The 139423-nt window shown below is 41.0% G+C and overlaps 6 protein-coding genes across 10 annotated transcripts; 3 read left to right on the top strand and 3 right to left on the bottom strand.

Annotated features, from left to right (window-relative positions):
• Positions 1–45351: 45351 nt before the first annotated feature.
• selenot1a (selenoprotein T, 1a) lies at positions 45352–55754 on the bottom strand. The gene is made up of 6 exons (XM_060928876.1): positions 55609–55754; positions 50349–50459; positions 48465–48591; positions 46415–46502; positions 46002–46149; positions 45352–45808 (listed from the first exon to the last, which is right to left on the bottom strand). Exons 1-5 carry the CDS (start codon positions 55737–55739, stop codon positions 46025–46027), a joined length of 582 nt encoding a protein of 193 aa, XP_060784859.1. The 5' UTR covers positions 55740–55754; the 3' UTR covers positions 45352–45808; positions 46002–46024.
• A 17038-nt stretch (positions 55755–72792) lies between these two features.
• zgc:92744 (uncharacterized protein LOC436846 homolog) lies at positions 72793–78048 on the top strand. Its single transcript, XM_060921278.1, has 3 exons — positions 72793–72985; positions 75410–75485; positions 77294–78048. The coding sequence occupies exons 1-3, from the start codon at positions 72905–72907 to the stop codon at positions 77332–77334; spliced, it is 198 nt and encodes a 65-aa protein (XP_060777261.1). The 5' UTR covers positions 72793–72904; the 3' UTR covers positions 77335–78048.
• Positions 78049–80017: 1969 nt separating this feature from the next.
• Positions 80018–126248, top strand: ppm1la (protein phosphatase, Mg2+/Mn2+ dependent, 1La). 5 transcript variants are annotated; one of them, XM_060921263.1, is made up of 4 exons: positions 80018–80037; positions 124706–124880; positions 125281–125442; positions 125633–126248. In XM_060921263.1, the coding sequence occupies exons 2-4, from the start codon at positions 124844–124846 to the stop codon at positions 125971–125973; spliced, it is 540 nt and encodes a 179-aa protein (XP_060777246.1). In that variant the 5' UTR covers positions 80018–80037; positions 124706–124843; the 3' UTR covers positions 125974–126248. The 5 variants fall into 5 exon arrangements, with proteins under 5 accessions (XP_060777246.1, XP_060777216.1, XP_060777208.1 ...); XM_060921233.1 differs by lacking the exon at positions 80018–80037 and adding an exon at positions 115142–115858; XM_060921225.1 differs by lacking the exon at positions 80018–80037 and adding an exon at positions 115142–115927.
• On the bottom strand, positions 101623–105836 carry otol1a (otolin 1a). The gene is made up of 5 exons (XM_060917666.1): positions 105701–105836; positions 103732–104205; positions 103338–103427; positions 102617–102688; positions 101623–102515 (listed from the first exon to the last, which is right to left on the bottom strand). Exons 1-5 carry the CDS (start codon positions 105834–105836, stop codon positions 101623–101625), a joined length of 1665 nt encoding a protein of 554 aa, XP_060773649.1.
• A 2864-nt stretch (positions 126249–129112) lies between the features above and the next one.
• Positions 129113–131954, top strand: arl14 (ADP-ribosylation factor-like 14). The gene is made up of 2 exons (XM_060928863.1): positions 129113–129759; positions 130471–131954. Exon 2 carries the CDS (start codon positions 130805–130807, stop codon positions 131390–131392), a length of 588 nt encoding a protein of 195 aa, XP_060784846.1. The 5' UTR covers positions 129113–129759; positions 130471–130804; the 3' UTR covers positions 131393–131954.
• A 254-nt stretch (positions 131955–132208) lies between these two features.
• On the bottom strand, positions 132209–136470 carry gng5 (guanine nucleotide binding protein (G protein), gamma 5). The gene is made up of 3 exons (XM_060928871.1): positions 136290–136470; positions 135445–135585; positions 132209–132692 (listed from the first exon to the last, which is right to left on the bottom strand). The coding sequence occupies exons 1-2, from the start codon at positions 136368–136370 to the stop codon at positions 135460–135462; spliced, it is 207 nt and encodes a 68-aa protein (XP_060784854.1). The 5' UTR covers positions 136371–136470; the 3' UTR covers positions 132209–132692; positions 135445–135459.
• Positions 136471–139423: the final 2953 nt, after the last annotated feature.

The following is a 139423-nucleotide window of genomic DNA, read 5'->3' as shown; positions in this document are numbered from 1 at the left end:
CTACATCGGCCCATACAGGGTACTACGTTGCATCAACGAGGTCTCCTACAGACTAGAGCTCCCACCGCACAGTCACATTGCTCCTACATTCCATGTGTCATGTCTGAAACCCGCTATTCAAGGTCCACTTGCTGAGAATGCTCTCATCCAGGAGCACCAGCCTCTGAGTCTTGAGGGAGGACCCATCTACCAGGTAAACAGAATCCTTGATTCCAGAAGGAGACAAGGACAGTTGGAATACCTGGTAGAGTGGGAAGGCTATGGACCAGAGGAATGTAGCTGGGTAGAAGTTAAGGACATTCTAGGCCACCTGTTGACACAGGAATTCCACACCCAGCACCCTGATAAACCTGCACCAAGGGGGAGAGGATGTCCCAAGAAGAGTATAGCTCGCAGAGGGAGCTCCTTGGGGGGGGTTTCTGTCAGTAATGGCATTGTGAGTCGAAACTCTAACCGAACTACAAACATGGCTTCCCAAGACTAAAACGCCCAAAGTTCACAGTGCCCCCTGTCTCCCTCTGATTAAGTTCAGTTGACTGTTGTTAACTGTTAATCAGCTGTGCTACTTAAGCCTCTCCCTCACACACCTTCAGTGTGAAGTATCATTCTGTTTACCCAGTCATACCAAGCTTTTCTTGTCTGCCTGCCTCTAGTTTCCTGAACCTTTGCTACATTTACCCGTTTTACTCTCTAGTCTGCTCTCTACTATTCTGTTTGCCGATCGACTGACCCCTGCCTGCTTTCTGACTATGAGTTTGCTTACTGATATGACTACGCTTCCTGTTTGCATCCCCGCTCTCCCCTGCACTTACATCCATGAGTGCCTGCATTCTGATATCGGTACTATGAATATTTTGTTAAATTCGGTCACATTTTACCAGAGTTACAGCCCTTGATTAGCAAAATTATACTTTGACAATTTCATGAGAGTGTGTTTTCCTTCTGAAATCAACTCCTCTCACAGTTTTTGGTCAAATTTCTCAAAGCTTGGCAAAAGGCCTTGTTACATGCCGGTAATACGCATATTGCGATTTAATTTAGTTTGTGAAACTTTTTACCAGAGTTTTGACCCTTGATTAAATAACTTGTACTTTGACAATTTCATGAGGGTGTACGTTCTTCTGAAATGAACTCCTCTCACAATTTGTGGAGGAATTTCACCAAACTTGGCAAAAGGCTTTGTTATAGGACAGTTATATGCATATTGAAATTTTGTTTAATTTGGGCTAATTTTACCAGAGTTATGCCCTTGATTATTAACAAACTTGTACTTTGGCAATTTCATCAAGGCATGCTTGCTTTCTGAAATCAACTTCCCTCACAATTTTTGGAGGAATTTCACAAAACTTGGCAGGATTCTTTGTTCTATATCGGTAATATGCATATTGCAATTTCGTTCAATTCAGTCGCATTTTACCAGAGTTATGGCATAGTTGCATATGGCATATGGGATATTGTGCTCTCAGGGCACTCTTGTTAATTCATTAGAATTTGAAGTGTAGAGTAAATGAGGACTTTATGAAGCTTACTATTTGTTGAACAGCTGGTATCGATTGTGGGCACTCCACAACCTGCCCCTATGGACGAGCCGCCACTGGATGCAAATGCACTCATTTTCCTAGTGGTCTTGTTTAACAGATGGAAAAGAAGCAAACTTTACTAGAACTTCAGAGCGACTTCCATGGAATCCTGAGCTACAGAAGAGAGTCTGATTGGAGAAAAATCAACCTAATGGTAGCGCACTCACTGTGGACATGCTGTGTACTTTAGCACTATGATAAATTCAGTGTGTTACTCATTCGTACAACACACGACACAGATACGGGATTTAAAAAGTGCAAAACTTTGGATTCTTTTTGTAGTAATTCGCCCAACTGATTCACTTTGGAGTAAAAAAAAAGAACATATTAGCAATTTGCACTCCTTTGAAAAGCACTGCATTTTAAAAAATATATATGTTTTATTGTCTTCTTTAATGAAACATACTGTATGCCATCGGAACTCTTCCAGCCCCCATCTTCTCAGGACCTTACAGTGTGGTGTGACTTCTGTGGTGGGAAAGCAACTCCTCCGTTTGATTTTTCAAAGAACGTGAATCCAAAGGTAGGTTTAAAAGGTAAACTATCTGTATGTATCTCTCATCAGCTACCTAAAGCTATCTATTATCTCAAAACTCGTGCTGAAAATTTTCCAAATCAAACCTGAAATTTCAGGACGCACTGAATCCAAAATTTCGAACGTTGTTTTTGATTAGCTTTTTGTATTCTTGCATGACCTGCAACTCCATAATTTATAACTGAATTGTAATTTAATTTGCTTTTTACATTTTAAAATCATTTTTAAATAAATAACAGCCTCGGGGACCTACAGGAATGCTCCCTGTGCCAAAACATGTTTACAGTCTGTATGTAACCTAAGGATCGATCAAAAAAAGATCTGTGGTTACGAAAGAGTGAACACATGAGCGAGCATTAATCACTAATCCTGAACAACAATGTCATTTGGTACAGATCATTAACTTTATGACGGTTGTTGTTAAATTTATGAAAATCTAAATATCAGGAAAATTGCTTAGTTTTGTGATTAACTAAAACCTTTTATTTAAACATCTGGAGGGGAACAAAACCCACGTTAGATTGACTTTTATTGATTTTTCATCGGCTTTTAACTCCCATTCAACCTCACATTTTAGCCATGAGGCTTGTTGAGCAGTTTCAGCTTAGCCATAATCTGGTGGGTTGGATTTTAGATTTTTTAACAGATTCACAGAGAGTCAAAGTGAATGGCGTTTTATCTGAGTCACTGTGTTCCTCTACTGGCTCACCTCAGGGATGGGTTCTCTCTCCCTTACTTTTTATCCTTTATACAGACATGTGCAAGAGTGTCTGTGAAAACAGGCACATTTTAAAATTTGCAGACGATACCGTCATTGTGGGCGGCACGGTGGTGTAGTGGTTAGCGCTGTCGCCTCACAGCAAGAAGGTCCGGGTTCGAGCCCCGTGGCCGTTTGCATGTTCTCCCCGTGCCCGCATGGGTTTCCTCTGGGTGCTCCGGTTTCCCCCACAGTCCAAAGACATGCAGGTTAGGTTAACTGGTGACTCTAAATTGACCGTAGGTGTGAATGTGAGTGTGAATGGTTGTCTGTGTCTATGTGTCAGCCCTGTGATGACCTGGCGACTTGTCCAGGGTGTACCCCGCCTTTCGCCCATAGTCAGCTGGGATAGGCTCCAGCTTGCCTGCGACCCTGTAGAACAGGATAAAGCGGCTACAGATAATGAGATGAGATGAGATGAGATGAGATACCGTCATTGTAAGTTTGCTGCACAATAATGAATCCAGCCATGGTCCAGTATTGGAGGATTTTATCAGGTGGTGCGATCTTTCTTTTTTGGTGCTTAATACATCCAAAACAAAGGACATGATTATTGATTTCAGAACTCAGGCTCCAAACCATGATCCCACAGTCATTAAGGGCCAAGCTGTTGAACGCGTGGATAATTACAAGTATCTTGGGATTGTCACTGATGACAAATTGACTTTGAACAAGAACTGCGAAGCAGTATGCAAGAAGGGACATCAGCGGCTGTTTTATCTTCGGAAATTGTTCCGTTTTAACATTGACAAAACTATGCTGACCCTATTTTATCGTGCTGTTACAGTGCCTTGCAAAAGTATTCATACCCCTTGAACTTTTTCACATTTTTCCACCTTACAACCATGAACTTAAAAGTTTTTTATTGAGATTTTGTGATAGACCAACACAGAGTAGCACATAATTGTGAAGTGAAAAGAAAATGATGAATGATCTTCAAAATTTTAAACAAATAAAAATCTAAAAAACATGATGTGCATTAGTCTTCAGCCCCCCTGCGTCAATACTTTGTAGAGCCACCTTTTGCTGCAATTACAGCTGCAAGTCTTTTGTGGTATGTCTCTACCAGCTTTGCACATCTAGACACTGAAATTTTTGCCCATTCTTCTTTGCAAAATAGCTCAAGCTCAGCCAGATTGGATGGAGAGCGTCTGTGAACAGTAATTTTCAAGTCTTGCCACAGATGCTCAATGGGATTTAGGTCTGGACTTTGACTGGGCCATTCTAACACATGAATATTCTTTGATCTAAACCATTCCATTGTAGCTCTGGCTGTATGTTTAGGGTCATTGTCTTTCTGGAAGGTGAATCTCCTTCCCAGTCTCAAGTCTTTTGCAGCCTCCAACAGGTTTTCTTCCAGGATTGCCCTGTATTTAGCTCCATCCATCTTCCCATCAACTCTGACCAGCTTCCCTGTCCCTGCTGAAGAAAAGCATCCCCATAGCACCACCATGTTTCACAGTGGGGATGGTGTGTGCAGGGTGATGAGCAGTGTTAGTTTTCTGCCACACATAGCGCTTTGCATTTAGGCCAAAAAGTTCAACTTTGGTCTCATCTGACCAAAGCACCTTCTTCCACATGTTTGCTGTGTCCCCTACATGGCTTCTTATGCCTGTCTTTCAACAATGGCTTTCTTCTTGCCACTCTTCCAAAAAGGCCAGATTTGTGGAGTGTACGACTTATAGTTGTCCTGTGCACAGATTCTCCCACCTGAGCTGTGGATTTCTGCAGCTCCTCCAGAGTGATCATGGGCCTCTTGGCTGCTTCTCTGACCAGTGCTCTCCTTGCTCGCTCTTGTCAGTTTAGGTGGACGGCCATGTCTTGGTAGGTTTGCAGTTGTGCCATACTTTTTCCATTTTTGAATGATGGATTGAACAGTGCTTCTTGAGATGTTCAGAGCTTGGGATTTTTTTTTATAACCTAACCCTGCTTTAAACTTCTCCACTGACCTGTCTGGTGAGTTCTTTGGTCTTCATGATGCTGTTTGTTCTTCAGTGTTCTCTAACAAACCACTGAGGCCTTCACAGAACAAGTGTATTGAGGTATTTCACCTGACGTCACAGGGTCACGTGACGCCCCGGTGTCCGCCATTTTGAACGTCAAGCTAGCTAATGTCAACAACATCATAGCTGGTATGTTACTGTAGCAATGTTTACATTCAGTCATTTGGATGACTGTTAAAACCTTTCAGTCTCAAGTTTTTCCTTTACTGTATTTACTAGTTTACTGAGCTAGCACGCTCGGGCAGGCTAGGAGCGAGCGCGCTAGCTCGGGCAGGCTGGGAGCGAGCGCGCTAGCTCAGTAAACTAGTAAATACAGTAAAGGAAAAACTTGAGACTGAAAGGTTTTAACAGTCATCCAAATGACTGAACGTAAACATTGCTACAGTAACATACTGGCTATGATGTTGTTGACATTAGCTAGTGCTAACAGCTAGTTGCTAATACACTGCTACAACTACACCGACCCTAATAACGCAGTTCTTGGTCACTGCCTGGTAACAGCAAATTTATAACGGGCCATGTCTCAACAGACTAAGAAGTTATTTCAATGACATTTAATAACATTTTGTTTATCCTGAGGACCAAAAATAAATGAAAATGTGAACAAACCTTAGCTGTAATAAGATGGCGACCACCGGCTCCAGGGACGACCCGCTGATGTAGGCATGTTACCCAGCCTGGTTTTTAACGACATAGGTATACAGATCATGTGGGCCGAAGTCAGGTAAAGACGAGGGCTTGGTGTACTTCCGTACGTCAGTGAACAATCCTGGTGGAAGCAGGTAAACATCGTTCTCTAAGCCTGCTAACCTCAATTTTTGCAAATACCTCTCCCTCTGCTCGCCCTGTAAATGCCCTACGTCGCTGGATAGTGAAGTTGTTTTCTGCATCTCGCTCATTTTTCTTTTATGTGTTTCGTTTGTCGCCTTCCTCGCATTCAAACTGATTCGAGCCGTGACGTCCAAAATGGCAGCATCACATGACTTGGTCACGTGGGTGAAATACCTCAATTTATGCTGAGAGTAAATTACACATATTAGGACTCTATTAACTACAGTGGGGCAAAAAAGTATTTAGTCAGCCACCAATTGTGCAAGTTCTCCCACTTAAAAACATGAGAGAGTCCTGTAATTTTCATCATAGGTACACTTCAACTATGAGAGACAGAATGGGGGGAAAGAATCCAGGAAATCACATTGTAGGATTTTAATGAATTAATTGGTAAATTCCTTGGTAAAATAAGTATTTGGTCACCTACAAACAAGCAAGATTTCTGGCTCTCACAGACCTGTAACTTCTTTAAGACGCTCCTCTGTCCTCCACTCGTTACCTGTATTAATGGCACCTGTTTGAACTTGTTATCAGTATAAAAGACACCTGTCCAGAACCTCAAACAGTCACACTCCAAACTCCACTATGGCCAAGACCAAAGAGCTGTCAAAGGACACCAGAAACAAAATTGTAGACCTGCACCAGGCTGGGAAGACTGAATCTGCAATAGGTAAGCAGCTTGGTGTGAAGAAATCAACTATGGGAGCAATTATTAGAAAATGGAAGACATACAAGACCACTGATAATCTCCCTTGATCTGGAGCTCCATGCAAGATCTCACCCCGTGGGGTCAAAATGATCACAAGAACGGTAAGCAAAAATCCCAGAACCACACGGGGGGGGCCTATTGAATGACCTGCAGAGAGCTGGGACCAAAGTAACAAAGGCTACCATCAGTAACACTACGCCGCCAGGGACTCAAATCCTGCAGTGCCAGACATGTCCCCCTGCTTAAGCCAGTACATGTCCAGGCCCATCTGATGTTTGCTAGAGAGCATTTGGATGATCCAGAAGAGGATTGGGAGAATGACATATGGTCAGATGAAACCAAAATAGAACTTTTTGGTAAAAACTCAACTTGTCGTGTCTGGAGGAGAAAGAATGCTGAGTTGCATCCAAAGAACACCATACCTACTGTGAAGCATGGGGGTGGAAACATCATGCTTTGGGGCTGTTTTTCTGCAAAGGGACCAGGACGACTGATCCGTGTAAAGGAAAGAATGAATGGGGCCATGTGTCATGAGATTTTGAGTGAAAACCTCCTTCCATCAGCAAGGGCATTGAAGATGAAACGTGGCTGGGTCTTTCAGCATGACAATGATCCCAAACACACTACCCGGGCAACGAAGGAGTGGCTTCGTAAGAAGCATTTCAAGGTCCTGGAGTGGCCTAGCCAGTCTCCAGATCTCAACCCCATAGAAAATCTTTGGAGGGAGTTGAAAGTCGGTGTTGCCCAGCGACAGCCCCAAAACATCACTGCTCTAGAGGAGATCTGCATGGAGGAATGGGCCAAAATACCAGCAACAGTGTGTGAAAACCTTGTGAAGACTTACAGAAAACGTTTGACCTCTGTCATTGCCAACAAATGGTATATAACAAAGTATTGCGATGAACTTTTGTTATTGACCAAATACTTATTTTCCACCATAATTTGCAAATACATTCTTTACAAATCAGACAATGTGATTTTTTGGATTTTTTTTCTCATTTTGTCTCTCATAGTTGAAGTGTACCTATGATGAAAATTACAGGCCCCTCTCATCTTTTTAAGTGGGAGAACTTGCACAATTGGTGACTGACTAAATACTTTTTTGCCCCACTGTAATTAGACGACTTCTGAAGGCAATTGATTGCACTGGATTGTATTTAGAGGTATCAGAGTACAGGGGGCTGAATACTAATGCACACCACATTTTTCAGATTTTTATTTGTTTAAAATTTTGAAGACCATTTATCATTTTCATTTCACTTCACAATTATGTGCTACTCTGTGTTGGTCTATCACATAAAATCTCAATAAAAAACTTTTAAGTTTGTGGTTGTAAAGTGGAAAAAGTTCAAGGGGTATGAATACTTTTGCAAGGCACTGTATCTTTTGCCTTGGTGTCTTGGTTTGGTAATCTGTCACGACAGGACAAAAACTCCCTGGACCAAATCATTAAATGGGCTGGGCGGCTAATTGGGAAGCCTCAACTCAACATGTCTTCTCTTTATGACACACAGTTACAACGTAAAGCTACCTGTATTCTCAAAGATGGCTCACACCCTTTGCATGGTGAGTTCCAGCTCCGCTCTGGTCGTCGTTTTGGGGTTCCTAAGGGAAGGACAAAATGGTACAGAAAGAGCTTTGTACCAACAGCAATTGTATTGCTGAACAGTAAGGCCCAGAGGTGAACAATCTTGTTCATACTGAACAATTGATGGTGAAGCACTTTTTAAAGACTATACTTTTAAGGATTGTATATGTTAGGATGTGTGTATTGTTGTCTTGTCTGTCACAATGTATTTTACATAGTAGTGTATTTTGTACTGGGATCGCTGAATTCCTGCCTGCACAACAAATTTACCAGTACTACGGCTTGAACCTTGAACCTTTTAATATAGCGTCAATCCATTTTTAAAATATTTTATTTTACAAAAAGCATGGGGCGGCACGGTGGTGTAGTGGTTAGCGCTGTCACCTCACAGCAAGAAGGTCCGGGTTCGAGCCCCGTGGCCAGCGAGGGCCTTTCTGTGCGGAGTTTGCATGTTGTCCGTGTGGGTTTCCTCCGGGTGCTCCGGTTTACCCCACAGTCCAAAGACATGCAGGTTAGGTTAACTGGTGACTCTAAATTGACCGTAGGTGTGAATGTGAGTGTGAATGGTTGTCTGTGTCTATGTGTCAGCCCTGTGATGACCTGGCGACTTGTCCAGGGTGTACCCCGCCATTCGCCCGTAGTCAGCTGGGATAGGCTCCAGCTCGCCTGCGACCCTGTAGAACAGGATAAAGCGGCTAGAGATAATGAGATGAGAATGAGATGAATTTAACTTTCAGAGTGTGACTTTCTTTCTTTCACTGTGGCATGGGTGTTGGTTTGAACCAGATGTGTATTTTTGGGTTGAGTATTTCAGAAACTGCTGATCTCCTCCTGGGGTTTTCACACACAACAGTCTTTAGAGTCTACACAGAATGGTGCAGAAAACAAAAAACTTGTTGATAAGAGAAGTCAGAGGAAAATGGACAGATTGGGTCAAGCTTTTTTGCCAGGAAGGATATAAGAACTCATATAATCACTCTGTACAACCGTGGTGAGCAGAAAAGAATCTCAGCACGCAGCAGAAAACAGAAGACCACACTGGGTTCCACTCCTCCAGCCAAGAACAGGGATCTTAGACTCAAGAACAAGTTCCTTTTAAAGTGCCCGGGGAGTGTATATTTGCTAGCGTTTGAGATGTACATGAGAATATTTTTATTTGTAGGTTGTTGAGTAGCTGAAATCTCGATGTGTATGCACTTAAAAGGGTTCTTTGTTCGTTCTGCAGGATTTCTGCTGCGCTCAGTATATGGATCTGTTTAAGAAGGTGGAGCAGGAGTGGCGCTTGCTGCTGGAGAGCGATGATGATTCTTCACAGAAAAACAAGTCCTATTTGCAGCACAAATACAGAGCAAGGTCTCAAGATGTATAATTATCACCTGCATCACACTAAAATGAGCAGTGTTCCACAGGAATCGGATTTTCCAGCAGGAACGTCGAGTCATAGAGGCTCGCCCACTAGCTAGTGTCGTAGAGTAACAAAATTTCAACAAACAAACAAATATTTGTTCAATATGTATTTTATGTACAGTATATACAGAGCAGTAGATTCTGTACAATCTGGCTTGCTACCTATAACCAGTTTGCTCACTAGCATAGTAATAGTTGGAACAGAAGGTTTAGTACAGTAGTTGCTAGCTAAAAACTAGCATACTAACTACAGTGGTATGCAAACGTTTGGGCACCCCTGGTCAAAATTGCTGTTACTGTGAACAGTTAAGCAAGTTGAAGATGAAATGATCTCCAAAAGGTGTAAAGTTAAAGATGACTCATTCCCTTTATATTTTAAGCAAAAAAAAATTTTTATTTTCATCTTTCATATTTTCAAAATTACAAAAATGGAAAAGGGCCCGAAGTAAAAGTTTGAGCACCCTGCATGGTTAGTACCTAGTTAACACCCCCTTTGGCAAGTAACACAGCTTGTAAACACTTTTTGTAGCCAGCTAATAATCTTTCAGTTCTTACCTGGGGGATTTTCACACGTTCGTCCTTGCAAAAGGCTTCCAGTTCGACAAGTTTCCTGGGCTGTCTTGCATGTGCTGCTCTTTCGAGATCTATCCACAGATTTTCAATGATGTTTAGGTCAGGGGACTGTGAGGGCCCGGGCAAAACCTTCAGCTTGGGCCTCTTGAGGGATTCCATTGTAGATTTTGAGGTGTGTTTTGGATCATCGTCTTATTGTAGGACCCGTCCTCTTTTTAACTTCAACTTTTTTACAGATGGTGTGATGTTTGCTTCCAGAATTTGCTGGTATTTATTTGAATCCATGCTTCCCTCGACGAATGAAATGTGCCCTGTGCCGCTGGCTGCAACACAACCCCAAAGCATGATCGATCCACACCCATGCTTCAGAGTTGGAGAGGTGTTCTTTTCCTGGAGTTTGGCCCCCTTTTCTCTCCAAACATACCTTTGCACATTGTAGCCAAAAAGTTCTATTTTGATTTCATCAGTCCACAGGACTTGTTTCCAAAATGCATCAGGCTTATTTAGATGTTCATTTGCAAACTTCAAACGCTGAATTTTGTGGCCAGGACGCAGGAACGGTTTTCTTCTGATGACTCTTCCATGAAGGTCGTATTTGTTCAGGTGTCGCTGCATAGTAGAACAGCGCACCACCACTCCAGGGTCTGCTAAATCTTTCTGAAGGTCTTTTGCAGTCAAACAGGGGTTTTTATTTGCCTTTCTAGCAATCCAACGAGCAGTTCTTTCAGAAAGTTTTCTTCATCTTCCAGACCTCACCTTGATCTCCACTGTTTCTGTTAACTGCCATTTCTTAATAACATTACGATCTGAGGAAACAGCTACCTGAAAACACTTTGCTACGTTCTTGTAGCCTTCTCCTGCTTTGTGAGCGTCAATTATTTTATTATTCAGAATGCGACGGAGTTGCCTCGAGGAGCCCATGGCTGTTGATTTTAGGGACAAGTTTGAGGAGTCAGAGAATTTATACAGCTTTGAAATCTGTATCATCTGACCTTTCCTACTGAAGAATTTGAACAAACCACAGCTCAGTAAGCTAATTAAGGTCTGGAACCTTGGTAAAAGTTACCCGAGAACTCAAATGTACGGTATTAGGGTGCCCAAACTTTTGCATGGTGTTCCTTTTCTTTTTTTCCACTCTCCAATTGTACAAAACAAAAATATTACACAAATCTTGCAGAAAACGCTGAAAAGAAATGTCTCGTCTTTACCTTTATGCCTTTCGGTGATCAGTTCATCTTCTGCTCACTTAACTATTCACAGTAACAGGCATTTTCAGTAAGGGTGCCCAAACTTTTGCATGCCACTGTAGCTAACAGAGCAAAACACAATTTCAGGAAGAAATAATCAAGCAAAACATATCTAAATGTTTATCATATTTTGCAGGGGAATTTTTTTTTTACATATAAAACATCTGAAAACAGAGTCACAATATCTAGCTTGCTAGCTACTTAACTAGCTTGCTACCTTGCTAACAGTAAATGAACAGTTTCCTGAAGAAATGGTTGACAAAAACAGGAATACTGTACATGTTTAGCATATTCTTTTCTTGATCATCTTAAAAAGCACTTTAGTTATTATATTAACTGGATGTCACGATATTTAGACAGAACACGAAAAGAACTATCGATGCTAATTATCAAATGAATGCGTGTATATTTTACTGTGGCACCAAAACACAAGTGAAAGCAGTGATACATTGTCCTTAATTTGATAAGGAACACATTTCTTGAATCTGCTCGCTTTCTCTCTCTCTCCTCCATGTTTCCAAAGATTGCAGCAGGTTGCAGAGGACTGTCTCAAAAAGGCTAAAAGGCCACATTCAAAAAAACGTGAGTACACGATCACGATCTTACTATTCTGAACTGATTCAGGTATCAAAGCCAGAAATGATAAATTACAGACAGCTCATCCCACGATGCTGCTGAATTGTCAAATCTGATTGGTTGAAAGATGTTGATTAATTTCCTATAACAACTCACAACTAATTTGTTAATCATAACAAACCTGCTATCATAGAACGGAGCTATTTATTTCAGAAAGACGTAGGCTATACAAGTATAACCTTAAATTCTTGACATATACAGTGGGGCAAAAAAGTATTTAGTCAGTCACCAATTGTGCAAGTTCTCCCACTTAAAAAGATGAGAGAGGCCTGTAATTTTCATCATAGGTACACTTCAACTATGAGAGACAGAATGGGGGGAAAGAATCCAGGAAATCACACTGTCTGATTTTTAAAGAATTTATTTGCAAATTATGGTGGAAAATAAGTATTTGGTCAATAACAAAAGTTCATCTCAATACTTTGTTATATACCCTTTGTTGGCAATGACAGAGGTCAAACGTTTTCTGTAAGTCTTCACAAGGTTTTCACACACTGTTGCTGGTATTTTGGCCCATTCCTCCATGCAGATCTCCTCTAGAGCAGTGATGTTTTGGGGCTGTCGCTGGGCAACACCGACTTTCAAGTCCTTCCAAAGATTTTCTATGGGGTTGAGATCTGGAGACTGGCTAGGCCACTCCAGGACCTTGAAATGCTTCTTACGAAGCCACTCCTTCGTTGCCCGGGCAGTGTGTTTGGGATCATTGTCATGCTGAAAGACCCAGCCACGTTTCATCTTCAGTGCCCTTACTGATGGAAGGAGGTTTTCACTCAAAATCTCATGATACATGGCTCCATTCATTCTTTCCTTTACACGGATCAGTCGTCCTGGTCCCTTGGCAGAAAAACAGCCCCAAAGCATGATGTTTCCACCCCTATGCTTCACAGTAGGTATGGTGTTCTTTGGATGCAACTCAGCATTCTTTCTCCTCCAAACACGACAAGTTGAGTTTTTACCAAAAAGTTCTATTTTGGTTTCATCTGACCATATGACATTCTCCCAATCCTCTTCTGGATCATCCAAATGCTCTCCAGCAAACTTCAGACGGGCCTGGACATGTACTGGCTTAAGCAGGGGGCACTGCAGGATTTGAGTCCCTGGCGGCGTAGTGTGTTACTGATGGTAGCCTTTGTTACTTTGGTCCCAGCTCTCTGCAGGTCATTCACTAGGTCCCCCCGTGTGGTTCTGGGATTTTTGCTCACCGTTCTTGTGATCATTTTGACCCCACGGGGTGAGATCTTGCGTGGAGCCCCAGATCGAGGGTGATTATCAGTGGTCTTGTATGTCTTCCATTTTCTAATAATTGCTCCCACAGTTGATTTCTTCACACCAAGCTGCTTACCTATTGCAGATTTAGTCTTCCCAGCCTGGTGCAGGTCTACAATTTTGTTTCTGGTGTCCTTTGACAGCTCTTTGGTCTTGGCCATAGTGGAGTTTGGAGTGTGACTGTTTGAGGTTGTGGACAGGTGTCTTTTATACTGATAACGAGTTCAAACAGGTGCCATTAATACAGGTAACGAGTGGAGGACAGAGGAGCCTCTTAAAGAAGAAGTTACAGGTCTGTGAGAGCCAGAAATCTTGCTTGTTTGCAGGTGACCAAAAACTTATTTTACCGAGGAATTTACCAATTAATTCATTAAAAATCCTACAATGTGATTTCCTGGATTCTTTCCCCCCATTCTGTCTCTCATAGTTGAAGTGTACCTATGATGAAAATTACAGGCCTCTCTCATCTTTTTAAGTGGGAGAACTTGCACAATTGGTGGCTGACTAAATACTTTTTTGCCCCACTGTAATGTCTTAACTTCATATAACATACGGTATTTTTAACCTAGACACAAATACTGTACTAATAATTGAAGTGCAGCATTGTCGTGTTTATAATGTGGTTTTTACTGACAGAAAATGAGATGCCGGGCTGCAAAGTGTCGTCTTCGGGTTTGTACACCACCATCACGTTCCGGCTTTCTGATTTCCTCCGCTTCGAAGGGACTAGGTGCTACTTGACTAGAAGCAGAGAAGAGCTCCAACCGTCCAGGCTCTGCAGCATGAGTAGTTCAGTTCTACCTGAGTTTGGTCTGTGCCATTATCAGGTGATTACAGATTAGAAAACAGTTCTTCAAATAGTTATGGAAAATGTATAATTTTATTACGCTGGAATATGAGCTTCCCATAGTGGTTTGTATTTAACACACCTTTGTTGACTTCTCACTGATTGAATCTCATCTTAATAACTTCTTTTTCTCTTTTTTTTTGCTCAAGTGTAGATTGTTAGATGGGTCCTTAGTGGGAATGTAACTGTAGACTCGAGAAACAGAACCTTGAAGGTAGGACTATAGTCAAGAACGCCACTGTCAAGGCCACGCCCAGGACTGAGATAGAGTCAAAACTGAGTCTTAAGGGATAGTCAAGGCCAAGTCATAATCGAGTCCAAATGAAAGCAAGATCTAGTCATTGATGCAACAGAAACGCGTTCACTCTATTGTCCAGAGATGATGATTTCGAATCCTGACAGTGCTATGGCCATCCACGTCCAGGAGCCAAGAGAGTAAAATTGACCTTGCTCTTAAAGTAGGAGGGCCATACTGTCTCTCCCATGTCAATCACTAGCCAATCGCTGGCATCTATGAGCTCCTGTATGTAGAATAGGGCAGATAGCTGAGACAAGTCCACGTATAAATACCAGTAAGAGCCTGGACTCAAGTCCTATAATATTGGCATCAGGCATTGCTATGCAATATAACAATAAGACAGAGGACATTTCTACGTATTCTACTAAAGTCTAAATAAACAACATAAGCAACCTTATGTGTCCTAAACTTCTATGATGTTACATGTGTATTCTTGATACCCAAAATGAAGCGAAACAATATTCCAGCTATGCTTTTAGTATCATCATAGCCTTGAAAGTCATGACAAGATTTCAGTCATGAAATCTTAAAAACAGTATTAAACGATTACACCTCAGCACTGTTGTTGAATTCTGAAATCTGATTGGACAGAAGCTGTGTTCATTCTCAAACGTTATCGCTTCTGGGACGTACCAGCGGACGCTCCATAGAAGCGCGTGGAATCATTGATGCTGTGAGGAGACGTGTTTACTAGGACAGCACAGTGTTGTAGTCGAGTCACTAAACCTCGAGTCCGAGTCCAGTCTCGAGTCCCCTGAGAACAAGACTCCCAACTGCGCCATTTGACGGTGGACGTTCGTTGCTGCCTTTATGTGAAACCATCTCTGCTACTGTGTTGGACTAACGTTACTGCTCGACTGCCCCATTTTAGTTAATAGGCTACAGATATAAAGCTCGTTCATCGCTTAGCAAGCCCTGCCCACTATCAACAGGGCAAATAACATGAGAGAGGGTTAACACTAGCTAGTTCATTGCTCGGCAAGCAAGCCCCGCTATCAACAGAGCAATGAACATAGCGTGTCACTTCCTTCCCTGGGTGGAGTCTTGCCAAATGACAATTGAAGTTCGAGGTCGTCCCCGTCATCTCCTCGATAGTTCTTCTACATATGGAACATATTTAGCAGTGCATTTTTTCCCACTGCACGAGGAGTCTGTATAAGCAAAGTGGACAATCCTATGGGCGTCTCTCCAGGTATTTTAGCGCCATTAACGTTTGTTTGTTCCTGAACATGACGTATGAACAGGTGAATGTGCATTCTCTTGCACAAAATTAGTATAAAAATTAATGTAGATATAAATATCTTATGCCAAATTATTATGGCATGTTACAAAAAATAAAGAAAAAATCCGAGTCATCAGTGCTCAAGTCCAAGTCAAGTCACGAGTCCTTAAAATTAGGGCACGAGTCGGACTCGAGTACTACAAGCCCGGTACAGCAAGAACTGAACATTAAATGTAACTAGAAATGGATAAAAAGTACAATTTGTTCTTTAATTAAGGAATAACAATATTACTGCTGGCAAATCGCTGTGGTATAAAAGGAATAAAATACTTAGATAAAAATACATGGGGGAAAAATCAACTGATGGCCTTACTCCTTACGTATGGTATTGTTTATTGCAGGGCCACACCCGGAAGTTTTACTCGAATGGGAAGAAATTTTTCACAGCGCTTCCAGATGGCACTGTCCACGTCTTGTATCCTTTCAAAAAAAATTGCATTTCAGAGACATAAATGCACACCAGTGTGTATGGGGGGAAAAAACCCCATATGAGCAAATCATGATTTATAAATCTTTTTTTTTTTTGATAAATACAGTTTGGATATCACTGTAAACACGACTGATGACGTGACTGAACGTGTGTCTGAAAATATGCTGAGAAACTGAACATTCCTTAACCTTGCTTAATGCAGCTACCCCTCAGGAAATTTGGCCATCGTGACTTTTATAGATGAGATGGAGGGAGTCTGCATTGTTTTCGATGACAACAAGTTAACCTGTTCATTCAGAGCCTTCTTCCTGTCCAGTGGCATTGCCACCTGTTACCATAGCAACGGGAAAACACGGTAAGGGCACGAGGTCAGCTCTGTCAATGAACGATATTTTATAGCTGATGACGTCTTTAGTGCATGTTGTCAGGAGTTAATACTGTAGCATACTCTATTATTTGGACCTACGGACACATTCATTCTTTGTTTGGATTAGCAAGTAAGATACATATCATCATATCAGAATCCAAATATTGCTTTAAAAGAGGTTCTTATACTGTAGCAGCATGGCATCAATCGTAATATTCACGTCAAGGATAAAGGTGGCATCTACGTTTCCAGATGAAATAACATACAGAGCAAAACTTTGCAAATTGAGCTTTTCTTTTAGTAAATACACAAATCTGTCGCCCCCGAACACACGTTTTATGAACATGTTCCAAACTACCAAAGATTAGAACAATGATGTTACATTTATAGCCACAGCTGGTTAGGGCATTACACAAAGTCTGGTATTTTAGCAGTTTTCGGTTGAGAGTACGTCGTGTGCGTTCTGGCTGCCGCTTCTCACCAGAGCTTTTTTATTTTATTTTATTTCTTTTTCTATTTTTTTCTGTGTGTTTGTGTAGTTTGATGTTTGTTTGAGTGTTTTTGTCCGCCGGTTGTGGTGTAGCTCCGGACCTAGTTTTGGGCGTCGGTTCCCTCCAGGCCTTGGTTCGCTGTGGGTGATGCCTGTGCTCCCAGCTGTGGACTGCAGTGAGGTCATTGCTCATTTTACATTGTGGTTGTCCAGCGCTCTGCGCTTTAATGCTTGCGTGATGTTCCGAGCGATGTTGCTTGCTGGTGTCGCGGCAGCTGTGCAGGCGGTTTGGGACACACCAGCGCTCTGCGTGGCGGAGCTTCTCTGCTCGCTTTGTGGATCCGTGGCGTGGTTCGAGCGATGTTGCTGACGGCGTCGCGGCGGCGGTGCTGGAGATGTGGGACTTGTTTTCGTGCGCCTTTTGGTGGGACTGTGGCTGCTACACTACGGGAATTACATCCTGACCCCTACTTGGTGGACTTTTTACTATTTATTTTTTATTTATTTATTTTTTATTATATTTTTTATGTATTTTTTTCTTTCTTTGTCTATAATTGTAAAGTGTCCTTGGGTTTTTTGAAAGGCGCTATATAAATTTAACTTATTATTATTATTATTATTATTTTGACGCATAGCGCATGTCCATCAAAGGAGCAGCCAATTTCTAGGATAGTGACTCTTTTGTTTGGCTCATTAATTTGCACTATACAGTGGGGCAAAAAAGTATTTAGTCAGTCACCAATTGTGCAAGTTCTCCCACTTAAAAAGATGAGAGAGGCCTGTAATTTTCATCATAGGTACACTTCAACTATGAGAGACAAAATGAGAAAAAAAATCCAGAAAATCACATTGTCTGATTTTTAAAGAATTTATTTGCAAATTATGGTGGAAAATACGTATTTGGTCAATAACAAAAGTTCATCTCAATACTTTGTTATATACCCTTTGTTGGCAATGACAGAGGTCAAACGTTTTCTGTAAGTCTTCACAAGGTTTTCACACACTGTTGCTGGTATTTTGGCCCATTCCTCCATGCAGATCTCCTCTAGAGCAGTGATGTTTTGGGGCTGTCGCTGGGCAACATGGACTTTCAACTCCCTCCAAAGATTTTCTATGGGGTTGAGATCTGGAGACTGGCTAGGCCACTCCAGGACCTTGAAATGCTTCTTACGAAGCCACTCCTTCATTGCCCGGGCGGTGTGTTTGTGATCATTGTCATGCTGAAAGACCCAGCCACGTTTCATCTTCAATGCCCTTGCTGATGGAAGGAGGTTTTCACTCAAAATCTCACGATACATGGCCCCATTCATTCTTTCCTTTACACGGATCAGTCGTCCTGGTCCGTTTGCAGAAAAACAGCCCCAAAGCATGATGTTTCCACCCCCATGCTTCACAGTAGGTATGGTGTTCTTTGGATGCAACTCAGCATTCTTTCTCCTCCAGACACGACAAGTTGAGTTTTTACCAAAAAGTTCTATTTTTGTTTCATCTGACCATATGACATTCTCCCAATCCTCTTCTGGATCATCCAAATGCTCTCTAGCAAACCTCAGACGGGCCTGGACATGTACTGGCTTAAGCAGGGGGACACGTCTGGCACTGCAGGATTTGAGTCCCTGGCGGCGTAATGTGTTACTGATGGTAGCCTTTGCTACTTTGGTCCCAGGTCTCTGCAGGTCATTCACTAGGTCCCCCTGTGTGGTTCTGGGATTTTTGCTCACTGTTCTTGTGATCATTTTGACCCCACGGGGTGAGATCTTGCGTGGAGCCCCAGATCGAGGGAGATTATCAGTGGTCTTGTATGTTTTCCATTTTCTAAAAATTGCTCCCACAGTTGATTTATTCACACCAAGCTGCTTACCTATTGCAGATTCAGTCTTCCCAGCCTGGTGCAGGTCTACAATTTTGTTTCTGGTGTCCTTTGACAGCTCTTTGGTCTTGGCCATAGTGGAGTTTGGAGTGTGACTGTTTGAGGTTGTGGACAGGTGTCTTTTATACTGATAACAAGTTCAAACAGGTGCCATTAATGCAGGTAATGAGTGGAGGACAGAGGAGCCTCTTAAAGAAGAAGTTACAGGTCTGTGAGAGCCAGAAATCTTGCTTGTTTGTAGGTGACCAAATACTTATTTTACCGAGGAATTTACCAATTAATTCATTAAAAATCCTACAATGTGATTTCCTGGATTCTTTCCCCCCATTCTGTCTCTCATAGTTGAAGTGTACCTGTGATGAAAATTACAGGCCTCTCTCATCTTTTTAAGTGGGAGAATTTGCACAATTGGTGGCTGACCAAATACTTTTTTGCCCCACTATATCTGGAGTGTTAGGTGAGTTACTTACTGTATGGCACGGTCCAGTATCGCACTATTCTCATGCGACACGGAAAAGCAGTCTTTTTTAATGGTTTTGTTGTTGTGAAATTTGCCAATGGTACGACGCTCTCTGAGAATGAGCGCAACAATGCGAACATGATGTACGATGTAAAGTAGGGTGCATCAGTTGCCCTCACTTTCATAAAATCTGATGCATTTTTGTTTGGGTGTTCCTTTTCACCAATAAAGACATCCTGTAAAAATTTTTGACCATATTCAAAAGTCTAATTAATGGTGGCACCATGAGGTTCATTTTTCGCCAAAAACCGCTTATTTTATGTTTTTGCGTAAGGTTTGAATCACAATGTTGGACTCCATTTATTGATTTCTTGTGACCCAGAGATCATGTTAAGAACCTTTGCAAGGGACTGAGAAGCATTAATGTGATTCATAATACATTTGTATTGTTTAAAAGTAGTTGAACAATGATTCAATGAACAGCTAAAACTCAAACTGTGCTTGATAATATATTTAGAATATGTACTAAAAATGTGTCTCTAAGATATTTGGTATACTCTATAAGGTGCCATAATGTTTCATGAAAAGTGATCGAAATTTTGTCATAAAAGTCATAAAGTAGCAGCTTTTTCCATAACTTTGAGCTCCTGGTGCCACCATTAAACTTTTGAATTTTGTCAAGATATTTCACCCAGTGTGTTTTCTTACCAAAAGGAACATAAAAACAAAAATGCATCATGATCGGAGGAACTTTTCATTTTTAGGGGGCAACTGATGCACCCTAATGTAAAGTCCTTTGTACGCGAGGCGTCCGTTCATAATGTGCGCTATTGTCTCTTTCTCCCGGTTGCTGTGAAGCAGGCAGAACAGTTCATGTGTGAAGGGGTACCAGGTTGACAGGTTGGCTTTGGTAGGCAGTACCTGAAGACGGGCTTTTAATGTGAACTTCAGGATGTCTTCGTGCAAGACTGTATTTTTAGAAGAAACCTTTATTTGTCACATGCACACTTCAAGCACAGTGAAATCCTCTGCATTTATCCCATCTGAGGCAGTGAACACATGCGCACACACACCCAGAGCAGTGGGCAGCCACACTAGAGCGCCCGGGGAGCAGTCAGGGGTTAAGTACCTTGCTCAAGGGCACTTCGGCCCAAGGCTGCCCCACGTTAACCTAACTACATGTCTTTGGACTGTCGGGGAAACCAGAGCACCCGGAGGAAACCCATGCAGACACGGGGAGAACATGCAAACTCCATACAGAAAGGCCCTCGCCGGCTGCTGGGATCGAACCCAGAACCTTCTTGCTGTGAGGTGACCGTGCTAACCACTACACCACCGTGCTGCATTTTTCAATGCAGAGTGCAAGACGCGATGATCAATGCAAGACAAACAAGCCAACTTTGCCTGTTAGCGTAGCCCACTCCATTGCTGTGTCAGGCGAGACTGAAAGTAATTCAGAATTGTTCTTCTTGAATTTGGTATTGTTTGTTCTCGCTCAGAGTGACGCTGTAATGGATGGATTTGTGACCAGCTTACCATTCACCTCTGCTGTCTGTCCTGTTTGGCTGGCCCAGCGCAGTTGTATATTAGCACGGCTTTAGCGTATGCTAAAGCCAGTTGTATGGGAGTCTAGTTTTCCACTGGGCTTTTTCTTAAACCCAAGGAAGCCGTCATCCTGTGGCGATGTGAGGGGGATTTGGCGCTTTCTCAAATGCAGAAGGAGTGAGGCTCTGGCAAGCTCACACACTGTTGGGTCGTCATCGTTCGCATTCTTAAGAGATTGCTTATTCGGGTGGTAGTATAAACCCATTCGACGTGTTGGACGTCCAGTCCTCCCTCCCCAGTCCTGTAGAAAACAACGTCTCTTGTTGTAAGTGTCTTTAGACCTGTCCATTGTCTTACTAAGCTCACTATTATTTAGTTCAGTTAGGACACATTTGGAGAGATGAATGTTGGTGAAAAGATGTTGCACTTTGGAAAGGGTGATCTCTCTTATGGCCTGCAGTTTCATTATAGTGGGTAATGGCGAGAAATCTTGCAGAGTACTCAGCAACCAGTTCTTGTGTCTGTTCATCCCAGTCTCCCATTATGTTAAAGTGGTGTCCCAGGTAGCAGTATGTTTCATGGCGTATGTAGACCTTGATGGCATTTCCCATGAAGAAAGAAAGAAAGAGGATGGTCAATCGCTTTTAGCCTTTTACCACCTATTGCATCTACTGCGTCTTTCATAAAACACAGAAAACTTTGAAGGTTTCACCTCTCATCCAGACCACTGTAGAAATTTGTCCGTATATGAGAGCGTAGTTGTAATAACGCCTTAATCTCTAGATGACATCTGGATATTGTCTGCATAGGCTTAAACTGGGTTTGGGGATCTAATGTGTGGTGGGGTACAGAGGCACAGCCATTTCAGCGAGTAATTCAAGGCTATTATGAAGTTCACTGCGCTCCATGGGCAGCCGGTTTTAATGCCGGTTCCCAGTTGTATTGGACTGGTAAGCGGGTCTCCACATATCACTTGGAAGAAAGAGTCTTTGTAAATGTCCCTAATTCTGTTCACATACAGTGATGCTTGAGAGTTTATGAACCCTTTAGAATTTTCTATATTTCTGCATAAATAGGACCTAAAACATCATCAGATTTTCACACAAGTCCTAAAAGTAGATAAAGAGAACCCAGTTAAACAAATGAGACAAAAATATTATACTTGGTCATTTATTTATTGAGGAAAATGATCCAATATTACATATCTGTGAGTGGCAAAAGTATGTGAACATCTAGGATTAGCAGTTAATTTGAAGGTGAAATTAGAGTCGGGTGTGAGTGGGCACCCTGTTTTATTTAAAGAACAGGGATCTATCAAAGTCTGAGCTTCACAACACGTGTTTGTGGAAGTGTATCATGGCACGAACAAAGGAGATTTCTGAGGACCTCAGAAAAAGCGTTGTTGATGCTCATCAGGCTGGAAAAGGTTACAAAACCATCTCTAAAGAGTTTGGACGCCACCAATCCACAGTCAGACAGATTGTGTACAAATGGATTGTGTACAAATTTGAGACCATTGTTACCCTCCCCAGGAGTGGTCAACCGACAAAGATCACTCCAAGAGTGAGGCGCCTAATAGACATCTGTCCATGAACTGAATCTCAAGAGAAGGTGGGTCATGCAGCAAGACAACGACCCTAAGCACACAAGTCGTTCTACCAAAGAATGGTTAAAGAAGAATAAAGTTAATGTTTTGGAATGGCCAAGTCAAAGTCCTGACCTTAATCCAATGGAAATGTTGTGGAAGGACCTGAAGCGAGCAGTTCATGTGAGGAAACCCACCAACATCCCAGAGTTGAAGCTGTTCTGTACGGAGGAACGGGCTAAAATTCCTCCAAGTCGGTGTGCAGGACTGATCAACAGTTATTGCTGCACAAGGGGGTCACACCAGATACTGAAAGCAAAGGTTCACATACTTTTGCCACTCACAGATATGTAATATTGGATCATTTTCCTCAATAAATAAATGACCAAGTATAATATTTTTGTCTCATTTGTTTAACTGGGTTCTCTTTATCTACTTTTAGGACTTGTGTGAAAATCTGATGATGTTTTAGGTCATATTTATGCAGAAATATAGAAAATTCTAAAGGGTTCACAAACTTTCAAGCACCACTGTCTAGCCGGGGTAGGGTAATCTCTTCTATGGTCCTGATCATAACCATGTGTGACAAAGGACACACACACAGACAGACACATGGGGGCAGGGTTTTCAAGAAAATATAGGCAAGCCTCAGGTCTTTCAGATTCTAACCTTGACTTTAAACAGGTCATAAAGTCATTAACGAAAAGACCCTCAGAGAAATGTCACATGAGCTTCACGAGTGAATAATCACATTATTCAGACCTGAAATATATTTTCCACGAGTGTACTTTTTTCCGTAATTAATTTTTACACAATGTAATATATATATATATATATATATATATATATATATATATATATATATATATATATATACACACACACACACAGTGGGGCAAAAAAGTATTTAGTCAGTCACCAATTGTGCAAGTTCTCCCACTTAAAAAGATGAGAGAGGCCTGTAATTTTCATCATAGGTATACCTCAACTATGAGAGACAAAATGAAAAAAAAAAATCCAGAAAATCACATTGTCTGATTTTTAAAGAATTTATTTGCAAATTATGGTGGAAAATAAGTATTTGGTCAATAACAAAAGTTCATCTCAATACTTTGTTATATACCCTTTGTTGGCAATGACAGAGGTCAAACGTTTTCTGTAAGTCTTCACAAGGTTTTCACACACTGTTGCTGGTATTTTGGCCCATTCCTCCATGCAGATCTCCTCTAGAGCAGTGATGTTTTGGGGCTGTCGCTGGGCAACACCGACTTTCAACTCCCTCCAAAGATTTTCTGTGGGGTTGAGATCTGGAGACTGGCTAGGCCACTCCAGGACCTTGAAATGCTTCTTATGAAGCCACTCCTTCATTGCCCGGGTGGTGTGTTTGGGATCACTGTCATGCTGAAAGACCCAGCCACGTTTCATCTTCAATGCCCTTGCTGATAGAAGGAGGTTTTCACTCAAAATCTCACGATACATGGCCCCATTCATTCTTTCCTTTACACGGATCAGTCGTCCTGGTCCCTTTGCAGAAAAACAGCCCCAAAGCATGATGTTTCCACCCCCATGCTTCACAGTAGGTATGGTGTTCTTTGGATGCAACTCAGCATTCTTTCTCCTCCAGACACGACAAGTTGAGTTTTTACCAAAAAGTTCTATTTAGGTTTCATCTGACCATATGACATTCTCCCAATCCTCTTCTGGATCATCCAAATGCTCTCTAGCAAACTTCAGATGGGCCTGGACATGTACTGGCTTAAGCAGGGGGACACGTCTGGCACTGCAGGATTTGAGTCCCTGGCGGCATCATGTGTTACTGATGGTAGCCTTTGTTACTTTGGTCCCAGCTCTCTGCAGGTCATTCACTAGGTCCCCCCGTGTGGTTCTGGGATTTTTGCTCACCGTTCTTGTGATCATTTTGACCCCACGGGGTGAGATCTTGCGTGGAGCCCCAGATCGAGGGAGATTATCAGTGGTTTTGTATGTCTTCCATTTTCTAATAATTGCTCCCACAGTTGATTTCTTCACACCAAGCTGCTTACCTATTGCAGATTCAGTCTTCCCAGCCTGGTGCAGGTCTATAATTTTGTTTCTGGTGTCCTTTGACAGCTCTTTGGTCTTGGCCATAGTGGAGTTTGGAGTGTGACTGTTTGAGGTTGTGGACAGGTGTCTTTTATACTGATAACGAGTTCAAACAGGTGCCATTAATACAGGTAACGAGTGGAGGACAGAGGAGCCTCTTAAAGAAGAAGTTACAGGTCTGTGAGAGCCAGAAATCTTGCTTGTTTGTAGGTGAGCAAATACTTATTTTACCGAAGAATTTACCAATTAATTCATTAAAAATCCTACAATGTGATTTCCTGGATTCTTTCCCCCCATTCTGTCTCTCATAGTTGAAGTGTACCTATGATGAAAATTACAGGCCTCTCTCATCTTTTTAAGTGGGAGAACTTGCACAATTGGTGGCTGACTAAATACTTTTTTGCCCCACTGTATATATATATATATATATATATATATATATATACACACACACACACACACACACACGTATATATATTTTTTTGGTTAGTTTCACATGATTAAGTTTTCAAAAAAAATTATTTTTGCAAATAAGTAAATAATTTTTATTTTCACACATGACTTTATTTACATGATTCATATTCACATACTTTTTTAATACAAAAGATTCATTAATTTTCACACGCATTTTTATCTGATTTTTTTTCACACAATTTTTATCATTAATTTTCCATTTTTTTAAAGCATGGTACATTTATTTTGTTTTTTTTAAATCCAGTTTTAGTGCATAACATGTCAGAATGCGTGGCGACATGTTTCTCAGCATGTCATAACACTAATCACACAGCCACGTGTGAAAAGACATGATCGCAAAATACAGCTGATGCATCGGAAGAATTTAAATTTCAGTGAAATTGCGGATTTGCGTTGATAGGTTATGCATTAAATGCTTATTTATATTATTATTATTATTATTATTATAATCGGGATTTATTTTACATCTCATTGAAATGTGAACGTTAATGGAAAATATTCGAAATTTGTAAAAAATAAAAATAAAAAAGTCAAGTTTATCGAAGATGAAGATTTATGATAAACTTTTTTTTTTTTAATTTGAATTCATGGAAGAGTATGTCAAATGCATTTAGCTATCAGGATTAGTTGATGAATATAATTTCCTTAGGTTGCACATGGACATGTGCGGAGGGCGGACTGTAAGTGAAGACAGGTCCAGAAGAAGGAAGTGGAAATGGATGAACTATGCGAACACACCGACAACTTTCAAGCACATCCACCTGTCACTCAATCAAAACATCGGCGTGAGAGTTCAGGGACAAGAGTCTGTCTTTGTGACCTTCCTGGCTTCAGGACAGCAGGCTCGCTTTAATGTAGGCAGCTGCACAAAGGTACAGTATGTTTATTTCCTTTCTAATTTCCTAAGACATGATGAAGGAAATGAGTTTACAGAGCAGTGTGTGTGTGTGTGTGTGTGTGTGTGTGTGTGTGTGTGTGTGTGTGTGTGCGTACACAGTCGAGCAGCCCTGCTCCGTCTCTGTGTACAGAAGACCTGATGCTCCAGGTGAGTCAGCTCAATGCCCAGCTGGCTCTCGAACGCCTGCGCTGGTGCCTCGCCTTGCAGCCAGACACTAAGCGTCAGACTCTCAGACTCCCCCCGGTCCTCATCTCAAAGGGACAGAGACTTCTGAGGCTCAGCTCCAGCATACAGATGGAAGAAAAGGACAGGGCCTATATACAGAACTGCCTACAGGACTGTCAGTGACCTCTGACCTCAGGATCAATAGGTTTTGACTTGTGACTCCTAAAAAAAAACAAGCTCTACCATACAAATATGTCCAAACATGCACACTCAAGTTAAGCACACTCAAGTTTTCCTTCAGTGAGCCTATGTGGAAATAAAGTGTCTTGCGGTTACGGTAAAACAGGTAATGACTGGATGGTGCGACGAAGCAGAGTCACTGTTTCCACTCTGATGATTTCTTATCTCAGCACCTCGTCAAGTGTGTTATCCTTCTTACACCACAGCAGTTTGCAAACATTTTTGTTGATTAAACAGCACGATGCATCAAACCATGCAGATCCAAATCAAGAGCTTCAACGAATTAACGTTCACAATGCTCAAACGTCAGAATGGGAAAAATTGTGATCTCAAAGTGTGACTTGCTTTCACTGGTTTGAAGCATGGGTGTTGGTTTGAGTAGTTCAGAAACTGCTGATCTCCTGGGGTTTTCACACGTAACAATCTCCGCACAGAACGGTGCGAAAAACAAAAAACAAAGCATTGAGTGAGTGAGGGACATTTTCTGTGGGTGGAAACAAACGCTTTGTTGATGAGAGGTCAGAGGAAAATGGACAGGTTGGAAGTGTATAGTAATGCGTATAATCACTCTTTACAACCCGTGGTGAGCAGAAAAGCATCTCCGCATGCAACAACACATTGGGTTCCACTCCTGGAGCCAAGAACAGGGATCTTAGAATCAACAAGAAGTTCTTATTAAAGTGGCCGGTGAGAGTAGATAGCCTGTGAACAGGATATCTCATCTCATCTCCTCTAGCCGCTTTATCCTGTTCTACAGGGTGACTATGGGCAAAAGGCGGGGTACACCCTGGACAAGTCGCCAGGTCATCACAGGGCTGACACATAGACAACCGTTCACACCTACGGTCAATTTAGAGTCACCAGTTAACCTAACCTGCATGTCTTTGGACTGTGGGGAAACCAGAGCACCTGGAGGAAACCCACTCGGACACAGGGAGAACATGCAAACGCTGCACAGAAAGGCCCTTGCCAGCCACAGGGCTCGAACCCGGACCTTCTTGCTGTGAGGCGACAGCGCTAACCACTACACCACCGTGCCGCCCGTGAACAGGATACGAGTATGATAACTGAGGACTTACTATAATTGAAGGAAGCAGCCCTCTGGTGGTGTGGAGGACCAATGTTCCTGATGGAAAACTTGGAAATTCCCAACATAAATGTTAAACATCTCAGAGAAAATTTCAAAATACTATAGAAATCTTGTGATAGCTCAGCGTTTGCCCAGGGTCTGAATGTATAATTCTGTGGTTTTGGATACCCAAGACTTTCATGTTGTGCACCAGTTCTAGTCATCTTTGTGGCTCTCTAATCAATCTAGTGTTCATTGTGGAAATTATTACCTTCCTCTTGCATTTCAAAAGGTTCGTTCTGGTACTTGTACGTTGATCGGCATTACCTCACCCGCACTGATTGGGGTTTGGGGGTAAAGCGTCATCCAGCCTGTTGGGGCATGCACTTGATCCCATCCCTATGCTCCAGCTCACTCCTGGAGCTGGCAGCCGTACAGGATTTGTGCCATGTTGACTTTCTGTAGCAAGTGTCGGATGGGGGTCACCACTCCTACCCAACCCAGGCTTTGCATGATGGCCGTTGGCTCTGAATGAAACGGGTCTCGTTTTTCATCCTGCTGGTTGTCATGCCATCCTCCTCACCGGTATTCTTGGGTTTCACGTGACGTCACATCCACCTCATGAGTTATTCAAAACTTTAGCTGGTGGTCTACCAAAGCTCAGTTGACAAAGCGTTTGTACAGAGAAGGTGCATTGCTCGCATGAAAAATGCCTCACGCTTGCGTTGTTTTAGGTTGTTCAAATCGATCAAACCGTGAAACTGATCAAAGTTTCTTCAGGGTTCCCCATGAACGAATAAAAAAGGTGGACAAACGCAGGATTTCACAAAAAGACACTGAGAAAGGTGGCTTTTGAACCTCTCAGTAAAATCGAAATGAGTCGAGTCGAAGCATGCTCGAGTTTGCAGTGATCACTTGGTGAAAGGTTTGTATTTCCCTCTCAGCTCTGGCCTTAGTGTTTTCCAAGTACTTTTCTTGCTATGTGCCATTATTTTACGGTACTTTTTTTAGTCATGAAGCGCTAAAGTCCCCAGCTGTTTCTTTGTTTCCTCCTCACAAAGTCCATATGCATGAAGGTCGCAACAAAATTCTTACCCAGCCATAGTTATAATGCACCGTGATCACTTTTCCGTCTTGTTTAACTAAGCTCCAGGTCTTTAAAGGGGTTTCTGATGATCTTTGTGAATGATTTAGCTGAGAGATAAGAGCCAAAGGTACTAAAACGAAAAGCTTAAAAAAAATACTCACACAGGCATAAACAATACAGGATTCATTCGGCAGCAACTTGATAGTGAGGTCCTTTACCCAGCCGCATACAAAAAAAGTTGTAAGCCTCCATACTCTTCCATGCTTTCATCTGTTTTGCGGTGTAGAAGGACGTCTGCAACACCAGATACAGTTAGGTCCATAAATATTTGGACAGAGACAACATTTTTCTAATTTTGGTTCTGTACATTCCCACAATGAATTGTGAACAAAACAATTCAGATGCAGTTGAAGTTCAGACTTTCAGCTTTAATTCAGTGGGTTGAACAAAATGATTGCATAAAAATGTGAGGAACTAAAGCATTTTTAAACACAATCCCTTCATTTCAGGGGCTCAAAAGTAATTGGACAAATTAAATAATTGTAAATAAAATGTTCATTTCTAATACGTGGTTGAAAACCCTTTGTTGGCAATGACTGCCTGAAGTCTTGAACTCATGGACATCACCAGACGCTGTGTTTCCTCCTTTTTAATGCTCTGCCAGGCCTTTACTGCAGCGGTTTTCAGTTGCTGTTTGTTTGTGGGCCTTTCTGTCTGAAGTTTAGTCTTTAACAAGTGAAATGCATGCTCAATTGGGTTGAGATCAGGTGACTGACTTGGCTATTCAAGAATATTCCACTTCTTTTCTTTAATAAACTCCTGGGTTGCTTTGGCTTTATGTTTTGGGTCATTGTCCATCTGTATTATGAAACGCCGACCAATCAGTTTGGCTGCATTTGAGCACACAGTATGTCTCTGAATACCTCAGAATTCATCCGGCTGTTTCTGTCCTGTGTCACATCATCAATAAACACTAGTGACCCAGTGCCACTGGCAGCCATGCATGCCCAAGCCATCACACTGCCTCCGCCGTGTTTTACAGATGATATGGTATGCTTTGGATCATGAGCTGTACCACGCCTTCGCCATACTTTTTCCTTTCCATCATTCTAGTAGAGGTTGATCTTGGTTTCATCTGTCCAAAGAATGTTCTTCCAGAACTGTGCTGGCTTTTTTAGATGTTTTTAGCAAAGTCCAATCTAGCCTTTTTATTCTTGAGGCTTATAAGTGGCTTGTACCGTGCAGTGAACCCTCTGTATTTACTTTCATGCAGTCTTCTCTTTATGGTAGATTTGGATATTGATACGCCTACCTCCTGGAGAGTGTTGTTCACTTGGTTGGCTGTTGTGAAGGGGTTTCTTTTCACCATGGAAATTATTCTGCGATCATCCACCACTGTTGTCGTCTGTGAGTGTCCAGGTCTTTTTTGCATTGATGAGTTCACCAGTGCTTTCTTTCTTTCTCAGGATGTACCAAACTGTAGATTTCGCCACTCCTAATATTGTAGCAATTTCTCGGATGGTTTTTTCCTGTTTTCGCAGCTTAAGGATGGCTTGTTTCACCTGCATGGAGAGCTCCTTTGACCGCATGTTTTCTTCACAGCAAAATCTTCCAAATGCAAGCACCACACCTCAAATCAACTCCAGGCCTTTTATCTGCTTAATTGAGAATAACATAATGAAGGAATTGCCCACACCTGCCCATGAAATAGCCTTTGAGTCAATTGTCCAATTACTTTTGGTCCCTTTAAAAACAGGGTGGCACATGTTAAGGAGCTGAAACTCCTAAACCCTTCATCCAATTTTAATGTGGATACCCTCAAATGAAAGCTGAAAGTCTGGACTTTATGTCCATGTCCATTATATAACTATAACTTGAATATGTTTCAGTAAACAGGTAAAAAAACAAAATTTGTGTCAGTGTCCAAAAATATATGGACCTAACTGTAGTTCGAGATGTCGGGGAACTCGACTGAAGGGTAGTTTTCGAGATCGTATGACAAATCCTTCTTTCCCAGACCGTAGGGGTCGATTCCATTGCACATAGCAATCTTCTGAATATATCTAAAGCCAGCAGTGGTGTCTAGATTACGAGTATACTCTGATAAGTTATCGTTAGTTGTTTGCACTGCGGCAGCCGTTTTGGTTTGCTAGACCACCAGCTGTTTTACTGGAAGTGAAGTTGCTAAGAAAAGTCATGTGACTGAAACCCAAGAATTGCACCAGTGGGGGAGCCAGTTTAGATGCCGACCACCTGTCCATGCGGCAGGTAGTACTGGGTTACGATGTTACCAGTCGCAAAGTCCTCCAGGACTCAGACCTGACAATCAATAACAATAGATTACATTAGATAAGACTTTATTGATCCCTTTGGGAGGGTTCCCTCAGGGAAATTAAGAGGTTTAGGAAATAACAGGGTTTAGGAAATAAAATCACAACATAGAAACAGTTAGTGCTAAACACTGTGCCAGGTTTTATTTAGGATTGAGTTTATATCCATGTACTTTCACTGTCTAGCTTGCTAGAATGAATTTGATTATCTGTTCACTCAATTTGATCAGTTGACGGTATTTTTATTCACAGTAAATGTTACAGATTAGCTGGACTCTTTGACCAAATAAGATGTTTCATCAAATAGGATCTGATTAAAATGGTGGCTGATGAGGTTCCTGTTGACATCTGGAAAAATATCATGTTTTCACTACATTACCATTTTGGGAGATTTTCATGAATTAGGTGCCATTTATCTTCGGCTGATATTACAACCATATATTGTTCACAACAACCTCTGTGCATGTTCCAGATAAATAACTAACATTGGCAGCATTAAAACATTAATAAAACCTATAAAATCTACAGCATTTTTGCATTACTATGTACTTTTTTGAATACTTAAAAAATAGTACTTTCCATTAATGTGTGAATTAATTTAACATCTCGTACTTGAAACAACATTTCCAGTAAATCATCCATTATAGTTTATGAATAATGTCCCGTTTCGTCCCACAACATTCACTTCATCCTGATTCACATGGAGTTACCGCGATGAAACAGGAACTTGCGTCATCTGGATTTCCTAATGATCGCAGGACGAAGAACAGTACATTCTGTCAAGCTTTTTTCTTTATTTTCAATGATATTGTGACATTGCCTGTGAAAGTGCAACCCTGTTACCTTAAAGATTATGGACTGAAGATAAAACAACTTTAAAAAAAAAATCATTAGATTGGATGTAAGTTAGCCATCCTTTGTGTATTTGCTAACCCTGTGCTGAAAACCTCAACACTTTTACTTACTTAAGAGCAAAATGCACCTGAAACCTTGTAAAAAAATATACACTGTAAAAAAAAAAGTTTAGCTTTATATTGGATAAGGTTAAAAATGGAGAAATGTTAGTTTTCAGAGTTACACTGGCTAAATAACAGCCTAATTATGGAATCACCCTTTTACTCTGTCACTGACATTCCTTTATTTAGACATGTGTATTAAGTAGCCTATAAATAGTCATGGCAGTGTGTAGTTGGTTATTTGGTTTTAAAAAAAATACATTCTTAACTCAATAAAAATGTAAATACGTTCCAATTAAAGCTGAAATTCTGGACTCCAACTTCATGACACAACTATGATGGTGTATTACAGCCATCTCATCATCTGTAGCCACTTTATCCTGTTCTACAGGGTCGCAGGAGCCTATCCCAGCTGACTACGGGCGAAAGGCGGGGTACACCCTGGACAAGTCACCAGGTCATCACAGGGCTGACACATAGACACGGACAACCATTCACACTCACATTCACACCTACGGTCAATTTAGAGTCACCAGTTAACCTAACCTGCATGTCTTTGGACTGTGGGGGAAACCGGAGCACCCGGAGGAAACCCACGTGGAGAACATGCAAACTCCACACAGAAAGGCCCTCGCCGGCCACGGGGCTCGAACCCAGGACCTTCTTGCTGTGAGGCGACAGCGCTAACCACTACACCACCGTGCCGCCCTGTATTACAGCCATTGTATGCAAAATTGTCGTCAGCTGTCCATCGGTAGGGATGATGACTGCTTCATTAGGATGCGCAGAAACGCAGCTGGGCCACGAGGCCCGCATCAGAGCGACAGAGTTGTCCATAGCGGTGGCATGAATAGCTTGGTTGAGCTGCTATGGAATGTCTGGTTTCGTGAGCCCTCGTATACTCCCTTTGATGCTTGTCTTCAATTGCGGACACTGAGCTTTTTAACTATGCTTCACCATGTTGCTCTATCCGAGGCATCCCTTTCCCATGTCTGACTGATAACTCTGGCATTCTTCATGTTCCTCTTCGAGATGTCTTTGTACCTCAGTTTCTGTCCTCTTTCCTTGGCTCGGTTCTCTGTAGAAAATGGCTTTGGGTAGTCGCATCAGGCATGCGCCAGCTGTGTCCTGTCCAGCTGTGATAAGGGCTTCCACGCTTACTGTACTGGCTTGCCTGAGGACTTCTACATCGGGGACCTTGTCCTGCCATCTTATTTTGAGGATTTGACGCAGGTGCCGGAGTTGTAGCCTGGTCAGTTTCTTGACATGTTTACGGTAGAGCGTCATGCATTCGGTGGCGTAAAGCAGAGATGGTAAGACTGCAGCATTGTATACTTTCAACTTGGTGGTTCTCTTGATGTCATGGCAAGACCACAGTTGCTTTTGTAATGCGCCGAAGGCTTTGGTAGCAGCTTGAATCCGGCAGTCTACCTCCAAGTCTGATGAGTTTGTGTTGGTAACTGCACCGCCTAAGTAGATGAAACTCTCAGAACTCCTAATTGACCAAAACAATGTTATTTGACATTGCCTGTGGTTCAGGTGAGGGTTGGTACAGGAGTTCCGTTTTCATGGTATTGATTTACAATCCAAAGAGGGTTGCAGCTGAGGCAAAGCAATCAACAATTTCCTGCATGTCATCCAAAGCTGTTGCTACAAACGCAGAGTCGTCTGTGTACAGTAGTTCTTGCACGCAAATTTGGTTGAGGACTTAAGTCTGGCAAAGTTGAAGAGTTTGCCTTCCAATCGAGTCCTGATGTAGACTCCTTTATCTAGGTTAGTGCCCATAGTTTCTAGGACTTCTGTAAGGTAGAGTATAAACAATGTTGGGGCAAGAACGCATCCCTGTTTTTTTTTTTTGATTGATTGATTACTTTATTCTGAACAATAAAGAAAAAAGATATAAAAATAAAAATTTAAATAAAAAATACAATAATCAAAACATCATCATAAACAAACAGAATAGCGTAGCCACAAGGCAATAACATAACAATGTTCAGAAAGGATTAGGAAGAAGTAATAACTTATCCAATCCTAACCCTCTATACCACCGCTAATCAAATGTCACTTTCCACCATAATAAACTATATATACAAAAGAAAACAAAAGCAATAAACAAAAAAGAAAACATACCAACATACCAAAACATACCGACATGGTATAATATCGACCAAATCAAATCATATATGGGCGTTTCTTCAACTAGGGGCACTTTTACCATTGTGAAGTTGATGAAAAAAAACTTTTTCAAAATTTACCTAATTCAGTATCATACATTTAAATAACATACCTAGTTTTAAGATATGTAAGAGTTCAAACTTAGATTACAAGACAAATTGTTATTTTTGACATTTTATCTGACCCGCAGTGAAGAAACGTCATTTCCACCACATCTCAATCTACAACTGTAAAGTAAAAGTAGAATAAATTACACCATTTAATAATTGTTTAGGATCATGTTTGTAAGTAACTTTACCCATTTGTCCATGATATAAAACAACCATGCATTTTTAAATGAGATAAATGAACTGTCCTATGGACCAAATGCTGTATTGAACACCTGTCACAGTGGGAAACTTAACGTTGGTTTGGGTAGGACCTTGTTAGAAAATAAATAGCATTATTTTTTATGTTAAATAACACAAGATCTCAGAAACTGTGCATATAGTTTTAATGTGTGATGAGAACTGTTTGAATATTTTTAAAAAATATGTGTGGTGATGGAAATGACATGTGGTGGTGGAAATGACCAGGTGTTGTGGAAATGACAATGAATTGACATAAAAGTATATTTATTAGAAAAATTATAAAACTCATTTCACAGTTCACAAAATAATTAAACACACCTGTTTTTAGTTTAGTGCCAAGCCAATATCTGAATTTCATCAAACAGTTTGACTTGATGTCTCAAACATGAATGAGTACAGTTCATAGGCTGCAAATAACTCATTAAACCTATGGCTTAAGGCAGAAATATTAAAAAGTGGATTCTGAAAATTTCTAATTGGTCTCTTAAATGAACACTCTGTACTTGAAACTGTAACTAACTCCTGAAATTGTATGATTTGTATCATGGAACATCATGGAACTGCCTACTAATAGAAAGATGACCTAACAGAGGGTCTTAAAAACAGGGTATCAACGCCCACAATGCTGAACCTGAAGGGGGCTTAGATGGGTGTAACAGTCTAGGCCTATAAGTGTGTGTGTGAGAGTGTATGAGAGAGAGAGAGTGAGTGTATGAGTGAGTGTATGAGCGTATGAGAGAGAGTGTATGAGAGAGAGTGTGTATGAGAGAGTGAGTGAGTGTACTGTATGAAAGAGAGAGTGACTGAGTGTATGAGAGTATATGAGAGAGTGTGTATGAGAGAGCGAGAGAATGAGTGAGTGTATGAGAGTATGAGAGTGTGTATGAGAGAGTGAGTGTACTGTGTGAGAGAGAGTGAGATACTGACAGTATGAGAGAGTGAGTGTATGAGAGAGTATGAGAGAGAGTGAATGAGTGAGAGAGTATGAGAGAGAGAGTGAATGAGTGAGTGTATGAGAGAGAGTGAGTGAGTGTACTGTATGAGAGAGAGTGACTGAGTGTGTGAGAGTGGATGAGTGAGTGTATGAGAGAGAGAGAGTGTGTGTATGAGAGCGAGTGAGTGTATGAGAGAGAGAGTGAATGAGTGAGTGTATGAGAGGGAGTATGAGAGAGAGTGTGACTGAGTGTATGAGAGAGAGTGAGTGAGAAAGTGTATGAGAGAGGGTGTGTATGGTAAGTATGTAGGGTAAGTATCTCTCCCTGTCTCGTTTAAGTCTCTCCTCATATTTTGTAGGGTCAGCTTTTATCTTGTCCCTATAGGCTTGTGACCTTTGTTTTGTTGTTTTAGGCGGCATCTTAAAAAAAGATTAAATGAAATAAATATATTAATATTGTATAATATTTAAAAATTTCTATTCTTATATTATGTAACATGTTCTATTATATTAAGTATTACATATATCTTCTTTCACAATCCATGTCACCTGAACGTTATCATCCTAAATGTCATTTCCACCATATACTGTCTTTTCCACCACAGAGAGCAGTGTGGTGGAAATGACCGTGGTGGAAATGACATTTCTACACTTTTTTGTGAAAAAATGGAAGATGGCTTCACTGATTGGCTTTGAATTAATACTTAGCATTTCATGTATGCAAGATACTCTTATTTAACTTAAAATTTTCATCTCTTTAAAAACACCCATGACAGTACAGCATGTTTGGAAATGACGTACAATAAATGTATTTACTGATCAAGCAATATTTACCTTGATTTTTCTTCAGTAGTTTTTAATGAAAATTTAAATGCCCTCCATGTTCGACATGTGCTCTGATGTCAGTGTAGATTTCCATGGTAACCACACAAACAATCTTTCTCACAAACTTTTTAAAGGGTTACAGTGTTGTGGTGGAAATGACGCCAATACTGTGCGACAGGTATATTTTGTATAAAAAAATATATTAATGATGGACTCAAAATATTATATGACATTGTATTTATGTGACTATTATTTAATACAGGTGCATTAATAATTACCAGCTAAGTCATATTCTTAAACTTTATTTTCAGTCTTTTAGTTTAAAAGTCTGGGTGTGCGACAAGGAGAAAACAGTGATTTTGACACCTTCCAGGAGGTTGAAAAGAATGAAAAAATCATAATAGAAAGCTATTAAATTTTTTTTAAGTGGGTTTCATTGGTAGTGTGACAAAGAAAGTGGAATTTGTCCAAAATTATAAGTATTTTTTAAAATATGACCAAATAACATAAAAGTACCCGTAGTCTAAGAATCACCCATATACAGATACTTATGCATATAGACCATTTGTATTTCAGCTGATTCATATCCTTAGGTTTCCAGTAATTACAGTGATAGACAATAAATACAGGCAAATGGTCACTGATATCATTATATACAAGCCCACTTTCTGTATTATTTTCCATACTGTTTGTAAATATATTATCTATTAATGTGACAATGAGAAGAAATTCTACTAGGTTTGGTGATTTTGGGGTATAAACCCATACTGTACATTGTATTTATGAAATCTTCTGTCATTTTATGCTTTTTTGGATTTAACAGATCGATATTATAATCCCCACAGATAAACACAGTCTTCTGCACTGAGTTAGAAAACATGTTTTCCGTCCAGTTTTCAAATATATCGATACTTGATGCTGGAGTTCTGTACAAATAGCTCACAATTATATTTTTTACTTTTTCCATACAAATTTCCACTGTGATACATTCCACCAGATTATCAACAGCTGCTGTCATACTCTCCACCACCTTATACTTCAGTCCTTTGTCCACATATATTGCCACACCTCCTCCTCTCTTTTTCACTCTGCTTATATGATTTAGATCATAACCCTCCATCTCAAAGTCCACACCTCTGTCAGTGCTGATCCATGTCTCTGAAATTGCTATGATGTTGAATGGGTTCTTAAACTGTTTCAAATATTCTTTAATACTGTGGAAGTTGGCATATAGGCTTCTGCTATTGAAGTGGATGAGTGATATACTATGCTTTGATTGGAAAGTTGCGTTGTATTGCTCATCTGTGTAATAACTGCAGCTGTTTTCTATATCATTGAGTAAATTGTTATCCAGATCAATATCATGTTCTATGTCCTGTATTTTATGTTCTGTATATACAAAGTTTTCTAGTCCTAATGTGTGTTTATTATCAGGAGTTGTCATGGCTGTAGTTTAAGGATACCTTGTTGTTGTACGTTTCGTTAATATTTGCTCAGCTCCTCCAGCTCCCGGATGACTAGTACTTTGGCTTGTTCATCCCTGTTTGACACAATGATTGACAGGAAAAGCTTCACTAATGTCTCCTCTGATCGAAACCTTCCCAGACATGTTCTCATGGAAGAGCTTAATGAGCTGTATCAGTCTTTCCAGGCATCCATACACTTCTAGTATCTTCCAAAGCGTCTCTCGGTCAAAGGTGTCTAAGGACTTTGAGAAGTCTACAAAAACCACGTACAGAGGTTGACATTGCTTAATGGCTTTCTCTTGGAGTTGTCTCAGGGTAAAGATCATATCTGAGGTACAACCCCGATTCCAAAAAAGTTGGGACAAAGTACAAATTATAAATAAAAACAGAATGCAATAATTTACAAATCTCAAAAACTGATATTGTATTCACAATAGAACATAGACAACATATCAAATGTCGAAAATGAGACATTTTAAAATTTCATGCCAAATATTGGCTCATTTGAAATTTCATGACAGCAACACATCTCAAAAAAGTTGGGACAGGGGCAATAAGAGGCTGGAAAAGTTAAAGGGACAAAAAAGGAACATCTGGAGGACCAAATTGCAACTCATTAGGTCAATTGGCAATAGGTCATTAACATGACTGGGTATAAAAAGAGCATCTTGGAGTGGCAGCGGCTCTCAGAAGTAAAGATGAGAAGAGGATCACCAATCCCCCCAATTCTGCGCCGACAAATAGTGGAGCAATATCAGAAAGGAGTTCGACAGTGTAAAATTGCAAAGAGTTTGAACATATCATCTACAGCGCATAATATCATCAAATGATTCAGAGAATCTGGAAGAATCTCTGTGTGTAAGGGTCAAGGCTGGAAAACCATACTGGGTGCCTGTGATCTTCGGGCCCTTAGACGGCACTGCATCACATACAGGCATGCTTCTGTATTGGAAATCACAAAATGGGCTCAGGAATATTTCCAGAGAACATTATCTGTGAACACAATTCACCGTGCCATCCGCCGTTGCCAGCTAAAACTCTATAGTTCAAAGAAGAAGCCGTATCTAAACACGATCCAGAAGCGCAGACGTCTTCTCTGGGCCAAGGCTCATTTAAAATGGACTGTGGCAAAGTGGAAAACTGTTCTGTGGTCAGACGAATCAAAATTTGAAGTTCTTTATGGAAATCAGGGACGCCGTGTCATTCGGACTAAAGAGGAGAAGGATGACCTGAGTTGTTATCAGCGCTCAGTTCAGAAGCCTGCATCTCTGATGGTATGGGGTTGCATTAGTGCGTGTGGCATGGGCAGCTTACACATCTGGAAAGACACCATCAATGCTGAAAGGTATATCCAGGTTCTAGAGCAACATATGCTCCCATCCAGACGACGTCTCTTTCAGGGAAGACCTTGCATTTTCCAACATGACAATGCCAAACCACATGCTGCATCAATTACAGCATCATGGCTGCGTAGAAGAAGGGTCTGGGTACTGAACTGGCCAGCCTGCAGTCCAGATCTTTCACCCATAGAAAAGATTTGGTGCATCATAAAACGGAAGATACGACAAAAAAGACCTAAGACAGTTGAGCAACTAGAATCCTACATTAGACAAGAATGGGTTAACATTCCTATCCCTAAACTTGAGCAACTTGTCTCCTCAGTCCCCAGACGTTTACAGACTGTTGTAAAGAGAAAAGGGGATGTCTCACAGTGGGAAACATGGCCTTGTCCCAACTTTTTTGAGATGTGTTGTTGTCATGAAATTTAAAATCACCTAATTTTTCTCTTTAAATGATAAATTTTCTCAGTTTAAACATTTGATATGTCATCTATTTTCTATTCTGAATAAAATATGGAATTTTGAAACTTCCACATCATTGCATTCCGTTTTTATTTACAATTTGTACTTTGTCCCAACTTTTTTGGAATCGGGGTTGTAGATCTGCCAGCCCTGAAACCGCACTGACTTTCCGGGAGTACATTTCTACGATGTTTTTAATTCGGTTTAGAACTATCTTGGCCAGAATCTTGCCTGCAATGGAAAGCAGAGATATGCCACAGTGGTTTAAGATTGCAGCTGTTAGGCTGGGGCTACCTCGCTTCAACACAGCTGGGATGCTGTCTTGGCCGGGTGCTTTGCCACATCTAGTATCCTTGAGTGCTTTCTCAAGCTCATCTGATGTGATGGGGTACACACAGATCATCTCTCAAGCCAGCGACATGCCTCAGGATCGGCTGACCCTTGCTAGTTTAGAAGATTGGAGAAATGCTCCTTCCACTTTCTTTTTATGTCTTCTAGATTTGTGTGGTGTGTCCTTCCATCAGCACTTTTCACTGGTGCCACTACATTGCTTCTTGGTCCATAGAGAGTCTTCAGTCTGGCAAATAATCCATGGTAGTCTTTCCTGTCTGCCAGTTTCCTCAGCTTTCGTGCACCACCATCTGTCTTTCATGGCTCTGATTTCTCGTTGCACTTTCGCTTTCATATCTTTGAAAGCTTTCATGCTTCTATTGAAGTTCTCTTTTAGATGTGGGTTATAAATTTTGCATTTTTCTTCTAATAAAGCTTGGATAGAATCTTCCTGTTCTTGAAATCAGTCTGGTGTACTTTTCTTCTGCTGTCCAAGTATATCACTTGCAGTTGTGTACATAATATCTTTCAGCCGCTGCCACATGGACATTGCCCAGCAGACCTACACTCCATGCTTCCAAGTAAACCAAATAAACAACACGTCACCTGAACATCAACATCCCTTCCAGTCCATGCCCTTGCCATTCCAGATGCCAGGACTCACATATTGGACAGAAGCTTTATCCACCAAACAGTCCAAGTCTGGAACACTCTGCTAGATAGTGTGGTTGGTAACATTACCCTAGCAGGCCTGGCATCATTCAAAACTTGGGCCCACCGATTTCTTCTGGCTGTCTAAGCTGCTGTGAACCATTTGATTAGTCCTTTTGTTTCATAAATTACTTGGCTATTGTTCACTCTAGCACTATATATACAAAAAAAAAACCAAACATGCCCTCAACATTTTCTGTCTTCTTGATCAGGGGTGTTTTCCTGTAGAGCAGTTGTAATAGCTATTTTGAGTTTGTGCTGTGTCTCATCATTCTTCAACTTGTCTATCTCTAGTTTCTTATTTGTTGTAGAGGCTGCTGTCTTGCGTCTAGGAAGTACAAGTCTGAGTCTCAGCTTTGATTGAACCATGTAATGGTCTGTTGAGCATTCAGCTCCTCACATTACCTTTGTTGACAGAATCTCTTTCATGTTGGATCTGTGAGTCATGACATAATCAACACAGGGTACCTCAAGTAGAGAAGCTTCTGCTCCTGGGAGATTTCAGTGCAAGAGTAGGAAATGATCACATAACATATGAAGGTCAAGTCAAATCAAAGTCCCTCTCATGCCAGAATCTGGTCTTCCCAGGTAGTCACCTGTCCCAGTACTAACCAACTCTTTTAAAGCATATGGGTGCGGCGCCGATCTCCATTTCGATAGCCTTCGGCCTTGCCTATACAGCTAGGGTTACAGTTGGGGGCTAGTCCTCTGGTAACTGCGAGAGTTTGACTTCCCCACTCGCATCTGTATTGCAGCGTGCCTTGCCAGATGGTAGTAGGTACCATTTTTATGATGGTCTTTGGTATGACCCGACCACAACAAAACTTGGATAAAATCAGCCTGTTCTTGAAATCAGTCTGGTGTACTTTTCTTCTGCTGTCCAAGTATATCACTTGCAGTTGTGTACATAATATCTTTCAGCTGCTGCCACATGGACATTGCCCAGCAGATCTACACTCCATGCTTCCAAGTAAACCAAATAAACAACACGTCACCCGAACATCCCTTCCAGTCCATGCCCTTGCCATTCCAGATGCCAGGACTCACATATTGGACAGAAGCTTTATCCACCAAGCAGTCCAAATTTGGAACACTCTGCCAGATAGTGTGGTTGGTAACATCACCTCGGCAGGCCTGGCATCATTCAAAATTTGGGCCCACTGATTTCTTCTGGCTGTCTAAGCTGCTGTGAACCATTTGATTAGTCCTTTAGTTTCAGAAACTACTTGGCTATTGTTCACAATTTAAAAAAAAACAAAAAAACGTCCTCAACATTTTCTGTGTCTTCTTGATCTTGGCATGACCCGCTTTCCCAGTCGAGAGGCAGACACACTAACCACTAGGCCAACTCGCGGTCAACATATGAAGGTATTATTGGGAAATTTGGCAAGGGAAATAGGAACGCAAATGGTGAACTCATGCTCAACTTTTGTACTCAACATGAACTATGCATCACTAATACCTACTTTTGCCAACCAGACAAAAATTACTTCACCTGGTGCCACCCAAGATATAAACACTTACATCTCCTTGATTGTTTGTGAGCCTCGAGCAGTTGCTCACGCCCATGTGCATTTGTATTTGGAGTGAGCAAGGACCAATTACTGGAATCATCTGTTGCTGTTTTGAATGCAATCAGCACGCTCATGAAAGGTCTCCTCCGTACACTAAGACTTTGCGAAATGGTGGTGAAGGCTAGAGTGCTTCTTGGAATGATAATGTCCTACATCATACCTGTGAGAAATCCTCAGCCCAACCCCTGGGTTCTGTCTGTCTCTCTCCCTGAGAGACAGCTTAATTCTATACAGAATATATATCATATTCTATGCTTTCTGCTCTGTTCTGTCAAATTCCCTTGTTGTCTCTTGTATGTTCTATTATTTTGTGACTGTCGTCCTACTCTGTAGTGTGTGTGTAGTGTTTTGTTGTATTCTGTTCTGGTGCTTTCTATTCTATTCCATCTATTTTGACGTGTTCCCTTTTCTCTTGTGATGTATTCAATTGTATCGTCATGGCTGTCTATTCTGTGGAGAATATGTGGAGTGTTCTGTTCTGCATCTTCATGATGCTTTCTATCCTATTCTATACAGTGATAATTCTATTATATTGTCATTCGATTCTATGCAGAGTATGTGTTTTGTCGTGTTGTTTTATACCATCATGATGCTTTTTATTCTGTCATATTCCACTCCTTTTTTCCATCCCATCATGTATTCTGTTGTCATAACTATTCTATATAGAATACGTATAGTATCATATTCTGCTTCATGTTTTCTATTCTAGCATTCCCTTCTTTCTTTTAAACTATACTTTTCTACAAACTAAAAAGAATGTGTGGAGCATTTTGTCATTCTTTTGTCTTCAAAATGCTGTCTATTCCATCACATTCCCTCCTGTTCTCTTATAATGTACTCTATGGTATTGTCCTAATTGTCTATCCTATTTTTTTTCCAAGTTCTGTGAACATGCATTCTACTCTCTATGTTCTATCAAAGTATACTATTTTGTCATATCCTATTCTATTTCTATCCATGATGCATTATACAGTCATTCCTTGTCTTGGGTGTGACTTGAAACTGCCACCGGTGGGGAGCCTCAGGTCTGGGAGGTCTTGCGGAAAGTGGAGTTACCCCTTAATCACTATTGCTTCCAGGTCCGGTCTGACCCAGAGTGGTAGCACCTGCCTGGGTTCCAGCTCTGGGTTAAATAGTACATTACCAATAAGGCGCTGACAGCAGGACACTTTTCAGTGCAATGTGGCATATGAGCCCAACAGGGTCAATGACACCACTCAAATGGCCAATGGATAGCAGGACTGCGGGTCAACTTCTATACCCATCAGGTCTGTGGCACTTTTTTATACACCACTTGGCATTAGGTCTGGAGGTCCAGAGAGACAACACACTGGGGGCACGTCCTCATTTGTCCTACTTTACTGTACAAAGCACTTCGCTAGGAGAGGAGAATATATAAAATACAGAGCTATGGGTGGTGGAGGGTTAACTTAAAAAAAAAAAGTGTTGCCAGGCAAAACAAACTGCACCCGGTAGCACTTATGAGGAACATATTGCAAAAAAACTATTTTGACCTTGCATATGAACATACTTGGCGAATCAGAACACACCGTACTGCACGATTGTTACACTCCTACAGCACGAGGGTATAGTGGCTACTACCTCTACACGAAGCAGTAGCCACAAAAACCTTGAGTGGATGACCCCCAAAATGTTGGAGGTTCTATTTGAGACCAACGCCCGTCTAGCTAGAAAGTTTCATGAAGGTTAGTCCAGCTGTTTTCCCGTAATATTAAAAAACACCGAAAACACTACCTTACCCCCTGGTGGGCTCTGTCACAGGTGAGGTAATTAAGGCACAAATTTCCAAGAACAAGCACAGTATTTGGGAATTTTGTTTGGTCAAGGACATCACATCACAGCCCCCACGGCTGAGCAGAGTTATAGAAAATTTAGTCTTTTCTCCTCAAATGTGCGCCACAAAAAAAAGAAAAAAAATCACTGAGATTTAACTGCATTTCTCAGAATGCACTGCAGCCAGCAAGTATGAGGGTGTGGTTTTTTGTAAACCTGACTTCATCTTACTACTCGAGGTTTTAGTCTCAGAATTTGAGTTTTCTGACTGCAGATCAGGGGCATAGCTGGAGTGTCCCCCTCTTTGACGGACCATACATTTTTTCCAATAGCCACATAAGAATATTACAAAAGCAGCCACCAATTTTTCTAACTTTTTTTTTAACTAGATTGTCTCCTCAGCCTCATTAGGGTTTCTATAACCTTGACTTCCTGTGGTTTGGGAGGAAGTGCAGGAGAAGCAGATGTACACTACTGTTCAAAAGTTTGGGGTCACTTTGAAATGTCCTTATTTTTGAAAGAAAAGCACTGTTCTTTTCAGTGAAGATCACTTTAAACTAATCAGAAATGCACTCTATACATTGCTAATGTGGTAAATGACTATTCTAGCTGCAAATGTCTGGTTTTTGGTGCAATATCTACATAGGTGTATAGAGGCCCATTTCCAGCAACTCTCACTCCAGTGTTCTAATGGTACAATGTGTTTGCTCATTGCCTCAGAAGGCTAATGGATGATTAGAAAACCCTTGTACAATCATGTTAGCACAGCTGAAAACAGTTGAGCTCTTTAGAGAAGCTATAAAACTGACCTTCCTTTGAGCAGATTGAGTTTCTGGAGCATCACATTAATTTGTGGGGTCGATTAAATGCTCAAAATGGCCAGAAAAATGTCTCGACTATATTTTCTATTCATTTTACAACTTATGGTGGGAAATAAAAGTGTGACTTTTCATGGAAAACACAACACTGCCTGGGTGACCCCAAACTTTTGAACGGTAGTGTAAGTGCAGATATGTTGCATAATACAGTGTGATAAGTGCATGAAACACGCACAACAGGCAGGAGGTCAATCGAGGCGCGGACAGAATATCAGAGGCAAAACTATACAAGATCAAGGGCCGAGAAACCGGAGTCAAAAAACCAGGAAATCAACAAGAACAGGAAACAAGGCTCAGTATGGCACACTAGACGCGGCGTAATACTTCGCATCATCCTTGCACGGGCGCAGTCCTTAAATAGCCCAAACATAGTTCATTGATTAAAAGACAGTTGTTCTTTGTTAACAGAGCTCGTAAGGCGCACAGGACTGATACACGACCGCACTAAAAAGCACGGTCAAGCTGCCAGTGTAGCTGCAGTCTTTTTAGTTGCGAATTACGAGTATTTCCTCGTGTTAATAATTCACCATGTCAAAACAAGTGAAACTTTCCTCCTTTTGACGTGAAGAGAGGTAAGCAATTTATTATACTTTCCCCCCCCATCAAAGTTGCATTTTGTGGCTTTGAAGCTAAGTTTTAGTGCACCGTTTCTAGAACACATCAAGAAAACATGGAAGAAACAGCAATAAAGGAAGAGCCGGTTTCTAAGCTACCTAAAACTAGCAATGGTAATTATTTTGTGTTACATAATGCACTCAGGCTGCCAGTCAGTATGCGACACCCCCCCCCCCCCCCCTTTGAAAAATCCTAGCTACGCCCCTGCAAATTTACAACTTTATAATCTTGAATATCTGAGGTCCCCCCCCACAAAAAAAAAAAAACCCCAAACATGGCCCCACAAATAACATTTTTGAATTTATTTATTATCCTTAACATGTTAAGCAAAATATATATAAAAAAAAATTAACAGATCAATAAAACTACTAACGTTAACCATGATTTGGGCAAGTTAAGAAAGTTAGACTTAACATTACAATCTATGATTAATATCAAATTTACAGGAAGATAAGGGACGCATTTGTGCACATTCTCTATTCTCTTATTACACATACTACAGCTTGCAAGGAAATCCTGAAGTGAACCGTTATTGCACTGCATGTGGGACTCAGTAGTAATAAATGAATGGCCATGGGGCGGAGGGGGGGGGGGCGAAATCGACTCTGGGGTGAGGGCGGAGTCTCTCCAGGGGCATGGTGGCGAACAGTAGGCGGGACATCCAGCCTGTGCCGGTAGCAGGACTACTTTCAGCGCAGACCTTCATAAAACGTCGCCTCATGACCGTGGAAGAGTCGCACCATAAATCTGGAGGGGTGAAGTTCAGAGAAACGAAATATTATTCCGGACCAGAAATATACACCGTCAGTAGACGGTGCTTTTTATATTTTAAAAAAAATTAAACCTGGAGTGCAGACGCAGCATATACATCTTCAACATGGATATTATGGCTACATGAATAAAATCTTCACTTTTTTTTTTATATATAAAGTGTACGTACTCAGAAGGAAGTGGAGTTCTGGGTTAAGAGTGATATTGTGGAAGTCTGTCCATGGGCATGTTCATCTTCATCTCATTCTCCAGGATTTGTACCAGCTGCTGCATGGATGGAAGGTGGCCTGACTCCAGCTTGGACCACACAGGAACATCTAAAACCAGTCAACAAAGGGGGGGGGGGCACAGAGGCATTTACCTCTGGCTGTTAAATCTCTGGCGCTTCCGGAAGTGATCGATAAACTATCAATCAATAGCTGCATACACATACAGGCTTCTTAAATCTGATGTTACTCTAGAAACAAAAGAAGCACATTAATACGAACCTGCGCTTCATCTAACTAAGAATACACACATCAACCCTGTTACCGAAATCTCCGCTCTGTATTTTGCATACAGTTAAGAATAACTGAGTCTTACCGTTGAATGTGATCTCAAAAGCCCCCGTCGACATGCACTGATTTTCGAGCATGTTGCTGAAGAAGAACACCATCATACAGGCATAGATCTGCCAAAAGCAAGAGAACAGAACAGTCTTAAACTTTCAAAACAGACTAAAAACTAGTAAACGTCTTGGGGCTTTTTTTTTTTTTAATATATAAATACAACCCCGATTCCAAAAAAGTTGGGACAAAGTACAAATTGTAAATAAAAACAATGCAATAATTTACAAATCTCAAACTGATATTGTATTCACAACAGAACATGGACATGTCAAATGTCGAAAGTGAGACATTTTGAAATTTCATGACAGCAACACATCTCAAAAAAGTTGGGACAGGGGCAATAAGAGGCTGGAAAAGTTAAAAGGTACAAAAAAGGAACAGCTGGAGGACCAAATTGCAACTCATTAGGTCAATTGGCAATAGGTCATTAACATGACTGGGTATAAAAAGAGCATCTTGGAGTGGCAGCGGCTCTCAGAAGTAAAGATGGGAAGAGGATCACCAATCCCCCTAATTCTGCGCCGACAAATAGTGGAGCAATATCAGAAAGGAGTTCGACAGTGTAAAATTGCAAAGAGTTTGAACATATCATCATCTACAGTGCATATCATCAAAAGATTCAGAGAATCTGGAAGAATCTGTGCGTAAGGGTCAAGGCCGGAAAACCATACTGGGTGCCCGTGATCTTCGGGCCCTTAGACGGCACTGCATCACATACAGGCATGCTTCTGTATTGGAAATCACAAAATGGGCTCAGGAATATTTCCAGAGAACATTATCTGTGAACACAATTCACCGTGTCATCCGCCGTTGCCAGCTAAAACTCTATACTTCAAAAGAAGAAGCCGTATCTAAACACGATCCAGAAGCGCAGACGTCTTCTCTGGGCCAAGGCTCATTTAAAATGGACTGTGGCAAAGTGGAAAACTGTTCTGTGGTCAGACGAATCAAAATTTGAAGTTCTTTATGGAAATCAGGGACGCCGTGTCATTCGGACTAAAGAGGAGAAGGACGACCCAAGTTGTTATCAGCGCTCAGTTCAGAAGCCTGCATCTCTGATGGTATGGGGTTGCATTAGTGCGTGTGGCATGGGCAGCTTACACATCTGGAAAGACACCATCAATGCTGAAAGGTATATCCAGGTTCTAGAGCAACATATGCTCCCATCCAGACGACGTCTCTTTCAGGGAAGACCTTGCATTTTCCAACATGACAATGCCAAACCACATACTGCATCAATTACAGCATCATGGCTGCGTAGAAGAAGGGTCCAGGTACTGAACTGGCCAGCCTGCAGTCCAGATCTTTCACCCATAGAAAACATTTGGCGCATCATAAAACGGAAGATATGACAAAAAAGACCTAAGACAGTTGAGCAACTAGATTCCTACATTAGACAAGAATGGGTTAACATTCCTATCCCTAAACTTGAGCAACTTGTCTCCTCAGTCCCCAGACGTTTACAGACTGTTGTAAAGAGAAAAGGGGATGTCTCACAGTGGTAAACATGGCCTTGTCCCAACTTTGAGATGTGTTATGAAATTTAAAATCACCTAATTTTTCTCTTTAAATGATACATTTTCTCAGTTTAAACATTTGATATGTCATCTATGTTCTATTCTGAATAAAATATGGAATTTTGAAACTTCCACATCATTGCATTCCGTTTTTATTTACAATTTGTACTTTGTCCCAAATCAAATCGGGGTTGTTAAAAAAAAAAAAAAAAAAAAAAGTCTCGAATCACCCTTGGAAAATCAAGAGACTAAATTTAGAGCTTGTTTATCCGCAAGTCGAGGGATAAACACCTGCTGGGACTTAACACCTTCAGAAGAAAACTTGTCGGTGGCTCATTTGTCCCCAACGTACCCAACACACACTTTGGAGATTAGTCAGAACAGCACTGAGACACTCGCCGCCACACATGTGAAGCAATTCTCGAGACTAGATTTCAAAGTAGTGTGTAATTTTTTATAATTAAGTTTTGAAAATCAAACCTTCAGGGATAAAGAATCGATTCACACCTTATTCTCTTGGCTCCAAGTCCAAAGCCGTGGAGGCTCCATGCCGAAGAGCGGGAACGGGTCCTTGCCTACGATGATTAGCCCGATCAGGAACAGTTTGAAAATGGATAAAAAGGAAGCAATGTGTCTGAAAGTAAAGCGCACCAAAGACAGATCAGAAACATTCCCCAGCTCCGGTTTCAGTCATTAAACCTTTATTTCGTGCCCTTCAGAGGCAATTTGAAGTAAAAGACAGAAAGCCAAAAATCAGATTGCAAACTTCAAGATCCTGAAGCTCGTCACCAGTAAATCTCCCACAAGCTCAGTAGCAAGGCTATGGATAACTTGGAGTATAATAAATGAAACGAGACAGGGTAGCGAGGGAATGACCACCACAGATATAACGCAAGTGAGAACAGGAACCAATTAGTCCCTTAGACGTTCCACAACATTAAGTCTATCTACAGTGGTGCCTGCAAGTTCGTGAACCCTTTAGAATGTTCTATATTTCTGCACAAATATGACCGAAAGCATCAGGTTTTCACACAAGTCCTGAAAGCAATGTTCTTTTTGGAGAGCAGTGGCTTTCTCCTTGCAACCCTGCCATGCACACCATTGTTCATACATCAGTGCTCTCCTGATGGTGGACTCATGAACATTACCCAATGTGAGAGGGGCCTTCAGTTGCTTAGAAGTTACCCTGGGGGGTCCTTTGTGACCTCGCCGACTATTATACACCTTGATCTTTGTTGGTTGACAATGCTTTTTCTGAGGTCCTCAGAAATCTCGACTTTGATAGATCCCTGTCTTTAAATAAAACGGTGCCCACTCACACCTTACTCCAATTTCACCTTCAAATTACCGTATTTTCTGGACTATAAGCCGCTACTTTTTTCCTAGGTTTTGAACCATGCGGCTTATACAAAGGTGCGGCTATTCTGTGGATTTTTCTTCCACCGCTAGGGGCGCTCTAACCGGAAGTAGAATCAAAAATAAGATAGACGAAAAATCAATGCAAAGAAGAATTAGCAGATCTTTAGCAGATAGAACACGCACGACAAATTACTAACTGGTAATTATTTTCAAATCCAGCGAAGATGATTAAAGTGACTTGTGGTTTCAAACACAGGAGAAATGAAGGTAAATAAATACCGGTTATTTTCTCTTGGTTCTGTTCCGTTTTAATCAGCAAAGTTGCTGCCGTGTTAAAAGGCACTGTTCGGAAAGAATCTGTTCAGGTACATACATGTACATTTACAGTACAAAATCGTTCTGTACATGCAGTAAATATCTAATTTTTCACCATAGATATCTGCGGCTTATAGCCCGGTGCGGCTTGTATATCTTTTTTTTTTTTAAATAGAGCGGATGCGGCTTATATACAGGTGCGCTCTATAGTCCAGAAAATACGGTAACTGCTAATCCTAGAGGTTCACATACTTTTGCCACTCACAGATATGTAATATCGGATCATTTTCCTCAATAAATAAATGACCAGGTATAATATTTTTGTCTCATTTGTTTAACCAGGTTCTCTTTATCTACTTTTCGGACTTGGGTGAAAATCTGATCTTGTTTTAGGTCATATTTATACAGAAATATGTAGAAAATTCTAAAGGGTTCGCAAACTTTCAAGCACCACTATCTATAAGCCGTCAAAACGTGCAAGGCATTTGTTAAGAAATTTGTCCTGACAATTTCGTAATAACATTATTGAACAGATGTAGTTATGCGTTACCGCATTTCTGAGGTGGGAAAAACACTTTCGTCAGGTGATTAATTTGACAGGATTAGAACCGCGCTGTCATCAAAACTTGAACAACGTGTATTTCCTGATGAGCTGCTTGGACCCCACACACGCATGCGCTTTAATACAGATAAAGAACGCAAGCTTTCAAATCTCACCTGTAAATAGGCAGAGGGAGGTAGTTCTCCCCCTCGATGCGGATGTCTGGGTACCGCTGGGACAAGACCTGCGTGTACTCCTCAAACACCCGCTTGTAGCCTCAGGAGATACTGGAACAGAACGGAGCACAACACAAACAACTCGCTGATCTGATAGGAACGACATTCAAGTTACGTCTCCGCATAATAAACTGATAAAAGGATTTGGATTTAAAAAAAAAAAAAATGCAAAGTAACAAGCGAATCCAAACAAACACATTCAATAATAATAGGAGATATGATCGACATTTTAGGAAACAGGTCAAGATGGTCATCGCATAAAGGAAAGTAACATGCTTTTTTTTTCTTTTTTAAAAGAAACAATAGGTGTTTGAATAAAAAACAGAACTGATGATCATTGCTCGTTTTCCTTTTTATAACCGAGCATTTATGTCTGCCTCATTTATCAAAAGATCCTTTTCGTCATCTCTTCAAACCTGACCGCAAGCTTGATAACACGAGTTTCCATTCCAACAGTTATTGGTTAATCAATCTGCTCGCCTCACCCTTTGATCTTGTCATCCGAAACGCAGCTCATTACCTGAGATTTTTTTTTTAGCAATTTTTCGGAAAACCCGGACGTCATCATCGCAGGTAAGCATGCTGGAAAGATCATGGATGTGTTTTTACTGATCAAACTCACCAATATTTCATGATCGCCTTGTTTCTCATTTCATATTCGCCGTTTTGTATCTAAACATTTTTTTTTCCGTTTCCGAGTACGTCGTGCGCGTTCTGGCTGCCGCTTCTCACCAGAGCTTTTATATTTTATTTTTATTTTCTCTCTTTAATTTTAATTTATTTTTTCTGTGTTTGTGTAGTTTGGTGTTTGAGTGTTTTGTCCGCTGGTTGTGGTGTAGCTCCAGACCCAGTTTTGGGCGTCGGTTCCCTCCAGGCCTTGGTTCGCTGTGGGCGATGCCTGCGCTCCCAGCTGTGGACTGCAGTGAGCTCGCTGCTCATTTAACATTCATGGTTGTCCAGTGCTCTGCACTTTAACGCTTGGCGTGATGTTCCGAGCGATGTTGCTCGGTGGCGTCGCAGCGGCTGTGCAGGCGGTTTGGGACACACCAGCGCTCTGCATGGCGGAGCTTCTCTGCTCGCTTTGTGGATCCACAGCGTGGTGTTCGGGCGATGTGGCTGGCGTCTGTGCTGGAGATGTGGGACTCGTTTTCATGCACCTTCCGGTGGGACTGTGGCTGCTACACCATGGGAATTACATCCTGACCCCTACTTGGTGGACTTTTTACTTTTTATTCATTTATTTATTATTTTTTATTTGTCTATTATTGTAAAGCGTCCTTGGGTTTCTTGAAAGGCGCTATATAAATTAAACTTATTATTATAATAAACACGCGTTTGAGAAGTCACGTGAGTGAGGTGTCGATACACTTTCACCGGTGTCCACCATTATCGACACCCTGTGGAATTAAGTGGCATTTACAACTGTTATGGATCGATCTTTGTCCAACATTGTTCATGTCGATGAAGTACTTAAAAAAAATAAATAAATAAATAAAAGTGCTGTGATTTTTTTTCCTGATTCATAGCAGAATGGAATGTTTATAGAGTATTTGGAATCTGATTGTAATAAATAGAATGGGACCAGAATTAAATTCCTAGCATATAAAAAAAAAAAAAATACATGCTTGAAAGATTCAGATTTTTCTCTTCTATTCGGATTTTTATTTTTTTGCAGTTTGTTGTAAATATCTACCACATACAGTGGTATGCAAAAGTTTGGGCACCCCTGGTCAAAATTGCTGTTCCTGTGAACAGTTAAGCAAGTTGAAGATGAAATGATCTCCAAAAGGCATAAAGTTAATGACTCATTCCCTTTATAGTTTAAGCAAAAGCAATTTCATCTTTCATATTTTCAAAATGACAAAAAAGGAAAAGGGCCCGAAGCAAAAGTTTGGGCACCCTGCATGGTTAGTACCTAGTAACACCTCCTTTGGCAAGTATCACAGCTTGTAAACACTTTGTAGCCAGCTAATAATCTTTCAGTTCTTACCTGGGGGATTTTCACACATTCGTCTTTGCAAAAGGCTTCCAGTTCGACAAGTTTCCTGGGCTGTCTTGCATGCGCTGCTCTTTTGAGATCTATCCACAGATTTTCAATGATGTTTAGGTCAGGGGACTGTGAGGGCCCGGACAAAACCTTCAGCTTGGGCCTCTTGAGAGATTCCATTGTAGATTTTGAGGTGTTTTGGATCATCGTCTTATTGTCGGACCCGTCCTCTTTTTAACTTCAACTTTTTTACAGACGGTGTGATGTTTGCTTCCAGAATTTGCTGGTATTTATTCGAATCCATGCTTCCCTCGACCAATGAAATGTGCCCTGTGCCACTGGCTGCAACACAACCCCAAAGCATGATCCATCCACACCCATGCTTCAGAGTCGGAGAGGTGTTCTTTTCCTGGAATTTGGCCCCCTTTTCTCTCCAAACATACCTTTGCACGTTGTGGCCAAAAAGTTCTATTTTGATTTCATCAGTCCACAGGACTCGTTTCCAAAATGCATCAGGCTTATTTAGATGTTCATTTGCAAACTTCAGACGCTGAATTTTGTGGCTCGGACGCAGGAACGGTTTTCTTCTGATGACTCTCCCATGAACGTCATATTTGTTCAGGTGTTGCTACATAGTAGAACAGTGCACCACCACTCCAGGGTCTGCTAAATCTTTCTGAAGGTCTTTTGCAGTCAAACAGGGGTTTTTATTTGCCTTTCTAGCAATCCAACGAGCAGTTCTTTCAGAAAGTTTTCTTCATCTTCCAGACCTCACCTTGATCTCCACTGTTTCTGTTAACTGCCATTTCTTAATAACATTACAATTTGAGGAAACAGCTTCCTGAAAACACTTTGCTATGTTCTTGTAGCCTTCTCCTGCTTTATGAGCATCAATTATTTTATTATTCAGAATGCGACGGAGTTTTTTTTTTTAGAGGAGCCCATGGCTGTTGATTTTAGGGACAAGTTTGAGGAGTCAGAGAATTTATACAGCTTTGAAATCTGCGTCATCTGACCTCTCCTAAGGGTGCCCAAACTTTTGCATGCCACTGTATTACAATATCAATAGACATATTATATTTTGGTTCGAGGAATGACGCGTGACCTTTGAGCTGGATTGTCATGTGGTTACGATGTCAATTTCCTGTTGATATTTATTGGTAAACAACAAAAATAGAAATTAATACAAACAACAAATGATGAACAAAATATGATCGACGAAAATACTTAGAAAGTGGAACAAAAAGATTCCCTGATGCAGGTTAAACATGAGAATTACTTCCTCATTTACATAAGCACTGACATTGTTATATAAAAGATATTTTGGACTAAACATGTCTACAGAAAACAAAAAAAAATGTACGCTTTGTTAACTTTAAAGGTCATAGACAACGGTTTTAATTTTATGCACATTTGAAACGTTATGTTAAAAAACCCTGTGTAATTTTCTTCTGGTCCCAAGTAGTATTGTTAATAAGTAATAATTAAAATAAGTTAGCGTGGATCGCGGCAAATCTCTGTTCAGCTATTTTCGTGACCACTCGGCATGTGACGTCATTTAAGACAAATAAACCGCTTGAGTTGAGTCACTTTTGTTTACTTACATTGAGTGCAGACATGCGTTCGGGAATTTCCAAAGAAAAACCCCCATGCCTTATTGCTGTGCAGTGAACTGTAACAACGGGACCGGGTCAGGAAGAAGTTTTTACCCTTTACCGAGAGAGGAGAACAGGCGGAGAGAGAGGATTGGCTTTTTCCGAAAAAGGAGACGAGGCGGAGAGTGTGGATTGTGCGCGTGAAGCCAGAGGGTTGGCTTTTTCCGGAAGAGGAGACGAGGCGGAGAGCGCGGATTGTGCGCATGAAACAAAATCAAGCAGTCAAAGAAGAAACGGAGCAGCAACGCTCAAGCAAAAAGGAGAAGACTGGAGGTAACTGACAAGTACAATTATTGTGGCAATGAGACAAAGGGATATTTCCTCGCTTAGAGTCGGCTACAAATAGTATAATGCCGCGGATGGCAGGCTAATGTGGCCTACCGGCGCACTGTCCAGTAATCGTTGCCTATATCCACTAGGGAGGGCGGTTTAATTATTCTTCAAAAGGGCTCTTATTTAGTATTACAACGAAAGTAGGAATTTATCATAACTACCAGGATAAATTGTTTGGGCGCGAGTCTTGTTGAGGTCCGGGGTCGCCACAATACATATATGGTTTTACCTCTCGATATTCAATTTGGAGAGTTCCTACTTCGAAATCGCTATCAGACACGTGTGCTCGGTTCGCAAGTAAACACACAAAGCTACTCCCGGTCTGTTTGGCTTAAATGACATCATGACGACGCCCCCTGGCGGTGACGGTGCGCATAAGTGAGATGTAAACAAACCTTCGGAACTTGCGCAATTTTATTCAATTTTCAGGATGCAAATTAGACACCAGGAAGATTGAATTCGCTTTTTGGGTCGTTCTAGACAATAAAATTGATATTCTATGTTTCACCTCCGACCCTTGCCTATGAACTTTAATACCACATACCAATTTATTATTATTGTTAAATAAATATATCATCTGGATGTCGATAACTGTGGACAAAGGTGTCACGTGATCTGATACACCAAGTAATCAGGAATCGACTCGTTTTGAGTAATGACTCATGCACAATTTAAGTACCGAAAGTCTTTTCTACTTTTTGCAAAAATATTGTTAAGGTGTCGATAATTGTAACCGCCGCACTAATTGAGGCTGTATGATGTCTGGAGTTAAATAAGAAGTTAACAATCCAAATAAACAAAGCTAGCTTCCACACAGAAAAATATATTACAGCATGGTTTATTAAATATGTTTAAAAATATTTTTTTCCCTAATCTGATTAATGAAGGCCTGAGAGATGGGCCGTATCCTGAAAACCCCTCCACTGGATATATAGTGCACTAACTATGCTATTATTTCGCACCCTACATAGGGCACTTATATAGGGAAAATAAAGCAATTTGGACCTCAGTAACCTTTGTCGCTCGGGTCACGATGACGAAATGTAAACCCTCACAGGACGAATTAACCGGAAATAAAGCTGATTTTTACATTATATGTAAGTTTAATTAGTAAACATGTTTAATAAGTGTTGCTAGCAAGCCTAGCGTTAATTAGCCTGATAGCTAGCTAGCTAGCGAAACTTTAGCTCCGTCGAGCAGAAATAATTACACTCTGATTTCTTACCAGATTTGAAATTTAAGAAGCGGCCCGGCTGCGAACTGCATTTTGGTTTTCCTGACGCCGCTGTTGTGGCCACCAGTGCGATAAAGCGAGCAGGCCAGTAACACCAGCACAGAGAGCGGAAACCAGCGCATCTTCCTCCTGCTAGCTCCGGGAGCTAATAGAACAAACCGGAAGTCGCCGGTTTGTTTAAAGCGAAGATCGAGCGCTATGATTGGCTCAAACCCCAGTGACGTAAACAGAGACGTGATCAACGCGGTGACGTTGTGATTCGTCATAATGAAATGCAAAAAGTAGATGTCATGAATCTTTTTTTTTGACAGTATGACCTCTTTTTTTGTTTATTAGTGTGCTTGCAAAAGCACACTATTGTTCTTATTTTTTTTTAATTATTATTATCAAGTCAAGTCAACTTTATTGTCAAATATGCGATACATGCTCGACATACAGCACAGATGAAATATCAGTCCTCTCTGACCCACGGTGCAAACAGGCAATGCAATAAATAAAAATAGAATAATTGAAAAAAAAACCCAATATAAACAGTATAAACACTCATAGGAACTAGACAGTGGTGCTTGAAAGTTTGTGAACCCTTTAGAATTGTCTATATTTCTGCCTGAATATGACCTAAAACATCATCAGATTTTCACACAAGTCCTAAAAGTAGATAAAGAGAACCCAGTTAAACAAATGAGACAAAAATATTATACTTGGCCATTTATTTATTGAGGAAAATGATCCAATATTACATATCAGTGAGTGGCAAAAGTATGTGAACCTCTAGGATTAGCAGTTAATTTGAAGGTGAAAGTAGAGTCAGGTGTGAGTGGGCACCCTGTTTTATTTAAAGAACAGGGATCTATCAAAGTCTGATCTTCACAACACATGTTTGTGGAAGTGTATCATGGCACGAACAAAGGAAATTTCTGAGGACCTCAGAAAAAGCGTTGTTGATGCTCATCAGGCTGGAAAAGGTTACAAAATCATCTCTAAAGAGTTTGGACTCCACCAATCCACAGTCAGACAGATTGTGTACAAATGGAGGAAATTCAAGACCATTGTTACCCTCCCCAGGAGTGGTTGACCAACAAAGATCACTCCAAGAGCAAGGCGTGTAATAGTCGGCGAGGTCACAAAGGACCCCAGGGTAATTTCTAAGCAACTGAAGGCCTCTCTCACATTGGCTAATGTTAATGTTCATGAGTCCACCATCAGGAGACCATTGAACAACAATGGTGTGCATGGCAGGGTTGCAAGGAGAAAGCCACTGCTCTCCAAAAAGAATGTTGCTGCTTGTCTGCAGTTTGCTAAAGGTCACATGGACAAGCCAGAAGGCTACTGGAAAAGTATTTTGTGTACAGATGAGACCAAAATAGAACTTTTTGGTTTAAATGAGAAGCGTTATGTTTGGAGAAAGGAAAACACTGCATTGCAGCATAAGAACTTTATCCCATCTGTGAAACATGGTGGTGGTAGTATCATGGTTTGGGCCTGTTTTGCTGCATCTGGGCCAGGACGGCTTGCCATTATTGATGGAACAGTGAATTCTGAATTATACCAGCGAATTCTAAAGGAAAATGTCAGGACATCTGTCCATGAACTGAATTTCAAGAGAAGGTGGGTCATGCAGTAAAACAACAACCCTAAGCACACAAGTCATTCTACCAAAGAATGGTTAAAGAAGAATGAAGGTAATGTTTTGGAATGGCCAAGTCAAAGTCCTGATCTTAATCCAATCGAAATGTTGTGGAAGGACCTGAAGTGAGCAGTTCATGTGAGGAAACCCACCGACATCCCAGAGCTGAAGCTGTTCTGTACGGAGGAACGGGCTAAAATTCCTCCAAGCCAATGTGCAGGACTGATCAACGGTTACCGCAAACGTTTAGTTGCAGTTATTGCTGCACAAGGGGGTCACAGCAGATACTGAAAGCAAAGGTTCACATACTTTTGCCACTCATGGATACGTAATATTGGATCATTTTCCTCAATAAATAAATGACCAAGTATAATATTTTTGTCTCATTTGTTAAACTCGGTTCTCTTTATCTACTTATAGGACTTGTGTGAAAATCTGATGATGTTTTAGGTCATATTTATGCAGAAATATAGACAATTCTAAAAGGTTCACGAACTTTCAAGCACCACTGTAACTATTAAAAAAAAAAACATTCGTGGGTTTCCTCCGGTTTCCCCCACAGTCCAAAGACATGCAGGTTAGGTTAACTGGTGACTCTAAATTGACCGTAGGTGTGAATGTGAGTGTGAATGGTTGTCTGTGTCTATCAGTGCGTTTACATGCACATAGAGAAAATCGAATTTCTGCCGTTGCTCGACTGAAATCGAAGTTCTAAATGCCATGGAAACACCTTAGCTCGGCTGAAATCGAACCGAACTTGATTTCTCGTAATCGAGCTACACGACCTAGATTATGCGATTGTAGCTGAGCTACTTAGTGCATGTAAACCCTATCGAGATACGTAGTCGAGCCACTTACTTCAGCACTGCCCCTTCCGGAAGTGACGAGTGACGAGACCACAAGCGAGAAACACAACAGCCTCGGTCGGCATGACAACGAATCATGACAACGGCATGAATCTTTTCTTTTTGTGGCATTGTTTGCACTGTTAAAATTTAGCTCACTTACTGTATCACCAAATACATCTGTACAGCTGTTGCATAGCTGTGAATTGTGTACATAAACAAGTCATTGTATTTGTGTGTGTGTATATATACAGTGCAATGCAATAATGAGTACACCCTCTTTGAAAAGTAACATTTCACACAATATGACAAGGAACACAAAGATATATTTCCAAAATGTTCCCAGACTAAGTTAAACACAGGTTCTGTTGAGCTTTTGAACTCAAAACAAAGGCTAATATTTAACTTAAATGATTTTTATTTCAGTTTTAGTGAAATTTGTGTGGTGCAGAAATGAGTACACCCCACTGAAGGGCTCTGAGTAAAGCAACTTTTTAGGCTACCAATGTGGACCTGAACAAACAATTAACCACAGGTGAGTCTAATTAGTCATTACACAGGTGTTAATTAGGCAGTTGGCTACAAAAGGCTGTTACCTAAAGCAAACCACCCTTTCCCATTTCCTGCTGTCAGCAATGGCACCTCATGGCCAGGAAATGTCTCTGGATCTGAGAAAGCGGATTATTGCTTTACACAAGAGAGGTGAGGGCTACAAGAAGATCAGTAAAGCCTTACTTATCAGTAAGAACACGGTTGCAAAAGTGATCCAAAAATTCAAGACAGATGGAACTGCAGCCAAAGTACAGAGACGTACAGGCCGGCCAAGAAAATTAACACCCAGGCAGGAGCGGCTTGTAATGAGAAAAGTTGAGGAAAATCGGCATGCAAGTGCACAACAGGTATCTAAGGAAGTAGAGACTGAAATTGGAGTGAATGTGTCACGTGACACAATATGCCGTACAGTGCAGCGGAATGGCATGCATGGGTGTCGTCCCCGAAGGAAGCCTCTCCTAAAGCCCAGTCACAAAAAAGCCTGTCTAGAGTTCGCCAGGGCACATGCTGAAAAGGATGAAGGCTACTGGGACTCTATACTCTGAAGTGATGAGACCAAAATCAATCTTTTTGGAACTGATGGCTTCAAAACAGTCTGGCGTCGCAAGGGTGAGGAGTACAAGGAAAAATGCATGGTGCCCACAGTGAAACATGGAGGGGGTAGTGTTCTTATGTGGGGTTGCATGAGTGCTGCGGGTGTTGGAGAACTGCATTTCATTGATGGCATCATGAATTCTCAAATGTACTGCTCTATACTGAAAGCTAAGATGCTTCCATCACTTCGGGCCGTTGGTCGTCGTGCCATTTTTCAACATGACAATGACCCAAAACACACATCTAAGGCCACTGCTGACTTTCTGAAGAGGAACAGGGTGAGAGTGATTCCATGGCCAAGTATGTCACCTGATCTGAACCCTATAGAGCATCTTTGGGGAATACTGAAGAGGCAGGTTGAGCATCACTCTCCATCCAACATCCAGGCTCTGAAAGATGTCATCCTTGAAGAATGGAAAAAGATTGATGTAGCCAAATGTTGTCAACTTGTGCACTCCATGCCAAGGAGACTTGGGGGTGTCATTGCAAATAATGGAGGCCATACAAAGTACTAAATGTACTGGATGTAATTGAGTTTGTTGTGGGGTGTACTCACTTTTGCTCCATCCCACTTTCACGGAAACAGAAAAATATGTAATTTAAGGCATCTTTTCACCTTTCTGCTTGAGTTATAATGTAAGAACATAGTGCAATAAACATCATCAAGGAACTGTTTGGGACATATTGTTTGTGTTCATTTTAATACTGTGAAAAATGTCGTTTTTCGGGGGGGGGGGGGGGGGGTGTACTCCATTATTGCATTGCACTGTATATGTCCAACATCTGAAGAATGTCAATAAAAACAAAACAATTGAACTTTTTGTGTGTTTATTAAGACATAAGTTAAATTGTAAGCAAAAAATGGACTTTAGAAAAAAAATTTTTTGTAAGCAAAAAATGGACTTTAGAAAAATATACAATTGTGCAAAATAAGTTGTCTTACAAAACAGTGGTCTGCGCAGGACAGTTTGTAGCCATACAGTCTGTTAGAGCAAGCCTAACAGCTTGAACTTCTTCTTCTTCTTTTGAGTAATGGCAGATCACAATGTACTTGTATACCGCCACCTACTGCACAGGAGTGTGTAAAATGATCATGTCAAATCCATTTGGGCGAGGAAAAAAATAAATAAATAAATAAATTCCTAAATTCTTTCTATGAGCTTTGTATCATGAATGAATGAATGAATGAATGAATGAATTTATTCATTTATTTCGAACATGTATAAAAATGTATGTAACTTTTTCATCTCATCTCATTATCTCTAGCCGCTTTATCCTTCTACAGGGTCGCAGGCAAGCTGGAGCCTATCCCAGCTGACTATGGGCGAAAGGCGGGGTACACCCTGGACAAGTCGCCAGGTCATCACAGGGCTGACACATAGACACAGACAACCATTCACACTCACATTCACACCTACGGTCAATTTAGAGTCACCAGTTAACCTAACCTGCATGTCTTTGGACTGTGGGGGAAACCGGAGCACCCGGAGGAAACCCACGCGGACACGGGGAGAACATGCAAACTCCACACAGAAAGGCCCTCGCCGGCCGCGGGGCTCGAACCCGGACCTTCTTGCTGTGAGGCGACAGCGCTAACCACTACACCACCGTGCCGCCCTATGTAACTTTTTGTACATACAAAAGAAAGAAAATGAAAAAAGTGACAAAAAAGAATAAATAAAATAACATAAAGAGCTAAGACATTACAATACACTGCACATTGTTCGAAAAAGGAGTGGGAAGAAGTACAATACTTTTTTTGAATTTCCCACCCCTTTTTAACTACCCCGAAATCCAAACTACATTAATACACCTATAAAAATATATACCATATATACACTTCATGATTATCCATATAAATATATAATTACAAAAATAAATATATACTACATACCATATCCATATATATATATATATATATATATATATATATATATACACACATATATACACATATATATACATATATATATATATATACACATACATACACATACACACATACACATACATACACTTCATAAATATCTATATAAATATTTAGTTACAAAATTAAATATATACTTCATTCCATATATACACTTCATAAATATCTATATAAATATATAATTACAAAAATAAATATCTACTACATACCTATCCCTGTAAATATGAAGATATCTATCCCCATAAATAAATATATACCATATACTAAGTTAGTTCTAATATAACAATCAACCCTATTCTATTTATCCCTCATCATCCTCCATTAACATACTTCCTCTTCTATATACTTGTTTAAAAATATTTTTTTGTACCTTTTTTTAAACAGATTTATATTTGCACTTTGTTTTATTTCTGTCTTCAGTCTGTTCCATAAAGTCACCCCACAGCTCGATACGCACATGTTTTTCATATTTGTTCGAACCTTTGGTTTTTTAAAATTTAGGTCTCCCCTTAGATTATATCCCTCCTCTCTCTCACTAAACATTCCTTGTATATTTTTCGGCAATAGATTATTTCTCGCTTTGTACATTATTTGTGCTGTTCTAAATTTGACCAGATCCATAAATTTCAACATGTGTGATTTTATGAATAGTGAGTTTGTGTGATCTCTGTATCCTGTTTTGTTTATTGTCCTTATTGCTCTTTTCTGTATTGTACATATCGGCTGCAGAGTGGTTTTGTAGGTGTTTCCCCAGACTTCGACACAGTAAGTCAGATATGGCAAAAATAATGAGTAATATAGAGTACGCAAAGATTTACAATCGAGAATATATTTTGTTTTCCACAGAATTGCCGAGCACTTTGCCAGTTTTGCTCGTACATATCCTACATGAGGTTTCCAGCAGACTTTAGGATCCAAAATCACACCAAGAAATTTAATTTCCTGTACCATTTCTATCTTAGTATTGTCTATTATCAATTCTACATTACAATCTATTTTGTGTCTCCCAAACAACATAATCTTTGTTTTGCTTAGATTTAATGATAATTTATTTTTGTCAAACCATCGTTTTAGTTTATTTATTTCAGTTGTGATTGTCTCTAAAGTCTGCTGCAAATTCTCACCGGAACAAAAAATATTGGTGTCATCTGCAAACAAAACAAATTTCAGTACTTGCGAAATTGTACATATGTCATTGATATATATATTATGAATAATTTCGGACCTAATATTGACCCCTGTGGTACCCCGCATGTAATGTTCATGAAATCAGATTTATGGTCACCTATCTGCACAAACTGTTGCCTGTTTCTTAGATAGCTCGACAGCCAACTCCACCCAACTCCCCTAACACCACACTTTTCTAGTTTACTTAATAATATACTATGATCAATAGTATCAAATGCTTTTTTTAGGTCCACAAATACTCCAATTGCTATTTTTTTATTGTCTATACATTTTGTGATTTCCTCTATTAGTTCCATTAGTGCCATCGATGTTGATCTGTCCGTTCTGAATCCATATTGACTGTAAGGAGGTTGTGTTTTTCAATGAATTTGTCCAGTCTATCTGAAAGTTTTTCGAGTATTTTGGAGAATTGGGGGAGTAAAGAAACAGGCTTGTAGTTTGTGAAATGGTGTCTATCTCCATTTTTAAACAATGGTATCACTTTTGCAATTTTCATTTTGTCTGGAAATGTACCTGATTGAAAAGATAAATTGCAGATGTGGGTGAGTGGTTTCACAATTCCCTCAATAACTGTCTTTACTGTTGACACGTCTATATCATTCCAGTCTGCAGAAGTTTTGTTTTTACATTTTCTTACAATTTGGATAATTTCTTCCTCATCAATTGCAGTTAGAAAAATTGTACTTGGATTTCTGTCCCCCATATCTTCTATGTCCCCACATTGTGTTGTCTCGGGTTCCTTTATTTTTGCCGCTAAATCTGGTCCCACATTTACAAAGAATTGATTAAAACCATTCACCACATCCTCCATATTATTTATGGTCTTATCATTTTCAGTGTAATACTCCGGGTAATTTGTACAGGGAGTGCAGAATTATTAGGCAAGTTGTATTTTTGAGGATTAGTTTTATTATTGAAAAACAACCATGTTCTTGATGAACCCAAAAGACTCATAAATATCAAAGCTGAGTATTTTTGGAAGTTGGAGTAGGGCTTTCTTAGTTTTAGCTATCTTAGGAGGATATCTGTGTGTGCAGGTGACTATAACTGTGCATAATTATTAGGCAACTTAACAAAAAACAAACATATACCCATTTCACTCATTTATTTTCACCAGGGAAACCAATATAACAACTCAACATTCACTAATATACATTGCTGGCATTCAAAAACAAACAAAAAAACAAATCAGTGACTAATATAGCCGCCTTTCTTTACAAGGACACTCAAAAGCCTGCCATCCATGGCTTCGGTCAGTGTTTTGATCTGTTTGCGATCAACATTGCGTGCAGCAGCAACCACAGCCTCCCAGACACTGTTCAGAGATGTGTACCGTTTCCCCTCCTTGTAGACCTCACATTTGATGAGGGACCACAGGTTTTCTATGGGGTTCAGATCAGGTGAACAAGGAGGCCACGCCATTAATCTTTCTTCCTTTAGACCCTTTCTGGCCAGCCATGCTGTGGAGTACTTGGATGCGTGTGATGGAGCATTGTCCTGCATGGAAATCATGTTTTTCTTGAAGGATGCTGACTTCTTCCTGTACCACTGCTTGAAGAAGGTGTCTTCCAAAAACTGACAATAGGACTGGGAGTTGAGCTTGACGCCATCCTCAACCCGAAAAGGTCCCACAAGCTCATCTTTGATGATACCAGCCCATACCAGTACCCCACCTCCACCTTGCTGGCGTCTGAGTCGGACTGGAGCTCTCTGCCCTTTGCTGATCCAGCCACGAGCCCATCCATCTGGCCCATCAAGACTCACTCTCATTTCATCTGTCCATAAGACCTTAGAAAAATCAGTCTTGTGATACTTCTTGGCCCAGTCTTGACGTTTCATCTTGTGTGTCTTGTTCAGTGGTGGTCGTTTTTCAGCCTTTGTTACCTTGGCCGTGTCCCTGAGTATTGCACACCTTGTGCTTTTTGACACTCCAGTGATGTTGCAGCTCTGAAATATGGCAAAACTGGTGGCGAGTGGCATCTTGGCAGCTTCACGCTTGACTTTCCTCAGCTCACGGGCAGTTAGTTTGCGCCTTTTTTTTTTTCAACGCGCTTCTTGCGACCCTGTTGACTATTTTGAATGAAGCGCTTGATTGTTCGATGGTCACGCTTCAAAAGCTGGGCAATTTTAAGAGTGCTCCATCCCTTTGCAATATATGTCACTATTTTTGACTTTTCTGAGTCCGTCAAATCCCTCTTCTGACCCATTTTGCCAAAGGAAAGGAAGTTGCTTAATAATTTTGCACACCTGATATAGGGTGTTGATGTCATTAGACCACACCCCTTTTCATTACAGAGATGCACATCACCTGGTATGCTTAATTGGTAGGAGGCTTTCAAGCCTATGCAGCTTGGAGTAGGCCAACATGCATAGAGAGGGTAATGTGGTCAACATACTCATTTGCCTAATAATTCTGCACTCCCTGTATTACTGTATTTCTTTATAGGACAATTTTTATTATATAGTTCATTGAATATTATTATTATTAAGGTATGACATAAGGGCTTTAATTCTTCCTACTTGTATACCTTCTTCCTTAAGAATGGTATTAATGTCTCCACCCTCTTTTTCTGTCCATGTTTCTCTCTGGACATTGTACTTCCTACAGTGGAAAAGAACATGCTCCACATCTTCCTTTACTTGGCACTCTACACAGAGCTCATCAGTTTTCCCTAATACATGTAATGTGGCATTGAGACCAGTGTGTCCCAACCTTAATCTTGTGTATGTCACTTCTTCTCTTCTGCCAAGTCCTATATACAGTATGTAATTCTTTTACCCCCAACCTGACGCTGTACATTGAAGTATTGTCTACCCTTTGTTCCTGTCTCCCATTCTTCTTGCCATCTCTTCATGATCTCTGTTTTTATAATGGATTTAGCTTCCCCTCTTCCTAAAGGAATATAAATATCAGTGCACACACGATCTAAAGCTTTCTTAGCAGTTTTATCTGCTATCTCATTGCCCTTAAGGCCAATGTGAGCTGGGACCCAGCAGAAGCTGACAGCAAGTCTAAGGTTTCTCAAATGAGCTAGAAGGTGTTTCATCTCAATGATTAAATCATCTCTAGCTGAGTTACCTGAGGAAAAGCTTTGCAATACAGATAATGAGTCGGTACATATGACTGATTTGAGGGGTTTGACTTCCTCGATCCATCTTAAAGCAGTAATTATTCCAGTTAGTTCAGGGCAATTCCATGTAAATGTCAACCTCACCATGCAAAAATAAAGCAACATGTAATACATCAAAACCACTCCCAGAGATATCACCTAGGCCTGTATTTTACAGATGTGAATAAGTTGAACCAATTTGTAACCAACCTAATATGTCACTGTCAGTCTTTCTTTCTTATAATGTAAAACCCAAGCTAAAATCAACTTTGATCATGTACAATTCTATATTATTGCCACAAGCCACAGAAATGTATGCTAAAATCCACAAAACAGCAAAACAATAGCCATCCTAAATATTATTTAAGAACTTTGATAGTTTTAGCTGATATTTAGAGAGTTTTTCAAAGGGTTATGGTGGTTAAATTGCTGATTTTTCTAAACATACGCCATGTCTATTTCAGACGCGTCACATCCATAACGGAATTTCGTCACATCCATAACGCTGACTTTTCCTTCCGAAACTCTGCATGAAATACAAAATATTTTAAACAAAGATTTTTTAATATTCACCTTGGACCCCTCTATCAAATGGATATCTCCATTTCGACATTAGGTTTACAATTTCACAGAGTTTGATAAAAATGTACAGTCACCCAAGAAAAGTGATACTTTTTCTGTCACGTCCATAACGCATCTTTTATTGGCATTTTCTGGCATGCCCTAGATGTACTATGGGAATTGTTCTTGTTCTATCACTTCTCCAGTATGGTACAGCCTTAAAATATGCAACACCTGTTTAAATACTGGGAGACAATAAAACATGCACTGGGTCATTTGTTGCCATTTTGAGTTCAAGTGTCACGTCCATAACGCTGGAATTGCTCTTCAATAGTGTAGATTAATAAAAAGTTACTCAATTTATATCCATAAGTCTTATTCAGTTCTGGTATGTAAAGTCCTATACTACATTGGCCATCCTGAATGTTTTTAGAGTCATCAGTAAATATTTGCAGATGTTCCTGGAAGGAAGAAGACAGATAGTTTTTGCAATATATTGCAAAAGTGTGATAATTTGGGTGTTCTTTCTTTTCTGTAAGAAGTGCAATACTGACATCAGGTGTAGGGAGAATCCATGGAGGGACACTACTAATAGCCATTGCAGCACTGAACCCCAAGCTGTTTAGCCCACATAGTCTTACAGCCTGTTTAATATTCCATCCAAACCCCTTTACAATACTCCCAACAATCATTGAGCACTGTCACAGCTGGATTGTCAGCACTACCCTGCAATCTGATCCAGTACGTCAAGGCAATTTTCATAAAGCGCAGGTTAAGAGGGGATTCCTCTGATTCCACCAAAAGAGCACTTGTAGGAGTTGTTTTAATAGCTCCCAGAGCTATTCTCAGGGCCTTAAATTGCACTCTTTCCAGCTTTAGTAGGGATGTTTTACAGGCTGACCCATATACCATACAGCCATACTCAATGGTTGATCTTATCAATGCTTTATAAATGTTGAGCAGAGATTGTCTATCTGCACCCCAGTGAAGACCAGAAACCGTTCTCATCAAATTTAGAACCTTCTTACATTTTGTTTCAACATATTCAATATGAGATTTCCATGTGAGCTTACTATCTAACCAAATACCCAGGTATTTAAATTTATTTCCTCTTTCAAGCGGGTGATTATAGAGTATAACTTGAAAATCGTCTGAGACTTTTTTCCTAGTGAAGTACATCACTTGAGATTTTTTGCACAGAGAACTTAAAACCCCAATCCATCCCCCATTGTTCTAGATCATGTATGTCCCTCTGGACTGTTTTAGTAATATGCGATATATTACGTCCCCTCCTCCGGATAACTGCATCATCAGCATATAAAAGGCCTTCATTCATTTGTCCCACCCTTTCAAAAATGTCATTCATCATAATATTAAATAAAATAGGACTAATCACACTTCCTTGGGGTGTTCCATTTTCTACTAGAAATTCCTCTGAAATGGCTTCACCCACTCTGACTCTCAAAGTACGCTGAGAGAGGAAGTCTAAAATGTAATTACAACCCCGATTCCAAAAAAGTTGGGACAAAGTACAAATTGTAAATAAAAACGGAATGCAATAATTTACAAATCTCAAAAACTGATATTGTATTCACAATAGAACATAGACAACATATCAAATGTCGAAAGTGAGACATTTTGAAATTTCATGCCAAATATTGGCTCATTTGAAATTTCATGACAGCAACACATCTCAAAAAAGTTGGGACAGGGGCAATAAGAGGCTGGAAAAGTTAAAGGTACAAAAAAGGAACAGCTGGAGGACCAAATTGCAACTCATTAGGTCAATTGGCAATAGGTCATTAACATGACTGGGTATAAAAAGAGCATCTGGAGTGGCAGCGGCTCTCAGAAGTAAAGATGGGAAGAGGATCACCAATCCCCCTAATTCTACGCCGACAAATAGTGGAGCAATATCAGAAAGGAGTTCGACAGTGTAAAATTGCAAAGAGTTTGAACATATCATCATCTACAGTGCATAATATCATCAAAAGATTCAGAGAATCTGGAAGAATCTCTGTGCGTAAGGGTCAAGGCCGGAAAACCATACCGGGTGCCCGTGATCTTCGGGCCCTTAGACGGCACTGCATCACATACAGGCATGCTTCTGTATTGGAAATCACAAAATGGGCTCAGGAATATTTCCAGAGAACATTATCTGCAAACACAATTCACCGTGCCATCCGCCGTTGCCAGCTAAAACTCTATAGTTCAAAGAAGAAGCCGTATCTAAACATGATCCAGAAGCGCAGACGTCTTCTCTGGGCCAAGGCTCATTTAAAATGGACTGTGGCAAAGTGGAAAACTGTTCTGTGGTCAGACGAATCAAAATTTGAAGTTCTTTATGGAAATCAGGGACGCCGTGTCATTCGGACTAAAGAGGAGAAGGACGACCCAAGTTGTTATCAGTGCTCAGTTCAGAAGCCTGCATCTCTGATGGTATGGGGTTGCATTAGTGCATGTGGCATGGGCAGCTTACACATCTGGAAAGACACCATCAATGCTGAAAGGTATATCCAGGTTCTAGAGCAACATATGCTCCCATCCAGACGACGTCTCTTTCAGGGAAGACCTTGCATTTTCCAACATGACAATGCCAAACCACATACTGCATCAATTACAGCATCATGGCTGCGTAGAAGAAGGGTCCGGGTACTGAACTGGCCAGCCTGCAGTCCAGATCTTTCACCCATAGAAAACATTTGGCGCATCATAAAACGGAAGATACGACAAAAAAGACCTAAGACAGTTGAGCAACTAGAATCCTACATTAGACAAGAATGGGTTAACATTCCTATCCCTAAACTTGAGCAACTTGTCTCCTCAGTCCCCAGACGTTTACAGACTGTTGTAAAGAGAAAAGGGGATGTCTCACAGCGGGAAACATGGCCTTGTCCCAACTTTTTTGAGATGTGTTGTTGTCATGAAATTTAAAATCACCTAATTTTTCTCTTTAAATGATACATTTTCTCAGTTTAAACATTTGATATGTCATCTATGTTCTATTCTGAATAAAATATGGAATTTTGAAACTTCCATATCATTGCATTCCGTTTTTATTTACAATTTGTACTTTGTCCCAACTTTTTTGGAATCGGGGTTGTATACATCCTACCTTCAATTCCCAATTTCCTTAATTTAATTAACAATCCTTCCCTCCACATGGTGTCGTAGGCTTTTTCTATATCCAGAAAAACTGCCACCATACATTCTTTCACGACTAAAGACTTCTCAATTTCATTAGTAAGTTTGACCAGCGCGTCTGACGTGGACTTCTGTTTCCTGAACCCAGTTTGATAGTTGCGGAGTAACTGATTATATTCCAAAAAATAATTCAGTCTTAACACTACCATTTTTTCCATCAGTTTCCCAAGATGTGATGTAAGAGCATAAATAGTCACTGCCGGGGCAGAGTAAGCAGTATTACTTAAAGCAGTTTTCAGTTCTGTCAAACTGAAATCAAATCTACGTCCATGCTAGCCATGGATATTTCCAACTTGGTTAAAACATCCTTGTTTACAGTCATGGTTTCCTCTTTCCTTTTCCTAAAGCATTCACCTAAGTGATTACCCTTATGTACATCAGCAAAGGTTTTAGCCAAAATGTTGGCTTTGTCAATATCTGCAACATACTGGAGATTCTTATCAATTAAAACCGGAATATGTGAAGGGTCATATCTGCCTGTCATTTTCTTGATCATAAACAGCTTGAACACTGCTGATAACTTTGTTTATTGAGGTATTTCACCTGACGTCACAGGATCACATGACGCCCCGGTGTCCGCCATTTTGGACGGCAAGCTACATACTAACGCTGCAGACAGAGAGGGAGAACCAGCTTGGAAAAAAACGTGTTACAGACACCTAGAATAGATTAATTTGTCAGTAAGCACTCTATAAATAACCATGGTGTTTGCTTGTTGTGCTGTGGGCTGCCACAACAGACAGGGACGGCGTGCAGGACGCTCCTTTTACCGGTTTCCTACTGACCCAGACAAGAAGGCCAAATGGATTGCAGCTGTGAAGAGACAGGATTGGGAGCCAACAGAGTACTCCAGACTAGAGGGCTGCAACGGGACGGGACTCCCACGGGACCCGCGGGATGCGGCGCGGGTCATTATCTGACAGCCTCCTGCGGGAGCGGGCGGGAATGGAGAGGTGTAGTCGCGGGAGCGGGCATAAGCATGTTCTCTGGAGTCCCGCAATGTAAATACATTTCACAAAATTATTCACTGTGTATTTGAAAAGTGTTTTTTTTTAACTGGGGAAGATATGTAGTAGGTAATTAGGTGATGAGCTAACTTCGGGTGTTTGAGCTACAAGGGGTAGTTCACACCGCCTGCTCTGTGAACTCTCAAGGGATCTGCTCTCGCGGCACACAGCGACTGCGAGATATTTTCAATTTATGCCCTGAAAGGGAGATTGCGCGTGCGCCTTGTCGTAAAGGTCTGTCGTTCATTGACTGTCCTGCCGTTAAGTTAGTGAAGTTATTTGCTTCATTTATTTAGGCCCACACAGACTGGACTAAAATGCAATCAGGCACTACACGCCACTCGGAGATACCACTGGACACAGAGATACAGGACTATTTAAAAGTCAAGCTGGACGGCGAAGGATCACACGGCCCAAAAGATGTTCTACTCTGGTGGAAGAAGCATTGCCACGAATTTCCTACTCTAAGCAAATTGGCACGTCACGTGCTTTGCGTTCCAGCATCAAGCGCACCATCGGAACGCGCTTTCAGTATCCGTGGCCGCATTCTGGAGCAGCGACGCAGTCTACTGAAGCCCACATCGGTGAACAACATTCTTTTCCTCCATGGGCATGTGTAGAAGCACAAGACACCCTCGGGAATATCAGGTGCAATTATTTTCGTTTTATTAAAATGATAGGCAAGCTGTTAAAAGATGTAAACTTCTTTTGAAATTCCCTTTTCAATTCATCATGGGCATGTTTAGTAGCCAACACAGCCCCGCATAGTTTATACCTGCATTTTCGTTATTTTTCCATACTTATTTTTAATTTATTTAAGCACCTTCATTTATTAGGCTACTGATTTTTTTTTCAGTTTGTATTTTAAGGCTGTTGGCCAAGCTTTTCTAAATGACTCGAGCTGAGTCTACATCATGTAAACGCGTTTTGAGTGAGAATAAATGCACATTAAACAAATTGCAGTTGCTGTTTATTTTACTGGTTTTACTTTCTATAAATGCATTGTGCAATCAGTGCACATATTGTGAGGGAATCTCTGGCAGGCTAGAACGGAAGCACAACGAGCGTTTCGGGGAAATTACGGGATTTTAGCGGGGCGGGAGCGGGAGAAACCATAATATATGCGGGCGGGAGCGGGACGAAATATTAAATATTTCTGCGGGTGCGGGCGGGAGCGGGAAACAAACTAGCGGGAGTAAGCGGGAGTGGGAGGGAAAATCAGTCCCGCGCAGACCTCTACTCCAGACTTTGCAGTGATCATTTCATTTCAGGTTAGTTTATCAGTTAACGCAATTTTGATAAAATATATAGCAAAAAGTAAATGGGTCAGTGTTTGTTAACCCATCTGAGCAGTGAAACAAGGCAGTGTTAATTTGTCTAGGGTTGCATGTAGCAGACATTTTGTTCTCCTGTTTGTCATGTATAAATACTACTTATATCATGTCATAGCCGGAGCTCGCTGGCGCGCCGGGGGAGCTCGCTGGCGCGCTCCGGCTATGACATGATATAAGTAGTATTTATAAACTTTATTCATCAAAAGGAAAATAATATTCTATTCAATATTCTATTCTAATCACCCAAACCTGTGTATGGCGATGGGTCAGTGAACAATCCTGGTGGAAGCAGGTAAACGTCGTTCTCTAAGCTTGCTAACCTCAATTTTTGCAAATACCTCTCCCTCTGCTCGCCCTGTAAATGCAGGATAGTGAAAGTGTTTTCTGCATCTCGCTCCTTTTTCTTTTATGTTTTTCGTTTGTCGCCTTCCTCGCATTCAAACTGATTCGAGCCGTGCCGTCCAAAATGGCAGCATCACATGACTTGGTCACGTGGGTGAAAAACCTCAATACTCTTGAATAGCTCTTCTTCATGACGACAGCCGGAAGTGTACCAACACGATGGGGCGTGTAGCGCCACCTGTGGCTTGGGTGCACAATGTGCCTCACACAATAGCTCGATTTCCTTGTGTGCATGTAGGATTGGATTTCTCTGGCACCCCTGCTGGGACCCTTAGCTCGATTACCGACAGCAGCTCGATTTGGATGTGCATGTAAACGCACTGTATGTGTCAGCCCTGTGATGACCTGGCGACTTGTCCAGGGTGTACCCCGCCTTTCGCCCGTAGTCAGCTGGGATAGGCTCCAGCTTGCCTGCGACCCTGTAGAACAGGATAAAGCGGCTAGAGATAATGAGATGAGATAGTGTGTGTGTATATATATATATATATATATATATATATATATATATATATATATATATATACTTGCTAAATTAAGGATTCAATATATTCTTTTGTTTTGTTGGATTTTCTAGAATCGTCACTGATCATAATATCAAGTGCAACTCTTCAAGTTGGCTCAATATATAAGTGCATATAGTGTATAAGTGCATATAGTGTATAAGTGCATATAGTGTATACAGTAAGTGCATATAGTGTATAAGTGCGCTAACTAGGATACGAAACATTGGTTTTCGAGTTCTTTCTAGTGCACTAAACATCCGTTTCGGACTCACCCCTTTTTACACTGGTTGGCTGAATCTACACAAACTTCCGGTTGGTGGGCGGAGCTACGTTTGTGTGTACGTAGCCATAAAGCGAGACAACTTTCTTTCCCTGTTCTCTCGGAAGCCTGTTCCGGATTGTTTGCGCTGCTTTAAAACTCAGCTGCGGCAACATGGTGGCGAAGCAGAGAATCCGCATGGCGAACGAGAAGCACAGCAAAAACATCACGCTCAGAGGCAACGTCAAATCCTCGGTAAGAGCCGTCGCCATGGAGATGTTCAACGTGTCAGGTTTACAGCGAAGCTAACAGCTAACTTCCGGCCGTCTCAGCGCGTCGTGGGCATCAGCAGGAACAGCATTTCCTGAAGTGAAACATTAAAAAACAAACGTTAACTTTTGTTTTTTTATTATTGTTGCAAAATCAAACTTAAAGCGCGCTTTCAGTGAAGGACTGGCGCTCCGTGTAGCCGCACTAAACCGCAGCGAAGGCAAACAGTGCGCAAGCGCTTTTCAACTGGGTTTGTGGCGTACTTATTAGTATGGTAGTGTGCAGTTATGGTATAGAACTGTCTTCTTTTGTATACTAATTAGTATGGTAGTGTGCAGTTATGGTATAGAACTGTCTTCTTTGTGTACTAATTAGTATGCTAGTGTGCAGTTATGGTATAGATCTGTGTTTTTATTGCATACTAATTAGTATGCTAGTGTGTAGTTATGGTATAGAACTGTCTTCTTTGTATACTAATTAGTATGCTAGTGTGCAGTTATGGTATAGAACTGTCTTCTTTGTGTACTAATTAGTATGCTAGTGTGCAGTTATGGTATAGATCTGTGTTTTTATTGCATACTAATTAGTATGCTAGTGTGCAGTTATGGGGTAGAACTGTCTTCTTTGTATACTAATTAGTATGCTAGTGTGCAGTTATGGTATAGATCTGTGTTTTTATTGTATACTAATTAGTGTGCAGTTATGGTATAGATCTGTGTTTTTATTGTATACTAATTAGTATGCTAGTGTGTAGTTATGGTATAGAACTGTCTTCTTTGTATACTAATTAGTATGCTAGTGGGTAGTTATGGTATAGAACTGTCTTCTTTGTACTCTAATTAGTATGCTAGTGTGCAGTTATGGTATAGAACTGTGGTTTTATTGTATACTAATTAGTATGCTAGTGTGTAGTTATGGTATAGAACTGTCTTCTTTGTATACTAATTAGTATGCTAGTGGGTAGTTATGGTATAGAACTGTCTTCTTTGTACTCTAATTAGTATGCTAGTGTGCAGTTATGGTATAGAACTGTCTTCTTTGTATACTAATTAGTATGCAGTTATGGTATAGAATGGTCTTTGTATACTAATTAGTATGCTAGTGTGCAGTTATGGTATAGAACTGTCTTCTTTGTATACTAATTAGTATGGTAGTGTGCAGTTATGGTATAGATCTGTGTTTTTATTGTATACTAATTAGTGTGCTAGTGTGCAGTTATGGTATAGAACTGTCTTTGTATACTAATTAGTATGCAGTTATGGTATAGATCTGTGTTTTTATTGTATACTAATTAATATGCTAGTGTGCAGTTATGGTATAGAACTGTGTGTACTAATTCGTATGGTAGTGTGTGGTTTTGGTATAGAACTGTGTTTTTATTGTAAACTAATTAGTATACTAGTATGCAGTTATGGTATAGAACTGTCTTCTTTGTGTACTAATTAGTATGCTAGTGTGCAGTTATGGTATAGAGCTGTATTCATTGTATACTAATTAGTATGGTAGTGTGTAGTTTTGGGATGGAGTGCTAGTATTTATTGTATACTAATTAGCATGCTGGTGTAGATTTGGTATAGAACTGTATTTATTGTATACTCATTAGTATGGTAGTGTGTAGTTTTGGGATGGAGCTGTATTCATTGTGTACTAATTAGTACATTTGGTATGCAAATCTGTACATATAGCTTACTGACATTGTGTAGTTTTTTTCCCCCTAACTATATCAATGGCATACTAATTAGTATGTTAGTGTACAATTCTGTACATGTGCTTAATGGCACAAGATAGGGGTTTGGGTTTTGCGTTTTTATCTGGAGTATTAGTGGTATACTGATTAATATGCACTTTTGCACGTTTAGCCTATTGACGTAGGGTTTAGGATGGTAGTATTAGTGGCATACAATTAGTGTGGCAGTATGTACATATAGCCACCAGGTTATTGATATAGTACCTAGTACGATGCATTGGGATGTAGTTAGGGTATTTATGGCATAATAATTAGTATGCAAGTGTGCAGTTTTGTGTATATAGCACTGGCCTTATTGACCTGCTGTTTAGTAGTAGTGATGGTGTGCAGGTTTGGAACACTAGGACGAAACCACATACTACTGTACATGGGGCTAGGCAGTACTAACCCAAAAATATAGATGGAAAAGACCAAGTGTAACACTTGTTTTGAGTGATAAGTAAAATCAAACACGTGCTGGAAAACTGTTGTAGGTTTTTTTTTTCCTTTTGTAAATACAAGCCTAGAAACTGAATTCGACTGACTATATTGCAGAAAAAAACGAATCACGAGACCCGGGAAAATATTAGCGCAATCAATATGTGAAGGGGAATGGTGAAACATGTTTACGATGTGAAAGCTGTCTGCAGTTTTGTTTACCTAAGAACCGCCTTCTTTTGCAGAAGAGTAACACGGACGACAAAGTCTCAGTGGGACCATGGCTCCTGGCGCTCTTTATCTTTGTCGTGTGTGGGTCAGGTGAGTGAAATGTTAACAAAATGTAATGGGTCTGATTTAATTATCATACATCCACCAAGGCCATCCTTAAAAAAAAAAAATCTGTTTGCTTTTTCTTTCAGTACTTTTTTTATTACAAAAGCAGACACATTTAATAAAATATGACAGTTTAATCAACTGAAACTTGTACAAAAACTGTAAGTTAGCATTTTAAATGCTGACTGCAACATTTGCAAGACTTTTACAAAGGTACTTAAAATGTCCGACACAGACTTTTTGTAGTTCTAAATTGAGCGTTAGGCCTAGTTCGGATGAGATTACACTATTAAAATGATCACTGAATGATTTGTTTTTCTGAATTTTATTATTTTGTTGTTCGCTAGAATACCATTTTGCGATTTCACACTTAAGCAAATGTTTGAAAACTCCGGATCGCCTTCCTTCATAGTGGCTGCCATTTTTTTGTGCGGCACGGCGCATGCGCAGAGCTGATTCAGTTCAGAGTGCGCGCGCACTCGGCGGAGGCAGTAGTGTGTCGGAGGGAACAGAAGCAGAGATGACACTTATTTTGTCTCCGGTAAACCAGTCTTCTCTCGTTCAATTACGTGCTGGCATCAAAAGACACCGTTGGTTGTAAATGAAGCCAAACTGAGTGGTTGGAGTGTATTTTCATACACAAATGGAGAAATGTTCGCCGAGTGTGTAATTGTGAAGCCCCACTGCAGACCGTTGTCGTTGTTAATTCATAGCATGCTCAGCTGCGTGAATGTGTCATGCACCGAAAATAAGAGGTTTACAAGCCAGGAACGCCTCATGATGCAATACGCAAGAAAAGAAAGAAGATTTACTGCCATTTTACTTTGTATTTGAGTAAAGTGAATAAATAAATGGTCTGTGGAAAATGCATTTAATCCTGGGAACTGCATGCACAGGAGTTTGTGTTTACTCCCCTGGCTGGCTACTTATTTGTCATGGCTGGCTAGTATGAGCCTGAGTGGAAAGCCCTGGGAATGCGGAAATGTCAAGTTCGATTTTAGATTTACGAACCCGAAAAAAATGTCGAAAAACCGGCGTTTAAAAAAAAAAATTTTCAACCGCACAAACGGCGCTCACCCGGCCGGTGGACCGGAAACAGAACGTTTTTTAATAATGGCCCAACTTCAAGACTGCTAAAAGGCCTAGTAGTACAGAACAAAGCACGTGAACTGGGAGGGAAAAGACTAAAACTACAGCGTGTTTGCTTTCCCATGTTGAAAACAGACCTCCCTCAGTTGTCCTTGTGTTCGAGTTAAAGCCACGATAAGGATGTTTTGATAAGCAAGGTAGGCCTGTTAGCAGGTGGAGCCGCTCTCATGTAATATGAAAAGGCTACCTGATGATCACAAATGCCTGCACATTGAGGTTATTTCAGATCTCGGCATGTTTGCTTGTGTCCAAGTTCATGTTCCAGACAGTTGACGTTCTGGCACATGATTTTGTTCCCCTGCTCTTTTTTTCTTTTCTTGTTTGTCTGCCCTGGGTTTTATTGCCCAAGAGATCTGGCAGGCTTTTATCTGATCTCAGCAAAGCCGTAAAACAAGCACACATCTCACCCTCACTTTCTCAGTTCCTGTTGTGGAGGGAAAGCAGTTGAAGAACCCAGACGTCGTTTCCCCTCTGTGATCTATCTTAGATGAGCCCTTGAAAGTCAACCTTTTTATTTAGCTGCTAAATTGCTTGAGGAATAAAAGACTTCAGGTCATGCTGTTCTAGGAAAATGATGATCTACATGTACGGTTTGCTCAAGTAGAAGTAACCAAACTCCCTTTTTTTTTTTTTTGCCTCCACAGCCATATTCCAGATCATTCAGAGCATCCGAATGGGAATGTAACAGGAAGAAGCACGGATGCGCTGCACAGCGACGACTCGCCATTCCTACGTCCCGCTTCCTGCTCCTTCGCAATAAAGGAATTTCTCTCCGCACCTTCGGTTTAATTTAAGCGAATAATTCTTCTTTCCAAGGTGGATTGGCGCGTTTCCTCTTCCTGTGCCTTATTACCGTGAGGAAATGTGGTGGTTTTTTTTTTTTTTAAATCAAGCCATTAACTGCCATCCACTAGGTACGTTTTGTTCGTTCAATGCCAGCAAAGATGTGACGTGTCTTAATTTCTTCTCTGGAGCAGGTGGTCATTTTTATCTCTAAATGAAGGCGCTTGATGTATCCGGGTTTTTTTTTTTTTTTTTAAATAAAACATTTAACTGACCAAATGGTGGGAAACTTTGCACAAGGTGAAGGAGATAAAAGCCAGGAACAGAAGCATAGGATCCAGTCAGTTGAAAGATCAACCCTCTCCCTAATGTGACCACTATAATGTAATTTTCTTTCATTCCTGTTCGAGTTTGTGATTCTAACAGTATTTCATTGTGTTTCAGTTCTGATTAGCACCAGAGTTTCGGGCGACATATGGGCTTCGTCTCATTTTACACTTCTCAGGCACATACTGCTCTTTGGCATACCATAGTGACCTAGAAATTGTGCAGTTTCAGACGTAATTGAAGCTTTGAATAGATCATTGGGTGAAACTGAAATAAAATGTCATTGAGAGCATGGTGTCTGTTTGGGTTTTTTTCCCCCCTCCCACACTACCTGGAAAACAATCACGAATGTTTTTTTTTTTTTAATAGTTACAGTGGTGCTTGAAAGTTCGTGAACCTTTTTAGAATGTTCTATATTTCTGCATAAATATGACCTAAAACATCAGATTTTCACACAAGTCCTAAAAGTAGATAGAGAACCCAGTTAAACAAATGAGAGGAAAATGATCCGATTTTACATATCTGTGAGTGGCAAAAGTATGTGAACCTTTGCCGTCAGTATCTGGTGTGACCCCCTTGTGCAGCAATAACTGTTGATCAGTCCTGCACACCGGCTTGGAGGAATTTTAGCCCGTTCCTCCGTACAGAACAGCTTCAACTCTGGGATGTCGGTGGGTTTCCTCGCATGAACTGTTCGCTTCAGGTCCTTCCACAACATTTCAACTGGATTAAGGTCAGGACTTTGACTTGGCCATTCTAAAACATTAACTTTATTCTTCTTTAACCGTTCTTTGGTAGAACGACTTGTGTGCTTAGGGTCGTTGTCTTGCTGCATGACCCACCTTCTCTTGAGATTCAGTTCATGGACAGATGTCCTGACATTTTCCTTTAGAATTTGCTGGTATAATTCAGAATTCATTGTTCCATCAATGATGGCAAGCCGTCCTGGCCCAGATGCAGCAAAACAGGCCCAAACCACCACGTTTCACAGATGGGATAAGGCTCTTATGCTGGAATGCAGTGTTTTTCCTTTCTTCAAACATAACGCTTCTCATTTAAACCAAAAAGTTCTATTTTGGTCTTCTCCATCCACAAAACATTTATCCAATAGCCTTCTGGCTTGTCCACGTGATCTTGAGCAAACTGCAGACGAGCAGCAATGTTCTTTTTGTAGAGCAGTTGCTTTCTTCTTCCAACCCTGCTATGCACACCATTGTTGTTCAGTGTTCTCCTGATGGTGGACTCATGAACATTAGCCAATGTGAGAGAGGCCTTCAGTTGCTTAGAAGTTACCCTGGGGTCCTTTGTGACCTCGCCGACTATTACACGCCTCGCTCTTGGAGTGATCTTTGTTGGTCGACCGCTCCTGGGGAGGGTAACAATGGTCTTGAATTTCCTCCATTTGTACACAATCTGTCTGACTGTGGATTGGTGGAGTCCAAACTCTTTAGAGATGGTTTTGTAACCTTTTCCAGCCTGATGAGCATCAACAACGCTTTTTCTGAGGTCCTCAGAAATCTCCTTTGTTCGTGCCATGATACACTTCCACAAACATGTGTTGTGAAGATCAGACTTTGATCTTTTAAATAAAACAGGGTGCCCACTCACACCTGACTCTAATTTCACCTTCAAATTAACTGCTAATCCTAGAGGTTCACATACTTTTGCCACTCACAGATATGTAATATCGGTTCATTTTCCTCAATGAATAAATTACCAAGTATAATATTTTTGTTTCATTTGTTTAACTGGGTTCTCTTTATCTACTTTTAGGACTTGTGTGAAAATCTGATGATGTTTTAGGTTATATAGAAAATTCTAAAGGGTTCACAAACTTTCAAGCTACACACGTCGCACCCACTTGCACAAATTGACAAAATGGGCACGATTTGTCTGTTTTAACTGCATGATTTTAGTTTAAATTGAGTGCAAGTATATTGATAAATACTCTTAAATCAGGGTTGGTCATATTTCCCAGAGGGCATCTAATATACAATTTGCTGTACAAAGAAAAACTGAAATCTCCATAAAACTAATTATAGAGCGGCGGCTACAATTATCGGAACCTTTCCAGATTTACCAACAAAAAAAACCACTTTTCCAAACTTGAGTTTCAGTTCCAGCAGTGATTATTGTTGAATTAATCAACCGGAAGACCCGCCCCCTCACCCTTTGATCTTGTCGTCTGATGACGCAGTTTGTTACCTGAGATGGTTTTTTTTTTTTTTTTTCAGCACGATCAGCAATTTTTCAGAAAACCCGGACGTTATCATCGCAGGTAAGCGTGGTGGAAAGATCATGGACATGTTTTTACTCATCAAATTCACCGATGTTTCATGATCTCCTCGTCGAAACCTGCTTTGTTTCTTAGGTTTTCATTTCACAGTCGCTGTTTTGTATCTAAACGCGCGTTTGAGAAGTCACGTGAGTGAGGTGTCGATAATAGTGATCACTTTCACCGGAGTCCACCATTATCGACACCCTGTGGAATTAAGGGACATTTCCAACTGTTATGGATCGATCTTTGTGTAACATTGTTGAAGTCGATGAAGAACTTTAAAAGAAAATAAAATGCTGCGATTTTTTTTTTTTTTTTCGTAACAGAATGGAATGTTGATAGAGGATTTGGAATCCATTTGCAATAAATAGAATTAGACTAGAGTTAAATTCCTAGCATATTCAGATTTTTCTATTCCATTTAAAAAAATTTTTTTTTTTTTTTTTTTTTTGCAGTTAGTTGTAAATGTCTACCACATATTACAATACCAGTAAACATTTTATTTTGCTTCGAGGAATGACATGCAACCTTTGACCTGGATATTCATGTGGTTACGATGTCAATTGCCTGCTGACGTTTATTGGTAAACGACAAAATTAGAAATTAATACAAACAACGACGAATGATTAACAAAACGTGATCTATGAAAATACTTAAAGTGGAACAAAAAGATTTTCTGTTCCAGGTTAAACGTTATCAGTTAATTTCTTTATAATCATTAGAATTACTTCATTTACGTACGCACCGACATCGATATATTTTTAAATAAAAGATATTTTGGACTAAATATATGTCCATGTAAAACAAATTTTAAATATAAACTACGTTTTGTTCACTTAATACCACATACCGATTTTTTTTTTTTTTTTTTTTTTTAAATAATAAATAATCATCTGGATGTCGATAATTGTGGAACGGTGTCGATAACTGTGGACAAAGGTGTCACGTGATCTGATATGCTAAGTAATCAGGAATCAACTCGTTTTTTTTTTTCCAGTGGAAGTTGAGTTCATGCACAATTTACATACTGAAAGTCTTTTCTACTTTTGCAACGTCCAAAAGATCGTTAAGGTGGCGATAATTGTCGCCGCCGTTCAAAAAAAAAAAGACAATAACAGTGAAGGGGTGCGCTATAAAGATATGTAAGGAATGTGGGTAAAGGTGAGAAAATAAGAGGAGGTAATGACGGAAAAAAAAGTCAGGCAATACTTTTCTTGCGGCAAATTTAATCGGATGCGATGGTTTAGCACACAAGCCAAATACACGCGATATGAGTGGTAAGATGGCGGCCAGATGCTAATGAGCGCCCCCTAGAGTTGCGGATTGTAATTAATTTTCGCGCCACTGTCGTAAATACAAATCACGTTTTGTGCTCCCTTTATTGCTGCAGTATTTCAGGAAAATATTTCAAATGGCGATACAGGCACTAAAATTGGCTCAAATATTCATTTCAAAAAATGAAAAATTCCACAAGCCACTCAAAATTCAAGATGGCCGCCATTTCCGCTATGATAAAATTACATTTTGCTTGTTCGATTTGAATGATTCTGACGATGCAGAAACCAAATTTGGACCTCTAGAAACACTAGATTTCATATACTGTCATAACTGACAGCTCTAACATGCATGCCCGAATCAGCTCTATTTTTGGGGTGTAGGGGCATAGTAGTAGAGGTAGTACTTTTGCTTCAGAAGTCAGCCACATCCCTGGGATGGACTCCGAGCACTAGTCCTCACTGTTTACTCAACTGAAAGTGGATGATGATGACAACCTGAAGATCCTGGAGAAGTTTGTCGTCATGATGCATGACCGATCCAGTACAGCTGAAGGTGTTGATGATGCGAGGCTGGACATGTTTGCTTGAAAGCAGAGACCATATGAAGTAATTCCGCCAACCAGAGGGGCTTTACTGCAAGACGCCTGCAAGATGCTGCCTACCAGGCAGGTGGCACATGGAGCCAATCAACACTGTACCAGTCAGAAACACCATGTCCTGCTGACTGGGGCTGGACAAAGATCTGTGGCAGGCCTTCTGGACAGAGCTTCCACCTATTGCAGAGAGTTGTCAACAGTTGACCAAGTGTGGGTGCAAGTCGGAATGGCGTGGAAGGTGCAAATGCTACCGTCTTGGTCTTACCTGGACAGCACTGTGAGGATTAAGCTGGCAAATATAAAGACAATGGAGAACCCTTAAGCAAACTCTCTCGACTGTTGAATTTGGGCCGGCGATGCCCTTAGTGCGGCCACACAGTTAATAACAGATACGGTTCACACGTTTTTCAGATTCGTTTTATAGACTGGTTATGTGCAGTGCTCAGATGTCATGTGAGCAGATGGCCTCTTAGCAGATTAATAATTGATGAGTGGAAACACAGAGCAGTTTCAAAAATATACAATAACGTGGACATCCCTTTTGTACTGATAATCTCATGCTGAACCACATCACTGATACCCAGTAATAAAAGTTTGTTTGCAAATAATGTGTGTTTTGTGACTAATTTTTCACACAACCTGCCAGAAAGAAGCCTCGTACAAAGCTGAGAGTCATAAATTTGGATTCCTCATGGTCAAAAACCTATACAGTGGCATGCAAAAGTTTGAGCACCCTTACTGAAAACGCCTGTTACTGTGAATAGTTAAGTGAGCAGAAGATGAACTGGTCACCGAAAAGCATAAAGGTAAAGACGAGACATTTCTTTTCAGCGTTTTCTGCAAGATTTGTGTATTATTATTTGTTTTGTACAATTAGAGAGTGAAAAAAAGAAAAGGAACACCATGCGAAAGTTTGGGCACCCCAATCCATTTGAGTTCTCAGGTAACTTTTACCAAGGTTCCAGACCTGAATTAGCTTATTGAGCTGCGGCTTGTTCAAATTCTTCGTTAGGAAAGGTCAGATGATGCAGATTTCAAAGCTGTATAAATTCTCTGGCTCCTCAAACTTGTCCCTAAAATCAACAGCCATGGGCTCCTCTAAGCAACTCCGTCGCATTCTGAATAATAAAATAATTGACGCTCACAAAGCAGGAGAAGGCTACAAGAACGTAGCAAAGTGTTCTCAGGTAGCCGTTTCCTCAGATTGTAATGTTATTAAGAAATGGCAGTTAACAGAAACAGTGGAGATCAAGGTGAGGTCTGGAAGATGAAGAAAACTTGCTGAAAGAACTGCTCGTTGGATTGCTAGAAAGGCAAATAAAAACCCCTGTTTGACTGCAAAAGACCTTCAGAAAGATTTAGCAGACCCTGGAGTGGTGGTGCGCTGTTCTACTATGCAGCGACACCTGAACAAATATGACCTTCATGGAAGAGTCATCAGAAGAAAACCGTTCCTGCGTCCTGGCCGCAAAATTCAGCGTCTGAAGTTTGCAAATGAACATCTAAATAAGCCTGATGCATTTTGGAAACAAGTCCTGTGGACTGATGAAATCAAAATAGAACTTTTTGGCCACGATGTGCAAAGGTATGTTTGGAGAGAAAAGGGGGCCAAACTCCAGGAAAAGAACACCTCTCCAACTCTGAAGCATGGGTGTGGATCGATCATGCTTTGGGGTTGTGTTGCAGCCAGTGGCACAGGGCACATTTCATTGGTCGAGGGAAGCATGGATTCGAATAAATACCAGCGAATTCTGGAAGCAAACATCACACCATCTGAAGTTAAAAAGAGGACGGGTCCTACAATAAGACGATGATCCAAAACACACCTCAAAATCTACAATGGAATCCCTCAAGAGGCCCAAGCTGAAGGTTTTGCCCGGGCCCTCACAGTCCCCTGACCTAAACATCATTCAAAATCTGTGGATAGATCTCAAAAGAGCAGCGCATGCAAGACAGCCCAGGAAACTTGTCGAACTGGAAGCCTTTTGCAAAGACGAATGTGTGAAAATCCCCCAGGTAAGAACTGAAAGATTATTAGCCGGCTACAAAAAGTGTTTACAAGCTGTGATACTTGCCAAAGGGGGTGTTACTAAGTACTAACCATGCAGGGTGCCCAAACTTTTGCTTCGGGGTCATTTTGAAAATGTAAAAGATGAAAATAAAAAATTGTTTTTGCTTAAAATATAAAGGGAATGAGTCATCTTTAACTTTACGCCTTTTGGAGATCATTTCAGCAATTTTGACCAGGGGTGCCTAAACTTTTGCATACCACTGTAACTCAATACCTTACTCATCAAATTCGGCCCAGCGAATGGAATTCTATGGTAAAATATAGAATTTTGTACCAAAAGGGTGGCCATTTTGGAATTTTGATTGGCCCGTGGGATTTTTTTTTTTTTTTTTAATATATGGCCCCTGAAGGATATCTGTACAAATTTTGGTGCTTGTATCACCATTTGAAATATTTTCTCACTTATCTGCTCGACTGCTTCGTGGACAGCTGTACATGTGTTTTTTTATTTTAATTTTTTTTGCTTTTTGAGAAGCTGAAGGATACATAAGCCAAAGAACCATGTCAGCTGACACACAAAATAATAGTATAGGATTTTACACAAGTTTTATTTATTGGGACACTGGAGGTGAACACGGACGTAACAAAAGAATGACAAAGTTTTAGTTTTGCTGAAATACCATGTTTTGCATTTTCAGGCCATATGCATTGTTTGCTATGTGTTTGATGTGGAGTTTGTGTGTAAGTGACATGATATTTCACAATTATTTGCTGAAGTGAATATCAGTGAATCATAAAAGATGAAGTTTGGTTGTTATTCACTCAGCCTGAGGCGGATAACTGTTTAAGTATAAATACACGAGTGATTATTGTTTAAAATCATATTAAAAATGATTTATTTCAAGCTTCAAAAGTAGCACGCAAATGTGATACACTGCAAAAAATGGCCTTTCAAAAATAAGAAATAAAAGATTAAAACAAAGCATATTTGTTTGAATCAGGTGAAAAAAATCTGCCAATGGAACTAGTCAAATTTGACTTGGTAAGATTTCTTAAAGTAAGATGAGAAATCTAACCCGTTTTTACAACCCCGATTCCAAAAAAGTTGGGACAAAGTACAAATTGTAAATAAAAATGGAATGCAATAATTTACAAATCTCAAAAACTGATATTGTATTCACAATAGAACATAGACAACATATCAAATGTCGAAAGTGAGACATTTTGAAATTTCATGCCAAATATCGGCTCATTTGAAATTTCATGACAGCAACACATCTCAAAAAAGTTGGGACAGGGGCAATAAGAGGCTGGAAAAGTTAAAGGTACAAAAAAGGAACAGCTGGAGGACCAAATTGCAACTCATTAGGTCAATTGGCAATAGGTCATTAACATGACTGGGTATAAAAAGAGCATCTTGGAGTGGCAGCAGCTCTCAGAAGTAAAGATGGGAAGAGGATCACCAATCCCCCTAATTCTGCGCCGACAAATAGTGGAGCAATATCAGAAAGGAGTTCGACAGTGTAAAATTGCAAAGAGTTTGAACATATCATCATCTACAGTGCATAATATCATCAAAAGATTCAGAGAATCTGGAAGAATCTCTGTGCGTAAGGGTCAAGGCCGGAAAACCATACTGGGTGCCCGTGATCTTCGGGCCCTTAGACGGGACTGCATCACATACAGGCATGCTTCTGTATTGGAAATCACAAAATGGGCTCAGGAATATTTCCAGAGAACATTATCTGTGAACACAATTCACCGTGCCATCTGCCGTTGCCAGCTAAAACTCTATAGTTCAAAGAAGAAGCCGTATCTAAACACGATCCAGAAGCGCAGACGTCTTCTCTGGGCCAAGGCTCATTTAAAATGGACTGTGGCAAAGTGGAAAACTGTTCTGTGGTCAGACGAATCACAATGTGAAGTTCTTTATGGAAATCAGGGACGCCGTGTCATTCGGACTAAAGAGGAGAAGGACGACCCGAGTTGTTATCAGCGCTCAGTTCAGAAGCCTGCATCTCTGATGGTATGGGGTTGCATTAGTGCGTGTGGCATGGGCAGCTTACACATCTGGAAAGACATCGTCAATGCTGAAAGGTATATCCAGGTTCTAGAGCAACATATGCTCCCATCCTTTCAGGGAAGACCTTGCATTTTCCAGCATGACAATGCCAAACCACATACTGCATCAATTACAGCATCATGGCTGCGTAGAAGAAGGGTCCGGGTACTGAACTGGCCAGCCTGCAGTCCAGATCTTTCACCCATAGAAAACATTTGGCGCATCATAAAACGGAAGATACGACAAAAAAGACCTAAGACAGTTGAGCAACTAGAATCCTACATTAGACAAGAATGGGTTAACATTCCTATCCCTAAACTTGAGCAACTTGTCTCCTCAGTCCCCAGACGTTTACAGACTGTTGTAAAGAGAAAAGGGGATGTCTCACAGCGGGAAACATGGCCTTGTCCCAACTTTTTTGAGATGTGTTGTTGTCATGAAATTTATAATCACCTAATTTTTCTCTTTAAATGATACATTTTCTCAGTTTAAACATTTATGTCATCTATGTTCTATTCTGAATAAAATATGGAATTTTGAAACTTCCACATCATTGCATTCCGTTTTTATTTACAATTTGCACTTTGTCCCAACTTTTTTGGAATCGGGGTTGTAGATGAAATAATTCCAAAATAAGATTGGGGAACTTATTATGCGAGATCTGATTAACTCAAAATAGTTCTTATAACAAGATCGTACTTCTTACATTTAGCCATTCAAGTCATTTTTATTTATTTCATTTTAAGGGTATTTCACTTAAATTCATGACAAAGTCTTAGCAGTAAAAACTGAATTTAAGATAAATATACTAATATTAGGATTGTTAAATTCTACAACTAAGCATTGCTAGCTTAAAAGATTCTCCTTTTGTGACCTGTAATTAGTAAAATACTCTAGATATGAGACCAGAGACTATCTTGAATCAAGTTGACGACACGTGTAGCATTGCAACAAGTTTATTTTTTTTCCCATTTCAACATTCAAACATTAAAACATCTCTTAAGATTCCACTTCCCCAGGACCTCAGGCACCAAAAAAATAAAATTAAATTAAAAAAAAGTCTACGCATTTTGACTTGCAGTGCTTACACAACGCCAAAGCAACAGTGCATTTTGGGGGCAAGATTCAAAGATTTCAGTAAAGTTCATTTATTCCCAAAACAAGCATACTTTGTTTTTTTTTTCTTGAAACAAGATGAACCGCATTTGACAAATGTCCAAAATGTACTTACTTGTTTGAAAAAATACTTGTTTTATTTTCGCTCCAAATAAGACTTTTTCAAGACATTTTGTCTAGACAAGATTTTCAAGATGGACTGTCTAAAAACTAGCCTTTCTAGCTAAATGAGGTGGGCAATTATGTCTTATAATGAGGGTGGCTAGATGCTTTGACTTGAAAATAGACAAATAAACTTCCTAAGATTTTTATTTTTTGCAGTGTAACTTTGCGGCGCAGATTCGTGTCACTTTTCTACTTTGTTTTGAAATTGATAAATAAATCACAATTCCACCTCACCTTTGAATAGTTTTAGACCAAACTTTGGAGCATCTTTAGCGCTTTTAGGAACAGCATTTTCTTTCATCGTTTGTAATTCTTCCTCACTTACGGTGACGACGCGGTCGGCCGCTATTTTGCCGAGTCGCTCGAGGTGATTATCGAGAAATCGACCAATCAGTGCACGATTTTCTATAATCACCTGCGTATTTATACTCATATAAAATATTTTATATTCAATATAATTCTTGTTTCTGATTGGTCATGAGGGAACATAAGATAAACTTTACTAATCCTGAAGGAAATTCTTTTACCACTTCCTCAAGACAACATTATCCGTTCTGTAAAAGAACACTGATTGAAGGAATGTTATTATAGAAACAACTCAGTCTCGGGGACACTCAGAGGTGGGTTTCCCAAAAGCCTCTTAATGCTAAGTGCATCTTAACTAGGAGAGAGAGAGAGAGAGAGCATTCATTGTGCTGCTCGCTCTACCATTTAACGATGAGCTTTGTGCTGCGATGCTTTTGGGAAACTCAGGCCAGGGTGGATGTTTGATGTGTTTGTGAATGTTGGTGTGTGTATATACTAGTGCATCTCAAAAAATTAGAATACCATGAAAAAGTTCCTTTTTTTCATAATTTAATTCAAAAACGTAAACTTTCATATATTCTATATTCATTACATGTAAAGTGAAATATTTAAAGCCTTTTTTGTTTTAATTTTGATGATTATGGCTTATAGCTCATGAAAATCAGAAATCCAGTCTCTCAAATTATTAGAATATTCCCTAAGATCAATCAAAAAAAGGATTTACAATACAGAAATGTCCAACTTCTGAAAAGTATATTCATTTATACACTCAATACTTGGTTGGGGCTCCTTTACCATGAATTACTGTATCAATGCGGTGTGGCATGGAGGCGATCAGTCTGTGGCACTGCTGAGGTGTTATTGAAGCCCAGGTTGCTTTGATAGTGGCCTTGAGCGTATCTGTATTTTTGGGTCGGGTGTTTCTCATCTTCCTCTTGACAATACCCCATAGATTCTCTATGGGGTTCAGGTCAGGCAAGTTGGCTGGCCAATCAAACACAGTAATATCATGGTCAGCAAACCACTTGGTAGTAGTTTTGGCACTGTGGGTAGGTGCTAAGTCCTGCTGGAAAAGGAAATCAGCATTTCCAAAAAGCTCGTCAGCAGATGGAAGCATGAAGTGCTCTTAAAATCTCCTGGTAGATGGCTGTGTTGACTTTGGACTTGATAAAATACAGTGGACCAACACCAGCAGATGACATGGCACCCCAAATCATCACAGACTGTGGAAACTTCACACTGGGCTTCAAACACCTTGGATTCTGTGCCTCTCCACTCTTCCTCCAGACTCTAGAACCGTGATTTCCAAATTAAATGCAAAATGTACTTTCATCTGAAAAGAGGACTTTGGACCACTGAGCAACAGTCCATTTCTTTCTCTCCTTAGCCCACTTCTGACACTGTCTCTGGCTCAGGAGTAGCTTGATATTAGGAATGCGAAAGTTGTATCCTCTTTCTTGAAGATGTCTGTTCGTGATGGGTCTTGATACACTGGCACCAGCCTCAGTCCACTCCTTGTGAAGCTCTCCCAAGTTCTTGAATCAACTTTTCTTGACAATCCTCTCAAGACTGCGGCCATCCCTGCTGCTTGTGCACCTTTTCCAGCCACCCTTTTCAGCAATGACCTTTTGTGGCTTACCCTCCTTGTGGAGGGCATCAGTGATCATCTTCTGGACAACAGTCAAGTCAGCAGTCTTCCCCATGATTGTGGTTGTGTGTACTGAACTAGACCGAGAGATACACCGTGTTCATACTGTTTTACTCAAACTCGAAATGAAATATTCTAATATTTTGAGATGGGTTTTTTTGTGTTTTTGTACTGTATGCCATACTGATTAAAATTAAAATAGAAAAATGCTTGAAACATTTTAGTTTATGTGTAATGAGTCTATAATATATAACATTTTCACTTTCTTCAATAACTGATGGAAAATATTGAACTTTTTCACAATATTTAAATTTTTTGAGATGCACTAGTACTTCTGCCCATTATGCCTGACTGGCATGTCGGGCAGCAACAAAAGCCCTCCACTCCTGCCTGCTTTGGGCTATTCCTGGAAGCCCATCGCACCCAGTAGTAGTAGGTCTATTTGTTGCTGTTTCCATAACGTTTGGGTTTTTTATGGGATGGGGTTGTTAGCCCTATACCCAACCCCCAACCTGGAGGACCAGGGATCATCTTAGTCTGATCGCTACCCCTTGACCTGTCCGATATGATTGAATCTACGGCATAGCTCTGAGGGTCATTGAGACGCACAAGCCCCCATACCACGACAAGGTGATGATCCGGGGGGGCGGGGGGTTATTTTTCCATTTGTTTTGGTGCCTTTACTCTGTAAAGTGTTGAACACAGCCAGTCACAAAAATTTTTTAAAGGAGATACGCAGATCCTTTATTTTTAAATACATTTCTGAGTGGATAGTATCTCCATCCTTGACTCTGGTATGCTGCATAAATGGGATTTAAAAAAATATATTTTTGAGAGTTAAAAATCGACCGCAAAGTTGGCATTCGAGCTGCCCCGCCGAGCCAGCCAGCCCTGAGTGCGTGACGTCACAGCGGTAACCGGTTTTAAGGCCGAGGCCTTTTACAGCTATAGACCAAAGTCATATATAAATAAAAATTTCTGGAGAAAGTAAGAAATACCGTTACCGACTTGCTCAACTAAGACTGATTTGACTTCATTGATTGTGGGTTGATTCTCATTAAAACAAGACAGGTGTTATAACTTATGCAACATACATGTACATGCATGCATTTTCACTGAAGGCTAATTAAATAATCAGATGAACTGAGACAATCACATTCTGAAGCAAATTAAATCATCTTATACCGGTAACTTAAACACACAATACAAGTTACATGTATTAATCTAAATGCAGGAAAACAACGTGTTGTTTTTGTTGTTTTTTTATCCAAACGAGAGTCGGAGCTTACCCGTCTGTGTTCTCGGTTCTTGAAAGCCGATCTTGTGGCCGATTGTTTTTGAAACAATCTGACTTTCAGTTGTTCTTTCAATTCTCTGTTCATTCACTTTTTCCACATAAGGGCAAGATGGCAGCAATATCCAGTGGAGAAATCAGACGGCTGCTCCACTCATTCTCCATATGGAGTACTCCGCCATTACTGCTCGGCTCAGGCAATTACTAAAACCCGATGTCACCGGTTTTAGCAACAACCACGGGGAGGTCACTGCCTGAGCGATATGTCCCGTCCCGGGTTTTACCAACAACCCTCGGCTCACGCTCCGGGAGGACTGGTGCAACTAAACTCGCGTTCCTTTTTTTGTAGTTTTATTTCATTGTTGGTACCGCACCCTCTTTCAATGCGGGCTTATAGCCAACGCTCCTCAACAGATCAGAGGTTTCATACGAGTCTTCAGTAAAATATGCAGAGCAGAGGAGAGACCACTTCACAGCCGCCCAATGTGCCCGTGAACTTCTCGCAAAACGCGTCCAAATCTTTGCAGTTTGAACATTCTTGGGCCATCAACGCAACGTACAGTGGGACAAAAAAGTATTTAGTCAGCCACCAATTGTGCAAGTTCTCCCACTTAAAAAGATGAGAAAGGCCTGTAATTTTCATCATAGGTACAGTTCAACTATGAGAGACAGAATGGGGGGAAAAATCCAGGAAATCACATTGTAGGATTTTTAATGAATTAATTGGTAAATTCCTCGGTAAAATAAGTATTTGGTCACCTACAAACAAGCAAGATTTCTGGCTCTCACAGACCTGCAACTTCTTCTTTAAGAGGCTCCTCTGTCCTCCACTCGTTACCTGTATTAATGGCACCTGTTTGAACTCGTTATCAGTATAAAAGACACCTGTCCACAACCTCAAACAGTCACACTCCAAACTCCACTATGGCCAAGACCAAAGAGCTGTCAAAGGACACCAGAAACAAAATTGTAGACCTGCACCAGGCTGGGAAGACTGAATCTGCAATAGGTAAGCAGCTTGGTGTGAAGAAATCAACTGTGGGAGCAATTATTAGAAAATGGAAGACATACAAGACCACTGATAATCTCCCTCGATCTGGGGCTCCACGCAAGATCTCACCCCGTGGGGTCAAAATGATCACAAGAACGGTGAGCAAAAATCCCAGAACCACACGGGGGCACCTAGTGAATGACCTGCAGAGAGCTGGGACCAAAGTAACAAAGGCTACCATCAGTAACACGCTGCCAGGGACTCAAATCCTGCAGTGCCAGACGTGTCCCCCTGCTTAAGCCAGTACATGTCCAGGCCCATCTGAAGTTTGCTAGAGAGCATTTGGATGATCCAGAAGAGGATTGGGAGAATGTCATATGGTCAGATGAAACCAAAATAGAACTTTTTGGTAAAAACTCAACTTGTCGTGTTTGGAGGAGAAAGAATGCTGAGTTGCATCCAAAGAACACCATACCTACTGTGAAGCATGGGGGTGGAAACATCATGCTTTGGGGCTGTTTTTCTGCAAAGGGACCAGGACGACTGATCCGTGTAAAGGAAAGAATGAATGGGGCCATGTATCGTGAGATTTTGAGTGAAAACCTCCTTCCATCAGCAAGGGCATTGAAGATGAAACGTGGCTGGGTCTTTCAGCATGACAATGATCCCAAACACACCGCCTGGGCAACGAAGGAGTGGCTTCGTAAGAAGCATTTCAAGGTCCTGGAGTGGCCTAGCCAGTCTCCAGATCTCAACCCCATAGAAAATCTTTGGAGGGAGTTGAAAGTCGGTGTTACCCAGCGACAGCCCCAAAACATCACTGCTCTAGAGGAGATCTGCATGGAGGAATGGGCCAAAATACCAACAACAGTGTGTGAAAACCTTGTGAAGACTTACAGAAAACGTTTGACCTCTGTCATTGCCAACAAAGGGTATATAACAAAGGGTTGAGATGAACTTTTGTTATTGACCAAATACTTATTTTCCACCATAATTTGCAAATAAATTCTTTAAAAATCAGACAATGTGATTTTCTGGATTTTTTTTTCTCATTCTGTCTCTCATAGTTGAGGTAGACCTGTGATGAAAATTATAGGCCTCTCTCATCTTTTTAAGTGGGAGAACTTGCACGATTGGTGACTGACTAAATACTTTTTTGCCCCACTGTAAATCCACCTTCTGTCGTGTTGCTGCACCCGCCAGCAACACATCTACGTGGCATGGCGATAAATTAGCTCAAAATGGAGGATCGGAGTTGCAGTCAGCTCTGTTTTAGTATAGTGGAAATGGCGATGAGACCGATAGACTTCCTGCGGTGACGTCACGGATGTCAAAGTCAAGGTCATTCACTCAGACCGCTACCGATATGAATCACTTTAATCGTAAAAATTACAATATTAGATTTATTGTTAATGCTTAAAACTATTCCTGTGCCATTCTTGAGGTCTCAAGGCGTTTATAAACGAAAAGTGAGGCCATGGTTCTGCGTATCTCCTTTAAGTTAGAAAATGTATGATATACTTTTAATATTATTTGTTGCAGTGCTTCTCAGAATCTTGTAATTATTAATAAAACAGAGAAAATAATGGGGCCGGCACGGTGGTGTAGTGGTTAGCGCTGTCGCCTCATAGCAAGAAGGTCCGGGTTCGAGCCCTGTGGCCGACGAGGGCCTTTCTGTGCAGAGTTTGCATGTTCTCCCTGTGTCCGCGTGGGTTTCCTCCGGGTGCTCCGGTTTCCCCCACAGTCCAAAGACATGCAGGTTAGGTTAACTGGTGACTCTAAATTGACCGTAGGTGTGAATGTGAGTGTGAATGATTGTCTGTGTCTATGTGTCAGCCCTGTGATGACCTGGCGACTTGTCCAGGGTGTACCCCGCCTTTCGCCCGTAGTCAGCTGGGATAGGCTCCAGCTCGCCTGCGACCCTGTAGAACAGGATAAAGTGGCTACAGATAATGAGATGATATATATACTAGTGCATCTCAAAAAATTAGAATATTGTGAAAAAGTTCAATATTTTCCATCAGTTATTTAAGAAAGTGAAAATGTTATATATTATAGACTCATTACACATAAACTAAAATGTTTCAAGCATTTTTCTATTTTAATTTTAATCAGTATGGCATACAGTACAAAACATTTTTAAAAAATCTCAAAATATTAGAATATTTCATTTCGAGTTTGAGTAAAACAGTATGAACACAGTGTATCTCTTGGTCTAGTTCAGTACACACAACCACAATCATGGGGAAGACTGCTGACTTGACTGTTGTCCAGAAGATGATCACTGATGCCCTCCACAAGGAGGGTAAGCCACAAAAGGTCATTGCTAAAAAGGGTGGCTGGAAAAGGTGCACAAGCAACAGGGATGGCCGCAGTCTTGAGAGGATTGTCAAGAAAAGTCGATTCAAGAACTTGGGAGAGCTTCACAAGGAGTGGACTGAGGCTGGTGTCAGTGTATCAAGACCCATCACGAACAGACATCTTCAAGAAAGAGGATACAACTTTTGCGTTCCTAATATCAAGCTACTCCTGAGCCAATGTCAGAAGTGTCTTATCTGGGCTAAGGAGAGAAAGAAATGGACTGTTGCTCAGTGGTCCAAAGTCCTCTTTTCAGATGAAAGTACATTTTGCATTTAATTTGGAAATCACGGTTCTAGAGTCTGGAGGAAGAGTGGAGAGGCACAGAACCCAAGGTGTTTGAAGCCCAGTGTGAAGTTTCCACAGTCTGTGATGATTTGGGGTGCCATGTCATCTGCTGGTGTTGGTCCACTGTATTTTATCAAATCCAAAGTCAACACAGCCATCTACCAGGAGATTTTAGAGCACTTCATGCTTCCGTCTGCTGACGAGCTTTTTGGAGATGCTGATTTCCTTTTCCAGCAGGACTCAGCACCTACCCACAGTGCCAAAACTACTACCAAATGGTTTGCTGACCATGATATTACTGTGTTTGATTGGCCAGCCAACTTGCCTGACCTGAACCCCATAGAGAATCTATGGGGTATTGCCAAGAGGAAGATGAGAAACACCCGACCCAAAAATACAGATACGCTGAAGGCCACTATCAAAGCAACCTGGGCTTCAATAACACCTCAGCAGTGCCACAGACTGATCACCTCCATGCCACACCGCATTGATACAGTAATTCATGGTAAAGGAGCCCCAACCAAGTATTGAGTGTATAAATGAATATACTTTTCAGAAGTTGGACATTTCTGTACTGTAAATCCTTTTTTTGATTGATCTTAGGGAATATTCTAATAATTTGAGATACTGGATTTCTGATTTTCATGAGCTATAAGCCATAATCATCAAAATTAAAACAAAAAAGGCTTTAAATATTTCACTTTACATGTAATGAATATAGAATATATGAAAGTTTACCTTTTTGAGTTAAATTATGAAAAAAAAGGAACTTTTTCATGGTATTCTAATTTTTTGAGATGCACTAGTATATATTATGCACATGTTTGGTTGTTTGTCTCTGTGCGTCATCCTTGGGATGATCTGGCAACTTGTCCAGGGTGTACCCCGCCTCTCGCCCGTAGTCAGCTGGGATAGGCTCCAGCTTGCCTGCGACCCTGTAGAACAGGATAAGCGGCTACAGATAATGGATGGATGGATGGATTTTGAAATAGTAGACTTGTTGTGTATGTGTGAGAGAATACGAATGTTTTAAAAAATATATTTCTGTGCAATATAAAGTTTAAATGTATATTGACAAATATACTAATTGACAAATGTAAAAAAAAAAAATCACGTTATTTTGTGAAACTACTTTTCAACTCTGTTACAGCAATCCCAATCAAATACTGGCCAGTCAGTTTTACACTCCTCTGCTCCAGAATAAAATTGTATATTTTATTTAATATTTTATTTCGGGTGGCACTGTTGCCTCACAGCAAGAAGGTCCTGGGTTTGAGCCCAGCGGCCAACAAGAACCTTTCTGTGTGGAATTTGCATGTTTTCCCTGTGTCCACGTGGGTTTCCTCCGGGTGCTCTAGTTTCCCCCACAGTCCAAAAACATGCAGGTTCTAAATTAGCTCTAAATTGACCGTAGGTGTGAATGTGAGTGTGAATGGTTGTCTGTGTCTATGTGTCAGCCCTGTGATGACCTGGCGACTTGTCCAGGGTGTACCCCGCCTTTCGCCCGTAGTCAGCTGGGATAGGCTCCAGCTTGCCTGCGACCCTGTTGAACAGGATAAAGCGGCTAGAGATAATGAGATGAGATGAGATATTCATCCATCTGCAAGCAATTAAAGAATTATTGACAGCAGGCTGGGAAGGTCAGTGTCCCCCAGAAGTTCCCGAACCAGCTGTGAGATATAATCCTCATGGTTCTCCCCTGGGTTCTTCATCCATTGGGACATGCCTGATACAGCTTTAGAGCAAGCATGCCAGGTGGAAAAAAAACCCCACTTCAAATGGATCCTCTCAGTTTTGAGGAGCAGGATCTTTACTCTGAAGTTTTTCATGGATTGTCAAATTCTTTACCCTTTCACTGAGAATAAGCCCAACAACCCTGAAGAGGAAACTGTATTCCTTTAGAGAGTAGAGTGACCAGTAAACAGACCAGCGCAGACCGGTACAGCAACTATAACACTGCTGCCACTTACTCCTCAAATCTCAAACGTTCCCTTTCCATCACCTGTGAATTTTGAAATAATAAGTCAAATACTGAGATAAGTCAGAAATTTGGGATAGTAAATCAAAACGGTGAGATAAAAAGTTGATATTCTTAGGTAGCAAGTCAAAATTTTGAGATAAATCTCATCTCATTATCTCTAGCCGCTTTATCCTGTTCTACATGGTCGCAGGCAAGCTGGAGCCTATCCCAGCTGACTACGGGCAAAAGGCGGGGTACACCCTGGACAAGTCGCCAGGCCATCACAGGGCTTCGAGATAAGTCAGAATTATGAATTTTGGAATGATAAGTTAAATATTGAGATAATCATTCAGAAATTTGAGATCTTAAGTAAAACATGATAAGTTGATATTTGGAGACAGCAAGTCAAAATGTTGAGATAAGTCAAAATTATGAATTTTGAAATCTGTCAAATACTACTGAGATAATAAGTCAAAATAGTGAGATAATTGGTCTATATTTTGCAATAGCAAGTCAAAATGTTAAGTCAAAATTATTCATTTTGAGATGAGTTAAATATTGAGATGATCCTTCAGAAATTCGAGATGATAAGTTGATATTTTGACATAGCAAGCAGAAAATGTTGAGATAAGACGAACTATTGAGACGATAAGTTGAAATATCGAGAAGAAAAAACGTCTTCAGATAAGTCAAAACGATGAGATAACCCGTCAAGCCTTTGAGAAAGCTAGTCAGATGTTGAGACGATAAGTTGAAATTTTGAGATAATGAAAGATTTTTCAGTTAAGCGAAAATTTCGAGATATTAAAAAGTCAAAATTATAAGATCATAAGTCAAAGTTTGAAATAATAACGCAAAATAATCGGCCTCCTCCTATTGCCGAAAATAATACATTTAAAAAATGCGAATGCAGTTTGCTTTCATTTCATTTTCTTTCTTTCTTTCTGTACTTATCTCTTTCCATGTTCACCGGTAGTCAAATATGAGTTCTGAAGTTTTCCTTAAATGCCTGTACAACATCTTAACATCTGCATGTTCGGATGTCGATGCATTTGACAGTTGTCCAAGTCTCTACATGGATATCATCTCAGACAGGAAATGAAAACAACAACACCGTGATCAAGTGCTATGTTTTTTTTGTTTTTTTTTATTGTACAAACAGGAAACTATGTATACGAGCAGTGCTGCTGTGGAGAGGAATTCATGCCACGTTGAGATGTAATCATTACTGTGAAAAGCACATAAAGAACCCATGCAGTGGGGCGTCGTGGCTCAGGTGGCTAAGGCGCCATACCATAAATCCGGGGACCTGGGTTCGATTCCGGCCTGAGGTCATTTCCCGATTCCTTCCTGTCTCTCTCTCTCCCGCTCATTTCCTGTCTCTACACTGTCCTGTCCAATAATAAAGGTGAAAAAAGCCCAAAAAAAATATTAAAAAAAAAAAAGAACCCATGCAGTGCACACGTGACGTTACATTTCAGTAATGAGACAAAATGAAAAGTAAAGTCCTCGTTGCATTGTGTTCATGTCGCTTGAACTCTACTGAAAAATAATCTCAGGATAAAATGCTGATTTTTTTTTTTTTGCCAGAATTGAATTCATGCTGTATTGTGTTTCTTTGTGAAACATGCTGCGACAAAGTAGAATCATTGCCCTTTACCAAATTTGGGATGTTGACAAGTCGACTCCCTGATTTCTAATATGACGTGGTGCTTTAAGCCTCAAGTTTGATTAAAAGGATTCAGCCATTTAATTGCACATATCCAGGAAAAGTTGGTTAGTAGGTTAAAGTAGATTCAAGTATCAAACACGACGTCATTATAATCTTTCTGTTCTGTTTTATGAAAATGTCTTGAGCAGTATCTAAAGTGAAATATTGTTTCTTTCCCCCCTCCCCCCCACAAAAAACATGTACTTGATTCCAGGTGTAATTACCTCTGACTAGTTTCTCAAGCATTCCGCAAATTTTGGCGTGAAACGCAGGCTCACACCGTATTTCAGAAAAAAATCAACGATGTCTAATTAATTCCTTCAGTCATCCATCTTCAGTTACAGTGGTGCTTGAAAGTTTGTGAACCCTTTAGAATTTTCTATATTTCTGCAAAAAATATGACCTAAAACATCATCAGATTTTCACACAAGTCCTAAAAGTAGATAAAGAGAACCCAGTTAAACAAATGAGACAAAAATATTATACTTGATTATTTATTTATTGAGGAAAATGATCCAATATTACATATCGGTGAGTGGCAAAAGTATGTGAACCTCTAGGATTGAGCAGTTCATTTGAAAGTGAAATTAGAGTCAGGTGTTTTCGATCAATGGGACGACAATCAGGTGTGAGTGGGCACCCTGTTTTATTTAAAGAACAGGGATCTATCAAAGTCTGATCTTCACAACACATGTTTGTGGAAGTGTATCATGGCATGAACAAAGGAGATTTCTGAGGACTTTAGAAAAAGCGTTGTTGATGCTCATCAGGCTGGAAAAGGTTACAAAACCATCTCTAAAGAGTTTGGACTCCACCAATCCACAGTCAGACAGACTGTGTACCAATGGAGGAAATTCAAGACCATTGTTACCCTCCCCAGGAGTGGTCGACCAACAAAGATCACTCCAAGAGCAAGGCGTGTAATAGTCGGCGAGGTCACAAAGGACCCCAGGGTAACTTCTAAGCAACTGAAGGCCTCTCTCACATTGGCTAATGTTAATGTTCATGTGTCTATCACCAGGAGAACACTGAACAACAATGGTGTGCATGGCAGGGTTGCAAGGAGAAAGCCACTGCTCTCCAAAAAGAACATTGCTGCTCATCTGCAGTTTGCTAAAGATCACGTGGACAAGCCAGAAGGCTATTGGATAAATGTTTTGTGGATGGCTAAGACCAAAATAGAACTTTTTGGTTTAAATGAGAAGCGTTATGTTTGGAGAAAGGAAAACACTGCATTCCAGCATAAGAACCTTATCCCATCTGTGAAACATGGTGGTGGTAGTATCATGGTTTGGGCCTGTTTTGCTGCATCTGGGCCAGGATGGCTTGCCATCATTGATGGAACAATGAATTCTGAATTATACCAGTGAATTCTAAAGGAAAATGTCAGGACATCTGTCCATGAACTGAATCTCAAGAGAAGGTGGGTCATGCAGCAAGACAACGACCCTAAGCACACAAGTCATTCTACCAAAGAATGGTTAAAGATGAATAAAGTTAATGTTTTGGAATGGCCAAGTCAAAGTCCTGATCTTAATCCAATCAAAATGTTGTGGAAGGACCTGAAGCGAGCAGTTCATATGAGGAAACCCACCAACATCCCAGAGTTGAAGCTGTTCTGTACGGAGGAATGGGCTAAAATTCCTCCAAGCCGGTGTGCAGGACTGATCAACAGTTACCGGAAATGTTTAGTTGCAGTTATTGCTGCACAAGGGGGTCACACCAGATACTGAAAGCAAAAGTTCACATACAGTACTTTTGCCACTCACAGATATGTAATATTGGATCATTTTCCTCAATAAATAAATGACCAAGTATAATATTTTTGTCTCATTTGTTTAACTGGGTTCTCTTTATCTACTTTTAGGACTTGTGTGAAAATCTGATGATGTTTTAGGTCATATTTATGCAGAAATATAGAAAATTCTAAAGGGTTCACAAACTTTCAAGCACCACTGTACTGCTTTAGCCCAATCGGGGTCATGGTGGCTCTAGAGGCTATCCTAGGAATAATAGACGCTATGTGGAAAGGCACCCTGGATGTCACAGGGCAAAATGATCACATGCATTCGTGCCATGGGTCACGTCAGTGTACCGTAGCTGATTTGCCTTCTGGCATGTTTTTGGAAGGTACTTGGATACCGATACCATGCGGAACTCCATACAGTCAGTAACTTGAGCTCAGGATCGAACCAGGGACTCTGGAGCATGGGCGCAGATGGCACTGGGGACGGGGGGGACATGTCCCCCCCAGACTTATAGTGACCCCTATCTGTCCCCCCCACCCACCGTCCCTACGTAAGGCGCCAAACATAGGTAGAAAAAGTGAGGATTAATGTTCCGTTAGTTAGGCTAACTTACATTGCAGCACAAAGTTGAAATGCCAGCAGCAGTAGCCTTGTCTGTGATCAATCCACATTACACCGATTCAAGAAGGGGAAAGGCTGGAGCAGATCCTTGCAGAGTTGGGAAAGCAAGGTGTTCAATTTTCCACATAATTCTCGGTTAATAACACTGCACAGCTCATCCATTTGGTGTTTCTGCTACAACTAATGGTGCGTTCAGTTGTACTCCTAAGTTGGAAGTTTGAAGTCGGAAAAGCATTGAAATCTAGCATCTACCAGCATAAACGTTGGGGTTTTCGTTTCATTTCATTAACTGTCCATTTTTTTTTTTCGAATTCCATGTTCCATGATGTCCCAGTTTCTAAACTGGGAAGCGGCGGAGAGATGCTTTTGGGACCTACTGAGTCTGCTTCTAGACGGTAAATTTGTTTGGCTGCAGAGGGAATTTTTTTTTTCTATCAATTTTGTTTATTGGAAAAAAATACTTTTTATTTTTATTTGTGTGAATCTGTTGTTCAAGTGTTTATACTTCTGTTTTCATACACATTTTATGTTTTTAATCATTTACATGAAGGCACGAGTGTGAATCATTTCAATTTTATTTTGCTATTAATTTTTGGACATTCCCTTTTTGTTAGAAGTTACAGTTAAAGTTTCTGTGATGAGATTCTTCATCCTGCTGAGATCAGCAAATGTTTAAATAAAGCATGCAGAAGACATGAAGTTTTGGAGCGTGATTAACATACCAGACAAATAACAATTTGATCATGTATGGCTAGTGTTGACCAGGTAGGCCTTTGTCTACCAATGTTCATTCAGTTAGAAAACTCAATTCTAATGTATATTGAAGCTTCAGTGTAATATATATAAAATATATGCATTTACACAAAATGGAATCATTTGCTGACAGCTCAGTCCCCCCCAGTTCAAAAATCCTATCTGCGCCCCTGCTCTGGAGCTATGAGGCAGCAATGCTACTCCATACATAAATACTGGATCACTGTTTGGGGGGGGGGGGGGGGGGGGGATGTAGAAAGAAATCAAGCAATTTTAAAAACAACTTAAAGGTTTTACTTTTCAATTTGATCCACTTTCCACATGGCTCTATTAAAAACTAATGCATGCGTTGCGCTCTACACTTTTCCCACCATCATGACTGCATTTCAATACGGCATGAATTCCATTCCATGTGCTACATACAGTATCTGCTATAAAATGAAAATTCTGTTTAGTATACAAATTAGTCAGTGTCTGGAAAACCATCCCTGAAGGTGCACTCTGATATGAATTTCAGAAGATACGGCCCACAGCAGAGTTATTAGTAGCTGGTCAGTTGCTGTTAGTAAGCATATGAGGCTTCGGTATGAGGCTCGGGTAAAATAGGTGGCTCCTGATGTAACAGGCACTGCTCACATGTGTAGTACAGCAAAAGGTCCATTCGCAGGTGTTCTCAGTCGTCATTCCTTAGTGGCGTCAGCAAAGAGTAGGAAGCCAGAAAAGGTACTGTCGTCTTCGCTGCTGGAATAAATTCCATTCCAGTCCCGCAGTGTCTCCAGCCACACCTGGTCACCAGAGGACAATCGGATCAGTGCCATGTTGGAGGCCTGGTCAATGTCCTGGCCATAGAGGGAGTCGCGAGTGCGCAGTTTACGAACCCCGTTCACTACCAAGGCGGCCCGTAAAGGACGACTGCGAACGGTGATGTAGTAGGAAAACACGTAGACACCTCCGTAAGTGCAGTTGAACTTGCTGATGTAGGGGTCCCAGTGTCCTTCCTCGTTGTAGATGACTTTGTCAAATTTGACTGGGTGGCCAGGAGGAGGGAAGGATCTACTCGGGAAGAGTCCTACGCTAAAGGCTGAGCGCTTCTGAATGAATGGTTCTCCTTTTGCGCCCTTCAATCCCCTTTGGCCACGTACCCCCTTCAGACCTCGCATTCCTTTCATACCATGCATGCCTCTTTGCCCTGGTGGTCCAGGTGGTCCTCGTTTACCTGGCTCTCCCTGTGGACCTTGAGGTCCTGTATCTCCTTTTTGGCCCATTATTCCAGGAAGTCCCTCTGTGCCATTGAGTCCTGGCTTGCCCATGTCTCCCTTAGGTCCTGGAGGCCCAGGTTCACCTTTGTTACCTTTTTCTCCCTTCCCCATTGTTATTTGTTCCACTATTTCTCCTTTTTCACCCTTTATCCCCTTCATGCCATCTTGTCCAGGAGGTCCCTCTGGTCCTTGCAGGCCCATGTCACCCTTTTCTCCTTTGCTCCCATTTTGGCCAGATTCCCCTATGCTCCCTAGTTCACCTTTCAATCCAGGTAAGCCAATATCTCCTTTGTCTCCTTTAAGACCTGGTTCACCTGGAGACATAAAAAAAAAAGAAGTCAAAATGGACTTACTCATGACAGAACGTTAAAGTTGTATCGAGTATCGAGGGATAGTCATTCACAGGACAACACACCTTTATCTCCTGGTTTACCAGCAGAACCTGGTATTCCTGGAATCCCTTTCTCTCCCAGTTGTCCTGGATCTCCTGAAGGAAGAATAGTTATATCATTGAAACCTTTCATAACTGTGCAACCAAAAAGATGACCTGCTCACTACTATGTCATCGATAATAGGCTACTTGATAGTCATAACTCATTCAAGAGGGAATCAAAAGTTGGAGTCCCTTTATGGATGGTTATCAAGGTTTTAACCCCATCTCAGCAAGGGGCTCAACTTTATTTTGGGCAATGATAAAAGATTTTGACATCTGGCAAAGAAATATCTTGTTTTATTTCGTTTCTTTTACTTTTCTTTTTAAAAGGGAAAGGACGGAAGACAATAAATGACAGTATCAAGAACAGTCTTCATTTGTCAATCATTAGAATCACCGATCTGATCTTTGGCAACTTGATATTCCAAACTATTCTATCATCATTTTAACCACGCTGGAGTATGGTTTGTATGGTTGTGGATTTTTTAATGTCTATCCAAACTGTAATAATTCTTCATACTGATGGATGTAAAAAATATGGACTTGCATTAATTTCTGGCTTGTACTGATGTCATTGCGAGGTCTGAAAGCATCACAGATTCTGATCTTTTCTGACAAAAACATCGCCTAAACCTTTTTAAATCAATTCATAAGTATTTAGACCAAATTTGAACCACCAGCTTTAGGTAAAATGTTCACCAACCTTTTTCTCCCTGCAGTCCAAGAGCTCCAGGAAGTCCCGCTGGTCCTGTTGCTCCCGGAGGTCCCATCTCGCCCTTCTGCCCTAGAATACCTGACATGGACAGACAGGAAAACAAACAGAAACAAATCATGATGGATGATCAAATAGAGCAGTATTCAAAATCTAAATCAATATCCATCTGGTTAACTCCTTACTCCAATCTTAATATAGGGGCAATACTAATTTGTGTGGACCAACAAAACTTACAGTCTAAACACAATATATTCCATCTAAATATTTACTCAATATTTATCGCTGAAATGGATGATTTGGAAGTGCCGGTCTTCTGGAATGTTCACCACCTCTAGCTTTCATCTCAGCCTCTACACTGTATCTTTCATTTCCTCTGTCTGACCTGGCGACCCCTTCTCTCCGATGGGTCCTGGAGGGCCCCTCTCTGGTGGACAGCACTCACAGAAGTTGAAGAAGCACTCGTTGTAGTCCAGAGTGTAGTTCCGGGGACCCATTCCAGGTGGCAACAAAGCCTCTGTGTGGTAGTCAGCTGAATAGGCATCACTGGAGTAGGTGCTGCTCTCAGTGAAAGATGAATATGAATCTGTTATGGACTCCGTGATGTCCTCAGGCAAGGCGCTGCTGGAAGGGATCGGAACCATGGTGGTGGTGAAGCGGCCACCCAGGCGTGTAGGCGTCACTGAAGAAGATTCCCCACTCTGAGGAGGCTTCTTAGTAGGCTTAGACCGAAGTCGCTGTGGATTCCTGGGTGCTGACGCCTCAGCCACTGCTGCCACCGTTGAAGCCATCACCAGGATGACCAGGTGGATTGAACTGGTCATTTTGTTGATGATGGTGATGAGCAGCAGCTTATAACCTACAACATTTGAAAGAAGGGGAAAAAACCAACATGTGTCATGTAGCTTACATAATCAAATTCTACAAAACCTTGCAGACATTCAGTAAACCTTCATATACACTTCTAGTCGCACCATATACAAGTATATATCTACAAGCCGGCGAAGTGGCCAAGTGGTTAGAGCGCTTGACCACTAAGCGAATGGTCCCCGGTTCGAGCCTCGGCCACCCAGCAGTGAATGGGGACCTGGTGGAAACACTGGGGGAAGTAAGGCGGCGAGGAAAGGAACTGGCCACCCTACCTCACTATGCCGATGGCCCAGGACAAGTGCGCTCTCTAACAGGCACTCCCCCAATGTACGAATCGTATATGGGACCCTCTCTTCTTCTACAAGCCATTTTCATGTTCGTGATAAAAAATTAAGAGGCTGGTGAAGGAACAACTGTTTATTGGCGCTAAAATGGAAATAGAACTTGAGAACATTTTTATAACATGCATAAAATTTCTACTTTGTTGCTGAAACGTGTTTAGTTGTAGGAATGTTAATACTATGGAAAGTGGGCGGGGCTAGTGACATTCGGTTGTTCGGGCGGCCTTGGCTATGTCCGCATTGCGAAGTAAAAGTAATCGCTGTTGGTATGAACAAGACCACCTTTGTCGAGACGAGTCAAGACTGAGTCCAAAGAGGTTCGAATCCAAACGAGAGAGACAGAAACTAAGAATCCTCTTTGAGACCACTCTTATTTATAAAATACCAGGCGGCCAATGTCAATGCTAATTCCAGATGGATTTTTTGAATTACTTCAACCAGTGCCAGTTTTCTGAACAAGCTCCCTTAATCATTGATTTTGTTTTGAAGGAGTAGAAAAAAAAACATAACATTTTTAAAAGTAGCTGGGCTCAGTTGAGACCAACGAGAATATTTGAAAAGACTAATGGCCAAGACCAAGACAAGTCTGAGTCCAAATACCAGTGAGTCCAAGACGACAGAAAAAAAAAAACGTCCCGGGTCTGGAATACGTACTGGAATCTTCTTTGTTAGAATTTATTGTAATAAAGAAACAAAGGATAAATTCCACAACTTCAAGAGCTTCACAATTTCACAGCTGACTGAGAGGAAATTCTTATTCATTTCTCCTTGCTAGCAAGTGCGTTAGCTTTAAACAGGATTTTGCTTCCATTATTATTGCTAGGTAGCTGATATGGCTGGCTTGTTGCGAAGCAAAGCCAGCCGAATGTCTTAACATTGATTTACAGTAATAAGTACATTTCTAACAACAAAATGGTGACAGGTGTCGTCATCGGTAGTTAGCAGAATATTTCCTAATTTACCAGCGCATAATGAGCATAAAATCGAAATAATATCTCGAACTTAATCTAGGTCTCACTATTACCATAACAAACAAAATGAACACACGGGTTCTCATGTCCTTTTGCAGATTTTCGTTTGGCGTAAGTCGATTCGCTTGTATTAAAGAGGAAAACGAGACTTCGCTTACCTTTGTCGGTTCACTTCTTCTGGTGTCTTGGTTCTCCGTCGTCTTCCTAACCTGAGAGGGAACAACATTGCAGCCACCACCTTTTAACAGCCTGGGCCTCTGCGCTCCCTCGGGTCTGTCCAATAACAGGCTGTTCAGCTTCAGTGCCATGTGGCGTGTCCTTGGCATGGATTCGAGGGTGCGATACCTGAGGAGAGGAGGCTAATGTGATGTTTTCAAGGCCATATCGTATCAATCAGCCTCATTCCCAGGCATCCTTGGAGGAGAAATCGTGTACTAATTTGCACTTGTGCACATAAACACACGCGCGCACAAACACACTCGCTTATTAATACTTTCAGGATGACTGCGATTGTTAATATCGACGATGCTGAATTTTTTACTAGATTACAGCTGCAGGCATCCAAAAGTTTGGGCACCCTTGGGACAAAAATGAAGCGCATGTTAAGATACTAATCGCAAAAGAAATCAAAGTATCACTTAAACCGGTTGGCTTGTTTGGTTTTTTTTCTTTCTGAATGTCAGATAAATATTCTGTAATAATTTATCTACCCACATTTGCTTTTATACTTGCTTCCTATGTCGATATCCTTTGGTCTATACAGATATCATATACCACCTTCTTAAAATAAGGTCTTGAAAGTGAAAAGATCACAGCAACACTATTTTCTGGTACAATTGCATCGTACTTTGGATTGCAGGATACTCATACATTCATTATTAAACATATATATATATATTTTTTTTTTTACAATATTGTAGATATATTGTAGAACAGAACCGGATTTTCTTCTTTTTTCCATTCAAAAAACAAACTTTTGCATCTGTAACTTTAGAAATGCTGCTAGCATATTCTTCCAAAAAAAAAAAAACAATTAAATGGTAAGCAAGAGGTTGAATGAGTCATGATTTTCCCAAGGATCAAAGAGATTTAGGAACTTGAGGGATTTCACTGTAGTCTTGACCCCATACACTTGGGAGCGTATGGTCTCGTACCTAACACCTCTTCAAACAGCAGCACAGAATGCAGCCTCTTCACCAGGACGTCTATTTTTCACACACACAATCGACTTCTGAGAATAGTAAACAAGGAAAAATTCTTAAATGAAACCCAGGGTCGAGACTTTCTGGAGAAACGCGGCCTGTTTTCAAGGCTCCCTCTCCGTTTGGCAGAAGCTCAAAGGGAAGCTCAATAATCAAAGCCGACGAGAGATTGGACGGCAAACCAAAGCTGTGGCAACATTTCTGAAGCCCACCTAAAGGAAATTGAGCACTTGTGACTTTTAGGCTCCAGAAGGGTCACTGTAAGGGTAACGCGTTCGTTTTAGATGGCGTATAATGTTCTTATGGTTCGAGGACTTCATATCTAACTTCAAATCTATACGGGAAAACACTCCGAACATTCAGAACTCACCCATTGACTACGTTACGTTAATTTATTTGGTGGAGGCGTTTTTTTTTTTAATCAAAAAGTGACTTGCAAAAGTGAGGCGGATTTGAATCGTTAAGGGTAGAATTGATACTTGCATATTTTACCGTAATTGTTGTGTCTCCAACTAGTCGCAGGTTGTTGTGGCCCGGCTTTCCGTCGCGAGGCAGGGAAGTAGAGGAAGCTTCACGGAAACTGACTTGAGAAGGGTTCTTTGCGACACCAGCGACGCATTTGCGGCTATTTTGAGAGAAAACACGTGCAAAATTTCAGCGACGAAGGAGCGACACTTTGCGACTCATGCGAAGAAATTGAGAAGCCCCGCGAATGTTTCAAGACACTTTTGAAACTCTCTCACGAATGACGTTCGCAATTTGTCGCAAGCTGTCGCAGCCCAGTGAGATACTAGCTTAAGAGTTAAAGGCTCTTTCTGAAGAACAAGACAGAGGATCTCCGATAGAACTGGGATTTAAACTCTCAACCTTCTTGTCACGAGCACAGAATATTAACCGACGACCTACAATCGAATTCTGATTGCTTGATTAATTTTCCATAACAGCGACACGAATGCAATCTTGTTATTCCGCAACGAAAAAGTAGGCTCCTTGATACACTGGCATTTGCAGTTTCTTGGTAACAAGCTGCATTTTTTTTCTTCTATTTTATTAACGTCGATCGAAAGATATGGTTTATATCTGCGATAACATCTCATAACAGGAACTACATTTCTTGGACATTCCACAACATTAAATGTAACTATAAACGGATAAAACAACAACAACCTGTCATTCATTCATGAATAAAACTTTGTAATTGTTGTCAAACTGCCGTATTAGGATTAGGAATAAACCCTTTGAGACGCAATGTTTTTGATCTATGATCACTCGATCACATATAACACACTACTAATCAAAAACCTGAGTTAGTTTTACACTCAGTACAAGGTTAAGGAAAGATTTTACACCCTCACTTGAGTTCCACATATAAACCATATTCGTGAATGTACACACACTTGGTCTTCTCATCTTAAGTTCCCCTCCTATTATTTCAGTAGACACACGGGCGCCATTTGGAAAGACAGAAGAGTTACCTGAGCTTCAGATCCCTGCTCTTTCTCCCTACGCTCTCCTACAGAGACCATGCGTTGACTTCAAGAGGCTCATACACCCTGGGCTAAATGGCATGGTTTTGGTGCCAGGTGTTCAGAAATAGAGATCATTTCCCGATGAACAATCTTTTACGTGCCTCTTTTGACCTTTCCGTGGAGTTTATTTATTCAATCCCTATCAGATTTGCGACAAAATGGATATCAAAATGAATATGTCCTATTTAGCCATAATTTTTTAAAACTGATTTCAAGAAATTGTAATGACCGTGAATATCACTTCATCAACTTAAAGAGAATACGTTCTAGAATAAGTGAGTACTTTATTATATATTAACTTTTTGTACCTCTGTAACTTTGCGCATTTTTTTTCAATAAGGAATTGTACTGGATGCTTGAAAGTTTGTGAACCCTTTAGAATTTTCTATATTTCTGCATAAATATGACCTAAAACATCATCAGATTTTCACACAAGTCCTAAAAGTAGATAAAGAGAACCCAGTTAAACAAATGAGACAAAAATATTATACTCGGTCATTTATTTATTGAGGAAAATGATCCAATATTACAAATCTGTGAGTGGGAAAAGTATGTGAACCTTTGCTTTCAGTATCTGGTGTGACCGCCTTGTGCAGCAATAACTGTTGATCAGTCCTGCACACCGGCTTGGAGGAATTTTAGCCTGTTCCTCCGTACAGAACAGCTTCAACTCTGGGATGTTGGTGGGTTTCCTCACATGAACTGCTCACTTCAGGTCCTTCCACAACATTTCCATTGGATTAAGGTCAGGACTTTGACTCGGCCATTCCAAAACATTAACTTTATTCTTCTTTAACCATTCTTTGGTAGAACGACTTGTGTGCTTAGGGTCGTTGTCTTGCTGCATGACCCACCTTCGCTTGAGATTCAGTTCATGGACAGATGTCCTGACATTTTCCTTTAGAATTCGCTGGTATAATTCAGAATTCATTGTTCCATCAATGATGGCAAGCCGTCCTGGCCCAGATGCAGCAAAACAGGCCCAAACCATGATACTACCACCACCATGTTTCACAGATGGGATAAGGTTCTTATGCTGGAATGCAGTGTTTTCCTTTCTCCAAACATAACACTTCTCATTTAAACCAAAAAGTTCTATTTTGGTGTCATCCGTCCACAAAACATTTTTCTAATAGCCTTCTGGCTTGTCCATGTGATCTTTAGCAAACTGCAGACGAGCAGCAATGTTCTTTTTAGAGAGCAGTTGCTTTCTCCTTGCAACCCTGCCATGCACACCATTGTTGTTCAGTGTTCTCCTGATGGTGGACTCATGAACATTAACATTAGCCAATGTGAGAGAGGCCTTCAGTTGCTTAGAAGTTACCCTGGGGTCCTTTGTGACCTCGCCGACTATTACACACCTTGCTCTTGGAGTGATCTTTGTTGGTCGACCACTCCTGAGGAGGGTAACAATGGTCTTGAATTTCCTCCATTTGTACACAATCTGTCTGACTGTGGATTGGTGGAGTCCAAACTCTTTAGAGATGGTTTTGTAACTTTTTCCAGCCTGATGAGCATCAACAATGCTTTTTCCAAGGTCCTCAGAAATCTCCTTTGTTTGTGCCATGATACACTTCCACAAACATGTGTTGTGAAGATCAGACTTTGATAGATCCCTGTTCTTTAAATAAAACCGGGTGCCCACTCACACCTGACTCTAATTTCACCTTCAAATTAACTGCTAATCCTAGAGGTTCACAACCTTTTGCCACTCACAGATATGTAATACTGGATCATTTTCCTCAATAAATAAATGACCAAGTATAATATTTTTGTCTCATTTGTTTAACCGGGTTCTCTTTATCTACTTTTAGGACTTGTGTGAAAATCTGATGATGTTTTAGTTCATATTAATGCCGAAATATAGAAAATTCTAAAGGGTTCACAAACTTTCAAGCACCACTGTATGTCCTCCTATTTAAAATAAATGAAATGGGGAGGAAAAATAAAATGAATGTCATTTTTAAATATCAACTTTATTTAACCAGGAGTAAGAGATTCACTGAGATTAAAAAAAAAATCTCTTTTCTAAGAGGGTCCTGGCCAAGACACAAACATAGAACATTAGAAATTAACAAACAAACAAATAAAATTAAACAGTGTAATAAATATTATTTCATGCATTGTCTGCATTGATATGATGATGAATGCTATTTTCACTGAAAGATGCTTTTGTAAAAATAAATACAAACAATCTATATACAACCCCGATTCCAAAAAAGTTGGGACAAAGTACAAATTGTAAATAAAAACGGAATGCAATAATTTAAAAAATCTCAAAAACTGATATTGTATTCACAATAGAACATAGACAACATATCAAATGTCGAAAATGTCGAAAGTGAGACATTTTGAAATTTCATGCCAAATATTGGCTCATTTGAAATTTCATGACAGCAACACATCTCAAAAAACATCTCAAAAAAGTTGGGACAGTGTAAAATTGCAAAGAGTTTGAACATATCATCATCTACAGTGCATAATATCATCAAAAGATTCAGAGAATCTGGAAGAATCTCTGTGCGTAAGGGTCAAGGCCGGAAAACCATACCGGGTGCCCGTGATCTTCGGGCCCTTAGACGGCACTGCATCACATACAGGCGTGCTTCTGTATTGGAAATCACAAAATGGGCTCAGGAATATTTCCAGAGAACATTATCTGTGAACACAATTCACCGTGCCATCCGCCGTTGCCAGCTAAAACTCTATAGTTCAAAGAAGAAGCCGTATCTAAACATGATCCAGAAGCGCAGACGTCTTCTCTGGGCCAAGGCTCATTTAAAATGGACTGTGGCAAAGTGGAAAACTGTTCTGTGGTCAGACGAATCAAAATTTGAAGTTCTTTATGGAAATCAGGGATGCCGTGTCATTCGGACTAAAGAGGAGAAGGACGACCCGAGTTGTTATCAGTGCTCAGTTCAGAAGCCTGCATCTCTGATGGTATGGGGTTGCATTAGTGCGTGTGGCATGGGCAGCTTACACATCTGGAAAGACACCATCAATGCTGAAAGGTATATCCAGGTTCTAGAGCAACATATGCTCCCATCCAGATGACGTCTCTTTCAGGGAAGACCTTGCATTTTCCAACATGACAATGCCAAACCACATACTGCATCAATTACAGCATCATGGCTGCGTAGAAGAAGGGTCCGGGTACTGAACTGGCCAGCCTGCAGTCCAGATCTTTCACCCATAGAAAACATTTGGCGCATCATAAACCGGAAGATACGACAAAAAAGACCTAAGACAGTTGAGCGACTAGAATCCTACATTAGACAAGAATGGGTTAACATTCCTATCCATAAACTCGAGCAACTTGTCTCCTCAGTCCCCAGACGTTTACAGACTGTTGTAAAGAGAAAAGGGGATGTCTCACAGTGGGAAACATGGCCTTGTCCCAACTTTTTTGAGATGTGTTGTTGTCATGAAATTTAAAAATCACCTAATTTTTCTCTTTAAATGATACATTTTCTCAGCTTAAACATTTATGTCATCTATGTTCTATTCTGAATAAAATATGGAATTTTGAAACTTCCACATCATTGCATTCCGTTTTTATTTACAATTTGTACTTTGTCCCAACTTTTTTTGGAATCGGGGTTGTAGAAACCACCTTTTTTTTTTTTTTGTAAATTCTCAGTCACTGCACTTAAATTCATTATTTTTTTAAATATATATTTTTAAATTATTTTGCAGAATATGGATTTGGATAAATAACTCTGTGTGTATTATTTGTATGAACAAACTAATCTCTTCTGTTTGTTTTAGCTCTTTTAGCAAAGACATCATCAATAAACACCACATGGGACAGATAGCGTCATTGGGTGACTGAGTATGGAAAGCCAAAGAGTTCATAAATATGGCAAATATGTGTTGGTGTGCGAAAATTTGAATTTGTTTATTTTAACTTATTGAATGGGAAAAGTGTGTTCATATCCTTTGTCCTTCCCTGTTAATTTGTACTTTGAATGAACAATGTGTGAAAAATCTATTTATTTCTAGTATCTCCGTCCTCTCCTCAGGGATTTTTTTTCATAATCCTCCTTGCTCATGTTCGTTACAGACGCAAATAATTATATTTAATTCAATTCAAATGCGTCCACGTGAGTGAACTGAGTTACGTTAGCATGGTTTGTTTTCGTGCGTCCAATATAATTTGATTTGCACTCTCACCAAACTCAGGATCACTGGCGTTGTAAGACCGCATCGTTTACCGCTACACTATTCTACCACATGTTTTAATAATGTTAATTTAATGCTATAGTTATTTCTTCCTGGCAGCGCTAACATCCTCACGAGATATATTTTATAACTGGATCATGTTATTATTATTATCTGAATTTATCTCACTCATGCTACATAATTTAACCTACTGTAGTAATTAGAAATCTGTTTCAGTTAAATTTAGTATAAGCAATTAAATCACATTTTGATGAGAAACTTTGTCAACTAACTCCTTTGAGTCTTCTCAGTTACTGCTGATGGCATGTTATGGATATGGTCTGTGAAGCAGGTTTAAATAAATTAACCCTGATGGACGCTAAATCTAGAGACTTGATATGACTGTCACTGATAAGTCATTTGTGTGAATGTGCAGTTTGGGCTAGAAAGAAATCAGCCCCAGATGCTACTCGTATATTCATTTTGTATATTGCATACTCTTGTGAGTTGGAGCCAATCCCAGCAGACATTGGGCGAGAGGTGGGGTACACCCTGGACAGGTCGCCAATCTATCACATACCCCTTTTTGACAAACGGGGAATGGGTTTCGTTCTTGTTTGCGCACCAGATTTTGAACCATTCAGAGCATCCATCCATTATCTGTAGCCGCTTATCCTGTACAGGGTCGCAGGCAAGCTGGAGCCTATCCCAGCTGACTATGGGCAAGAGGCGGGGTACACCCTGGACAAGTCGCCAGATCATCACAGGGCTGACACACAGAGACAAACAACACTCACACCTACGGTCAATTTAGAGCCACCAATTATCCTAACCTGCATGTCTTTGGACTGTGGGGGAAACCTGAGCACCCGGAGGAAACCCATGTAGAAAGGCCCGTCAGCCACTGGGCTCGAACCCAGGACCTTCTTGCTGTGAGGCAACAGTGCTAACCACTACACCACCATGCCACGCCCGTTCAGAGCAATTCGACCAAAAATAAAGTTGATTCAGAACCTGAAAAGTTGATTCCCAAAACATGGACCCAAAATATAGCTGTTTTTCCAGCGCAAACCGTGACGACATCAGTGGGCATGTCATTAGTGTGCAGGGGAAGCAGAACACAGCAATGGAAAAGGATAGATCTTTATAAAAAGTGGACCGAAAACAAATATCTACAATAACAGAACAAAAGCTCACAGGTAATCAGTGAGTTTGTGCATCTTGTTACGACTGTTTACTCCTGTTGTGAATTGTGCAACGCCCTCCGTTCATGACGCATCATTGATTACAACAGTTCCGCCCAAAACTAGTGAAAATGTGGGCTGGTTTCCTAGCTGGCACCCAGTTTCAAAGAATCCTGAATGGAAACCTGAAAGGTTTGTCAAAAAAAAAAAAACGGGCAACAGAGAGACAGACAATCCATGCAGACATGGGGAGAATGTAGATAGATAGATAGATAGATAGATAGATAGATAGATAGATAGATAGATAGATAGATAGATAGAACTTTCTTGATCCCTTTGGGAGGGTTCCCTCAGGGAAATTAAAATTCCAGCAGCATCATTACAGGATAAACAGAGAATAGAAAATAGAGAAAACTTCTAGATAAATTAAGTGTTAACATATGCAAATATAAAAAATAAAATATGGAAAAAGTCCAGCAGGAGAGGTATTGCACATTATATTGCACATTTATATTGGACATTGTCCAGTATTGCTTTTTGTCGGGCTAGGCTACTGCTCCTTCCCGTCCTCTGTCCTCCTGTCCCCCCCCCCAGAGAGGAGTTGTACAGTCTGATGGCGTGAGGGACAAAGGAGTTTTTAAGTCTGCTCGTCCTACTTGGGAAGGAGCATTCTGTCACTGAACAGGCTCCTCTGGTTGCTGATGACGGTGTGCAGAGGGTGACTGGCATCGTCCATGATGTTCAGTAGTTTGTCCATAGTCCTCTTCTCTGCCACAGTCACCAGAGAGTCCAGCTTCATGCCGACCACAGAGCCGGCCCGCCTGATCAGTTTGTCCAGCTTGGATGTGTCCTTCTTGGACCACGGTGTTAAACAGGACACTGGTGACCACAAACTGATAGAACATCCACAGGAGTTTCCTGCAGATGTTAAAGGACCACAGCCTCTTCAGGAAATACAGCCTGCTCTGTACCTTCCTGTACAGGTGGTTGGTGTTGCAAGTCCAGTCCAGCTTGCTGTCCAGCCACAGCCCGAGGTACTTGTAGGAATCCACAGCCTCCACCTCGACTCCCTCGATCAGAACTGGTCATGACCTTGGTCTGGACCTCCCAAAGTCAATGACCAGCTCCTTGGTCTTCGAGGTGTTGAGCTGCACATGGTTCCTGTTGCACCAAATGGCAAAGCCCCTCACCAAGCTCCTATACTCCTCCTCTCTGTCTTCCCTGATACACCCCGCTATGGCTGTGTCATCGGCGAACTTCTGAATGTGACAGCTCCGAGTTGCACAGCACAGACCAACAACAGAAAACAGCCAAGTTTGAACTCAGAACCTTGTGATTACAAGGCGACAGTGCTAGCCACTGCACCACCATGGCACTACAGGTGTTACTTTTACTGTTTTTCTTTTCTTGAAAGAAAGGGAGGGCTTTGTCGCGCCTCTGGTCTATTTATATCAGCCTGACCTGGTTTGGACCCCTTTGGCCTTCCATATAAGAGAGTTTGGAGGGTGCTTGGTTCGCACCCCGCACAGGCCACTTCATCCCAATTGTGGTGATCTGCTGGAGGACTAAACAGTGTTCATCAGGACAGAGTAGGACAGGGAGGGGAAAAAAAACCCGAGAGATGATTGGAAATCTTTCTTGTTGATTTTGCAACTTTGCTTCTGGGTGTCCTGAGTGAGTATTTTTTTTTTTCCCAGCTGCTTTTACAACTCTCGCATCATTCGTACCCTGTGCAGTATCGAGAAACTGTGGTGCGTCAAAAAGAAGGGGGAGAAAAAAGTGCGTTTTATTTCCAAGGACACAGGAATGAAAGCAGGGGGTCGGAGGTCCTGAGATCTTCAGCTCTGCACGCGCTTTTCGGTTCTTGATCATGGAAGTGATTTGAAGTGTGTGTTATGAGTGAACAGTCAGCAGTGTGATGATAGGAGACGCGATGACGCTGCTGTCTCTTCTGGGTCGCATCATGCGTTATTTCTTGCTCCGGCCGGAGACCTTGTTCCTGCTGTGCATCAGCCTGGCCCTTTGGAGCTACTTCTTCCACACGGATGAAGTGAAGACCATTGTCAGGTCCAGCCGGGACGCTGTCAAGATGGTCAAGGGCAAAGTGGCCGAGATGATGATGATGCAGGACGTCAACGGCGGCGGCCTGCACGTGGTGGACAGTGAGTTCTCCAAGACTTGGGGATTCAAGAACCATAATGTGGCCGTGTTCTCCATCCAGGGCCGCAGAGACCACATGGAGGACCGCTTCGAGGTGCTCACAGACTTCACCAACAGGACCCACCCGTCCATATTTGCCATTTTTGACGGCCACGGGGGTGAGGTAAAAAAAAAAAAATAAGTGGCAAAATCATTTATAACGCCATGTTGCTTATAATCACACACATGCATCAGGTTTCTACTGTATACATCATTCATATAGGAGAATCCCGCATCACTGTCCTCCTCAAGTGGTCCTGATGCGAGGATCAGCTATTCCATTTCACCCAAGACAGAGGGGGTGACCTGTATTTCCGTGTACATGTGTGTGTTCTTAAATAAGCCTCAAATGCAGTTTTAAATCAAGCTGATATCTCATATAACATATTTTTGGTTGGAAAATATTTTTTTTAAAAAGGCAAGTCTTTTGTTTAACAAGAAAATTGGACGGAGGTGAAGCAAATCACCCCCCCGCCCGTGTGTAGAATGGGTCGTTCCAGGTCGAGTTCATTTCCTTAGCAAGCTAGCTACAACAGTAAACTTTTTTTTTCTTTTTTTTTTCTTTTGGATTATTTTTTAAATACGAGCTTTCAAATAAAATGACACAATCTCAGAAATTATAATTATAATAAAATAAAATGACAATCAGTATCAGTGAAACAATTTTGTGGGCTGTTGATATTATTTAGCTAGCAAGCTAATGGCTAATGACTTGCGAAAAATGAAAGTTTCTGAACTGGTGAATAATAAATACTCTAGCTTTTTAATAAATCTTCAGGGTGTATGTTTTGTTATTTAATCAATAATATAATGTACAGCCCTCAGGGAGAAAAGTCAGAATATCATACTAGATATCAGTTTGTTTGTTTTAATGTGAAGGTTTTAGCCTGTGACACTTAGCTTATCATTTCCTCTCAAAATTTCTGGGAAAAAAAAAAAAAAGTTAAAATGACAGAACAAGATGGTGGATTAGGCATTAATTCAAGTCAAGTTTATTTGTATAGCGCTTTTAACAATAAACATTGTCGCAAAGCAGATTTACAGAATTTGAACGACTTAAAATACGAGCTAATTTTATCCCTGATTTATCCCCAATGAGCGCGACGGTGGAAAGGAAAAACTCCCTCAGACGACCTGAGGAAGAAACCTCGAGAGGAACCAGACTCAAAAGGGAACCCATCCTCATTTGGGCAACAACAGACAACATGACTATAACATTAACAGTCCTAACATAAAGTCCGCTTCGTTGATGCTATAAACCCCCCGGCGACGGAAACCCGAGCGCAAAACCGTTCACGACAACCGTAGTCCCAAAGTCAGCAAGTCAACTGCAGTCCCCAGCCACAAAAACACCACTGCAAGAGTCCAGAGCGTCCTCCAGGCGTGACCCCCAACTGTCCACATGGGGCCGTCCTCCACAGGAGCGATGCGATGAGACTCCAACCAGACACAGGGCACCAGGATGGATCAGGCAGGTCCGAGGAGCAGAAGAGGTCAGCATCTCGATCAATGAGCGCGACGGTGGCAAGAAAAAACTCCTTCAGACGACATGAGGAACAAACCTCGAGAGGAACCAGACTCAAAAGGGAACCCATCCTCATTTGGGCAACAACAGACAACATGACTATAACATTAACAGTCCTAACATAAAGTCAGCTTCATTGATGCTATAAACCCCCCAGCAACGGAAACCCGAGCGCAAAACCGTTCACGACAACTGCAGTCCCAAAGTCAGCAAGTCAACTGCAGTCCTAGACTCAAATCAAGTCAGCAAGTCAACTGCAGTCCCCAGCCACAAAAACACCACTGCAAGAGTCCAGAGCGTCCTCCAGGCGCAACCCCCAACTGTCCACATGGGGCCGTCCTCCACAGGAGTGATGCGATGAGACTTCAACCAGACACAGGGCACCAGGATGGATCAGGCAGGTCCGAGGAGCAGAAGAGGTCAGCATCTCGATCAATGAGCGCGACGGTGGCAAGAAAAAACTCCCTCAGACGGCATGAGGAAGAAACCTCGAGAGGAACCAGACTCAAAAAGGAACCCATCCTCATTTGGGCAACAACAGACAACATGACTATAACATTAACAGTTTTAACATGAAGTCAGTTTCGTTGACGTTATAAACTCTTCCATTGATGGAAACTTGAGTGCAAAACTGTTCATGACAACCGCAGTCCTAAAGTTAGCAAGTCAACTGTAGTCCTCAGCCATAAAAGCATTACTGTAAGAGTCCAGAGCGTCCTCCAGGTGTGACTTTCAACTGTCCACATGGGGCTGTCCTTTACAGGAGTGATGCGATGAGATTCCAACCAGACACAGGGCACCAGGATGGATCAGGCAGGTCCGAGGAGCAGAAGAGGTCAGGCTCTCGATCCCAGGACCGACATGTAACTCAGAGGGACAGATCTGGGGGGGAGAGAAAACACAGGTTGTTAGGTATGCCCAATGTCACCTGAATAAGTAGGAACAGTATACATATTGCACTGAGTACAAGCAGGGACTCCGGCAACTAACAATGACAGCATAACTAAAAGGGGAGAGCCAGAAGGTAACGCAGGCATGAGGGAGCCCCGGGACATAAAGCAGCCAGCCACTACACCGTCAACAAACTCGAGTGAGCAAGCAAGTGGGGGACTGACAGCATCCATACATCCCAGTTTACCAAAACACTCTGTCTGAGGACCCTCCAGATCTACACCTTTACCTCATAAACACCATTAACACAAGGCTTGACTAAACAGATATGTTTTCAGCTTAGACTTAAACGCTGGGACTGTGTCTGATTCCCGAACATTACTTGGAAGGCTGTTCCATAACCATGGGGCTTTGTAAGAAAAGGCTCTGCCCCCTGATGTAGCCTTCACTATATGAGGTACATTGATTGCTAATTACTAGTATCAATCTCTCTCTCTCTCACACACACACACAGAGTGGCAAAAAGGGTTAAGAGTAAATTTGGGCCTACTGATAGTTTAATGAAACTAATCCCATACTCTGTCATATTACAAGTTTTCACAATATAAAAATATTTTTATCCGCCTCATACTTTAAAAGAGCTACTTCAAGGTCCAGTTATAAAATGTCCTTGCTTAAAACGACTGGACAGTGACGGTAGTGGCCTTTTAAAGCTTCGCCAGTAATACTTAGTTCATGGCTATAAATAAGACACTTTGAAATGACTATGTTTAGTTCTGTAGTAGCTGTTCATGTTGACAAATGCCGCAGACTCACGTTCAGATTAGAAATCTGTTTTGACCTTGAAATGGGGAATAAATGCATCGTTTTCTGTAATACTTTGCTGGGGTCTGAACCACAGCTGATGACCCCAGGTTTAGAGCACTCAGCCTTTGGATCTTTTTTTTTTTAATCAATGCAGCCAACCCAGCCAATCTGTTCTGATTATCACAAAGAGCCAGAGTCTCATTCAGAGAACAATGACTTCACTTAAATGGGCTAATCTGAGATCCAGCGAATTCCCGAGGTATTTACTGGTCGTATTTGTTCATGGTTTCCCTCCCCCCAGTCTGGAAGCCATCTGCGTTCTAGGCTTCCAAACCCTAGTTCCTCTAGGGATTATACCAGATTCTCAGCTTCATTCCATTCTAGATATTTATCAGTTTAAGGTTACACTCTGTTCTGAGATGTTACTCGATGATTGTGGATGAACTTCCACTGAGAAAGGAACCCTACTGTTGCATTGTTCTCGAAGAATACACTCAAGTCAGACCAAACGATCCATAATTTCCATTTCTGCTTTTAGTATGATGCTGTATTTTCTCGTTTAGTCACCAAATCTGCGTCTATAAAGTAGACAGCTTGCAAAGATCATTTGTGTAGGTTGATGTGCTGTGGAAATTATTCAGTGGAGCAGGATGTCAGTTGCATTCCCTTGTCAGCTCCCTCATGGCTTATGCTATTTGGCTTTTCTGACCATGATAAAAGGCCTTGGACATTTATTGGACTTGAAATTATGTTGGACGAGGTTTAACCAAGATGATATCAGTGGTTGCTCATGCACAGAGGGTTTTGAGTTCTGAGTGCAACTCGATCAAACCTCAATTGTTCAGTTTTATGCTTGTGTTATACTTCATCTCTGTCTTGTAAGTTTCTTTGGATAGTAGGACACGTCATTTGAATAATGGACAAAATCCCATATTATCATTGAAATATGTCATACAGAACAACCCTACCACAGGTCAGTGAGCAAGATGGCAAGATATGCGCCAAGAAGGCAGATGTTTGGTATGAGAGCTAATTAATAATAAAATGCTCATCCCATCTCATTATCTGTAGCCGCTTTATCCTGTTCTACAGGGTCGCAGGCAAGCTGGAGCCTATCCCAGCTGACTACGGGCGAAAGGCGGGGTACACCCTGGACAAGTCGCCAGGTCATCAAAGGGCTGACACATAGACACAGACAACCATTCACACTCACACCTACGGTCAATTTAGAGTCACCAGTGTAGGTGCAATTGGTCTTAAGTGATCAATCTCATTAAATCATTAAATCAGTCTCATTAAATCATTAGATCAATCTCATTAAATCAGTCTCATTAAATCAGTCTCATTAATTCAGCCTCATTAATTAATACCATTAATTTTGGTGCTTAATAATAAATTACCAAACAGCTAAATTATGGTATATTCCAAATTATTATGATCACTTACCGTATTACATAACTCATATGCACCTTGGAATTCTTTGAGATTGGATGGCTTCAAAAATATCGGTACAACAACAGACACAGTTTAACAGAATAATTGAATTTATTATAACAATGATAAAAATTGAATAATAGCAGTTGAATACATTATATACAGTGAGGTATGTGTGTGTGGTGGAGGCCTTGTGGCCTAAACAAAAGACTAGCTTGGGATGCTAGCTAAGGTGTGTTTGTGTGTGTGTGTGTGTGTGTGGGTGGGTGTGTGTGTGGTGGAGGCCTTGTGGCCTAAACAAAAGACTAGCTTGGGATGCTAGCTAAGGTGTGTGTGTGTGTGTGTGTGTGTGTGTGTGTGTGTCCACGTGGTGGAGGCCTTGTGGCCTAAACAAAAGACTAGTGTGGGATGCTAGCTAAGGTGTGTTTGTGTGTGTGGCCACGTGTGGAGACAAAAGATTAGCCTTGTGTTGCTAGCTAAGGCAAAGGAATGTTATCTAAGGTGTGTTTGTGTGTGGGGGAGGTGACCACGTGTTTCTAACCCACTAGCTTATAACACTACTAAATCCACTGAAATCTTGATGAGGTCAAAATATGTGTAATAATGAAATTAAGGTGTTAGAAAGGATAGAGAGCATGCAAAAGCCTATCTATTAAACAATTGAGAGATCAAAACAAAATAGAACAATCATCAATTCAACACGCTGTGTGTCTACAGTGTAAACAATTCAACCGTTCCTGAGTTTAAATTCACACTACTTCATAAAGCTAATTCCTAAGACTAGTTTTATGCCCAAAAATGCCAGTCTTACTTCAGTATTTTGCTGATATGCAAGATATAGAGACGTTCCAAAACTTCTGAGTGAACCGGAGCACGTGGGGCTTTCCGTGAAAGCAGAGGATTTCTTGGTCCGAACGCTTCGTAGTTCGTAAAGAAGTCGTCTGTGATCAAACAATGTGCACAGCACTTTTAGTTACAAGGAATCTGGTCGCTTCTAACTTTAAATTAACTGCTTGGGTGGCAGTCTTGTAACGTTACTGATAATACAAATAAAAACCGGTTGTAACCCATCTGAGTTAGATCGCGCAATTCTGGATTTTTACCGTGGCCAGTGGTAAACAAAAGAAAGCGCGCTGAATCTTTCTTCTTGCAAAAAAGAAGTCGTGGTTTCGGACGGTCCGATGAGAGAGTGCCTCTTTATGTCTGTTCCCGCGTGGTTGCAGAGCCAAAGAGACCAAGTTGGAAGTTTCCGGGTTACTTATGGCTTCCCGGAGGATGTGACGTAGGTGATCCCGCCCAGCCGTGACGCAGGTCAACGCGGAAGCTGGCCGATGGGACCTGTAGTTTCTTAAAGGGACTGTGTGTACCTACACCAGTTAATCTAACCTGCATGTCTTTGGACTGTGGGAGAAACCGGAGCACCCAGAGGAAACCCACACGGACAACATGCAAACTCTGCACAGAAAGGCCCTCGCCGGCCACGGGGCTCGAACCCGGACCTTCTTGCTGTGAGGCGACAGCGCTAACCACTACACCACCGTGCCACCTTACTTAATAATAATAATAATAATAATAATAATAATAAACACCTCCTCCATTTTTAGCAACCAAACAGACTACACGTTCTACTGGCTCACAAGACCAAGGTTTGTGAACTCACAGGTCAATATAAAGTGAACTGCTATGCATGTTTTTCACATCCCTTGTCCTTTCCCTTTCAGTGAATTGGCTTTTTATTTACAGGGAATTGCATTCATATCAGGCCTGACTGCTGCTTTATCTGAAAAATTAGAAAAGCATAGCTTTCAGGGTGTGTCCCATATCGCCGTCACAAGAGCTCAGACCCTGTAAATGCTCCTACACCATTCACAGTCAGTGACAAGTAACATTAATCTGCTGCAGTTTTAACATTAGAACTTGAAAATCAAATTAAAATGACACGATGATGTTTTTTTTTACTTATATAAGATAACAAACCTCGTTCTATAATATTTAATTAATTACAGGTGACCCACTAAAGATGACTTATAATCATATACTGTAAAGTGAATGATAATTTGTCTACATTAGGCAAAAATACCGGACTAATTATGTTCAGTAGTGCGTATCTTTCCAAACAGCTAGCGAGCTGGGAAAATTTGACTTTGATATATGGCTGGCTATTCGTGCTTGCTATTAATGGAAGCTACCATTCCGGCCTGTGCCGTTCATTTTTCACAGAATTAATCTCCTCAAATAGACTTAATTTGGTGATCTGTAATGATTCCAGTTGGCCCAGCTGATCCTGGAAGTCGAGACTATGTGCACTGTAATATGATAGACCCACACAAGTGCTTGGGTTAAAAATAGCCAGCAGCTGGAATCTCAAATATTACGTCATTCGATAGCCACAGAGTCTTATATAATGACGTGCAAACTCTTTGAGAACGAGATCTTGCTGAAAGCATCAGCTTCTGCAACGGTGCTCTTGTGCAAGCTTAAAGCAGTCGGCTCATGAATGCCGATCAGTTCTCAGTTTTACGTTTTTACATCATGTGTATAAATCGCAGATCAAGATTCCTTTCTGTTTCAGTTCTGACTCCGAGAGGTGAGATCAGGTGCAGGTAAACATGTTGTTTTGTTTTCCTAATCCACTACCATGATACGAACATCTCATCTTGGTGTTGGTGCAATTTGTTATGATTTGAAAGAAAGTCATCACATGCATAATATTAAAGTCGAGCCACATGATGAGGGCTATTTTGGGTATTTCTGTCTGTGTGTGTGTGTGGTCTGTGTAAAGAGGACGCCTGAGGTCATACCTTCCCTTAATCCCTCGTTGTTATCCAGTGACATTGAGCTCCTTTCAATAATTCAGTGTGAGCCAGACGACACAAAGCCACGAAGGAAAAATGATAACACGACAACATTCCAGGCCACAATAAAGAAAAAGGAATACAAATTTCGAGTAACGTTTTTAAAATTGTACACATTTCATGAGGAAACATGTTTAATGTTGCTGAAATGCTGGAATATGTCAGGTAAAAGATTGTTCACTTGTATTTTAGGAGAGCCATACGATTGACATCTTCTCGCCAGTCGAATTTACGTGCACGTAAATAAATTCAGGTGGAAAATCTGCAGTATGTTTTTAGGAGGTAAGAATAGCAGCAGGGACTACAAGCCAGGCGCCAGTGTTCTTTTGAAGACAGATATTACATCATGTTTGTCTCTCCGATTTCGTTATCATCAGCGAGACGAATCAAAAGAAAATCCGTTTGTGAGAATGCAGTGCAAGAAAACGTACAGAGCGAAGATATGATGAGACAGGACGTTCCCAAAGCTCGGAATCAGACAAAGGACACCTTATACAGGATATGGAAGGAATAAAACACGTGGTGGTATGCCGTTATCGGAAAATAATCAAGGATTGGCTGGTGTGATGAAGCAGAGTTACTGTGACTCCCTGTAGTGTTGATTATTTTTCTATAACTGTGTGTGCCAAATTTGCAATTTTCCAACGCGAGCAAATATTTATTTTTTTAAAGAATGACATCGTACTTGGGCGGCACGGTGGTGTAGTGGTTAGCGCTGTCGCCTCACAGCAAGAAGGTCCGGGTTCGAGCCCCGTGGCCGGCAAGGGCCTTTCTGTGCGGAGTTTGCATGTTCTCCCCGTGTCCATGTGGGTTTCTTACGGGTGCTCCGGTTTCCCCCACAGTCCAAAGACATGCAGGTTAGGTTAACTGGTGACTCTAAATTGACCGTAGGTGTGAATGTGAGTGTGAATGGTTGTCTGTGTCTATGTGTCAGCCCTGTGATGACCTGGCGACTTGTCCAGGGTGTACCCCGCCTTTCGCCCGTAGTCAGCTGGGATAGGCTCCAGCTCGCCTGCGACCCTGTAGGACCGGATAAAGCGGCTAGAGATGATGAGATGAGATGAGATCGTACTTTCACTGTGTTGGTTTGAGTCAGATGGCGCATGAAGGTTTGAGTACTTCAGAAACTGCTGATCTCCTGGGGTTTTCGCACGCAACAGTCTCTAGAGTTTGCACAGAATGGTGCAAAAAACATCGAGTGAGCGAGGGACAGTCCTGTGTGTGGAAACAAACACCTTGTTGATAAGAGAGGTCGGAGGAAAATGGCCAGATTGAGCAGTTCGAGCCGCCAGGAAGGAAACTCATATAATCACTCTTTACACCCGTGGTGAGCAGAAAAGAAAACACCAGTCAATTTCGAAACATCTTTTGCCATCTTTCCGTGTTACAGGCAGCTGCTGACTACGTGAAGGCTCACCTGCCCGAGGCTCTGAAGCAACACCTGCAGGTTTACGAGCGCGAGAAGAAGGACAGCCAACTGTCGTATGCCTCCATCCTGGAGCAGTGCATCCTCGCTGTAGACCGAGACATGGTGGAGAAGTTCTCCGCCTCACACGAGGAAGCAGGTAAGTCAGAAAAGAGGGAGAGAAACCATCAGCTGCGGAGATCAAGTGAAGTGCCAGAATAGGATCGTAACCGGTTTTCGAAGCAACTTGCTGTTGAACTGGGTACAAACCTGATGGCCATCTGGAGCCTTTCTGTGTGGAGTTTGCAGGTTCTTCTCGTACCCGTGTGGGTTTCCTCCGACAGTCCAAAGACATGTAGAATAGCTCTGAGATAGATTGCCGACCTGCCCAGGGTGAACCCCACGTCTCGCCTGAAGTCAGATGGGATTGGCTCCAGCTTCCTCCTGCGACTCTGATGGATGGCTGGCTGGATGGAAGCGTTTGGCTAAACACAAAAGCTAGTGGAGTCTAAAAGCTTGTTTACTGGTCCACGATATTTATTCCCTCGCTCTCTCTGTAGGTACTACGTGTTTGGTGGCTTTGCTATCTGATCGAGAGTTGACAGTGGCGAACGTGGGCGACTCACGCGGTGTGTTGTGCGATAAGGACGGTAACGCCGTGGCTTTATCTCATGACCACAAGCCCTATCAACTGAAAGAGCGCAAGAGGATCAAACGTGCAGGTGAGAGAGAGTACACAAGTGGGTTTTATTGTCATCTGACTTAAATGTATTTCTCCGGGAGCATGCTTTCTTTATCAAGCCATCATGTCTATAGACTTGAGGATTAGAAGTCCTTGCGGAGTGAAGTAGGTTCTTGTCGAGTTGCAGTTTGTTTTCACTATTGCTTAACCGACCTTCTTTTCTCATCCAGGAGGCTTCATCAGTTTCAACGGCTCGTGGCGAGTGCAGGGCATCCTGGCTATGTCACGCTCTCTGGGCGACTACCCGCTCAAGAACCTCAATGTGGTGGTGCCTGACCCTGATGTGCTGAACTTTGACCTCGACAAGCTACAACCCGAGTTCATGATCCTGGCCTCGGATGGCCTGTGGGACGCGTTCAGCAACGAGGAGGCCGTGCGCTTTGTCCGCGAACGCCTTGATGAGCCGCACTACGGAGCCAAGAGCATCGTGTTACAGTCATTCTACCGCGGCTGCCCCGATAACATCACTGTCATGGTGGTCAAGTTCAAAAGTACCAAGAATGGAGACTAATGCTTTATTTTTCCTGTAGTATTTTTCTATACGAATATCAACACATGCTTCCTAAGAAATATAATCAATCCCGGTTTTCCAGTGTGCCAAAAGGACGACCTTTGAAACCTTTTCCGTAATTTAACCCGACTGACGTTTATCTGAAGTAGAAGTGCCAGCGACCTGGCGATATACCACGCATCTATTTTTTTATTAATATAAAAAGTATATAAAATTCTGCCTTAACATATCATATGGGTCTTGATGGATGCTGCTTGTGATCTGCTGACCCCTGTGCTTGGATTAAAAGCAATCCTGGTGATTAAAATGAAATAAAGAAAATCACTCTGCTTTTCCTATTTCTTGGTAGAAACTGGTTTTGTCCATATTGAATAAATTAATCAGTTCTTCCACTCGGATTCAGTCTAATGCTCTAATTAGAAATTAGATAATAATCTCAGAATAAGGCATGTTTTATATAAGCATCCCGTGTTTTTGAAGATGCTACGGCACAGCTCGCCAGCCCTTTTTGATGATCAGTGATTGATTGTGCGTTTTTAAACTGTTTTGATCATTTGTTTGACGTTAAAGCATTATAGCACTGGGACAAAAGTGCAGACTTCCAAGAGAACAGGTGATCGTGATCGTTACTTTTACAATTCCTTCATTTCCAGGTAAGTGAAGTCCAGCTCCAACATACCGGTTAATTATTTTGCATAAAATAACTCAAGTATTGAAATTGTCAGAGGTGTTAAAACCTCAATCGCTCTGAAATTAGATTTGCTTCCACTGTGATTTTTATATAGTGGTATGAAAAAGTTTGGGCACCCCGGTCAAAATTACTGTTACAGTGAACAGTTAAGCAAGTCAAAGATGAAATGATCTCCAAAAGGCCAAAAGTTAAAGATGAAACACACTTTTCAACATTTTAAGCAATATCGGTGTATTATTTTGGTTTTGTACAATTTTAGAGTGAAAAAAGGAAAGGAGTAACTTGCAAAAGTATGGGAACCCTAGGAAATTTGAGCACTCAGATCACTTTGACCAAGGTCTCATCTCACCTCATTATCTCTAGCCGCTTTATCCTTCTACAGGGTCGCAGGCAAGCTGGAGCCTATCCCAGCTGACTACGGGCGAAAGGCGGGGTACACCCTGGACAAGTCGCCAGGTCATCACAGGGCTGACACATAGACACAGACAACCATTCACACTCACATTCACACCTACGCTCAATTTAGAGTCACCAGTTAACCTAACCTGCATGTCTTTGGACTGTGGGGGAAACCGGAGCACCCGGAGGAAACCCACGCGGACACGGGGAGAACATGCAAACTCCACACAGAAAGGCCCTCACCGGCCACGGGGCTCGAACCCGGACCTTCTTGCTGTGAGGCAACAGCGCTAACCACTACACCACCGTGCCGCCCTTGACCAAGGTCTAAGACATTAATTAGTTTGTTAGGGTTATGGCTTGTTCACACTCATTGTTAGGAAAGGCCAAGTGATGCAAATTTCAAAGCTTTATAAATACCCAGGCTCCTCTAACCTAGTCCCAAAACTCAGCAGCCATGGGTTCTTCTAAGCAGCTTCCTACCATTCTGAAAATGAAAATGGTTGAGGCTCACAAAGCAGCAGAAGGCTATAAAAAGATAGCACAAATGTGTTCAGGTTGCCATTTCCTCAGTTTGAAATGTAATTAAGAAATGGCAGTTAACAGGAACAGTGGAGGTCAAGATAAGGTCTGGAAGACCAGGAAAAATTTCAGAGAGAGCTGCTCGTAGGATTACTAGAAAGGCAAATCAGAATCCCTGCTTGACTGCAAAAGACCTTCAGGAAGATTTAGCAGATTCTGGAGTTGTGGTACATTGTTCTACTGTTCAGCGACACCTGCACAAATATGGCCTTCATGGGATAGTCATCAGAAGAAAACCTTTCCTGCATCCTCACCACAAAATTCAGCATCAGAAGTTTGCAAAAGAACATCTAAATAAGCCTGATGCATTTTGGAAACAAGTCCTGTGGACCGATGAGGTTAAACAACTCAATCTTTGTCTCATCTGACCATACAGCTTTCCTCCAGTAGGCTTTTTCTTTGTCCATGTGGTCAGCTTCAAACTTTAGTTAAGCTTGAAGGTGTCAATTTTGGAGCAGGGGGTTATTTCTTGAATAGCAGCCTCTTGGTCCATGGTGATCTAAACTGTAGGCAGTGATCCATCAGCTTCCAGTTCATGGCAGGGCTGTGCCATGGTGGTTCCTGGGTTGTTCGTGACCATCCAAACCAATTTCCTTTCAGCTGAGGGTGACAGTTTGGGTTTTCTTGAAGCAAAGTTGCTTGGCAAAGTGACTACACCTCACAATAACTTGCTTACAATTGTTTAAACTGATCTTGGAATTTGCAGTTGTTTCAAAATGGCTCCAAGAGACATTCCGGAGTTGTGTATATCTGCGATCCTTTCTCAGATCTGCACTGAGCTCCTTGGTCAATCCAATGAGTGCTGTAAACAAACCCTTTTTATGAAGGCACAAAGAAGCTACCAGCTGTAGTCAATTATGATTACTAACAGGAAGTTAAGAGGCCTCGGCCTTGGCAAGATAAGAGACATTTTGGAAGTTTCAGCACCTCGGAATTAATAATCTAAGTGAGCGTATGTAAATTTTTCACCCTGTATGTATAATTTTGACCCTGTGTTGATTTCAGAAAACTTGTGCACCAAATTCTAGTGTTTTTTTTAAGTAAAGCTGTCTGCTGTACAATCATTCTGCTACAGAAAAAGAACAGTTCAAAGAAATTACTGAAAGCCCAAATATTGCCATGACATTCATATCCAAGATGGCATTCATGTCACTGTATGTAAACCTCTGACCACAGCTGTATGCAAGACACTTTACAGCCCTGCTTGTTTTTGAGGTTTGGATTTAAAAAAAAAAAAAAAACTTGGCTTTGTTTCAAGGACCCAAAAGACTGGCCCAGACCCATGTAAAAGGACGTATTAGCCAAGAAGTCTAAATAGTGCAAGGTAAGTAACATAACGGATATTATCGCAGCAGAACCTTTAGGGTAACCGTATGCAAATGAGTGTATCCGAATCCCTGAGCTTCAATGTTGATTCACGACTGTGTTCCTGGCACTGACGCTCTTTCCATCATGGCCACGGTGTCAGATGAGTGCCCTCAAAATAGTGCCTGTGTTGTAGATCCAAGTATTTGAACCATTCACAGCACTGACTCCTGATACCTTAGCTCACAGAAAGTCCTCTGTCACTGTCTGTGCTGTTACTGGAACCGACCACTATGATTAATGCAGCCGTTAAAAGAGACTGGTATAAAGCTGAACACACACTCAGCCCTCAGTTTTGTAAAACCGCCAGAACCTGCCTGCTGAAGAACATGGGTCAGTGTGGTCCAAAATCCTCCACCGATGCTCAAGTGCTTTGTCTCGGATCAACAGGCTCAATGTGTGAGAACTTAACCAGGTCCTTCAAAACGACCCCTGTCATCCGGGTCTTAGACAATGGGATGTGTCTCGCTTCACGCTTGAAGAGATGCCTGGGTGCATCCAAGGACCAAAGGACACATCGGTCGACCAGGAAGAGCAAGAGAAGCAGCTGCAACTGTACAGCGCTTGTTTTCGTCGAGGACCTGGCTGGAGGAGTTTGGATGACGCCGGAGGAAAACAGAGGATGAACTTGAGAAGGAAAAACAGACCTTGAGGATATATACGGTGGTGACATGGTGGTTCAGTCTAGCATGCCTGAATGCCAGGAGAGGAAACTCATGAAGGGCTGGAATCGTGTGTTGCTAAAAGATGTGAGAAGAATTCATTTTTCTTTTCTTTTTTTTTAAGAGAAATTCCTTGATACCTGGCGACTTGTCCAGGGTGTACCCTGCCTTTCGCCCGTAGTCAGCTGGGATAGGCTCCAGCTTGCCTGCGACCCTGTAGAAGGATAAAGCGGCTAGAGATAATGAGATGAGAAATTCCTTGATTTAGAACTGAAGTTGAGGAAAGCGTTGGACCATACTGGTGTCCAGCATCAATGGACCAACATTAATTCCTTTCTTTCTTTGGAATCTTGGGAAGTGTTTTGCGGACTTGTGTTCTGAAACACGTTAGAATGTAGATTATTTTTTCAGCAAAACATCGTTTGTGGAAATTTCAGGCAGGTGCCATGCAAATGAATCTTTTGGCCAAATTCTACAAGGGTTGTAAGGGTGAAAGCTCTTTTTTTTTTTTGCCTTTGTATCACTTTTGGTCGGCAAACCTTTAACCTGAACAAGTTTACTTTCTGAATTGGTTATGTGATTGCATGCTTGTGCTCTGAAATTTGATAAGTGTATGAATTAATGACGTACACTAAAATTTTAGTGTTAGAATTGAAGGGTTTTGTTTCTCAGCTTGATCGGACTGGAATTTTCGGATTGTCAGGACAGATGATGTTATAATCGGACCTCGTTCCACGTTGACCGTAGGCCTTGCTTTGTTTTTATTATGTCTGATTTTTACTCTCACAACATGGTCAGTGATTTATTAGGTGTGAGGAAGGAAGAACAGAAAGAAACCAAACCCGTGAGACGTCCAGTGCACCAAAGATGGAGGACAACAACTGGACTGATCTTAGCTGAATTTCCCAAACGCATCACAGCAGGCTTCGGTGTAAAGGAGTTCCGTGATAGCCGTTTAACATTTCTTGACTTCCCGTGGGAGTCAACATCATACTTTGACCTCCTGAAGCTGTGAAATGAGATAAGCGAGCACGGGCATGGGTAATAAATCAACCATTGAGGGAAAAAAAATCAAACCAACTCTCTGTGCAAACACATAGCAGCAGCCAGTTGAAGTTCCTGCACACCGATAATGGGCCTGAAGGGATCGAAGCTCCCTGATGCTCGCATTCTCCTCCTGGGCCTTGACGGAGCCGGGAAATCGACACTCCTCTTCAAACTGAAGTACGATGAGTTCTTCGAGACGGTTCCGACGATCGGCTTCAACGTCGAGATGATGGAAGCGAAGCAGAACAGGGCAAAGATCACCTTGACCGTGTGGGATGTTGGAGGACAGGAGATGATGAGGATGTACTGGAAGAACTACTACCAAGACACCGCCGGGATCCTGTTCGCCATCGACTGTTGGGACAGGAAACGTCTGGACGAGGCCAGGCAAGAACTGGAGCGCATGCTGAAGAACGAGCACCTCCGAGGACTTCCTGTTGTCATTCTGGCTAACAAGCAGGATAAGGAAGGAGCCCTGACGGCAACCGAACTCACGGAGATTCTTCACCTAAAGAAAACGTGCAGTGACAGGGATTGGTTCATTCAGCCGTGTTCAGGAAAGACCGGCGCTGGACTTCTGGAAGGGTTCAAAAGGATGGCGAAGCTGGTGAAAACCACCTCTGACAAGAACATTAAAGAGACGGTGAAGTATTTGAGCAAGTCAATAAAGTAGCAACTGTTTAACCTGAAATCTTCTGCTGGGGCAACCAATACTTTTGAAGTACAATTTCTGTCAGAAATATTGAAATCTTGTTGTTGACCGTTTGATTTGATTTTTTTTTTAATATTGGTCTAATTTGAGTTTAAAATGGGTTATGAGTGAAAATTTCTGGAATTTCACAACATGATTTATTTTTTAAGCAAATGAATAAGTGTGAAGTTGAATCATGTGCATGGTGTTGGTGATCAAAGGCCACTTTCAGGTCAAAGGTTTACGACGATAAGTAATGGAGTCATGTCTTTCAATGCATTCATGGTTTATTCCAAAAAATTACTGTCAAGTTTCCCCTTTTTTATGAATCCTAAATGGACATAGCATGTTAAACAACCTGAGTGTACTTAGTCTACCGGTATATACAGTGTGTCTGCTGAACAAATTACGCATTTCACCTGATAGTGACAAAAAAAGCTTACCTTAAAAAAACAGCTACAAGAAAATTAAGATTTAAAAAAATATATCTCATGTTTACTTTAAGATTACGAGTCCAAGCCATTTTGCATCCTGTATGTTCAATATTCACCATAATTTCTTCTGTTAATTTCAAGTACCAGATTAAATAAATTTTTTTTTAAATAAAGAAAAAAAACTCACTTAAATTACTACTAATTAAATAATATCCAAATGTATTTTTTCCTGGACATTTAACATGTTCAAAACAAGAAGCTGAGAAGACATCAGTCCTTCCATCTGTGACACTGGACATGGTGATGTTCTGACTTGTGCATGAGTTAAAAAAAAAAAAAAAAAGTGACAAAACACACTTCAATGTAGTATTGTGTACAAATCAAATGGTTTATTCGGTACAAAAAGGCCTAAGGCAAGGCATAGAAAATGAGCACACGGTTTAAAAAACAAAGGCACAATAAATTAGAGCTTCTGCTGCTTTGACACATGAAATAGAAAAAAAGAAGTCTTTTGTCAGTCTGTCGACAAAAGCGCTTCCGAGACATGAGCTTTGCTCACCATTTATTTAAGGCTTGCGATTTATGACCCACACAGGAAAAAAAAAAAAAGTTGTCAAGTTAAAAAAAAAATAAATTTTACATGTTTCAAAGGCTAATGTTGATTCCAGGCTCTTGAAGTGAGGAATCCAATGCAAGGCATTTGATGTGATTCGAGTCAAAATGAACAAAGTCCTGGTTTCATATAAGGACATGAATGCATCATAGTTGGCTGTTTAAAAAAAAAAAGGTTCACGACAGACGTCGGCCTTTTTCCAAATCAGAAACGTCACAAAAACAGGAAACAAGACCTGGAACAAGAAAGGCAAGAATTTAGACAACATGCTATAGTACAACATGATGCATGTATGATTTCCACCACCAATGAGGTCAATTAAAAACTGTTGTTTGAACTGATCTTGGAATTTGCAGTTGCTTAGAAATTACCGTGAACAAGCTTCCGGCAGAATTCTGGTTGGATATATTTCACGACTCATGGTAGAATTGGATTAAAAAAAAAAAAAAAAAAATTTCTTGGCATGGACTCTACTTATAAAAGCATGGTCCATATATTTTCATATACTAGTGCATCTCAAAAAATTAGAATATTGTGAAAAAGTTCAATATTTTCCATCAGTTATTTAAGAAAGTGAAAATTATATTATAGACTCATTACACAAACTAAAGTGTTTCAAGCATTTGTCTATTTTAATTTTAATCAGCATGGCATACAGTACAAAAACATCTCAAAATATTAGAATATTTCATTTCGAGTTTGAGTAAAACAGTATGAACACAGTGTATCTCTCAGTCTAGTTCAGTACACACAACCACAATCATGGGGAAGACTGCTGACTTGACTGTTGTCCAGAAGATGATCACTGATGCCCTTCACAAGGAGGGTAAGCCACAAAAGGTCATTGCTGAAAAGGGTGGCTGGAAAAGGTGCACAAGCAACAGGGATGGCCGCAGTCTTGAGAGGATTGTCAAGAGAAGTCGATTCAAGAACTTGGGAGAGCGTCACAAGGAGTGGACTGAGGCTGGTGTCAGTGTATCAAGACCCATCACGAACAGACATCTTCAAGAAAGGGGATACAACTTTCGCATTCCTAATATCAAGCTACTCCTGAGCCAGAGACAATGTCAGAAGTGTCTTATCTGGGCTAAGGAGAGAAAGAAATGGACTGTTGCTCAGTGGTCCAAAGTCCTCTTTTCAGATGAAAGTACATTTTGCATTTAATTTGGAAATCACGGTTCTAGAGTCTGGAGGAAGAGTGGAGAGGCACAGAATCCAAGGTGTTTGAAGCCCAGTGTGAAGTTTCCACAGTCTGTGATGATTTGGGGTACCATGTCATCTGCTGGTGTTGGTCCACTGTATTTTATCAAGTCCAAAGTCAACACAGCCATCTACCAGGAGATTTTAAGAGCGCTTCATGCTTCCATCTGCTGACGAGCTTTTTGGAGCTGCTGATTTCCTTTTCCAGCAGGACTCAGCACCTACCCACAGTGCCAAAACTACTACCAAATGGTTTGCTGACCATGATATTACTGTGTTTGATTGGCCAGCCAACTTGCCTGACCTGAACCCCAGAGAGTATCTATGGGGTATTGTCAAGAGGAAGATGAGAAACACCCGACCCAAAAATACAGATACGCTGAAGGCCACTATCAAAGCAACCTGGGCTTCAATAACACCTCAGCAGTGCCACAGACTGATCACCTCCATACCACACTGCATCGATACAGTAATTCATGGTAAAGGAGCCCCAACCAAGTATTGAGTGTATAAATGAATATACTTTTCAGAAGTTGGACATTTCTGTACTGTAAATCCTTTTTTGATTGATCTTAGGGAATATTCTAATAATTTGAGATACTGGATTTCTGATTTTCATGAGCTATAAGCCATAATCATCAAAATTAAAACAAAAAAGGCTTTAAATATTTCACTTTACATGTAATGAATATAGACTATATGAAAGTTTACCTTTTTGAATTAAATTATGAAAAAAAGGAATTTTCATGGTATTCTAATTTTTCGAGATGCACTAGTATTGTCCTGTTGTAACTCCCAAGTTGGGTTCACATTTCTGATGGTTTATGCTGAAGAATTATGAGGTAGTCCTCCTTCTTCATTATTCCATCCACTTTGTGCAATGAACCAGTTCCACTGGCAGCAAAACAGCCCCAGAGCACGATGATCCCACCACCAGCTGGTACAGTGTCCCTCTGTACATGGTGGTCATTGTGGCCAAACAACTCAATCTTTGTCTCATCTGACCATACAGCTTTCCTCCAGAAGGCTTTTTCTTTGTCCGTGTGGTCAGCTTCAAACTTTAGTTAAGCTTGAAGGTGTCAATTTTGGAGCAGGGGGTCATTTCCTGGATAGCTGCCTCTTAGTCCATGGTGATCTGAACTGTAGACAGTGATCCATCAACTTCCAGTTCATGGCAGGGCTGTGCTACGGTGGTTCCTGACCATTCAAGCCAATTTGCTTTCAGCTGAGGGTGACAGTTTGGGTTTTCTTGAAGCAAAGTGACTACACCTCACAATAACTTGCATACAATTGTTTGAACTGATCTTGGAATTCGCAGTTGTTTCGAAACGGCTCCAAGAGACATTCCGGAGTTGTGTATATCTGCAAGCCTCTTTCTCAGATCTGCACTGAGCTCCTTGGACTTTCCCATTGTATTGTGTGTTGGTCAATCCAAATGAGTGCTATAAAGACGCAGAGAAGCTACCAGCTTTAGTCAATCATGATCACTAACAGGAAGTTAAGAGGCCTCGGTCTTGGCAAGATAAGAGACATTTTGGAAGTTTCAGTACCTTGGAATTAATCATCTAAGTGAGCGTATGTAGATTTTTGACCCTGTGTTGATTTCAGAAAACCCAAAGAAAACTTGTGCACCAAATTCTAGTGTTTTTTTGTTCTTAAATTAAAAGATGTATGCTGTACAATCAATCTGCCACAGAAAAAGAGCAGTTCAAAAGAAATTACTGAAAGCCCATTCATGTTACTGTATGTAAACAACTGACCACAACTGTAGCTAGTCAATTTCTCACCAGTGGCAGGAAGCATCAGACGAAAGAGCAGAGCTTTTGCGTCCTGAACGGGTTGGTGCTGGAGGACACGCCGGTGAGCAGCGGATCGTGCAGAGCATTCTGCATGCAGAACTGCTGAAGCTCAGCCGCCGCCTGAGACACCTGAAACCACACATACACACATCAAAACCACCGCATTACACCACAGCCATGTCACACATTCTCCATTCTGATTGGTCAGGATGTGTAGATTACTTTTCTATAACAGTTTACTGGAAGGACACATTTAGTTCCTATTTTATGGAAGGAGTCTCCAGTGTCAGCACTTCGTAACAGTTTCCACTGAAAGGAAAATCTTCAGGACAGAAGTTTCTCAGTAACATGATCAGCTGCCAGCAGTAAAGCTGATCAAACCGGAAACCGGAAGTGAACTGCTTTGTGTCAGGTCCTGTTTAGCTAATAAATCCGCACTCTCATTACAAAAAAAAAAAGGCATCACTTGAAGTGTAGTCAATACAACATTTGAGAATTTGTTTTTAAATAATATTTAAGTGTAATTTATTGTAAATATATTAAAGCGCGCATGCGCATACGCTCCCAGAGCTCATCAGTGTTAACAGAACAAGCTGTGATGCTAATTTACCTAGCGCGAGCTCAGGCGCCATTTTTCTTCTTGGTTAAAAATAACTCACATTATTAACATTAACATGATAGAACTAAAGAACTAAGTTAAGACAATGTGTTTAAAGTAAAGCGAAAAACGCTTTCCAGGGCTTTAATGCACACACAGGCCCACGCCCTGATCCGGCTAGCCGAGTTAGCATTGAGCTAACAATCTAACTAAAACAATCGGTTAACCTCCACACCTTCACCCTGTTGATATTCGCTTCGAATCGTAGCTGCTGCACGACTTTCTTCATCGCGTTAATGTTGGATGTTCCAGACATCGTAGCAAATTCTCATAAAACGCCGGAACAACAGACTCGAACCCAATTTCCGTTATTTAGAATAAAATATGGCCGCGCCTGTGAACTACGGAAAGCCAAGAGGGTCAGATGAGGGAGGCGGAGTCATAACCGCACGCACTTGTTCATGAGGTCGGTCATAATTCAAACATCCAATCAGATTCAAGAACGTATGACACGATATGATATATGATGTGATTTTATTATTATTATTATCTACATAATATTATTAAGTATTTACCCCTATTTTGCCATTTGATTCTTGCCGGAGCACAATGGAAAGAAGTGTTACACACTTTCTTGTGTTATTCATGTATTTTGTGCATTATTTTACTACATAAAATCAATGAGGGCGGCACGGTGGTGTAGTGGTTAGCGCTGTCGCCTCATAGCAAGAAGGTCCGGGTTCGAGCCCCGTGGCCAGCGAGGGCCTTTCTGTGCGGAGTTTGCATGTTCTCCCCGTGTCCGCGTGGGTTTCCTCCGGGTGCTCCGGTTTCCCCCACAGTCCAAAGACATGCAGGTTAGGTTAACTGGTGACTCTAAATTGAGCGTAGGTGTGAATGTGAGTGTGAATGGTTGTCTGTGTCTATGTGTCAGCCCTGTGATGACCTGGCGACTTGTCCAGGGTGTACCCCGCCTTTCGCCCGTAGTCAGCTGGGATAGGATCCAGCTTGCCTGCGACCCTGTAGAACAGGATAAAGCGGCTAGAGATAATGAGATGAGATGAGATTATACATACACACTCTTCATATCAGCATTCTCGAAGGCCAACGCTAGCTTACCCATGACTCAGGGCTGTTAGCATGGCAGTCCAGTTACTTTCCAGCCAGTGTAGCAGTAGCATTAGCGAAAGCCAATGCTAGCTTACCCGCAACTCAGGGCTGTTAGCATGGCAGTCCAGTTACTTTCCAGCCGGTGTAGCAGTAGAGTTAGCAAAGGCCAACGCTAGCTTGCCCGCAACTCAGGGCTGTTAGTGCGGCAGCAGTCCAGTTACTTTCCAGCCAGTGTAGCAGTAGCGTTAGTGAAAGCCAATGCTAGCTTACCCGCAACTCGGGGCTGTTAGCACGGCAGTCCAGTTACTTTCCAGCTGGTATAGTGTTAGCGAAGGCCAATGCTAGCGCAGTCAAGCCGAATATTATTATTATTATTATTATTATTATTATTATTATTATTATTATTATTATTGTCCCTGTGTAATTTACTTAGTTACTTTTAAAATCAACATCGACAGCTACACACAACGGAGTGACCTGGCAGCCAAAATTCTCTCAAAATCTTCCATTTTTAACAAAGTAAACCTGGCGGCCATGTTTGTTTACAAATTGTAACTGTCTCTCGCTTAATGCGGAAGTTCTCCATTGTGTGACGTTGTGTTGTCTTAACGTGCAATATTGTAACAATATTGCACGCTCATTCTCCATTGGGTACAGTGGCGTAAGACATGTAGGATAAGCGATATGATAAGAATATTGCATGCTATCAAACCAAATGAACAAAACCCACTAGAAGGGAATAGAATGCATATATGTTATTTACCAGCTGGGAGGTCCGTATGGTGAAATACCGTGACCTCAGCCTTGAATACTGACCTCGGCCCAGAGGGCCTCGGTCAGTACTTTCAAGACCTTGGTCACGGTATTTCACCATACGGACCGACCTTCAGCTGGTAAATAATTTTTTTTCTTTACCAAATTCTAACAGAAAACGAGAGCGCCCGAAAGGGAAAACCGAGCCGAGCCAAGGCGAGCCGCCATTTTGAATCGTCATTCACGGCTGTAATGCAAATGGATTCCTTCTCGGTACACAAGTGCACTTCCATGGCAGGAAAAAAACTACATTTTGCCGCCTATGTAGTCCCCTATTTATACAAAATTGAGTCATTCAGGATTCAGCCATGTTTTTGCTCTGCGTTAGCAACAGTTACAGGTTTTTAGCTTTCACCTGAAATGTTTTCTTTTATTTTGTCTTCCTCAGGGTAGTAAAACTTGCTTTCACTGTGAAGACTGTCGTTATCGCTATCCATGCTGTAAAATTAATGCTATTATACTGAGAAATGCTGGCAAAAATTTATAAGATTTTTGACAAAAATCTTATAAATAAATCTTATGAAAAAGAGAAATGTTGACAAAAATTGCTACTATGTTTGTTGTTGTTGTGAACGTGCGAGTCGCCAGAGGTCCGTAACCGGGGTCCGTACCGTAGATACGGACCCGCTCGCCAGCCAATCAGAGCACAGGATTTGATGGCAACCGGACCGCGAAAAAAATAAATGTTTTTATTCCATGGAAACAGTGGCCTGTATGTATAATAATATGATTATATTATGATATGTGATATGATTATGGTATGATATTATGTTTATTTTAAGACTGCAAATAATTATTCATCATCCAGATCAAAAGCTTACCAGTGATTACACATCTGATTCATAAGAAATAGGCGATTTTAATCATTACTCTCTTTACTTCCAGTACTGTCTTACAACCCCAATTCCAAAAAAGTTGGAACAAAGTACAAACTGTAAATAAAAACGGAATGCAATAATTTACAAATCTCAAAAACTGATATTGTATTCACAATAGAACACAGACAACATATCAAATGTTGAAAGTGAGACATTTTGAAATTTCATGCCAAATATTGGCTCATTTGAAATTTCATGACAGCAACACATCTCAAAAAAGTTGGGACAGGGGCAATAAGAGGCTGGAAAAGTTAAAGGTACAAAAAAGGAACAGCTGGAGGACCAAATTGCAACTCATTAGGTCAATTGGCAATAGGTCATTAACATGACTGGGTATAAAAAGAGCATCTTGGAGTGGCAGCGGCTCTCAGAAGTAAAGATGGGAAGAAGATCACCAATCCCCCCAATTCTGCGCCAACAAATAGTGGAGCAATATCAGAAAGGAGTTCGACGGTGTAAAATTGCAAAGAGTTTGAACATATCATCATCTACAGTGCATAATATCATCAAAAGATTCAGAGAACCTGGAAGAATCTCTGTGCGTAAGGGTCAAGGCCGGCAAACCATACCT

Source organism: Neoarius graeffei, chromosome 1 (assembly GCF_027579695.1).
Source record: "Neoarius graeffei isolate fNeoGra1 chromosome 1, fNeoGra1.pri, whole genome shotgun sequence".
Taxonomy (NCBI): Eukaryota; Metazoa; Chordata; class Actinopteri; order Siluriformes; family Ariidae; genus Neoarius; species Neoarius graeffei.
Note: the sequence above shows the minus strand (reverse complement) of the source record. Positions and strands in the feature narration are given on the sequence as shown.

What these genes read in the sequence shown, in the direction of transcription:
- zgc:92744 (XM_060921278.1), top strand. Translation starts at nt 72,905, where the DNA reads ATGGTGGCGAAGCAGAGAATCCGCATGGCGAACGAGAAGCACAGCAAA. An exon ending in GAGGCAACGTCAAATCCTCG is followed by an intron (nt 72,986 to 75,409) that starts GTAAGAGCCGTC and finishes CTTCTTTTGCAG; the next exon opens with AAGAGTAACACGGACGACAA. An exon ending in CTTTGTCGTGTGTGGGTCAG is followed by an intron (nt 75,486 to 77,293) that starts GTGAGTGAAATG and finishes TTGCCTCCACAG; the next exon opens with CCATATTCCAGATCATTCAG.
- arl14 (XM_060928863.1), top strand. Translation starts at nt 130,805, where the DNA reads ATGGGCCTGAAGGGATCGAAGCTCCCTGATGCTCGCATTCTCCTCCTG.
- otol1a (XM_060917666.1), bottom strand. Translation starts at nt 105,836, where the DNA reads ATGGCACTGAAGCTGAACAGCCTGTTATTGGACAGACCCGAGGGAGCG. An exon ending in GAACCAAGACACCAGAAGAA is followed by an intron (nt 104,206 to 105,700) that starts GTGAACCGACAA and finishes CAAATGTTGTAG; the next exon opens with GTTATAAGCTGCTGCTCATC. An exon ending in CGGAGAGAAGGGGTCGCCAG is followed by an intron (nt 103,428 to 103,731) that starts GTCAGACAGAGG and finishes TGTCCATGTCAG; the next exon opens with GTATTCTAGGGCAGAAGGGC.
- ppm1la (XM_060921225.1), top strand. Translation starts at nt 115,523, where the DNA reads ATGATAGGAGACGCGATGACGCTGCTGTCTCTTCTGGGTCGCATCATG. An exon ending in TTGACGGCCACGGGGGTGAG is followed by an intron (nt 115,928 to 124,705) that starts GTAAAAAAAAAA and finishes TCCGTGTTACAG; the next exon opens with GCAGCTGCTGACTACGTGAA. An exon ending in CGCCTCACACGAGGAAGCAG is followed by an intron (nt 124,881 to 125,280) that starts GTAAGTCAGAAA and finishes CTCTCTCTGTAG; the next exon opens with GTACTACGTGTTTGGTGGCT.
- gng5 (XM_060928871.1), bottom strand. Translation starts at nt 136,370, where the DNA reads ATGTCTGGAACATCCAACATTAACGCGATGAAGAAAGTCGTGCAGCAG. An exon ending in CGAATATCAACAGGGTGAAG is followed by an intron (nt 135,586 to 136,289) that starts GTGTGGAGGTTA and finishes GTGTGGTTTCAG; the next exon opens with GTGTCTCAGGCGGCGGCTGA.